At 43.9% G+C, this 144,179-nt stretch overlaps 5 protein-coding genes across 9 annotated transcripts in view; all 5 read left to right on the forward strand.

Moving 5' to 3' along the window:
• Nucleotides 1-16,966: 16,966 nt before the first annotated feature.
• On the forward strand, nt 16,967-35,884 carry LOC307229040 (FERM and PDZ domain-containing protein 1-like; the record flags this gene model as incomplete). The annotated part of the gene is made up of 15 exons (XM_079998913.1): nt 16,967-17,085; nt 18,018-18,181; nt 22,400-22,502; nt 22,687-22,732; nt 26,173-26,277; nt 27,470-27,565; nt 28,189-28,314; nt 28,481-28,600; nt 28,734-28,870; nt 29,699-29,918; nt 30,444-30,626; nt 31,556-31,700; nt 31,878-33,278; nt 33,985-34,756; nt 35,806-35,884. The coding sequence occupies 15 exons, from the start codon at nt 16,967-16,969 to the stop codon at nt 35,882-35,884; spliced, it is 3,816 nt and encodes a 1,271-aa protein (XP_079855039.1).
• Nucleotides 35,885-36,449: 565 nt separating this feature from the next.
• Nucleotides 36,450-37,634, forward strand: LOC307229041 (uncharacterized protein; the record flags this gene model as incomplete). Its single annotated transcript, XM_079998914.1, has 1 exon — nt 36,450-37,634. The coding sequence occupies one exon, from the start codon at nt 36,450-36,452 to the stop codon at nt 37,632-37,634; it is 1,185 nt and encodes a 394-aa protein (XP_079855040.1).
• An 8,399-nt stretch (nt 37,635-46,033) lies between these two features.
• Nucleotides 46,034-60,237, forward strand: LOC307229043 (multidrug and toxin extrusion protein 1-like; the record flags this gene model as incomplete). The annotated part of the gene is made up of 20 exons (XM_079998916.1): nt 46,034-46,087; nt 46,616-46,717; nt 46,794-46,862; nt 47,020-47,168; nt 49,313-49,355; nt 50,811-50,855; nt 50,937-51,034; nt 51,465-51,562; nt 52,791-52,972; nt 53,442-53,550; nt 54,102-54,177; nt 54,854-54,923; nt 55,014-55,146; nt 55,647-55,741; nt 55,831-55,894; nt 56,011-56,260; nt 59,070-59,264; nt 59,358-59,405; nt 59,548-59,737; nt 59,845-60,237. Exons 2-20 carry the CDS (start codon nt 46,631-46,633, stop codon nt 60,235-60,237), a joined length of 2,394 nt encoding a protein of 797 aa, XP_079855042.1. The 5' UTR covers nt 46,034-46,087; nt 46,616-46,630.
• A 1,266-nt stretch (nt 60,238-61,503) lies between these two features.
• LOC307229044 (high-affinity choline transporter 1-like) lies at nt 61,504-71,313 on the forward strand (the record flags this gene model as incomplete). Its single annotated transcript, XM_079998917.1, has 8 exons — nt 61,504-61,687; nt 62,390-62,503; nt 67,099-67,254; nt 67,384-67,532; nt 68,323-68,466; nt 68,832-68,985; nt 70,266-70,483; nt 70,765-71,313. The coding sequence occupies 8 exons, from the start codon at nt 61,504-61,506 to the stop codon at nt 71,311-71,313; spliced, it is 1,668 nt and encodes a 555-aa protein (XP_079855043.1).
• A 61,819-nt stretch (nt 71,314-133,132) lies between these two features.
• Nucleotides 133,133-144,179, forward strand: part of LOC307229276 (high affinity choline transporter 1-like) — a 19,594-nt gene continuing 8,547 nt past the window's right edge. For 2 of the 5 annotated variants that reach the window (XM_079999237.1, XM_079999238.1), the window contains exons 1-3: nt 141,832-141,973; nt 142,125-142,238; nt 143,293-143,448. In XM_079999237.1, the coding sequence (XP_079855363.1) occupies nt 142,129-142,238; nt 143,293-143,448 (266 nt within the window). In that variant the 5' untranslated portion in view covers nt 141,832-141,973; nt 142,125-142,128. Of the gene's footprint in view, nt 133,423-141,761; nt 141,974-142,124; nt 142,239-142,452; nt 142,773-143,292; nt 143,449-144,179 lie in introns of those variants that run through there. The other 3 variants (XM_079999236.1, XM_079999235.1, XM_079999239.1) reach the window with 3 other exon arrangements.

Below are 144,179 nucleotides of genomic sequence, written 5' to 3' on the forward strand. Positions count from 1 at the left end.
TTGTCTTTATTAGTTTGTGTTAATATTCTGTAATGTAACGTGGATGCTCTGGTAAAATTATGCTCTCTCTCTCTCTCTCTCTCTCTTTCTCTCTGTCTGTCTGTCTGTCTCTCTCTGTCTGTCTGTCTGTCTGTCTCTCTCTCTCTCTGTGGCCATGCCAATAAAATATGGAAAGAGAATTCACAAATATATATATTTAATACAACAGATAAGGGTTTTTGAATGCATAAAAGCAAACAAAACATACATATATTTCTCCATTCACAGATAGATGAAATAGATAATTTCAAAAATAATGATGACCATTTAGCAAATAAATGTAGAATAATTTGTGTGCACACGATGAAATCACTTTTTAACATATTTATTAATTTTAGCGTGGGATTGTGACAGAATTCCTCCCATAATAAAGCAGATTTGCAGATGTTTTAGTGTCTTTCGATTTGGATGTTTTTTCTTCTCTTTTTTTTTTTTTTTTTACATTTGGATGAATGAAGGTGGGGAGAGGGAGAGGGAGAGGGAGGGGGAGAGAGAGAGAGAGAGAGAGAGAGAGAGAGAGAGAGAGACAGCGAGAGGGAGAGACAGAAGGGGACTGGGGGAGAGGAGGAGGGTGTTAAACGAAGGAGATTAACGCCGGATTACAGTGCGTGCGCGCCCGCGGAAAGCCTCACCTGCGCGTCGTGCACGCACAGCCTCCACCCCGGAGCTTCGCGGCTAAACTGGGATGCTCCGTGCGCTCCCCGCGTGTCCGAGGACGGCCTCTGCTCCTCCCTGCTCCGTGTTTCCGTTGTGAACCAAGTTTTTATTTTTATTTTTGCCCTCACATTTCCCCCAGGAGAGCCGGGGCGAGCCTCCCTGGGAGTAATACATGGTAAGGTCTTATTAAAACCTTCTAACCTGCTGGAGGACGCGCCACGAATAGAGCTTTGAATACAATACTGTAATAATATTGAAAACGGCTGCCGATTTAATCATTATTTATATTTTTATTTTCTTCGTGCAACTCAATTATTAGTATAATTGCGATTTGGATCACGGGCGTTCGTACATATTTGCATGGAATCGTTCCAGCGTTTAGGTAATTATCTTAATTTCACATGGTTATAGGATTCCTGCAAAGAGTCGTCTCCTAATTCAATGGCAGTTGTGGATACTTGCGGCATTATAATAGCTTAGAAGAGTGGGCGTCAACGTGTGGTCCGGGGACCAACCAGGGGGTCCGTCAAGAGGCTCCAGGGGGTCCCCAGCAAAATTATTAACAGTTAAACTTCGCCATGACTTCGTTTACAAAACGTTAGCACCATTAGAAGATGTACAGTAATTACTAGTTTGATCACAGTTTCATCTCCCTAACTAGAGTATAGACAAGTATGGAGGTTTTGACTAAATCATATCTATCAATAGAAATATCCTCAGATTGGCCTCACAGAGGCAAAATATTCATAGCATAATTCATATGAAATTGAGGATCCTTATTCCTTGATGTGAAAAAAGCTGCAAGTCGCTGTCTTAGAAGATGCATTCTCTGCTCGATGTAGACTGAGCAGGTGATTTCAGGTGAAAGGTAGCATTTTGGATGTTAAAGGGGACCTATTATGAAAAAATGTCTAGGTTGCGTAGGCAACAATGGTTCCCTGAGGAGGGACTGCGATCTATTACTCATGGGACTGATCATCAGATCATGTAATCCAATCGAAACACTCTGCATTCATGGCTGAAAAGGCAAAGGAAGTGACGATGCCGCAGTTCCGTCCCGTCTCCGTGGGTATATATTGTGGCTTAACTTCCGCATCCTCCTCTTTTCGCTGCTGATACGGCACCTCGGAAGGGCACCATACCGCAGCGCAGTAATAGATCTGGTCCCTCCACAGGGAACCGTGGTTGCCTACGCAACCTAGATGTTCCCTATGGCAGGGACTGCGATCTATTACTCATGGGGCCATATAACATCATGCTGTCATGAACGTGGCGGTTAACACCCAGACGCAGCACACAGTACAGGGGAAAGTATAAAAGGTTTATTTACAAAGGGGGAATAAGATGATGTGGGATTGGAATAAAGGGCAGGTGGGTCTTTCGGGGGCCCGAGTGGGCAGGCTTAAGGCACAGGGCTCCGAGTGTGGACAGGCTGGAGATGAGGCCTAGGCAGACAGGAAGGCAGGCAGGCAGTCAGGCAGGGACAGACAAGGCAAGGGGCAACAACTGCATAAGAATTTAATCTGGAGAATACCACACTAGGTGACAGTACGATCAGACAAGGTCTGGATGAGGAGCCAGGGTTGTTATGGAGAGTGGTGATGAGTGTGATGAGGAGCAGCTTTGCCAACCAGGCCTGGAACCAGGAGCCACGCCCACGTTGCTCTGTCAAGTATAGACATGGACATACTTGATACAAGATGGAAAGGGAGGATAGACACATAAGGAGACAGAAAGGCACGGCTGGGGCTGTGGCACACGCGTATGGTGATCACCCGAGGGAGGTTCTCGAATAACGTACCCCCAGCAGCGTGTCTGTCCCAGCCACGTGACTGGATGTGTGAGGAAAAGTACTTGTGGGATACTTTCTGTAACACCTGCATACTCAGGTCTGTGTGCCAAACAAGGCATATGGCAGCACAGACCTAGTAACGTCCAATATGTAGAAACGCACAAATATGTGTGGGGAGCTCCAAAACGCTGCCCGACATCCTCCACCGACGCCCTCCTGAAGAGGGCCCAAGAGGGGCCTCTAATGATAGGCTCCTATAGGCTAAGTCTATGGCTTCCACCAGCTGATGAGCCAACCGCTCCTTAGACAGGGGCCTACCTTTTGCTTGGGTTCCCAAGCACACAAACAACCGGTCCCCAAGTCAAAGTCCCTTCATGCGGTCCATATGACATCGCACTGCCCGAACCAGGCACAAAGTGTTAAGCGTCTACTGCTCCCCTGTCTCAAAAGCCGGTGGAAAGAAGGCTGCTCACTCAGTGACCGGACTCAGAAACTGAGTGGTAATGACCTTTAGAGTGAAAGAAGCATTAGGACGCATGACCCCTCCATCCCCTCCACCCACACACTGTATGCAGGATGGGTGGACTGACAGTGCCTGCAGCTCACCTACCCGTTTCGCCAAGGCGGGCCCTGACAGAGCCTGAAAAAAACTACAAATAAGTCCCAAGAAGGGAGGGATGCCAGGGCTGGGCGCAGGCATCGCACACCCACCATGAAGCGAGACGCTAGCGGGTGACTGCCTGGTGTGAAGCCGTCTAAGCCCATGACATGCGTGAATAGCTGCCAAACAGACCTTTAGTGTAATGGCCGCTTTCCCCTCAGCGAAGAGTTTGTGCAGGAACTGCAATATTGGTCCTATAGAGCATGCGGAGGTGGTGTGTCCCCGCTGTTCACACTACTGCGCAAAAATACGGCACCTCAGAGTGTACTGGAAGTATGTAGAGGGAGCCCTGGCGCTGTATATAGTTGCAGCCACCACATCTGAGAGGCCCGAAGCTAGGAGCTACTCCCTCTCAGGTACCAGGCCTGAAGGGGGAGCTCGCACGAGGGGCCCTCACTCATGTTGGACAGATTGGAGAACAATGGGTGGCTGGGCCAATAAGGGGCCACCAGCACACGTTTGTCCTCCGGCACTCCGTCAGGCACCAGGAGAATGAGTGCCACAGGGGGAAAAGTGCGGAGTAACACCTCCGGCCATGGGTGGGCCAGCAAAGTCCACCTCCACCTAGCCGAACCTACATTGCCAAACCTTGCCAAGTACAACAGGTCCGGCCCATGGTTAAGGCACTCTCTGGCACAGGGGGAGGCACCGGACGTCGCCTTGGTGATTGATGTATGCTATTGCCGACGGGCTATCTCACCTTATCAGATCACGCTGGTCCTTGAGGGCTGTCAGAAAGAGCTGTAGAGCTAATAGCACCATGTTCAGCTCTAACATGTTTATGTGGTGCCTCGCCTGTGTTATTGTCTACCGCCCGTTGGCTGTCTCGCAATTGTAGACGGCTCCTCACCCCAGGTGGATGCGTCCGTGGTGATAGTGGAGCGATACGAAATGCTCGCCAGCACGGATCCCACACAAAGGAACCCTGCACTTCTCCACACTGCCAAGGCCCTCACGCACCTCGGTGACACTGTCACCCTACGGTGCTTGTTTGTCACTGGGTGGAAACGCTTGGTCGCATACCACCCTTGGATCCTGGCACGCAGCATGCCAAGGGGTAGCGCCACGGCCGCTGATGCCATCATGCCCAGTAGTTTCTGGCACAAAAACGATGTCACTGACCGTCCGGGGCTGAAGTGTGTTGCGCACGACTTGATGGCCTGAGCCCTGGCTGGGGATAGACAGACTATGAGAAAAACTGAGTCCAATTCCATGCCCAGAAAAGGGGCGTGTTGGCTCAGGATTAATACACTTTTTTCCATGTCCACAGTGAAGCCAAGACTCTCAAGTTGAGAAAGGGTTAATCTGGCCTCCTGTCTGATTCTATCCTGAGACTGGCAGCAGATGAGCCAGCCATCTAGGTAGTTGTACACTCTCACCCCCTGCTGACCACCAATTCAATCATTCCCCTGAAAGCGGACGGGGGAGCTGGATGATGTAGCCCTTGATGACTGCTTTCTGGATCCACGGGTTTTGTCGTGCAAGCTCACCTATCCGCTGCACCTTGCAGCATGCAGGCTTAGTCTGTGGGCCTGCGATTCCGTGAGATCCGCACTTTGAGCCCCTGCTTTCTGTGAGTGCGCCAGTGTCATGCACGATCGTTCAACCCATGGATCCACCGGTCTGATATGTATGCACCTCGAGTCAGGCGCCCCGTGGACGAGCAGGCGCAGTGTTCAATGGGTCGGTTCCTGCTCATGCCAATTGATGTCTCGCAGGTGATATGTTCTGATAAAAATTCCCCCATAGTGCGGCATGACACAATGGGACACCAGGGTTTATGAGTTTCACATGTTTTATTGTCAAATCTGTGATTGGCCTCAAATGGTGCTTTATGGAACTGTGGGGGTTCACATGCGGCAGGCCAGTGTTTTTAACAGGAGCCTGCTGCACTCCCACAGTGGGAGTTGTGGGGGGATGGAACATGTGATTCATGGCATAGACATTTGGACACAGAGGTGGGCAAAGGGTGTGAGTGTGTTTTTTCACTGTAAGCGTGTGCTTTCCGGCCACAGACAGAGGGATAAAGGAACGCTTTGGTGGGACAGGACAGTTGTCCTGCTGTCCCACCCCGTTTCCTCCCAGGTTCAGGGCCTGTTGGCCGTGGCAGCGGGGCCCTGCTGCGGCATCACCGGGACCCGGAGCAATCCTGGGGGCACAGCTGCCTCTGCTGCTCCTGCGCTTGGCCGGTGGGACAGAACACATTCCTGGGCATTCTGGGGAGGAGGAAGCGGAGGGGGGCGGGCTTCCTGTCTCTGCGGCTTCGCATGCACCACGTGTGTATGCCTGGAGGGGGCTGTGCGGGGGATCCAGTACTGGACAGCCTCTCGGCTCTTCTTCTTCTCGCTTCCACAAAGGCGCCGGTGGGGTCCACCGGGGCGTCAAGCAGCGGCGCCTTGTCCCGGTCCTGGAGTCGGGTTAGGCTCAACCAGAGGGACCAGTTCAGGGCCATGCTATACTCGGTAGCCTGAGCCGCGCAACCGATGAGGTGGAGGGAGGGCCTTCCGTTGCTCCACCAGGGTTCCCTCATCCAACTATGCTTAGCCGGCGAGCTCTTCCAGCAACTTGGACTGGGAGCGCTGGAGTAGTGCCCGGGTGTTGATGGCGAAGGCTGCCTGCCACACCACCTCCAGCAGCTGTTTGGCCGTCTTGGTCGGGAGCATGAGCTTTTTACCCAAAAAGCTACTGGGGGGAAGGTTAGGTAGCACAGCTCCTGGGTCTGGTCCAGGCAGTGGTAGGCCTCAAACCCCTCACCAGTGCGTGTGCTGAGTAGGGATTCTCCCAACCCTTCTGAGAGGAGGGAGGCAGGTGTATTTTATTGCAAGGTCCAACCGAGCTGTGGCACATGGGCCACAAGTGAAAACAATAAGGATCGATGGCAAATAAAAGAAGAATCCACATGAATTAACACATATATATATATACGTCCAGGGCTTAGTCCTGTTGGTTAAGGCAATCGCTTAATTAGGTGTTTTGAAAGCACAGAAAAATAAAAAATAAAAAGGATCAAATTGTGTCGTTATCCCGGAGAAAGCCTGAAAGAAAGGCAAGTCCTGGTCTGCTCCCAGGAGTAGGAGGCGGCGGCGGCGGCTCCCCTGGGACTGGCCCAAATTCCGTCTTTCGTGCACCAACAGAAGCATACACTGACACACGCACACACTGGATTCCAATGAAAAATATTCTCATCTGTGTGTTACTCTAAACATGCATGTGCAAGTGAAGTTGTCACAATTTGCTTGCATGCTTCATTCCATCTCATTTAACATTATGATAAACTACCAACCATTGTACCACAGTGTGTATTTTTATTGTACATGTGTGCATGTGCATGTGCGTTTGTGTGTGTGTGTGTGTGTGTGTGTGTGTGTGTGTGTGTGTGTGTGTGTGCGTGCGTGCGTGCGTGCGTGCGTGTACGTGTGTGTGTGTGATTTATGACAAGGATACAGACCAACGCAACCTGCAGTACCTAGTCGAACCAGCAGCAGAAGAATACAAGCCGGCTGTCTTCCAAAGGCCCTCCCATCCTTTACTAATTCATGGTGTTATTTTTAGGGCCGGCTACATTTTTGATGCTGCGTATTTGTCAAGTTTAATACCGGGCGAAAACTCAGGGTGTGTCTAACGACCTGTTTGTGTGTAACTGCATGTGCGTTTCCCTTCACAATCAAACACACAGAGACACACACCCAGAGACACACACACACACACACACCCCCCCCCCCCCCACACACACACACACACACACACACAACCACACACACACACACGCATACTGTACACACTGTGATATTTTTTATTCTTTAATTACTTTATATCACAACGCAGACAGGATCCCATTACTCACTCTCACGACACACGGCCTGCCTGCGAAGGTCTTTTTCGAACAAAGCAGTTATTAGCTGATTGTTGAAATGGAACGATGACATTATTAGAATATGCCGATGCACAATGATACCTGCATTTCTACTGAATTACACGAGAATGCATCCTAATAATGTACTTAATATGCACGGGTGCACGCACACACACACACACACACAGACACACACAGACACACGCACGCACAGTGACAGTCAATCAATGTCTGGATAGTGGACTGGATGGGAATCGCTCATTTGGTAATGAGGGTGGTGTATCAGTGTGTGTGTGTGTGTGTGTGTGTGTGTGTGTGTGTGTGTGTGTGTGTGTGTGTGTGTGTGTATACAATTGAAGAGAGTGGTAATTGGATTATGTCCTCTGTCTCTTGGCCTCAGAAGACTGGACAAACAAACTTAGTGTACCAGGTAAGGAAAGAGAGGGGGGGGTGATGATAGAGAAAGACAGAAGGAGAGAGAGGAAAGAAAGGGAGGGAGAGAGAGAGAGAGAGAGAGAGAGAGAGAGGGGTGTGCCAGAGTAGAGGAGAGAAGCATAAAGATAAACAGAGGAGCAGGAGGTCTGGGGACAGACGAAGTACAGTAATGCTGCGTTACTGATGAACTTGTAGCTTTAAGGCATCATCACCATTGTTTTGGTGGGTGCTGCTGTAACATAATTTCCCTTTGGGTATGAATGAAGTAGTACAGGAATGTTCAGGAGCAACTTAAGACAATAATTAGAGTGCACCATACTGGCTTCTTTTGGAAAGCCACATGGTGTAGGTTTAACTTGCTTGGGTGCCTCCTGAGTCCCCACCAGGATCCCCGCTGTTTGGGAAGCCCCACCGACGTGCTCTGAGGGGGTTAAACCAAACACAAACTTGTTTTTTATTCTTTCTTTTCCATTTTTTTGCAAGTAAAAGAAGACTCTTAACTCTAAACAACACATGCATTGGATGGTGAAATGGGTCCTCTGCATTTAACCCATCCTGGCTTGTCCTACCTGGTTCCATACGTCCATCGCTGGTCAGATGATAGGCATTTTTTTGGTGGGGGTCCTTACTGATGTTACATGGAGGAAATCCCATGTGAGCATATGCAAACTCCACACAGAAAGGCCCCTAATTGGGAGATAACCCGCCGAGCACGGTGCTGACAGTGTCCCAGGCGGGACTCGAACCCAGGACCTTCTTGTGGTGAGGCAGCAGTGCAATGCACTGTGCCCCCATGCCATATAATAACTAAAAATTAAAAACATAAAAACCTGGCCCTCGTGTGACACAGCTTCACTGTCACGTGGGATCACGCACTTTCCTTTCCTTTCTGTCTCTTTCGCTGCTACTTTGTCTCTCTCTCTCTCTCTCTCTCTCTCTCTCTCTCTCTCTCTCTCTCTCTCTCTCTCTCTCTCCTCTCTCTCTCTCACCCACTCTCTCTTCCCCGTGCGTTAGTAGGCCTGTTAGGAAGTAGTTGTTGGTAGAGTGAAGCGGCTGCATTATCTAGATACATAATTGATGCGGGCAGCACTCTGACTAACACACACTCACACACACACACACACACACACACACACACACACACACACACACACACACACACACACACACACACACACACACACACACTCACACACACACTCACAAAAATACACTCAGACATGTCCCAATGTTCTTACCGCTCAAATAATAAAATAATACAACACATGCGTAAGTCAAAAGACATCGTCTTGGCCAGGCAATGTGTGCACGCACTATCCTGCGTGCACACACACACACACACACACACACACGGATATACATATGGTCATGCACACAGACAGCAAAACATAAGATGATACATGTGGCTCAATTTGTTTTTAAATGTGAGTAGTTGTGGGAGTGAGACAGGCCCCGTGCATTATGCCAGGCCTGATGGTGTCGCCGCTCAGGGAGACATGGAGCTCCCTTTAACCTCTTCCCTGCTGCCTTCGGTGCCGGCGCACTTCTGGGCGGAACGGTGCAGGCAGAGTGGAGAGACGGCAGCATTTGAAGTTCACTGCATCTGGAAAAAAAAATGGACAAAGAGAGAGCCAGATCAGGAGAGAGAGAGAGAGAGAGGGAGAGAGAGAGAGGGAGGGAGGGAGAGAGAGGGAGGGAGGGAGAGAGAGATAGGGAACGTAAGAAAGGTACAATGAAAACGAGGAGAGGCAGAGGGAGGCAGGTGGCGTTATGAAAGAATGAAAGGACATGAGTGTGTAGAGGGATTGTCTGTGTGCACATGCGTGTGTGTGGAGGTTTGTTTGATTGCACGTGTCTGTGTGTTGTGGTGGTGATGTGTGTGTGTGTGTGTGTGTGTGTGTGTGTGTGTTGTGGTGGTGATGTGTGTGTGTGTGTGTGTGTGTGTGTGTGTGGGGTGGGTATGTCGGAAGAGAGTTCCCAGCATCTCTCTTTCTTTGGGCTTTGTAAGACCTTCATTAAATATGGATGCTGTTTGGAGCAGAGCAGGGGCAAGTGGGACTTCACGAACAGAACAGTGCACATCCAGTCAGCCTCTCTCTCTCTCTCTCTCTCTCTCTCTCTCTCTCTCTCTATCTCTATCTCTCTCTCTCTCTCTCTCTCTCTCTCTCTCTCTCTCTCTCTCTCTCTTCCTCTCTCGTTGTTCCAGCTATCTTTCTGTGTTGACCCTCGCCGTCTTCGTATTCCCGTCCCCTCTTCCTCCTTCACTTACTAACTTTTTTCCTCTGCCTCTCTCTCGCCCGTGGTCTGTTTATGTCCACGTCTCACCCTGATGGGGCTGCCCTTTTCTCTTTTCTTGCCGCCTCCTCCGCTCTATTAATCTAGCCTTGTCTTTTTGCCGTCCTCATTCCCCTTTCCCCCTCTCATCCTCTCCTCCTTTCAACTCTTCCGCTGCTCACGCTTTACCCCCCCCCCACACACACACTTACATACACACACACACACACACACTCTCAGTCTTTGAGAGGAGGTTTAGATATTTGATTAGAGCATGTGAAAGCGATGGAGGCTTCATCTATCCTCATCAGTGCTTTCTCTTTGAGGTGACAGTTCTATGCAGGGCATGTCAGCGGTGGAATAAAAGCAGCCAGGATCCTTGCATCTGTGGCTGGGCTCCAATGTGCTCTCGTCGGCGCTATGTATGGATGCATGTGTGTACAGATGTGTGTATGCACGCATGTATGAATGCTTATGTGTATCAGCGTACCTCTATGTTCTCTGTGTATCAAACCACAGCTTCCTGTCTCCGGGCTGACTCCTCACCTCTTCCTATCCAACGTTGTGTTTGTTATCAGGCGACGAAGAGGCGTCACCCCGGTCTCCCTCGGCAGAGTGATGGATGGAGGGGCAGCGGAGCAGGGGTGTAATTTGCACCTACGTGGAGTCCTGATGCATTGGCGAGAGAGCAGGTACCGACTTGTGCGACTCGTGTCCGCCTGCATGGGTGCTCACGCAATCTCCTATACGTGTTTTAGTCTCAGCCTGGCGTTGAAAGAGAGGGAGAGAAGAAAATGAGACCGCGATGAAGGGCTACCGAGGGACCAACAAAGATAAGATAAGATAAGATAAGATAAAGGTACTTTATTAATCCCTAAAGCGAAATTCCAGTGTTGCAGCAGCAATGACGTACATGACAAAACACACATCATTTACAAAAACACACACACTATATATGTATACACATATACAGTATATACATAAATATATGCACATACACATACACACATATATACATATATACATATATATATGCAGATACACACACGTGTAAATACTGTACATATACATATACATTTAAAAAAAAAAATATATATATATATAGAAATAATAATAATAGAAATAAATAGAATAAAATATTAACTAACTTAGTGAAAGGTAAAGCTTAAAAGTGAAAGTTAAATATAAAGTAAAAGTGTGCCTTGTGCATTGCCATTCAGAGGAGGAGTTTCCTCTCCTGGCACAGAGGGGAGTCATTGTAGGTGCTATTGCGGTGGCAGGAAGAACCTCCTGCAACGGTCCTTATTGCAGCGGAGCTGAAGGAGCCTCTGGCTGAAGACACTGTGTTGTCTGACCAGTAGGTTGTGTAGGGGTGTGCAGTGTTGTCCATGATGCTGAGCAGCTTATGCAACATCCTTCTCTCCACACCCAGCTCTAGGGGCTCCAGAGCAGCCCCCAACACAGAGCCAGCCTTCTTTATCAGTTTGTTCAGTTTCTTGGAGTCTCTGGCTCTGATGCTGCCGCCCCAACAGATGACTGCAAAGAAAATTGCACAAGTCACAACAGACTGGTAGAAGATATGTAACATCCTGCTGCACACATTGAAGGACCTGAGCTCCCTCAAGAAGTAGAGTCTGCTCTGTCCCTTCCTCTAGACAGCCTCAGTGTTGCATTTTCAGTCCAGTTTGTTGTCCAGGTGAACGCTCAGGTACCTGTAACTCTCCACCACCTCCACCTCTTCTCCCAGGATGGAAATAGTGTTCGGCTTAGTTCTGGTCCTCCTGAAATCCACAACCATCTCCTTTGTCTCGCATTTAAGAGGAGGTGGTTGTTTCCACACTATGCCACATAGCGGTCCACCAGTTGCCTGTACTCAGTCTCCTGTCCACCAACTCAGAGTTGTATTGGAAGTCTGAGGTATACAGGGTGAAGAGGAAAGGTGAGAGTACAGTCCCCTGTCCCCACACATACAGACCACACGCCCAGACACGCATTCCCTCAGCCGCACAAACTGAGGTCTGTCAGGTAGTCAATAATCCAGGAGGTTGTGGAGGCATCCATCTGCCTCTCTTGGAGCTTCTCTCGCAGCAGTGCAGGCTGGATTGTGTTGAAGGAAACAGTCAAAAACCATGATCCTCACAGTGCTGCCTTTTTTGTTCAGGTGAGAGCGGGCTCGCTGAAGCAGGTAGATGATGACGTCTTCAATTCCAACCTTGGGGCGGTAGGCAAACTGCAGTGGGTCCAGCGAGGCGCTCACCTGAGGTGTGAGATGGTCCAATATTAGTCTCTCCAGGACTTTCATGATGTGTGATGTTAAGGCAACCGGTCACTGAGGGCAGATGGAGAGGACTTCCTAGGCTTCTTAGGTACCGGAGCAAGGCAGAATATATTCCACAGCACTAGAACCTTCCCCTGGCTCAAGGCTGAGATTAAAGAGGTGCTGTAGAATCCCACATAGCTGGTCTGCACAGACCTTCAGGACCCTGGGGCTGACACCATCCGGACCTGCAGCCTTGTTCTGGTGCACTCTCTGCAGCTGCCTCTTCACCTGACTACAGGAAACAGACAGGTGGGTTGTAGAGGGGGGCTCTTTGTTTCCTGACCTGGGTGGAGGTGTTGATGGGCCTTTATTGAAGTCCATGGTGGGGGTTGGGGGTGTGAGGGGAGGCGCAGTGTGAGTCCATAGTCTTGCTCACCGGGGAGGTGTGAGAGGGAAGCAGCTGTGGGGACAGTGGTCCTGTGCTGAACCTGTTGAAGTTCAATTCATTGGCTCCGTCCAGGCTTCCCTCAGTCTTAACCCTGTGATCCTTGAAGCCCATTATCAATTTCCTTCCTGACCACACATCCCGCACGTGGTTTTGCTGGAGCTTGCTCTCCAGCTTTTTGCCCGTATGCCTCCTTGCTCTCCCTCAGTCTCACTGCTGCTCCTTCTACTTTCTGCTCCTTCTGCATACTCCTCAGAAATCCCCCATCCCTGTCCCTGTCCCTGTCCCTGTCCCTGAAGGCTCTTCTTCTTCTTGTTACTCAGCAGCTACCCCAGGTCGCTGGTGATCCAGGGCTTGTTATTACAGAAACATCGCACCCTCCTGGTGGGGATGGTGCTGTCCACACACAAGTTGATGTACTCTGAGAGAGCTTAAGTAGCGCTTGAAGAGACAGAAGGAGCAGAGGAAGACAGTGGTGAAGCCAGAGAGGGAGGGTGTCTGCGACCTGGCCTGTCTGGACCGGCCTGAGCGTCTCTGTGTGCAAATTAAGTTGGGAAGGTTCAGGGTGAGACGGCCTAATCTGGCTCAGCGGGAGTGACGCATCCACCCCCTACCTGGGCCCGCACACACACTCAATCCAATTAGCTCAACTTGCGCGGGGGTGTGCACTTGCGAACGTGTGTGTGTGTGTTTGTGTGTGTTTGCCTTCACACTTCATTTTATCACGTGGGAAAAATATTTATAGGAATTTATTCGGCATGTAACAAATCACACCTTCTTTTCCATCAATATCTCTTTAATGAATACTATGCATTCAACTGACAAATGATAAGGTGGCGGATGGCGGGTACACTAAAGTTAAGGACAGGTATGTTACTTAAGCATGGACTTTGTAGCGCATAGTGAAATAAATAATATATCATGATATTGAGTATTACATCAGCACCGAATGAGTATGGAAACGTTTATGTAAACTCTTTCCAGTGGATTCAACTGGTCGATCCACTAAGTTGAGATGTGAGGGGAGAAGAAGGAGAGAGTGAATACAGAGTTGTTGTTGGACGAGAAAGTGACAAAGTGAATGGAGTAGTCAGCGAGTGAGAGAGCTTAAGTGGCGCTAATCTGTAAGTGCTGCACTGCCCCATTAGCCAGCTGCTGTAAGTGCAGGGCTGGGGGTGCGTCGTTGGTGTGTGTGGGTGGGTGGGTGGGTGTGTGTGTGTGTGTGTGTGTGTGTGTGTGTGTGTGTGTGTGTCTGTGTGTCTGTGTGTCCGTCAGTCTGTCGGTCTGTCTGTCTGTGTTGCGTCCAGACCCAGCTCTGGCAGCGTGCACCCTATGAACCGCTTGTTAGTGATGTAGCACAGAAAATAACAGAGAGAGAGAGAGACACACGCAGCGGAAATCTGATTCCTCCCACAATTTCCCCATAATGCAATAGAGACAGCGGGAGGCATCCAGGATGCCATGGCCATAAATGTCAGATGCGACAAATGAGAAAATAGATTGCATGTGTGAAAGAAAAAGAGAAGTTGTTTTGATTGGATTTACCGTGCATTTCGACTTGCATATTGATTTATAGAGTGCAACAGTAGAATAAACACAATTATAATGGTTAAAAAAAAAGCCAACACGACTGATCAACGAAACGGTTTCCAGACGACAGAAGCTACAAATATATCTGGGACATGGTAATATTTTGATAAAATACAGAGGTGCAAAAATCCATTTGGAATGGTTTGGTGGCGTTAGAAAGATGTTAAAAGGATAGGTCTGCGATTCTTCAACCCAGGCCTTATTCAATTATTGGCTAGCCAAATACTTTACTATTGGGAAGCCTGTCGCCCTGCTGCAGCTTCTCACTGTGTTTAAATGCAGTGCAACGGCGCAAACATTTAAGCCTTAAGTTGAATCTCATTTTTGAAATCAGGAAGACCTTCATATGTTACACCGTAAGTAAATGACGGCATTTAATCAGATCTTTCAGGGTTTTTATTGACGGCATTTTATTCACGGCAACTTAAGAGACTAGAAACAGGAAGTTGCATTGCTTCCTACTGGCAGCCTGCTGTAGCCAAAGTTTGGATCTACTGTAGCAAAAGCAAGAATATAGATTTGAAAGGAAATTTGGGATAGAATGTGATATTTCGAGGAACTTGTGACTATATTGTAAGTGTCCTGTTTTTGGAAAGGGAGATTTAACGTTGTTTTAATGCTTAAATTGTCCCGCTGCCACCACTTTTAAGCACAGTGAGAATGATGTCACGTCTGGACTGTGCCTCGGAGTGTGTTTCATCAAAGCTGCAGCAGGCGTCCGAAAGGGAAATGTAATTTGGGGGGTCTATATTCAGTTTTTTGATCGTAAACGATCCCAGATAATCCAGTTGAATCTGTAAGTAAGCCTGGCGGAAATCCTCGCAAGCATCATTCGGTCCGATACTCAGAGCCTCATGTTACATGACGTTGTCTCCTTGAAAGGGGATGTAGTTCGGCCCCATTCTGGCGCGGCGCTCCTGCAGGCTGGGCTGCGCCGCGTCTGTAACCCGAGCGACGGGTGGAGAAGAGGGGGAAAGACCAGAGAGGTGGGCACCGGCGGCCGGAGGGAGAGAGGAGGAAAGACCGAGGGCAGAAGCAACGAAGAGACGAAAGGGAAAAGAGAGAGAGAGAGAGGGAGAGAGAGAGAGAGAGAGGGAGAGGGAAATGGGTAGACAGATGGACGGGCGATGTGCGTGTGACTCAACGTCCCCGAAGAGACACTGGCGTCTGGCTACGTCACTCCATCCATCCTCTCAGGTTCCCCCCTCTCTCTCTTTCTCTTTTTCTCTTTGGATTTTCATCCTTCATCCCCCTACCCTCACCCCTCCCAGGTCGCCCCCCTGCTTTTCTCAACTTTTATTTCCACCCTCTCCTCATTCTCTTTTTCCACCCACTCATCTCCATTCATCCATCCTTCTATTCTTTAAAACCAGTGAAAAAAAACAGTTTACGGGGCTTTTTCTTGAGTCCGTCTCACAAGCTGCCGGTGTCCGTTCTGCCCTCTCAAGTGGACAAATCAGGTGGACAAATCAGGTGGACATATTGTTAACTACAGCATATCATATTTTATTTTATTTTATTGACTTTCTCTTGTAATTATTAGAACACACAAGCTCCGGCTAAAATGACCCCCTCGTCAACATGTGAATGAAGGCGAGCGCCAGCGCATATTTTCTCTGCTGCGCATCCCCCCTCCCCGTTACTCCAAACAAGACCAATAAAAACAATGTGTTTTTATTTAATATGTATTTATTTTCCTTCCTTTGTTTGCTAATTTAACAAATTGAACAAAACAAAAGAATCCAGAATCCATATGCCTTACTCCCTCCCAAGCTTACTATCCTTCCATTGATCCATCCATAATCCATCCAGCATCCATCCATCCACCAATGCATTAATTAATTCATTAATTAACTAATTCATTAATTAATTAATTAATTCATTCATTCATTCATTCATTCATACATTCATACATTTATTCATTCTTACTCCCTATTCATCTAGCTATCCATCCTTTCATCCGTCCGTCCGTGCATCAATCAACTGACACATTTATTCCACAGATACCTATTCTATCTTCTACTTAAAGCTGCAGGGAGCTGTGCGCAGCAGACGATCCATTTCCCCGTCACTGTTTTCAACCTTTGATGATGTGAGAGGGCTATTAGGTTATGGCTGATGACTGAATCTATATCTGCTCTCACTGTGTGTGTGTGTGTGTGTGTGTGTGTGTGTGTGTGTGTGTGTGTGTGTGTGAGTGGTTGTGTCATTCTCCACTGATGTGAACCCATGGTGAAACCCTTAGTATATTGTGATTAAAAGACATACAATAATAGAATATAATGCAAGACAGCAACATGCATTTATGTATTCATCATTTTGGTGGGTAGAAATTCAGCATATTTTCAGCTGCTGCAATACGAGTAGAGCTGCAGCTAATAATTTTTTTTATTGATTATTCTGTCGATTATTTTCTCGATTCATCGATTAGTTGTTTTGTCCATAAAATGTCAGAAAATGCTGAAAGGGGCTTTGGTAAACAGTGATGTCGACTGCTATTCACCAAAGCCCAAGGTGACTCGTTTTGTCCACAACCCAAAGTTATTCAGTTTACTGTGGTACAGTCAACTGGAATCAGAGAATTTAGAAATCTCCTTCTCAAAAAATGACTCAAAATGAGTTGGCAACCAGTCGATTAACCCACTAATCGTTGCAGCTCTACAGACCTCACTGCCGCCCTCAACCCACCTCTGATACCCACAATTCCCCGCTACTCGTCGTGTGTGTATGTGTGCGAATGAGTTTGTACAGAGGCACGTAGGATTTTGCTTTTGTGTGATATGAATGTACTGCAGATTCCTCTGTGTGTGCTCTTTAATGTGCTTTGAAATGATCCCATACATTATTCAGCCAAACGTACAAGCTGTGGAATGTTTTACATCACAAAGGCGTTAAAGTCCCCTTTCTGACGGGGGACTTCTGCGACACCCCGCTGAACTTTAACCCCCACCCGCAGGTAAATGGAGGAGCAGGACAGAAGCCGCTCGCCGTCCCGCAGGACCAGCCGGGTGGAGCAGGTGGTGGGGCGATGGCTCCGTCGCTCCCGGGACCTGGGCAGCCGCTCGCACTCCCTCAGCAGGTGGAGCTACTTTCTGTTTTTTTTTCCTTACTACTATTATTATTATTATCACCTATTTGTTTTGACGTGTGCTGCTGTGTGCAGCAGCTGTGTACCTCATCCAATCAAGTCCGATCCAGGCCTGTCACATTTATTATGTCATCGCATGATCGCAATCATTTTTGTTCATGATTTCTTTGTAAAATTGTTGTGATTTTAGAGCTTATAGAGCTTATTGTGCGTAATCACTGGGCATATGATATTTCACTACATATAATCTCTCGAACTTGAACTTGTATTAGAATTAGGTGATTTTCCATGAGGCGGGTTTAGTAAAATAAACTTTTTTATTACAATTTTTTTTTGTACCGTTCCATGTCACTGAATGGCTTTTCTTTATGAGGTGAATGTGTATTATTACAAATATGTAGTTATATATGTAGTAGTATGTAGTACTCATGTAATGCCACTATTATAGCGACGTAAAATTAACTCAATTATTTGGGTCGTCAACAACAATTTCACGATTGTGACAGCCCTACTATGAAGAAAATGTGAAGATGATTTGGAATTTGGGGAAACTGGCTCTACACCTCCAGCCACGCCATTGGAAATAATCCATCCATCTGGGTCTTGGTCGGTGATCATATTACATCAATTCTGCCCTTGTCTTGTTCTCTAACTCCCCTATTCACACACTTTCTCTCCCCTCTCTCTCTCTCTCTCTCTCTCTCTCTCTCTCTCTCTCTCTCTCTCTCTCTCTCTCTCCATCAATTATTACAGACCTTGCCAAGTTACCAATCAGGCCATGGCCGAAAATAGTGAGATATAATTTACAAGCTACGTTTTTTGTTAATGACGAATTGCCTTTCTGCCTGTCTGTCTGTCTGTCTGTCTGTCTGTCTCTCTGTCTCTCTGTCTGTGTGTGTGTCTGTCTGTCTGTCCCTGCTCAGAGACCGGGTCTTGGTGGATGGGAAGATGGGGGAGTCCAGCGCCTCGGACCAGAGGAACTACCCGTTCCGCCTCACGGTTCAGATCCAGCGGGATCCGGACCTCCACTCCCACGGCCTCGGCCTGTCCTCGCAGACGCCCATCCTGGTGCAGGATGTCGTCCCCGGTGAGACGCAGCTCATCTCATGTGGACGCACAGTGGCACACGTCGGCCTCGTTTTCATACAAAATGTGTAGATTCACCTGCGAGCTGTTTGGATAGCTCCCTAAATATCAAGGGAGTTGACATCAGGTCCCGTGTATTATTCCATGTATTGTGCAAATCTTTTCTTTTGAAATGGAGATAATGTCTGTTTGTTCTCCTGAATAGGGAGCATTTAAACGTAGGCCTTGACTACACAGCATTTATATACAGTATGGACAACTGGTGGTAAATGAGTAAGGGATGATGACCGCCTGGCTCCATATCATCCCGCTGATCACATGGCTCCCTGCTGTGTGTGGCAAGACGTTTTAACATTTAATCAATAGGAATAAATAGTCACTTTTAAAAAGTGACCCATTATTATATTTTAGTTACTAGTTTCTATTCCAACAGTTACTAGGAACTATTTTAGCTTTACTAGTAAAAATGTATTAGGTACTGTGATTTCTTTCAAATATTTCATATTTAAACACTAGTAACTATTCCAGCTGTTACTAGTAACTATTGCAATGTTTCTAGTAACAATTTGGACAATTTTGTCATTGAATCCGATGGTGCTCAGTGTTTGAGATATCAAATATTTGACTAGTATCTATTCCCATTGTTGCGAGTATCTATTCCCATTGTTACCAGTATCTGTTGCAAAAAAAAAATCACAAGGAGCATGCATTTTTTTTCAGCAGTGGGTTTGTTCTGCTGTGTGACAGGAGGGAAGATGAAGGGAAGGAAGAGGTTAGAAGACAGGAAGTTAATGGCAGCTTGAGGCTGAAAGAAGAAGAATGTACCTCCAGTGCGTTTGAGAGAGATTCAGCGATCGTGAAGGGGCTTTGCCATATACGTTTTGATCCGCTCAAAGCCGAGTCTTTTTTTTTTTTTTTTACGCTCATTCCCCATTTAGATGTCACAATATTATGCACGGCTTTCAGAAATGTTGGCAAAAGAAGCAGGATGCAAGTCAGAGGCTTTTTTTTTTTTTTTTTTTTTTTTTTTTTTTTTCTGAATTCAGGCGATCTCGCTCCCATCCATTAAGGTATTTCTTGTTGGAGGCTGAGCAAAATAAGAGGCAATAAATGCTGAGCTTGTCAAAGCCTCTGGACTGGCTACAGGAATTGCACGGATAAGAAAAGGGAGTCTAATGGGCGTCCACGGCAGAGGGCTTTAAAGAGGAAGCACTGAAGTTCCTCTCTTGTGAGCGGCTTCTGTGAACGCTCTTGCATCCAAAACAAAGCTGCTGCAGCGTAGCGACGTCAGCCCAGTCCCTCATTCGGTCTCCAAAAATAGAATGCTGTATTCCCTACAGTTCCCAAGAAACTCGCAGTTTGCCCAAAATGCAAACTCTTCTCACATACTGGTGGAGTTAAACAGCCGATGTCTATCTGAATGTCGCACACACTGTTTGTCCGAAAACCGTGCTGTCTTTGCCTGCGGGTCCTGGATGGGGGGCTCCCAATATATCTGAGAGAAATAGATTTTATTGGAGAAATCAAAGATTGTGGCAGATCTTTCACCACGTGTGATCCATGTGATAATAATAATAATAATTATTATTATTATTATTATTATTAATAACATTTTTTTATTATTATTATTATCGTTATTGTTATTATTATTATTATTATTATTAGGGGTCCACCCCGCAGGGATGGAGTTCTATTGTTATTGTTCTGATTTTTAGATAATTATTCTCCTTGGCACTTTTTGGGATTAGTGAAAACAAATTAAATTTGAGCGATAGTTGCTTGGCCGACACGCCAATGCTCAAAAACTTGCGGTCGGGTGGTGGAGTGAGATGAGTTTGTGGAGTAAGACGCTTTGTGACACCATCATCCAATTCCTTAGAAATGTGCAGGTTGTGGCTTCGAACCTCGTGCTGTGCAAGCTACGTGGTGTGGACTCCATTGCTCCGTGGTGGTTACAAACAGCACGTGGGTGTGTGAACGTGTGTGTGTGTATCACCTTACCTGCTTGATGTCGGCGGTGCGTTTCCTTTGATATTTTATTCTTACTCACATTCTGTTCGCATCTAACCCGGTGCCGTGTCCTTCCTGCGGCATTCGAGCCGGTTGTGACATGCCGTAGGAGTCCAAAACATATTCCGTGTTTGTTTCCTCACACATGGAGTTCGCCTGCAGCTCCGGAGCAACGGGTCCGTTTTATTTTAGTCCCAAAAGTTTAAAAAGTTGGTGAAAGGCCTCTGAGGGACGTGCAAGTGTTTCATCCGTTTGAATGGAACCGTGTTGTTGGGAACTTCCACAGAGACACCGTGAGGCAGGACTCTGAGCACAGTAGTGGGCAGCCACCATCTCATTTTTTGGATAAAGTCATAACAGGCAACAAGTGTATCCTTGTATTAGTAATTCCTGGCGTGTCGCCAGGACTCGGAAAACTTGCGTCACCACGTCATTACATGAGCTGATGCTGTGTTCATTGGAAACCCTGAAAATGTACCTTGTTTTATATGTAATGCTGATGTAAAAAGGAGCGTCAGCACTGATTCAAGGTTCCAATTAGAACTACAACATTTGTAATTGGTGTCGATAATGGACCCTGTGTATTGCTGCCTGCAGCTATATTTATTATTATTATTTGTTTTATTATTATCATTATTATTATTATTATTATTATTATTATTATTATTATTGTTGTTTTTGTTATTATTATTATTATTATTATTAGTGTTTTTGTTTTTGTTGTCATGACCTATTACATTGTCCAGTTCAGATTTGACCGCAAATGGAAGCAGTGTGGTTTGGCCAACCATCCGTTTGGAGGCCGACACAATGGACTCGTCTCCCGCTGAGCGCGGACACTCGTGGCTCTGCTCCTTCTAGTGGGACGGGTCAATTCTGTTGTGAAGCCATCTGCTTCTGACCATCCAGCACATACACACACTCGTACACATACAAATACACTCACACACACAGCCTTGGACAAATATCCTCCTGAACACACACACACACACACACACACACACAAACACACACACACGCACACACGCACATAAACACACACACACGCACGAACACACACACAAGCACAAATAAATGCCCACACAAATGCACACAAAGACAAGCACACACACACTCACACACACACACACACACACACACACACACACATACACACACACACACACCAGATCCCCAGTGGCTCTAGTAAGGAGTGCCTCAGCCCATCACCTCTCCCTCTCCCTCTCTCTCTCTCTCTCTCTCTCTCATACACACACACACACACGCACGCGCGCGCACACACACTCTCTCACTCATTGATGGTGAAATATGAATCCCTGAATTAGGAAAAACCTTTTCAGTGGGATCATTATCCTCATTGTCGACTGCTGCAGGATGGAAAAAAGGCAGCATCTTAAAACGAAAATATGATCCACTAATAAAAATAAAAAGGAGGCTTTCAACACACAATTATATAATCACATATGGTGACTAGATTCAATTATGGTAATGGAGGTATCACGATACAAAGGTCAGGATAATATATCACAAAACAAGACACTATTAATGGAGCAATATATTATAATTGTACTGTCATATGTTGCGATGTCCTCAAAAACAGATCAATAAACATGAAGAGACAACCCCTGACTGTAATAGAGTGGATCTTGACTTTTATTGATTTTTCTGCACTTTTGCAAATTAGCTCTTTTGGCCACATGCTAACACCATACTGGAATTACAATAATTCCGTATTAATATACATTATTATTGCCATATAACATAAGCTAGCGGATGGGTGGTGAACAAGCGATACCAAATTTCCAAAATACGTTTATCTTTCATATCATTCATTAAAATGTGTCTGAGATTTGAGTATTGATTTTAAGAATCAAGGCTGTATTGGAAAAACAAAAAATTACCTTTGTCAAAAGCATCAATACTTTCTGCCACTGGAAGGCGACTGTTCCTAAGCTCCTGTAGAGTCCAGTGCTGAAAAGGAAACCAGGCTTTCTCCCAAAGTTATTTTTGGCTTCATCCAGGCCGTCTCTATGTGCTGTAGTTACTCACGTTGAATGCGTTTGAGGTTCCACGAGTCTCTTATCTGCATATTTATACAGCGAGGGGACATATTAGTGTGCAGACAACAATATAGAAAACCCTGCTGCCTCATTTCCACTTAGGACATGGATGCATGTCGAAATAATGCACTAAATGTTTGTGTGTCCAGGTGGTCCTGCAGATGGTCGGCTGGTCCCTGGAGACCAACTGGTGAAGATCAATAATGTGGCTATTGAGGACCTGACGCCGGGGCAAGCTGCTGAAATAATCAGGCACGCATGCGATTACGCACCACACATACACACACACACACACACACACACACACACACATGAATTGTGCATGTATGCATGTGTGTATATAACCTTTGAAAAACACAGTGACAAGTTGAAAAATACACCACGGCTCCTAACATATGGAGGTAACCTTCCAAACCTCCCTACGTTTCCTCTGCAGGGAGTGTCAGGACACAGTGACAATGACAGTCCTCAGAACAATGGTGGTAAGTGATCACAAAAACTGCATCCGTCTGTCCATCCATCCATCCGCCCATACATGCATACATCATTAGAGGTCTGGGTAGCTGTCCCGAAACTGAACGGCTCCCAGGTCAGGTGGTCGAGGTCGGTCCACATTTCATTATGTCCAATCGGGTTCAGGTCGGGTCTCATTCGGGTCCCTGGTCTGTGCGTTTTGTGTCCCAGAAGAGACGCTATCAGCGCTGATCACCAGAGGAATGGAACAGCTGCTGTGGAACATTACTGGGCTACAGTACTGTATGTGCAGGATTTCAAGCCTATCAGGTTACAAGGGAAAAAAAAAACAACAAAAAAAAACATGAAGTGCAGATATTTACAGGCCAGACAAACAGCATTTTAGGAGCAGTCTCATCTGTCGAGATCCAGAAAATACCGGAAACGTCTCGGATCCGGATCGCTGTCCCCTCGGACATGACGCCAGGCCGGCTTCCAATCGGCTCTCAGGACAAATTTAAGACCCTTCAGGTCCTCAGTTCAGCTCTGCACCGGCAGAATGGCTCCCGCCCCTTGCTACTATATAACAGATGCTCTGCGCACACACACATGCTGCAGCTGCCCAGAGTCCGCACACACGGGACTCATAAACTCTGTTGCCAACGCACCTATACATCTCCCATGTCAAGGTAGCTGAGGGTCACGAGGCCGTATTAAACAAACATCCTGCCGCCAAGGTCGCAGCGCTCCATCACTGGTAATGGTGACGGCAAACCAAACCCGCTCTCCCGACCGCACCCCCCCCCCCCCCCCGCCACCCCCCCTACCCCCCAGGGTACGGCGCACGCACTCCATCGTCAGATATCACTTTATTTTTGTGTTTGCATATACAGCACGTGTGTATGCGAGGACCAGGTGCTGCTTGCGTGTGCAGTTTATGCATGCTGTGCGTGATAGCATGCATAAGGTCAGCGCTCAGGGTCACACATTGATTAAGTTGATTGATGTCTTTGCACCGAGCCGCGGTAGATTTCAGATAAATTTACGCCGCTCATGGAAACTCAGCAGCGCTGATGAAACCACCGCGCTCCGATTCATGGTTCAGCCGCGATGATTGACTCGCCTTCTCCGTTTACTTCGAAACGTTTGGGCCCCCCACCCACCCACCCATGCAACATTTAGTTCTGCCCCGCCTTTAAAAAGTCTTCCGAAGAGTCCTGACCTTTACAAAACTAAAATAAAGAATTTAGAAAGTACGTCTAATCAGATCACGGTAAAAGGATGCATTAGTGTTGGTGGAAGGGAGCTCCCTGAGCTCACCAACTGGAACTCGGTTTCACGCTAATGAATGCACCATTATTCTGATGTGTTTTACAAGGCTGCGATGCCCTTGTGAAAGGAGTTAAAAAGCACGACGGACCGCTTCCCAATCATTGTCTTACATACCTCTTAATACAGAATCTCGCTGACTGTGCTTTACCGACACCGCCAAATGACCCGGCTGTAATTCAGTGCGTTGAAAGAACACGCTCACGCTGTTATTTCTGGTGTTTGGCTCGGCTTCTTCATCTTTCACACCCTCCGTTCTTCATCTATTTATCTTTTTTTCGAAAGGCAACTCTATATTTTCTTTTAGGCTTTGCTGAAATGACAATGGAGTTCAACAGTGATTCCTATTCTTAATGGAGGATTTTGATTATCAGCCATAATGTCGTCACTCACCACGAGCTATGAGACGGTGGAACGACGGCGTATGCTCCTGTAGAAGCCACACGTCCATATGATATAAGCCTTGTTTTAAGAAAAACATGTTTTATGCGCCATGTCATGGAGAAGTGCTACACCGCCCAAAATCCTCAAGTGTCCCCTGGGTCGGGGAGTTCGCCAAATGATGATGAAACGATTTTCTGAACGTCTGATAAAATAATTTTTCACCAAATGAACATACATTTTCAGAAATAATTCTCAAAGTTCAATTATTCAGCAAGATGCACAATGAATAACTCCAGTAGGCTACATTGTCCATCAGAGAGACGGATAGAAGGAGACAGCGCGAGCCTGTCTGTGTGTGTTTGTGTGTGTGTGTGTGTGTGTGTGTGTGTGTGTGTGTGTGTGTGTGTGTGTGTGTGTGTGTGTGTGCGCGCACGTCTGCACGGAGCGTCCCCGTAACCATAGCAACTCTCTCATACTCCTATCCCCGACAGCGCAGGGGAAGTGGAGACACTTTGCAGACAGAAAAGCTGCTGCTGCGCCGACAGCACTCATGGGAATAAATGTCAATACGATAGAAATGTAAATATTTCAACTTACAAGCTTCAACTGGTCCAAATGCCGGACATTCCGTCTGGTTGCGGGATTAATAGTCAAAATGCGTAAAAATTGTCAAAATAGTCAAATTCGGGAGGTTTGGTCACCCATCGAGGCATACGGACGATGATGGTGTGAAACGTTACATAACAGCTCATGAAATATAATGTGAAATATATCAAAAACCCCGGCGGCACAAATGATCATTTTTACGGGCACAAATCAGCACAAACGCAGCACGAATGGCAGTCATTTTATTGCGATTCTAATCTCATGGGGTGCCAAATCCACGTGGAACTTTGCTGTTGTGAGATCGAACATGGCCGAGTCGGAATGACGGGGGCCGCGAGACTTTCTTACTTTCTTTTTTTTAGGTGTGGCCAGCCAAAAAGTTTGCGAACCCCCTGAGCTAGTGAGTTACTGCCACCACTGAACTGAAACACTAGATACACACACAACACAAGCTACAATATATTACATAACACTATTATTAACAATATAAACACTATAATAAGGTTAAAGGTATAGAGATACAGTATATAAAGAATAAAAAGACATAAAAAGACATAAAAAGGTTAAATTCATGAAGAAGCGCTAAATTATGGTTAGGTTGGAAGTCGGTGGAAAGTAGACGAGTAAGATGAGTAGTTCCTTCACTCTTAAAATAATTGTGTCTTCTACCTTTAGCTTTTTTTCCGTTTCCAAAATTTTCTGAAAGCGGGCGGTCACTGCTGAGCTCTATGGAGTTAAAAAACAAAATGAGCTCCATATAGATCCTCAAGGTACAGCGCGATTGTCTCGTAACATGTGACAAGACAAGGCTAGAATGAAATAAAATATATTAGAATATATTACAAATATGTTTTTACATAAATATGTAATATGAATATTTATTGTTTTATTTTATTCTGTTTATTATATATGTGTATTCTTTCTTTCTGAATATATTTTCTCAAATTCTCCCAGGGATTAACACAGTGTCACCTCATTCTTATGTTATCATATATAATAATACAATAATATTTCTTGCAGTTTTTTTTTTGTTTTTTTTTTATTAGAAACCTCCCTGAACAGAACTACAACTTACCTATATTTTGTATTTCAACCCATACCTTTGTCGCGCTCTCAGATGTACAGCATTTGTCTCCATCTCCACCACCAGGGCCCCAAGTCGTCGTTCATCACGCCAGAGAAGCGAGCCAAGCTCAAGTCCAACCCGGTGAAAGTCCGTTTTGCCGAGGAAGTGGAAGTCAACGGACACTCTCAGGTGGGGGTCAGGGGATCCGTGCCTGAATCGACAGATTGTGTTTCTCATCAGACCTTGTGGCTATTCATGACCCAGCGCGGCTTTTCAATCCGCACAAAATGAAGCCGTGCAGGCGATTTACATAGTAGAGCATTGAATCTACTCGAATGGAACCGTACATGGAGGTTGCTGTTAGTAACGAAAAATTTGCGCAGAAAAATAAAAATATAAAACCCTGTCCGACTATCTTATAAGTACAATAAAATTAACATAGTACAGTTTATCCGGTAGGGATTCAGAGAAAGTTTTAAATTTTAAAACCCCACCATTTGCATGTCAAAGCGCGTCTGCGTTAGTCTGAATGCCTGACAGCATCAACACAACAAAACACTTCTCGAAATCATCAGAGGGACGACGGGAGGTCGGGGAGTGAGACAAGCAGCGGCAGGGAAACAAGGCGAGGGACGGAACGAGCGAGAACCAGCGTCCCCTCAAGAGAAGCGCTGAAATTCAACAGCATAATAAGCCATTTCAAGCGAAGAATATTCATCATCCGCGTCTTTGCGACAGGGTAGAACGAATTGGAAAGAACAAGCAAACACACTGTAGGCTCCCGCTCAATATCTAATAATTAAAAATGCAACGTTTCGACCCGGGACCTTCTTCGGGGCTTGTGAGGGCCGATGGAAAACACATTAACTTTTTTCACAAGAGGAGGCAGGGGACACAAATGACCAAATCACAACATCCACCTCAGCAAACACAACCTGTCACGCCTTGCAGATCAGCATCCACTGTGAAGGGACAGAACTGGCTCGGTGCTAAAACATGGAATCCACACAGTGAAGTGTGGATATTGAGAGTCTTGGGGGGAGGATAGAGATAAAGCAATCGCATGGTCTAAGAGGGTTCCCAAAATGAGGTGGGGCCCCCTAGGGGTCCATGGAGGAATTGCAAGTGGTCTCCTGCAAGTGTTTTTTCTTTTATATTTTTTTAATGGAAATTGAGTGAAAAAACATACACACACACACACAGCATTTATATTTATTTATTTATTTATTTATTTATTTATTTATTTATTTATTTATTTATTTTATTTTGTTGGACAATTTGTCATCTCTTGGTTATAGCTCACTTGGACATGTTGGCTTTACAAGCGCTCGTAAATTGACCTGACATTTCCCCTGACCCTTGACCTTTGCACGGTTTCCAGGGCAACGCGCTGCTCTTCCTCCCCAACGTTCTGAAGGTGTACCTGGAAAACGGGCAGACCAAGGCTTTCAAATTTGAACCCAACACCACGGTCAAGGTACGGAGTTGTCACGCTGTATTACCTCCTGCTCGCTGTGCCTGTACCCGATACTGAGCCTTCATACTGTGACACGTTGACCACAGTCTTTAATGAATGCAGTTGCAGTGTCTGCAGAAATGAGTCAGTGAAAATAAGAATCTGAGAGATTGGAAATTTGAGTGGGAAACCTTGTGACTGCTAAACCACATCACAACCAATAAGTAAAAACACCAATCATACCTGATTTGCTCACCATCGGCATCGACCCTACTAAACAGTCTGCTGTGGCCCTGATGCAATCAGCAAATTGGCAAGAAAGGAGCCGGACGATTCAATAAGCGGATAAAGCAGTTGGCCCAACGTGGAAGAGTGGCGCTTGTTAAATCCGAGCGTACAAAGTGAAATGTTGCCGCTCCCTACTTAATATGCCACTGTGTCTTGCTGGTGTCAGCAGTACATATGTATCAGCGTGCATCGGGTCCGGATGCCGCTGTCACCCTCCCCTCCTGTGTCAAAATTTGGTTTCAAAGAACCCCCTCACTTCCCTCTGGAGGTGGCATGTCTTGTGTCAGAAAAGATGGCATTTCAGTGTGATTTTATGTGTGTGTGTGTGTGTGTGTGTGTGTGTGTGTGTGTGCCAGGATATTGTGATGACGCTGAAAGAGAAGCTTTCCCTGTCCCGCATCGAACACTTCTCTCTCGCGCTGGAGCAACAGTACAGCGCCACCAAGATGCTCCTGCTGCACGAAGAAGAGAGGATACAGCAGGTGCGCACGTTCATACGCACGCACGCACATACACACACACACACACACACACACACACACACATCTGTGTGTCAATACTCCCAAGGCTCAAGATATCTTATATTTTATATTTGTGTGTGTGTGTTCATGTGTGTGTGCGTGCGTGTGCATGTGTATATACTTCCAGGTGGTTCAAAAGAGGGAGTCCCATGACTACAGATGTCTGTTCCGTGTGTGTTTCGTGCCCAAAGATCCACGCAACCTGCTGCTTGACGATCCCACCACGTTTGATTATCTCTACCTGCAGGTTTGTTTAATACAGTTCAGGACAGCTCCTGCCTTCATTTGTTGGAATTTGGATCCAATTAACCCGGAGGCATCTTTTCTTCATTACTGATTGGGGTTCTGTGTGTGTGTGTGTGTGTGTGTGCGTGTCTCAGGGGGTGAATGATGTGCTGCAGGAGCGATTTGCGGTGGAGATGAGGTGCAACACGGCTCTGCGCCTGGCCGCCCTTCACATACAGGAGAGATTAGCCTGCTGTGGACAGTCCCCCAAAACGAACCTGAAGACCATCACGTGAGACACGCACGCACACACACAGATTAATAGGGCTTAATTTGAAATGCTCCCCTTGCATTTCATCCACACTACTATACTGGATCAATGCTGCATCTAATTTCTCCCTTCTCAGACCAGTGATTCCGGTCATACAGTATATTAACTGTGATATCTTTTTGGTTTCACATGTTTTTGGAAAAATTGATCATGACAAACCATAAATGTCATTTTGAATGAGGCTTTAAGTCATTGTGGTTGTATTACTTCCCTTGATTGGGTGGTGAGGAATGGAAGAACATCATCTTCCCTCTCACACTGTCCCTAGTGGTGGTTGTGGCAGTTTCGCTTACCACGCGCCACCCAAATGGCCTTTTCAGTGACCTCCGACACAGCGACACAGAAGACGGGGTTGTAGACACCAGTTTTTTGTAAAGAGAAGGCGAGTTGGAATTACCCCAGGAGCAGATGGAGGTGTGTCACGACAAGGGCTCCTCTCCTGAGTGTGTGTGGGGATAGGGGTTTTACCTGTTGCTCATTAGACCAACCAATGAGCAACAGGTACGCAGCCACTCTGATCCTAGGTCCCCAATTATCTAGAGCCAGGTCAGGTGGGGCTGCTCAAACCACACCATCCCTACACCACAGTGGTCTTGTCACATTTTCCTCCCATCTTCGCATCTCCACAAGTATCATGTATCACATATACATGCACAAGCAGACACATATAGAGAACAATACATACGGACAATTTGGGCTTTCATGAATAAGTACTAGACACACGTAGCATTTGTAAGGCATTCAAACTCATACTTTACACATCAGCTTGTCTATTGATGCTTTCCACAGGAAGACTTGGGGGATAGAGAACTTTGTGTCATCCACCCTGCTGAGGAACATGCGAGAGAAAGATCTGAGGAAGGCCATCGGCTACCACATGAAGAAGAGCCAGTCGCAGCAGGATCCCAAACAGAAGGGCCTGTCGGCAAACCAGGCGAGGATCAGTTACCTGGAGGAGCTGAGTGATCTCAAGTCCTTCGGAGGAAAGTCCTTCAGTGCCACCATGATGGTAGGAGACGTCCATGTACGTGGATGTGTGTGTGTGTTTTATGTGTGTGTACTGTTCCTTACTGATATTTTTGTTTGATAGTGGAATCCATAGACTGAAAATCCCTGATATGTAGACGTGTTTTGTTTGCATGCACTCGTAAGAGGTGTGTGTGTGTGTGTGTGTGTGTGTGTGTGTGTGTGTGTGTGTGTGTGTGTGTGTGTGTGTGTGTGTGTGTGTGTGTGTGTTGCCACAAATTTGTGTCCTTGATCTAAAGAGTTTTTGTGCTCCGTGGTTGAAAATGCATTATTATTGGTATTATTGATTCATTTCTGTCTTACCTATAATTGTGTAGTAACATATAGTGAACAATTTGATTAATTATTTTGTGAGAATAAATGACAAAGCATTTTTTTAACTGGAAATTGAGAGAAAAAGAAAGAGACAGATCATTGTCAAACCCTTTTAAGTTTCAATTATCAACAACAACAGGGTTAACAAACAGTATGGATTACTCAAGCGACACTACATTTGTCCCTGATCCAGCTCCAGGACAGGGAGTCCATGGTGACCCTGCTGGTGGGTGCACGCTACGGTGTGAGCCAGGTGGTCAACCACAAACTGAACATCATGACCACGCTCACAGAGTTCACCAGCATCACACGCATCGAGCTGCTACCGGAGTCCGACAGGGTCAGCCTGGTCAAAATATACCTGCAGGACATCAAGGTAGGGGCTGAACACACACACACACACACACACACACACACACACACACACACACACACACACACACACACACACACACACACACACAAATTAAATAGATCTGACCTTTCTTTTGTTACTTAATACCTTCAGTTACAGAAAACATAGATAAAGTTGAATAAAGTGTGACAATCTGAATCTCTCCTCTACTCTCCTCTCATCTGTAAATTCATGTTGTGCTGTCGCCCTTGTTCTAATTCAGGGGTGGGGAATCTTTTTCCTGTTTGGAGCCGGATTAATAATTACACTTTAGATAGCGGGCCAGAGATTGCTATAAACTACTAAACACAAATATTAAAGTGTATATATATTAAAGTAATATTAAAAGTACAATACTACTTACTATGGGGGTTAGGTGGCGCAGTGCATTACAAGCAAGAAGGTCCTGGGTTCGATTCCTGCACCTGGGGCGCTGTTGGCACCGTGCTCCGTTATCTCCCAAATAGGAGTCTTTCTGTGTGGTCCTCCGGGTTGGGGGTTGGGCGTGGGGTTAACAACCTCACCCGGTAAAAAAAGCATGTTATGGAAACTAAGAGAAGGTGCCATTCTGGTCGAATGGTGGGGACTCATCGCCCAATGTTCCAGGAGGAACTGAACTGAACTACTCACTATTAAAGAGATAAATGGCTGTTTTTCCATTTTCAAAGGCACAATTTCATCAATTTGATTTGCAAATTATTAAATGAGGGAAATAAAACAGCTATATCAGATCCAGGAAACATTCAGCGGGCTGTGTGATGTTGACTGGAGGGCTGTAGGTTCCCCAGCCCTGCTCTAATATCATCTCATCCTATCTCTTCTCTTTATCTCGTCTTGTATCTGTGATCTTGTGCTGTTCTCTCTCATTTGATCGCCTCTCTCTCGCCCTCTCTCTCCTCGCTTCTCCCCAGCCCATCACATTACTTCTAGAGTCGGTTGCTGCCAAGGATATGTCCTGTCTCATAGCTGGCTACTGCCGTGTGTTTGTCGACCCCAACCTCAACATATTTCCTTGGGCGGATGAAACCAAGAAACACAGAGTCTCTGCGGAGGAAGGTGTGACAAATAATCATCCACAGACAGGTTCACACGAAGCCTCAAAGCCTCAAAGAGCATCAAACAATCGATACGACACGCTGCTCAGATATGTCATTTCATGGTGTTAAGTTGTGTTTTTTTCTCTGTGTCCATGTGTTTGTCTTTGTGGTCGGCATGCATGTGCATGTGTGATAGGTTATGTGTCCCGCTGTGGGAGCGATTCTGACGCCTCGACAGATACGGACATGGACCCGCTGGAGACCAGGGTGCACCGGGACGACAAGCCCCGGCCCCGCATGAGATCCTCATCAGACCCAGACGGCTGGAAGAGGAAGGACAGAGACAGGGGGAGGGACAAGGGAAGCAAGGAAAAGGGAGATAAACCTTGGAGAAAGATGAGGGAAAGGGAAGAAAAAGATGCTGACACTGAGAAGGTAAAGTCTGCGCCATCTAAAAACAGCAAGGAGGACAAAGATGGCGAAGAACTGGGAAAGGAGAAAGCAGAAGAGGAGACAGCTGCAAAGATGGACAGAACCAAGGACACAGGCAGAATACAGATAGAGATAACAAAGGTAGACTCAGTTGCAGAGGAGGAGAGTGTGGGGTTTGAGGATGCAGGAGAAGAGAGAAAGGAGGGAGGAGGAGGAGGAGGAGGAGGAGGAGGACAGGTTCAAGACGCAGAGGAGCCCCCTTCGATGTCGGAGGCTTCGGATTCATGCCGGACGGATTCCCGTTTCCTCACAAGTCCGTCCAGCGACTCCCTTGACGCCCTGGAAGAGGACGACCTAATTTCCTGTTCCTCCTCTTTCATCCATCCTCTCCATCAAGCTCCTTCTCCCCAATACTCCTCCGGACAACTACACCCTTACAACCACACACATCCACATCCTCACCTCCTTATCCCACCTCCCGCTCATTCCCATCCCCTTCTCAGCCCCACCAGCGAGCCCCTAGGTGAGGGAGGGGGTTGCAGGCGGTCCGGTGATGGAGCCGACCCCCACCTCCTCCTCTCCACCCCCACCTCCAGTGACACCGCCTGTCCCATGGAACAGCCTTGTATCAACCCTTATTCTGAAGACAACTTCATGTGCTTTGCAGAGCTCTCCCGCTGTGTGGACTTCTTGCCAAGCCCTCCTGAGGCCAGTGAGGAAGAAGACGATGAAGAGGAAGAACTAAGAAGGCGGAGAATGAGGTTACTAGAGTTGGATGAGTCAGTCAGGCGAGCTGCTGAGGGAGTTGGGGGCGGTGGGGGTGGAGCTGAGGAGGATGGGGTTCCAAAGCAGTCCCCACACTCCGGCACCCCTTCCTTGCGTACGGATTTTGTCTTCAACTTCAACCAGAGTGATGCGCGCTGTTACTACAAGCTCTGCTCTAGCGTCACCCCGGACAGCGCCCTCAGCCCACCTCGCCCAATACCTCAGCCTGAAGAAGAGCAGGAAAGAGAGGGAGAGCAGGCGGAGGCTGTGGATCTTGAGCCTATCCCCATCCTACAGCCACCACCTGGTTTTGGGGACAGTAGTTCTGATGAGGAGTTCTTCGATGCCAGGGATCGCTTTGCCTCTCCTGAAGATCCAACTTCAGGGGCCCTTCCTCGAGGTAATTGTTTTTTTTGTGAGGTTTTAATTGTCTTTAAGTCATTAAGTGAACCATTTACACATATCTGCTTTTTATTCATTGCAGTTCATATGTTGCACCCATTTTAGGGGACATAGTATAGTCCTATCACCTTTGCGATTTTAATGCAAGAACAAAGTAATACAAATTGTAGCTATAGTTTGTTTGTATACATGGTTAGTATATAGTTAGTAGTGTACAATTTGTAAACTCTTATGCGTTTCAACTTGCTATACATATCTGTGGCAGATCCGCCTGCCGCACGCCACCCGAGTGGTGTTTTCAGGGCCCTCCAACACAGAGATACTGTACAGGCTATGGGGTTGAAAACACTCAAGTTTTTTTATAGCGAGTGAGCAAGGTTGAATAAGCCCGGAGCAGATGTCAGATGTCATGACAAGGGCTCCTCTCCTGTGTGTGTGTGTGTGTGTGTGTGGGGGGATGGGGGTTTTACCTGTTGCTCGTTGATTACTCTTATGAGCAACAGGCGAACAGCCACCCTGATCCCAGGCCCAATTACCTAGACCCAAGACAGGTGTGGCTGCTTAAACCACACCACCCCCACACCACAGTATCTATCTGCTATATTATAATCAAATAACGGAGACATGCTTTGAACGGTGGTGTCACACATGTCATATAGATTAACACAGGTTTGATTTACTGTGCTTATTCTCCAATTTTTCAGACTTCTCTGCAGAGATGAACCCAAACCTCTTGCGCACACTCAGCCTTAGTGACATTGGAATATTTGTAGCAGATGTTGAAGATGAAGGACAGGAGAAAGAGGACACGGAGAGGGAACCCAATGAAGGAGGAGGGAGAGAAACATTGCTCCAGCTTAGGAGGAGGTCCCGAAAACGACGTTCTTTCATGGAAACAAATTTTACCTCCAGGGTGACCTTCCCCGAATCAGACATAGTTAATAGCAGTGCTAACCAGAACTTGGTTTCAAACAGGATTAAAATTAACCTCCAGCCCCAGGCTAATAATAGCCAGGTGCTGACCTCAGAATCAGACCTCCCAGAACAAACTCAACCCCCATGCCCTACGGTCGCCTCCTTGACGCATTCTGAGTGGGAACCGGCCCAGCTAGAAACCAAACCCATCCCCTCCAAATCCAATGGACCTGGGTCCCTGGATGATTCTGGTTCTTGTGGCCAGGATAGAGACCCACGAGCCAACTCCAGGGTTACAAAACAAGAGATGGAGATGGAGCCCGATGCGATGGAATCTAAATCGGTAACCGATCTTGTGAAGACGGCCTCTCGCTCGATTACCGTGGTGCGCTGCCGGGTGGAGCCTGATGGGAAGGAGAGCACTGACCGGAGGGGAGATGGAAAGGAGGAAGGGGCGGGACTGGAGGAGGGTGGAGACAGGAAAAAACAGGACTTCAGAGTGTCTGAGAATGGGCCAGTTTTCAGTCATATGTTATCAGAGATCAGTGAGGAGTCTGATAGGTGTGAGGAAACAGAGGATGAGGAGACGACAGGAGAAGAGGGAACACAAGGGCATTTGCTAAATTCCGAGAAACTGCTTGAACACGTTGACGAGCAGATAGAAAATAACATATCAGCCACATTTTCATTTGACATGAATGATAATGGCATTAGAGTGTCTCCTACACTGGAAATAATCTTGGCAGAGCAAAATCCATATGCGGACGACTTTATGTCAGAACAAGGTGTGGGTGATTATTTTAAACCTCCATCACATTCACCACCGCCCCCGCCACCCAGTTCTCCTTTACCTCAACTACCACCTGTTTACAAATCCCAGATTCATCAGGTTTTATTGAGGGAACAAGTGTGCAAAAAGACCATGGAAACCTCACCAAAAACGTTGCTTTCCAACTCTAACAGTGCAGAACTGCCCTTGACTAAACACAAATCGTCTAATGGACAGGAAATAGACATTGAAGTCAAGCCCGTTGACAATGAGGATGAAGCCAGCAGTATTGTTAGTTCTGTCACGACGACGAGCGATGAAGTTATAGACAGCGCCAATTCTGACAATGTTTTTGATGACGATGAAGTTAGCAATCCCTTAAATTGTAGTTTTAGTGACAATAAAGCCGCAAACAACAGTGATTGTCCTATTAGTACAAACACCATTGGTGTTGACATGGACCAAACAGACACAGCTGGAGAACCAATGAGTCAGTCTCCTCCTACAATGAATATTAAAGATTATTCAAGCTCAAACATTACACAAATCCATTCTCTTCATTCTGATTATGCTAGTACTATAAACTCAATCACAGCAAAGCTTGGAGCTGCAACAACGGTTTTGTCTCCCACATTTACCACTGGTGGTCCAGTGAATAAAGAGATCACAACTGACACTGGCTTGTGTACAGGTCAAGAAATAGATAAACCCATGTCTGGTTCCCTTATGCCAAATGTTGCAACTCGCTCAAAGATAATCTCAGCTCAAGTCAATGAGGTTACAACGAAGAATAGCTTTGCTAGTCTAGGAAAGGGTAACATGGTCAATGATCTTTCTGTAGAGCCTCCATCTCCAACTCGTTTCCTGTTCCAAACCTGCTCCCCAAGCATCATGAGCCGCTTATCGGCCTCCACACTTAGAGGGAAGATTCAGAGACTGCCTCTCTTTTTATCTCGCTCCCAGGAAAACCTTAACCAAGCTGGCTTGGAAAATGTAGACGACAATCCCTCTCAGGACATAAGTGGAGATAACACCGAGATTACCATTAAAATAACAGATGATGATGTCACAAAAACACTGGACTTTGAACTATCCACAGGGGAGGACATGGTGGATTCAGATGATTCAGATAATACAATAACAGGGTCAGAGGCGGACAGTGACGTTGTGGAAACGATTTCAGCTGAGATTACTCATTCTACAGTGTATGAGGTAAAGGATTTGGTGAAGAGGGTGGTGATGTCAAATGAAAACACACCTCCTCCTGTTCAAACTGAGCCCACAACTATATCCAGAACTCAACCTTTCTCCCCTGGACCATACAAAGACACACCAGGACCCATAGTGAACCCTCCAGGCTCCATAGCTGGAAACGTCCAAGGGTATACCTCTGATACAAAAGTGGACACACCTGGTCCAATTAAAGAAGCTCCAGAGTCCCTGATGAAAGTCACAAGCTCAAATGCAAATGTTTCAGGTATGGAAATGAATGACCAATCACCTGTCATCCCCACTCCTATAGTTGTGACAACACAGACTATTAATGGGCCGGGCCTTTCCTTTCATAATAAATCAGAAAAGGTAAGAATGGCCAGTAGTGATAGGCCACTAGTCGGCCTCTGTCAGCCTGCAGCAGAGACCTCAGCCCCATTGAAAATACTTTCCTCAGGTTGTGGGATGTGTACTATATGTGTGGACCAATCCCGAGCAAAAACCCCAGCCCCACTCTTAAAACCAGATTTTGGCTGCAGATCAGTTTTGGCCTCTGGGTGTGAGTCGGTAGTTGGGGGTATACAAATGCCACTGGATGCTTGTGGTTGCCCAATGGTTTATACTAACTGTTTCACTGGGGGAGACAGCTTCGATGATGAGTTGACAGTCTATGAGTTCTCCTGCCGCACAAAGAACAGTGGTGTAGCCCATACTTCTGGGCTCGGGCTTCCTCTCATGACCACGCCACCTCTTCCCCCTTTTCTCTCTACATCCCCTCCATCCTTCTCCTCCTCTACCCTGTCCCCCTCCTTTCCCCGTTCGGCCCTCTTTTCCTCTTCCACGTCGGAGCTCAGCCCTCTTCTTTCACCGCTGGCCGACGCCACGGACTGCTTCTTGTCTCAAACGCACAAAGAGACTATAAGCAGGCTAGGCCAACAACGCTACCCATCACCCCCTGCGGGTTTCCAAACTCTTCGTGGTGACGTGGACCAGCTCCTCACTGTCCTAGAAGGGGGAGGGGCAGACCGGTCTGTTGGAGGCCGTGGAGGTCGTCATCTCAGGGACACCTGCCCTGCACACTTTACAGAAAACAAGCGTGTGCTCCACTTAGAAGCACGGCGACTGATGACTGGCTGCCAGAAGGTTGTCGGTGTGGGGCAGAGCTCAGATGAAATGCTTCTTTCACTGGCAGACAGTTTTCGCCACCTGGTGGAGCTCGCCGGCGTGTGCCTCTGGTTCTCTGGTTGTGACCGGTGTGACCGGAGGAATGCGGAGGCGGTGGCGGGTCTGGCAGATGTGGCACGGTCATTTAGAGACTTCTGTCTGGCGGCAGAGCGGGCCAGTGGCAAGCGGAGCTGCCAGGATCTGAGTACCAAGCTACTGGCCAAACAGTGCACGGCACTCACCGCCTCCGTCTTCTGCCTCACACAGCTGTTCCGCACGCTTACCGCACTATGAAGGGATCCCGGCCTCTCGAGACCTTGATATTACATTCAAACGACCTCCGTGTTGATCTTTGGTGTACACTGCCAGATAGAGTGTGGCATCAGTGAGGCACCTGCCCTTGTTGATGGGGGCTGAGTGTGAACTGTGAATGTTCACACATCAGATTGGTATCAAAATGGTGCGACAAGGATGCCTGGAAGGCACATTGGTAGGGAGGACCAAAAGGCGGTGCACATGATCAGAACTCTCTTCGATATATGTGAGTAAGTTCAATTCGTCATTGCTCACCAGTTAGACTTCTTAATGTCCTTTTATGAGGACAAAACAAATTGAACTGGGCATAGATCACTGGGATGCATGTGAAAACCTACTGTATGCTGTGCACGTACTGTAGCTCACAAAGCAATCCTTACATCAGCCGAACATTGAACTGTGGACTGAAATAAAATCACAAGCTGCAAGAGAATGAAAACCTCATTGAATCAAAGCAAACCCGTCTGCATTCCAGTGTTGAGGATTTGGTGTACTTGAATGTATTCTATGTAACTGGTGTGTTATTTATTAATCATTTCTGAATTGTTATATGTGAGATTCATGAAGTCGAGGCAATGTGTTCATATGCAAGAGAGGAATGTAAAGATGGTGAAGGAAGGTATTTGTGAATGTTTACAAGCACAGTTTCAGACCGAAGACTTAGAAAGTAGTAGCAGACCTTTACAAGCATACACAAACCCCCCCAACATACGGTCTGCCTCGGATTTGTCATCTACATGGAAGTTTTTTTGGTTTCACTTTCCAATTAGTTTGAGATTACTTTTTTATTCCGATTTCTACCCTTTGGAGTAAGGACATCCTAATTACTGACGTTTTCGTCCTTCACACCATGTGATCATTCCACAGGCTACTACCAAGGACTGCTCTGAATGTTAATAATCGTTTACAAAACCAAACATAGGAAGGGAGAAGCTATTCATTCCATCAACTCAAGAACCCTTTCCCCTTTTCACACCGGTAGTATGAAATGATTAAAGCAAATGACGTGTGAGATCATTTATTGTGATTTGTAATTTGGTTTCAGGAGATGGACGTCTGAAGCAGTGTACAGTACAGTCAATTTTGTAAATCGAGTGGCAGAATGCTGTTGTGGGTGCATCGTATGACTTTTTGAAACCGGTGTTTAGGTTGGGGTGAAGTGCAGTCTTTCTTACCCGAGATCTTTTGTCATTTTGCACAGACATTTGGTACGATTGAAAATGTAACACATATGCTAGCTTTTCTCGTTTGCTAGTTTTTCAACGTTCACGCAACCCCAGTTTAAATACCGTACAGTTATAGACCTGCAGTACTATAAAAAGATGACATGGCGGTCGACGATTGGTTCTCTCTTATTTATAATTGTTTCTTATCTTTCTTTTACTCTTGTATTTGCATAAGTTATTCCCATTAGGATCAGGGACGACCACTCCAACCAAGGCCTGGCCAAGACAAAAGCAACACAATTATTTACACAATGACAATCATCAAAACTATGACTGAGTTTAAGGCTGACAAAAAAAACGGTATGTGGTATGGTGTGCGGCAGGGGTAAAAAGCTCTTTGAAATCGAACACTCTAACCGTTTCTACCAACTACCAAAGGATGCGTGTTTTGGTTTGAAGTTCCTTCATTTTAAAGTCATTCCATGTAAAGGGGAAAAAGAACATACTGTCAAGACCAGCTGAAACATTTCCTTCTCATCATTTAGGACAGATGGAGTAGAAGGAAAACAGTATGACACAATTCATGTAGGTGGGAGGGTCTGAGAGAATGTTAGCCAAACCAAATACAGCCAATCCTTACTGTTGTGTGAATTTGACCTCTATGAAAATAAACACAATTGTAAAACCTCCCCTGAACTTATTGTGAATAAGCTGTTGAATTTCAGCATTTTCACTCGGAATGTTTCTTACATGAGTAATTGCACCTTCATCAGACAATCATCGGACCTGCATGTTCACTGACGAAGGATGACTACTTTAAATAATTTCACTTTTCTACCAGGAATGTATCTTGCAATCATGATTTCTGTGTATACTTTTAATTGAAATAACACTGAAATCCCATTCTTTGAAAATTTTACTGCGTTTACATGTTTTGTTTGCAACAAGATACAGTTTTCTAGAGATGACATAAGGAATTATTCTCACTTTGAGCTCCATGAAGAAATTGTCCCAAAGAGACAGAGCAAAATATCCAACATCTGTGCTTACAGAGCATGTCATAATAATAAGCCATAAAATTCATTATTGTTTAATCAGGGATTTGATCTGTGAATGACTGGATGAGAAAGTGTGCTTTTGCTTTGTTATGCTTATCTCCCACCATTAAAAACAGTGTCAAGTTTTTTCAAGGTTTATTTTTTCATTGATCTACCAATTGCACACTTGTTTACTTCCTCAGCTCTTCGACAGAGACTTGTTCGCTGACTGACGCTCACCACACGGGGTCTTAATGATCAAGACAGAACTGGGGCGGTCTGACAGTATTTAGCCAGACGAATTAGGACGCTATGAATAGAAGCTTGTTCCGATGTTGGGAAAGGAAGTGCTTACACTCACATCTATTTTTAATTCAAACAATTGTTCCTTTATTCATTTAATTCATCATGAAATTGATGTCTTGATGCAGGATACCGAATTACACATGCTTACAGTATATATCAGTATATTATACCGACGGTCTCAAAATAATCCAACAGGGCAGGAGTTGCGGCGTCCGGTAAGTGTCACTGAGTAGAATCAGATCCCTGAATCCCTCAAACTTAAAATTCGACGGATAACTGACTTGTTGAGAAAATTGTATTTTTATATTTTTAAAGATTGGCTTATTTCATTGAGGTTTCATGACTGTCTTGGTCTGTAATCGTTTTGTCTCCTCGCATGAAAAGCAGTATCACATGTTGTGATCATTGGTCAGTGAGGACATCAGTATATTCACTATCAAATAAATAGATGCAGAGGTCTTTCCCTTCCATGATAATCACATGCAGTTACAAATGTACTGGTTCAAAGAAGGTTACGTGGCACACTCACACACACGCACACACACACACACACACACACACACACACATGCAGGCGGACTCATCACAGACACTCACACCACCAGCACCTGCTTCAAACACACCCCGAACTCCCTCCTGGTTACATCCCTCTCCCTTTCTCCCTCATTTACTTCCATAACTATGACAGGAAGAGGCCAGGTGCCCAATTGCTGTTCCAGTTTTCCTGGACTTAATTAACTCTGTTTTGTTGATACATGTTGTCGTCTGATTATGATATCTATGTTTATATTTTTCGATGTACATGTTAGTTGTTTCTATGTTGATTTGTCTCACCCGTGGTGATTCTCCCCCTCTTGGCGAAGTAATGATGATTAGTTGTTTACGGTTCTCCAAAGAGGGGGTTGGTGGTGGTTCTGTGTAACAAAAAGCTGTGCTCTTGTCATCCTACAGGTCGTCCACAGGACACAGTTATCGCAGCAGTTGTTGATGATTAAAGAATGAATAAAGTTGTATTGAGTTGCATGACAGGTTGAGAAGTTGAACTCCACTTGCAGACTAACTCTGTCCTAGATCCAATGGCACAAATATCCTGTGTCGTATGCCCAGCATGCTGACAGCACAGGTTAAAAAAATAAAATAAAATTAAAAAAAAGGGGACATGGCATGAAGTAGTGATGTGCGAGTTTGAACGGCTCTTTTTACTGACTCGGGAGTGGCGAGTCCTCGTCTCCACTAACTCACTCAGTGAGCCGCCTCTCCATCCTGCTTCTAGCTAGACAGCATGTCACTCACACAATGTTGTTCAACACTTATATTCAGAGGCCTTTCTTGCTATATGCCGTGCGGAACACACGGTTGCAAAGAGCCCCCGAAGCCACCAGGGGGCTGCCAAGGTTTTTTGTTTTTTTTAATGACTAGTCTCTTGGTAGCCAAGCACCCTCTTATTCTGTGTGATGCCTAATGTATACCTGCCTAATTTATTTTACTTATTGTTGTTTTTTGGGGGGTGGGGAGGGATATTTTTATATGTTTAGAATTTATCAATTGCAATGCTTGCCTTCATTTTGATTCCTGAACAAATGTGTTCCTAATATTTAAAATAAACATTTTATTGAAAATGCATCATCTGTCTCATGTATGCTATTTTGGGAGATGTAATAATGCCTATTCGGTAAATCCTGTAAGTTTTCAGGAGTTTCTTGATGTAGGAGAGCCCTGTTGGTTCTCATTTTTATAATTTTCTGTAGGTTTAAATTGTTGGGGTCAACTTCAGATGTTTTTATTTGAATTTCATAGAGAAAAATTATATAATTTTCTTTACACAGATCTAGCCTATTTTGCTCATAAAAGTGCACAAGATTGATGCATTTAAGTGTCAAACGCATGCCCCGGGACCACCTTTTTAGTTGTCACTCAATTCTGACTGACCATAAAAGTTCAACTCAATTTAAATTAAAACCAATTTAGCAATAAAAGTTTTGCCTTTGAGAACTCTTGGTCTTTCAGTCTTTTCCTTTCGCAAATCGATGGCCTGATGGTGTGAATCAGTGGGGACTGGGAGTGGGGGACGAACTCGGTTCAACAGGTGCGAATGAGTGACTGGATGACTTGATACTCTGCCATCAACTCCAGTTGAGCAGCTCTGACTCGTGACTCGTGACTCGTGAGCTTGTGCGTCAGAGTGGCACTGATTGTCTGAGCGCTTCTTCTGAGCACGCCCACAGGAACGGCGGCTTTGAGGCCAATTTGACATAGAGTCCGAACGTTGTCATTACAACCTGGGTCTGACAGGGCCCCGAAGAGCTTTTTTTGTCCCCCGCACACAGTCGCGGGAAGAGGAGCGGCTGTTAAACGATCGATTTTTTTTTTTTGAGCGTCACAATCCCCACAAAACGACTCATTTCAGCGTCAGAATATGATTCATTTGGGCCGATAAAATTTGGAAAGTCTAGAAGAGCCGCACGATTAAATTATTTTATCCCATTCAAGTTAGCAGAGTCAAACCGCCATGAAGGTCATGCGAGGCCTGTTTAATTTCGTCCTGTCTCGTTGTTGCTGGTGGCGTCACTGTCACCGGCTCTTGCGGAGCGTATTCATATTATATTCACCCTTTGGACTTAAACGATGAACAAATGTCAGAGAGAGGCCTAGTTAGAGACGTATCAACTTTCAGAATGGCAAAGCATAAATTAAATATTTACAGGGAACACCAGCAAGGAAGAAACCATTTTGTTGTACTTAATTATCCTTTGACGCATTCACTTCATATTTTCAGTCACTCTACTTGGCTCCCACTTACCCTCGGCCACTCAACCCTGCCAGAAAAGAGGTGGGATGTCAAAGTGATACTGCAGTTTTCTCAGAGATATCCGGTCGCTCAGTGCAGGGCCGCAGAGGGAAACTGATGGCCTAGCTCCAGGGAAATTAAGGAAACATCCTACACCTTCAAGCACCACAGAGTTATAAAGGTGCAGTGTGTAGAATTTACAGAACGGACTCGGCAGAAATGGAATATAAAATTTACAAGTATGTTTTAATTGGTGTATTATCCCATGGATATAAGAATTGTTGTGTTTTCGTTACCTTAGAATGAGCCGTTTCTATCTACATACTGTAGGGAGCGGGTACGCTTCCACAGAGGCCGCCATGTTGCACCGCCGTGTTTCTACAGTAGCCCAGAATGGACAAACCAAACAATGGCTCTTTCTCTTCCTCTAACCTCAAACAGAGAATAAAACACGTATCCTGCTAACACAAACTCACTGTCAGACTCAAGGCCTAGAATAAAAAGGCCTTTTCAGCTTTATTTCGCAAATGTTAGCTCGTAGCCACCGTAGCTTCTCCTGCGTCACTGGAAACGGACGGGGGGCTTCAGTTTGTTGCAATCTGCAACCTCCTCACTACTAAACTCTTCACACTACACCTTTAATTGACACATCTTGTGTTTTAAAACAAGTTAATAGAATTAAAAAAATAGATTTTATTTGTTTTAAATGCAGCTGAGTTCTGAACTATTTTCGACACATTGTCATTTATTCAACCATGATAATTAGCTTTGAATAATAACTCAATAAGTTGGTGCTGTGGGGTTGCCAGTTCGGTCCCTTGGGTTTTAATAAAGGTAATATTCTGGTGTGGGGCATTCAAAAATCATTGATGGATAAATGGTTCTCTGTTAATTTTACTCATCATAAAGACAACGGTTGTAACGCTTGAACCTGTGGGATGATTGAGGTGTATTTCTGTACTTTCACAGGAGCTAGGCAAGTTGATCCCCTCTGCAGCCTGGCATTGAGCTAGCACAGTTACCACGCGGCCCATCTCAGGACTGGACACATTGTCTGTAAGATAAGACAAATTCACAAATTTCCCCAAAAAACAGAGTATGACTTGTAACATATTTAGTCAGTCATTAAGTCAGCCATGAGCAGTGAACCCTCGTTTGAGTACAAAAGTCACCACATCCACCGCTGCTCCTTTTCCTAATTGTGTGCATGTGTCTGCGTGCAATCCAAGCCTTCATGTAAGAATACACAGAGGACTATGCTAGGACTATGATATAACATAAATATACTACACTTTTTACAAATGCTCATCTTTTTCATAGCCTTTTTGTTAATAGAATTAAACATAATTTGTGTAAAGGCAGTTTAGTAGTAGTAGTAGTATAATAGTTTATTTTGCATTTATGTAAAGCACTATACGATCGCAATACCTTGCATAAACTACAATAAAGAATGAAAGCTGCAAGCAGCACTGAGCGGATCCTCGACGTGCACATGTCGGTGGGACCCGGAAAATCATCGAGGAGGAGTTTGCGAAAGTAAGGAGCATGAAAATGACCACAAAGCGTCAAAAGATCACGTAAACGTGGTGTCATTTTGATCACGAAAATTCAACACGTTGCCCAATTCACACCGTGTGATGAAAATCGTGAGGAAGAAGAAGAAGGAGAAGAAGAAGAAGAAGTAGAAGAAGAAGAAGAAGAAGAAGAAGAAGAAAATGAAGAAGAAAAAGAAGGAGAAGAAGAAGAAGAAAAAGGAGAAGAAGAAGAAGAAAAAGGAGAAGAAGAAGAAGAAGAAAAAGAAGAGAAGAAGAACAAGAAGAAAAAGAAGAAGAAGAAGAAGAAGAAGGAGAAGAAGAAAATGAAGAAGAAGAAGAAGAAGAAAAAGAAGAAAAAGAAGAACAAGAAGAAAAAGAAGAAGAAGAAGAACAAGAAGAGAAGAAGAACAAGAAGAAAAAGAAGAAGAAGAAGAAGAACAAGAAGAAGAAAAAGAAGAAGAACAAGAAGAAGAACAAGAACAAAAAGAAGAAGAAGAACAAGAACAAGAACAAGAAGAAGAAGAAAAAGAAGAAGAAGAAGAAGAAGAAGAAGAAGAAGAAGAAGAACAACAACAACAACAACGACGACGACGACGACAACAACAACAACAACAACAACAACAACAACGACAAGGACAAGAAGAACAAGGACAAGGACAAGAAGAACAAGGACAAGGACAAGAAGAACAAGGCCAAGGACAAGAAGAAGCTTTGTGACCGCTATCTGCAGCTCCAACACCGAGAGGGACGGAGTTGTGACGTCATTGTCAGACCAGGAGGAGGGAAGGAGCCGGATCGAACGGTTCCGTTCGTTTCCGAGAGCCATCCATTGCGTTCAGACAGTAAAGACGCCCTAACACCATAATTACGAAATAATGATTTATAATTACGAGATAATGTGTCTTTTTTTCTCTTTTGTGAATGCAATGTGTTTCTGTTATTTTTGTTTATGTTGCAAATCCGCGGAGGCCCATTAGCAAATGACAACACGTAACACGTGAAAGTATGATACTCTATCTAAGTATGTGTTTTTATTCCGTTAATATGTATTTATTTATTAAGCTGATGAGAAGAGAAAAACATGAGGAATAAGGACAGTACTACAGTCAGTTATTTTTTTTCCCAGGCATAAATGATAACAGTAAAATAACCTATTTAGATGTAACTCAAAAGTTGACGGTTGGTGCGCTCCTCTCCCCCGAGGGCACCTCCCGGCGAGGGAGGAGCTGAGGCCATACAAGTTGGCAAAAAACCCCAGCGAGACTCGGTTCCATTCGTTCCTGCAACGGAGCCGTTCGAAGGAACCGGCTCGTTCGCGAACGGCCCGACGCCGGGTCCGACCCAAAAGCTCAAAACACGTGCGACGGGCGCCCGCCGCCCGGTTCCATCTCTCCGCGTCTGGAGCCCAGCGCACCGCCACAGCGACCCGATTTCTCATCTGTTGCGGTAAACTTGTAACATCGGACATGGGTGCGGAGGAGCCCGCTTCTACCAATGGAATAAGTTCCCAAACGGCGTTCGGCTGCAGAAAGTTTAAGGACTGGATCCCGGTCGGGTGGAAGGATGAGCTCGGCCACATCCTCAGACTAGCGGGACCGGTGGTGAGTTTCAGCGCCATGTGTGCCGTCTCTTAAACGCAGCAGGCAACGCAACGACTTAATGTTGATGAGCAGCTCAGGAAACTGTTAAGTTTGAGTAGAAATACATCCTGATAACCAGCATATACAGTACGGTGTGTGTGTGTGTGTGTGTGTGTGTGTGTGTGTGTGTGTGTGTGTGTGTGTGTGTGTGTGTGTGTATTACATGGATGTCATATATAACGTATCGATTTATATTCCTCAGCTATTTTCTCAAGGTTTTTCTTGTCATCATCAAAACAGCATGGGTGCCGGTGTGAAAATGCATTATTAATTAAATGTGTTCTTATACACAGAGTTAGCCACAGCATAAAAAAAACAAGATATATTCCTATATAACTATTAATATAATGATGATGTTTGTAAATATTATTTCGAACAATTGAATATAACTCAGTACCTTGTTATATTTTACTAGGTACTGAGTTATATTCAATTGTTCTAAATGCTTGCTTTGTTGTTGATGTTTTTTTATATATATATTTATTTCAGTTGGTTTCCCAGCTGATGGTCTTCTTCATCAGTTTCATCAGCACGGTGTTCTGCGGTCACCTGGGGAAAACGGAGCTGGCAGCCGTGGCATTATCAATAGCAGTGAGACAAACCTCCCGATTCTACCAATATGTGCACGTGTTGTTATTCCACTTTAAGTGTGTTATTTCAATTGCAGGTGATCAACGTCACCGGTACTTCCATTGGCAGTGGTTTGTCCTCGGCCTGTGATACCCTCATATCTCAGGTATTATCCTCAATCCCAAACCGTGGGGGTCCCCAGGAAAGTAGCTCAGCCTTTCACTTTAGGATCAAGTTTGTTTTTCCCCGTTAGATTTTGGTGTTTCCCAACCTGACTTGACAGTGCATATCTCTGTGTCCCGCTGTTTGCCTGTTCCGTGCAGACCTATGGGAGCGGTAACCTGAAGCGTGTGGGAGTGATTCTGCAGCGAGCAGTTCTGATCCTGCTGCTGGCCTGCTGCCCCTGCTGGGCGCTGCTCATCAACACGGAGCCCCTCCTGCTGCTGGTCAAGCAGAGCCCTGAGGTGGCCAGGTCAGCGCCCACACCTCACACAAACCCTCGATCGAGAATATCTTACATGCTTGTTGTGCAAATTGACCCTGATATCGCGGCCGGAGGGGTTCGGAAATGTTCCAGTTTGGTTTGCACAAGCATGGAAATTAATTGACTAAACCAAACCGATGTGGAGGCCAGACTTGATATAACACGATATGTGATACAACAAACTTTCTGTAAGTCAGTGGGTTGTTCTGAACATAATAGTGTTGCTTGCAAAGTGATATACTCTTTTACCTCTTCATTCAAAATCATTGAACTTTAATTTATTTACGTTAGCAATTAATACTTCCCATCCAATTTAATGACACCATAGCTCACAGGGATGGGAGGTCAGTGTTCAGTTTGGGTTTTAGTTCCTCTGGGTTACATTTACATTTACATTTAAATTTAGTCATTTATCAGACGCTTTTATCCAAAGCGACTTACAATTGTTCAATCACCGACGGACGCAGCCATCAGGAGCAATTAGGGGTTAGGTGTCTTGCTCAAGGACACTACAGCATGCTAGCAGGAGGAGCCTGGGATCGAACCAGCAACCTTTAGATCACTAGACCACCAGCTCTACCGCCTGAGCTACCACCCCCACTATAGGGCTCTGTTATTACAGATCAATTACTGGGGTTGCCGCGGTTACACCGATTACAATACATTACAGCATCATTTTGCTTTTTTTATCCTATAGAATTAAACCCGTTTCATTCATTTTTGTGTATCAGCGCCCACGTTCATCAAATAAAAAAACTTGAATTTGAAAAATACTAAGCATGTTATCAATATTTTAGCACTTTCTGAAACAAGCGTGACGATATGTTGCCATGGTGATGCACAAAGAATAAAATATATGAAACTCAATTATTTTGCGTCTGTTATTATATACAATAACTTATATAAGTAATAACCTGGAGCTGCAACTCCGGTGCGATAACCAGAACCAATCACCTCCAAACCCCTCCACCTGCTTCTAGCTACAACAACCGAACGGCCTCTATCTAATTTATTAATAGAAAAAACAACTTTTATATCGATCTGCGTTTTTTATTTAGGTCGTTACGTGCGATATTCCGGTGAAGACGGCGTCTACCGGGTCCAGCACCCAGTGTTTTGCGCAGTAGAGTCTATAGATATTGATTTGATTCAACATTGATTATTCGACTCGAAAATGCCCAATGTTACCGGTAACACCGGTGTTATGAGTTTATTAACCGGTGAGTCCTCACCGTTGCATCCCTTTCGACCTTTATTGAGCTGGTTCCCTTTCTGCTAAGTGACCAACAAGTTACTCAGCTTCCATCGAAGCTTCCTTGTCTAATGTATTGGACTTACATTTGCCTTTACCCTGGGTAGGACTTACATTTTTATTTTTTTTAAAGTTTGTTAGACCTGATCGGATTTGCTTTTATTTTGTTGGATATTGTGAATATTATCTATATCCTAAGGTTTAGTTTCACCATTTAGAATGTAATCGCTCCTCGAAGTCAAATGTCTGCTCTGAATTTTTAACCACTATTCTTGTTGATGTTACTGTGACAGATGTCAGGTTAAGTGTCACCAGAGGAGGCTAGCCGAACTGTTATCATTATATGTTTCGATTATTATTATATAATGAGTAGATAAGATAACACCACCTTATTAAATCCCGTGGGGAATTCGGGAAGAGGATGAGATCGTTCTGTTACTGTACAAAATCTGTTATTGTGTGTTAGGTCAACCTTTGTTACACATTATGTGTCTTTTTAACATTCATTTTCACATTAGAGATTCACAACTATGAAGCAATTCCAAGATGGCCGTTTGTGTACAAATGACTTGTGCTGAGCATCTACCACCTTTATTTTGCTCTCATCTACGGCCAAAACGAATCACACACGGATGAAATAAATGATGTAAAATGAAAGTTAGAGAGTAATTAATCAATTATAAAAGTAATCAGTAGCTATGTCAGCGACTCATGTTTTCACACACTTCCTTCTCGTGTGTGTGTGTATGTGTGTGTGTGTGTGTGTGTGTGTGTGTGTGTGTGTGTGTGTGTGTGTGTGTGTGTGTGTGTGTGTGTGTGTGTGTGTGTGTGTGTGTGTGTGTGTGTGTGTGTGTGTGTGTGTGTGTGTGTGTGTGTTCAGTCTCTCCCAGTTGTACGTGCAGATCTTCATGCCCGCTCTGCCGGTGAGTTCCACCTTTTTTTTTATTTATTTATTTATTTTTTTCTGAAGACAGGGTTGCGACCCACTGGTGGGTCGGCGGAGATTTTAATCGGGTCGCCAAATCAAATTAGAATCGTCTAATCGTTTGAAATACCAGGGAATCGTGTTTTAAAATGACATCACACTATTTGTTTTCTTGATAAGAACAAATGAGAAATGGTCCTATAAATGGCCTGAATGCAATTTTTTAGCCCATTTATATATGAAAAATGTGTAAATACTCCCTTCAATAAAACATGCATATATCAAAGTTGTGAACTGTTAAACATCTCTTATGTCTTACAAATTGCTAGTTTGTCTATTCAAACTTCAATAACAACTTCAATTGTGTTTAATGACATTAACATGACATGTCAATGTTCATAAATATTAATTTAGATAACTCTCATTATGGATTGGGAGGTGGTGGTTTGTCATGTTTAAAGTTGTGGGTTCCCTGTTTGGAAAGAAATTACTATTACAGATATCTCCAGGTCCGGCATTATTTTAATAGATAGAGGTAAAGGTAAAGCATTCAAAAAAGGAGAGGCAGGAATGATGATGATTTCTGTCGCCAGCAAAATCATTGACATGCAATAGGGTTACAGGATGTGAAAGTCAATATTTAGGTAAAATTTCATTTAAAATGGGCAACAGAAAGGATAAGAAATTGCTATTGATGCTCTTAGCAGCAAGCAAAAAGGCCATAACAAGAAAATGACTCAAAGCAGACCCAGCTTCCATTGATAAATGGGTAGATACTGTATAATACATAATGGAGAAGCTCTCTCTCTCTCTCTCTCTCTCTCTCTCTCTTCTCTCTCTCTCTCTCTCTCTCTCTCTCTCTCTCTCTCTCTCTCTCTCTCTCTCCTCTCTCTCTCTCTCTCTCTCTCTCTCTCTCTCTCTCTCTCTCTCTCTCTCTCTCTCTCTCTCTCTCAGAATTTAGAAATAACTTGAGTACATTTATCCCAGAAGGTCAGCTTTTTACTGAATTGATAAAAGCATGTATGAAAATGTGTTTTTTTTCCCTTTTTACGTAAAAGCTCCCACGTGTTCTGCTGTAAACAGTTTGTTTTGCCTAAAGAAAAATGGTAAGACTCAGATAAGTTTTTGGAAAATGATCCATGAAATGTCACCGAAAGGAGAACAATGGGAGGAGAATGGTAGAATAAAACATTAAAAAATGTGGGTCCCCAGAACAAATAGGGTTTAAAAAGCACCGTCCAAGACTCTACTTGGACTGTACTTTGTCTGCGTTCCTGTTTCCTTTAAACTTAAAAATCAACAACAACAACAATGCAACGCTCAGTGTCAAGCCGTTTACTCGTGTGTGTGTGTGTGTGTGTGTGTGTGTGTGTGTGTGTGTGTGTGTGTGTGTGTGTGTGTGTGTGTGTGTGTGTGTGTGTGTGTGTGTGTGTGTGTGTGTGTGTGTTTGCAGGCTGCCTTCATGTACCAGCTGCAGGGGAGGTATCTTCAGAATCAGGTCATCCGGAACCTTAAGACCAGCCATGAGAACATAATTACTCCTTTTATATGTGTGTGACTAAATCCGTTGTATTTACAGGGCATCATATGGCCGCAGGTGATAACTGGACTCATTGGGAATGTTATCAATGCGATCATCAACTACGTCTTCCTGTTTGTGCTGGATCTGGGTGTCGCGTGAGTTCCCCCACCGCATTGCGGACTTTTCTTTAATTATTTGTTTCTTTTATTTATTTTGAACCAAGATTAAGTTTAGATGCTCTTCAGCTCAAAGTCAAACATTTGAAGTCAATCGCATCCAGTGTATGAATGCAAAATTGTTTATTTTCAGCTTTATTTTTCTGGTGTATTGCTAGGTTTATTTTTAAGTTTTCAGGTCTATTGTATACTTATTTTCTATCTTCCAGTTAATTGCCCTTTATTTTTTCTACTGTTATCGTCATTACTTCATTATTATTGCCTATTTTTGATGTGAGCTACTACAATTTCCCTCTAGGGATCAATAAACAATCTAATTTGATGACCTTGTTAAGTCATTTAAAAGTGTTCTTAGTAGGTACTGTTAAATGGATGTGGATAAATAAACTGTCTTTTCACCTCACCACAGCGGCTCTGCAGCGGCTAACGCCATCTCTCAGTACTGCCTGGCCACACTGCTCTATGTTTACATCTGCTTGAGGGGGCTGCACAAGGCAACGTGGAATGGTGAGTTGCTCTTTCGTTACTTCAATGACATTTAGATGCAGGTGGTAATATCGGCCTGTCCAGAGGAATAACCAGGAAAGGTATTACCAGGTTTTCTTTAAACACAGTATATATTTTCCTTTGAGTTCAATGAACTTTGGGACCAATCATTCAATATTTGCAGTTGTTCCTTCAATGCAACATTGAAAAATCACTCACTGTCTCACCCGCTCAGAATACATTTGTTATCATAGCAGGAACAGCAACAACTTTTTTTTTGTCAACTATTGCTTAATTGATTGAATTGTTTATGTATTGAAATGTACTTACTTCTGATTGCACACACCACAGCAGTCAGCACCAAAACTTGCATGTGCGGACTTTGGAATGGGAAAGGGTTCCATGTGGGTTCCAATTAGTAATAGCTTGCCAATATTTATTCTGTGTGTGTGTGTGTGTGTGTGTGTGTGTGTGTGTGTGTGTGTGTGTGTGTGTGTGTGTGTGTGTGTGTGTGTGTGTGTGTGTGTGTGTGTGTGTGTGTGTGTGTGTGTGTGTGTGTGTACACACACAGTATATCCAAAATGTATATGAAAGTTTATAAAAGTACACTGAAGCTCATAAATAGAACTTAAGTTTTAGAGTTTTGGAAACATTTTAATTTACATTGGCTGCTGTGGCAATAGTTGTTGTCAAATTATAATTGAATATAACCAAAGCATTCCTGATAGGTCTGGAGTTTGATTGCTGTCATGCCGTCACTTTCCCCTCAGACTTCAATGTTGCCGTCATTAACTGGGTTGGTTGGCTGGCTGTCGTTAACAATAGTGAAATAAATGGTATAATGTTTGACCAACGTAGTTGAACTCTGTAATTGTTTACGAACCTCTAGTGGAAAGGTAACCAGGGTAATTTAAGTTCCTTACAGTTAAGTATTATTTTCAGCGTTAAGTTAGTCGAAAAGCTCATTAAACCCTAGTATGGTGTTTTGTAGTTGAATTGGGAGTTAAGACGCACATAAAAATGTTATGAGAATTGAAAAACTCGTTCTGTTCCTTTAATAACCTTTTTTTGGCGTTTGCACAAATTAATAGGAACAGTCACCATCGTCACATAATTCCCCTTGAAGCTGTTTTTTGGGATTATTCTTTTTGGCTTTCTTCAAACTAATCCACAAATTTCCAGTGGTAACAGGGGAACATGAACAGTATTTATGTATTTATATGTTGACTGATGAAGATGTGCCTCCCAGGTTGGTCCCGGGACTGCCTGCAGGAGTGGGGGCCCTTCATCCGGCTGGCGGTTCCCAGCATGCTGATGCTCTGTCTGGAATGGTGGATGTTCGAGATCGGAGGATTCCTCGCCGGTATCATCAGCGAGGGGGAGCTGGGAGCTCAGTCGATAGTTTATGAGTTGGCTACCATTGCTTACATGGTAACTCCTTTTAATTATATTTCAATCCACTTTTTTACACGTTTTCCCCACTTTCTGAGAATGTTTTGCAACGTAAATGAATAATCAACTTGGACTGATATGGAAAATTAAAAAAAAGGTTTTTGTTATGCACACCTTCAAAAACTGTCACCAGCAGCATTAAGACTAGTTTCCACATGTTCGAGTGTTTTTTTTAAACCTCAAAATGTTACGCAGGCTTGGAATGCTTACTTTTAGATGCCAAAACATCCATTGTGGTGGTCAAGGTTCACTTAACACATGAAACATTCACACGTGCCAGTAAAAATATATCCCTAGAAGCAAATTTGTTATTTCTTACATTTATTTTAAAATATTAATTCGATTTTTATCTTTGCATGCTGAATTAATTGTACATTTTAATTCAATTGTGTTATATTTATTGCACTTAAAAAAAAGGTTATATTTATTATTTACTCACGTTTCCCAGTTTCCATTGGGATTCTCAGTTGCGGCCAGCGTGCGTGTTGGGAATGCGCTGGGTGCTGGGAACACGGAGCAGGCCAAGCTGTCCTCCAAGGTCGCCATCGTCTGTGCAGGTGAGCAACTTGAGATGCACGCTGACGGAGCACGTAACGTAACCTTTTTTCCCCACAATATACGGTATTCTTGACTGTTGTCTTGGATTTTCTTTGTAGTTAGCACAGCTAATAAGAGACCCTGCATTTCTTTAAGGTATAAATTATGTCTGGTCCCACAATGGACCAGTGTCCCAGTAAAGCTGTCTCCCTGCCATTCTATTTGTATTAAATGGGCTCTCATTCCAGATGACAGGAAAAGGAATATTGCTGAAGAGGCATCGGTGCCGAACTTATACTATTAACTATTGGAAACAATAGTTAATAGTATAACAATTTTTGCTCTTAATATTACATTGTAAGGAAATTGTTTACCTGAAGATTTGAATACCAGCTTTTAGTCACCATTGTATGAAATTAACTATCGGTCCTTCTATAGTTAAATTAAGCCAGATAAATAGTTGTTCTTAAGGACTTTGTAGTAGTTATTTCAATCAGTTATTGTGTCATTTAATGTATGCAACATGTTGACCTTTGCTTGCCTCTACCTGCATTTCTTTTCCCCAATGCAGTTATTGTCTCATGTGTTGTTGGAGCCAGTATTACGATACCTAAAGACGTTATTGGATACATTTTCACCTCAGAACAGTAGGTGTAAACTCAACAACAAATTGATATATACGCTGTGTATGACATTTATTCACACTTTTATGCTACCGACAAACCACTCAGTCTGAAAACAGTCTGTTGCACTCGATAGCAAATTCTAAACTGAATGCTGAGCTGCAGATGGCTGTAAGTAGGGGTGCAACGGATCACAAAACTCACGGTTTGGATCATTTTTCAGATGAGCCAAAAAAATTAATAAAAATAACTTTGCTTTCCATTTATTCCATAAAACACTTAAAGCAAGGAACTTTTGCCCATGGTCTTAAATGAAAACAACGTTCAAGGCGTCCAATTTATAAAAATTCTATACATATACTGTATAAGCAAAGTGAAATATGACGCACGCATGATACCTTCTTCCTTTAAACATGGTAGTGAATGAAAATATTTGATTAGATCAGCCCCCAGTAACTGAATTCCAGTATCATGTTCAATATCTAAAAGTTAGTGTCAGGATCTTTTCTTCAAAAGGCAAGACTGGGCGTCTTGCTTCCGACATAAAAATGTTTTTATTATCTAAAGACTGGATGTGATTTTCATTGTAGTTGCCTAAAAATCCCAGGTGAGTGTTCTGTGTTTTACCTTGTTTCTCAACGGCCCCTTCCAGTCCATGGTTCTCCACCCGACAGGACTCTCTTTGTTCTTGTCTTTTTAGGGACATCATCCAAAGGGTTGCCGACGTCATGGTCACGTACGGTCTCTTCCACCTGTTCGACGCCACCGCGGTGAGGCTCGATGCGGCTTCGCGTCAAGACTCAAGCCAATGAGAATCCGCCTGCCGGTTTTTCGAGTGTACTGACACTGTGACTTCGCAGGGCGTGACGGGGGGCGTTCTCCGCGGAGCCGGAAAGCAGTTGGTGGGTGCCCTGTGTAACTTGGTGGGGTACTACTTCATAGGATTCCCCATCGGCGTGTCATTGATGTTCGCGGCCAAAATGGGTATCGTAGGTGAGGATCAAAGTCTGTCAAAGTCAAAACAACTGTAACAGGAACGGGCAGGTGGGCAGAGGAAAAGTGGCTGTTTGACAATCACACACAGAGACGGGAAACAGTCCAACAGGGCTTTTATGGGGTGACAGAAGCAGGAATTAGGTTTTTAAACAATCACCCACCGGAGCAGCTAGCTGCAAACGGAGGACAACTAACTGGACCGGTTCGCTACTCGACTTACCAGTTAAAACACACAAATCCAACGGCTAGTACTCGGCCCAGGCTCCCGTGGAATTCCAGTCCCTGGTTCCTCTTCACCATTCTCCCAGAGCAGCAGCCTTTTTGTCCCTGTGAGCTGCCCTCAACAAGCCTAGTCGATCGCAGGTGCGAGAGCCACTGGGCAGAAGGTAGAGCCAACGTGCAGGAATGTAGAAGCCCCCCGCCACCGTTCCCCTCAGCCTCGTACACGCCTTTCACGTGCGGAAGCACATGGTGAACTTTCCCCTTTTGTCTTTCAGGACTGTGGTTGGGGCTTATCGTGTGCGTGTTTTTGCAGTCCATGTTCTTTCTCTTTTTCCTGCGTAAGCTAGACTGGAAGAAGGTGACAGAAGAGGTTTGTACACGCAAATTAATGAATACACTGCACGGTATTCTAAAGGTACGAACAGTCAGAAACAGCTGTTGCCAATGCATTTTGATCAGGCGCTGGTGAGATCGGGAGTCCAGATCACGGAACAAAAAGATACGGTGGTGTTAGAAAATAAAGGTAAATAAAGATGTCGATTCCGTTGCCATTTCTGTCCATCTCAGTGATGTGTACCTGCTTCAGGTAATTGTTTTGAGCCTATGATTTTAAAACTCGTTTCCCTGTTCCCCCGTAAGATCCTGCTCTGAAAGGCCTCGACTCTGCTCAGGACCAGGCCTTGGAGAATCCTCCCTCTGGGTGTGCGAGCACCGGAACGGGGGACGCGGACCTGGAGGTGTTTGGTTCTGGACTGGACGGGTCGGCCGCCACCACAGTGGGAATGGTTCTGTCCGGCAAGCAGCTCGCTGTGCGGCGCGGCCTGGCCGTGCTGCTGATGGTCCTCATCCTCTTCGCTGGAGTCTTCATCAAGATACTGCTAATCAGACTGTTCACATGAAACGGGCCCGCGGCTCATCGCTGGTCCAGACGTGTGGTCGCCGTCAGGTTTAAAGCCGTCTATAAACAGGGGGATGTCAGCGTCCGTCGAACCTGGAACCTTTGACTGCACCTTGTTTGCCTCAGGTCTTATCCCGACCAAAGTGAAACCAAAGTAAAATGTGAGATTTAGCCTGGGCAAGTGTGTTATATTGTCATGCATCAGCAGACCATTTTAAGATAAATTATCAATGAAAGCAAAGTTTCTGGGGTGGCGGGAGGGTTGCATTTTTCTTTTGGATGAATATGATTCTGGAAGAAGCGCTGTGTATTCTCTAGTGTTGCGCCTCATGCTGTTTACACTGAAGAGTGTTTCAACAACCAGTAATTGCAATAAATGTACCAATTTATCTTGAGTTTTACTAGACACTAAAGTACTAGTGTTCCATATTTATAGTTAAAAGACAGAAATTTAGAAGTAACAAGTCTGGGTGTCTAAATTCTGATTAAACTCTCATAATTAAGAAAGTTACCAGAACAGAATTTTTCATTTTCAAAACACTGCCAAAATACGGCCCTTCCTGGTCCAGAAAGATGCTGAAAAGTGAACTTGTGCTTTTTACAAGTGGATTGGACTACTGCGATGCCCTTTTTGCTGGCCTTCCTAAAAAGTGCATTGAGAGACTTCGTCTTATTCAGAATTCGGCAGCCAGACTTTTGACAAAAGCAAGAAAGAGATAGCACATCACTCCAATTCCACTCTAAATGGCTTTGGACCGGCCTGCATTACAGAATAAGTGGTCTTGTATGCTCCATCTAGAGCCCTCAGCCGTTCCCCACCAGCCGGTTAGAAGTACAACACCCCACTCAGAAGAAGATTGGAAATGCAGCTTTGAACTATGCTCCAAAACTATGGAACAAGCGACAGTGCCAAAGAATATTAGAGAGGCAGACTTCTGTAGCGGTTTTCAAGCAGATGCCAAATAATGTTATTTTCAGCTCAGCCTTCATTTAGTCTTCTTAGTTGTTTTTAAGTTGACTTTTATTCCTTAAATGTTTAGAAAAGTTTTGATTCTAAAGAAGAGTTAAAAAAAGGTTTCCAGGGAAGACAGAGCTAAGAGATGGGATGTAGGAGATGACGGTGAAATTCAGGACACCACTGACAAAGTAATTCACTGAGGAATGTTTATTCTTACCCTGTTTTTAATTTATTTCATCCTTTAATACTTTATTGTTCTACTTTGTATTGTATTTTCCTTTGCTTACATGTAACTCAGAGTGCTTTACATTAAAAGAAGGCCATCGAATAGAGACTATAAAAGCAAAGTCGTCTATTAAAAGGTCAAAGTGAAAGTGTTTGTCAAATGCACATTAACCCAGCATTATTCTGAACATTGAAGTTCAGTAAGTTAAAGCTATCTTACTTAGGGCAAGTAACAACTATCTAGTTGCCATAGGATATAAAATTTAAAAAAAAACCGAAGGTATAGAATTATTAAGGGTCACAAATTAGAAATCTTCTTATTGGGAAAATCTAATAATTGGACTCTAGGTTATCCTCATACGCTTCAGGGTATTTATGGAAAATTGGTAAATGAATAGTCATTTCCCTTATTTACTCACCTTTTAAACAACGAGAGACAAAACAAGAGGGAATCTTGCACAGAGCTATTTGAATTGTAGACACCACAAAAGTGAGGTTATTTTTTTAGGTTATCTAAGAATTTAGATGAAAACGATGTATGATATGTGTGAAGGAGCTTTTGTATTTATATTTCTACAGGCACAAACATCAAACTAATGACATGTTATTTGCAAGTAAGCATCCGACAGATATTACCAAACTATTTTGTTAATGTTCATCTATTACGTCTGAAACCATAGTATGCATCAAATAAAATGTGTGGAAAAACAGGATGACATACTACATCCAGTTAAATATCATAGTATGCAAACACTGTTTGTTTTGAGGGAAAGAAAGTATATATGCATGCTTATAAACTTTGTCACCATAATAGTTTGGGGCGCAGGGTCCAGTCTATACTTTTTGTTATTCCAGATGAATTTGCCAAAGCAACGTAGCTTAGCTCTGGTCACCAAACTGGATATGACATTCACAAAAAAAAAAAATATCCCCACCACACACAAGTGACCAAGAAAGAAAATCAAATCAATCGATCAGAAGAAGGCTGTGGTGTGGGGGTGGTGTGGTTTAACATTCAAGATTTGTCACATACATATAACAAGCATACATCTATGTAGTGAAATGACATCAAGGCATAATGATGTTGAAGCAGCCACACCTGTCTTGCGTCCAGATAATTGGGCCCGGGATCAGGTTGGCTGTCCGCCTGTTACACATCAGATCAATCAGCAAGAAACCGGTAAATCACCCATCCCCACACAAACACGGGGAGAGAGCCTCTGTCATGACATGTGTCCATCTGCTCCCAGCTGGTTGCATCTTGCCACTCTACAACAAACTTGTGTGTTTACAACATCTCTGCCTGTGTCGGAGGGCCCTGAAAACTCCACTCGGGCGGCGTGTGGCAGGCGGAACTGCCTCAAAGGCAAACTTTGGCGAAAAGAAAGTGAGCGTCTCCAAGCAATGCAGGAGGTAAACCCGGAGTGAGGAAGTGTTTTGTTTTGTTTCATAAGGAAACAAAGTGCCATGCACAGTGAAGCGACGCCCGTGATCTGCACTCTGCTGTGACATCGCGGGCACGCGAGGAATTTTTTTGTTGTTGCTATTTTTGCCATATTTTTATTAGTTTTGCCCTTATTTGCTTACTTTTTTAACAATTGAATATCTTTCCTGGAGCAAGCCCTGGATCACAAGCAACCTGAAGGAGCTGCTGAATAAGAAGAAGAAGGCCTTCAGGGAATTACTGAGGAGTGTGCAGAAGGAGCTGAAAGTGAGGCTGAGGGAAAGTAAGGAGGCATACAGGCAAAAGTTGGAGAGCAAGCTCCAGCAAAACAACGTGCGGGATGTGTGGTCAAGATCAGCGGCTTCAAGGTGAAGGGGGATCAGGCTGAGGGAAGCCTGGACAGAGCTGTTCCTCAACAGGTTCAGCACAGGACCCTCAGCTGCCTTCTCCCCTGCCCCCAGTTACACAGACCCCACACCCTCCCTGCCCCCACAGCTGCTTGCCATTCGGTGACCAAGACCACAGACTTACACTGTGCCTCCCCTCACCCCCCAACCCCCACGTGGACTTCAATACAGCCCCATCAACACCTCCCCCCACGTCAAGAAACAAACGGCCCCCCTCTACCACCCACCTGTCTGTTTCCTGTAGTCAGGTGAAGAGGCTCCTGGAGAAACTGCATCAGAACAAGGCTGCAGGTCCGGATGACATCAGCCCCAGGGTCCTGAAGGTTTGCGCCGACCAGCTATGTGCGATTCTACAGCACCTCTTTAACCTCAACCTGAGGAGGAGGTTCCAGTGCTGTGGAAGATATCCTGCCTTGTACCGGTACCTTAGAAGCGTAAGAAGTCCTCTCCATCTGCCCTCAGTGACTACAGACCGGTTGCCTTAACATCACACATCATGAAAGTCCTGGAGAGACTCATATTGGACCATCTCACACCTCAGGTGAGCACCTCTCTGGACCCACTGCAGTTTGTCTACCGCCCCAAGGTTGGAGTTGAAGACGTCATCATCTACCTGCTTCAGGGAGCCCACTCTCACCTGAACAAAGCAGGCAGCATTGTGAGGATCATGGTCTTTGATTTATCCAGTGCTTTCAACACGATCCACCCTGCGCTGCTGCGAGAGAAGCTTCCAGAGATGCAGGTGGACGCCTCCACAACCTCCTGGATTATTGACACCCCACAGTTTGTGCAGCTGAGGGAATGCGTGTCTGAGCGGGTGGTTAGCAACACAGGCACACCGCAGGGGACTGTACTCTCACCTTTCCTCTTCACCCCGTATACCTCAGACTTCCAATACAACTCTGAGTCCTGTTCTGCAGAAATTTTCGAATGACTCTGCAGTTGTGGGGTGTATCAGTGGTGGACAGGAGACTGAGTACAGGGAACTGGTGGACCGCTATTTGGCATGGTGTGGAAACAACCACCTCCTCTTAAATGCAACGAGACGAAGGAGATGGCGGTGGATTTCAGGAGGACCAGGACTAAGCCGAACACTATTTCTTGGGAGAAGAGGTGGAGGTGGTGGAGGGTTACAGGTACCTGAGTGTTCACCTGGACAACAGGCTGAAAATGCAACACTGAGGCTGTCTAGAGGAAGGGACAGAGCAGACTCTACTTCTTGAGGAAGCTCAGGTCCTTCAATGTGTGCAGCAGGATGTTACATATCTTCTACCAGTCTGTTGTGGCTCATGAAATTTTCTTTGCAGTCATCTGTTGGGGCGGCAGCATCAGAGCCAGAGACTCCAAGAAACTGAACAAACTGATAAAGAAGGCTGGCTCTGTGTTGGGGGCTGCTCTGGAGCCCCTAGAGCTGGGTGTGGAGAGAAGGATGTTGCATAAGCTGCTCAGCATCATGGACAACACTGCACACCCCCTACACAACCTACTGGTCAGACAACACAGTGTCTTCAGCCAGAGGCTCCTTCAGCTCCGCTGCAATAAGGACCGTTGCAGGAGGTTCTTCCTGCCACCGCAATAGCACCTACAATGACTCCCCTCTGTGCCAGGAGAGGAAACTCCTCCTCTGAATGGCAATGCACAAGGTACACTTTTACTTTACATTTAACTTCTGCTTTTCATTTGCTTTCACTAAATTAAATTACATTTTATTCTATTTATTTTCATACTGTACAGTAGTTATTTTATATATATATGTTCAAATACAAATATTATATTCAAATACATTTTTTGTAAATTATGTGTGTTTTGACATGTATGTCATTGCTGCTGCAACAATGGAATTTCCCTTTGGGTATTAAAAAAGTACCTTTATCTTATCATCTTTCCATACCTTCTACATAGTTGTCGCTTGCCATGTCTTAAGAATTTCACTGTTCAGGATGAGACCGTGTTATACTGTGCATTTGACAATAAAACTCTTTGACTTGACTAATCTCAACATGTACAGATTTGTTTCACAGTCTTTTGTAGAGTTAAGAAGTTGATTCGTCAATACAGATTGTTTAAACCAAGATACGTGGCATATGGGTGGGCACTGGGTGTGTGAACTTTGTACCGGCAAGTGCTCAAAAGCTCTTGTTTTGAAACCAATAACCCATTTTTCTGCCTTTCGGTCCCAGGGTTATTGTTTGGCCTCAACATGCCGCTGAACATTCCCGGTGTGGTGGCAGTGATCCTGTTCTACCTTCTCATTCTGGGGATGGGAATCTGGGCTTCAATGAAGTCTAGAGCAGCCGAGAAAAATAGCCAGGTAAACAGGACCGAAATGGCCCTCCTGGGGGGCAGGAATATCAGCCTGAAGGTCGGAGTTTTTACCATGACCGGTAAGATGTTCCTCAGAGCAGATTTTATTTTTAGCTTGATGACCAAATGCTGTCGTTCGCAATAAGCACACAAAGTGGAATCTTTCGATAACCACAGGCTGAAAGCCTTTACAGGGTTAGAGCACACCTTTAGGGATCAAGCCAGTCGTTTTGAAATACTTTGCATGTACAGTATGTGGCTCAAAAACTGGGAAGAGTAGTGCGGTGAAATTTGACTGTCTATATTGTTCAAAAAGCAGATGGTTGGATTTCCACTTGGCATCCGATGATATTTTAATAATATTTCAATTATCTAATTATTATAGTGAGCCATTTTTTTCAAAGGTTTTAGGGAAGACTCAACCTGTAGAGTTTATCTGTCATTAACAATTATTTTATTCATTACTAGCATTTTATCTATCATTTGTAATCACTCTAGTTTTATAAATGGATAGGAAAGGAGAAAGTTTGATCTCAATCCTTTCAGTCCGAAGCGCAGCCTTCAACATCGTTATTTATTTATCTTTTGTTGTTGATATTTGTTCATTTTATTAATCATTTTTAGGTTAATTTATTTGCCTCTATACAGTATATTGTACACATCAGTGGCTTTATCTTCAAATTAAATAGCTATTTTATTCTGGTTTATTTATTTGCATTATTCCATTAAGTATTTTGTGTGTGTGTGTGTCACACATGTTTGTGTATATTTATCATTTTCAGCTACGTGGGTGGGAGGTGGATTCCTTCTTGGTCTGGCGGAGGCAACGTACAATCCTAAAATGGGCTTATTATGGGCTCTGATGTCCGTCCAGTACTGTGCGTCTTTTATTATAGGTAAGTCAAGCACCTTTCGCAGAGCTGGGCAGTTACATACTTGCTTAATCCTTTGGGGAATTTGTAGTTTTTTGAATAGATTTTGGAAACAATACTTTTTAATGTCACATAACTAGATTTGTAATTTAGTCATGTCTATTTTACTCTTCAATCTATTTTTTCTACGTTTAAAAATAAATGTTGGCTTGGATACATATCTCCTATCCTTTACCCAATCAGATTAAAAAAAAAAACTGATATCAGCCCGGATTTGCCTCAAAGAATAGTAACTACTTAGCACTTCAGTACCTTTCTCATCACCTTTAAACTTCCCCACACCTTTAAATTGCATTCATAGTCCAAGTTACTTCTAAATGCCCTCTAAATGCATGTGTAATTCTAAACCTCAAATTCTTTGTTTTCGAACCAAATTAAGTTACATAAACATACAATTTCAATATTGAATGTATTGATGTTTGTTAATTCAGGTCAGTCTTATTTATGCACAGTGATAGTGTGTAAAGATGTCAGAGGCAGTCAGGTCTGCCTCCACATGCTCTTGGGTGGTTATACCAAAACGTGCAATTTTGTGTCCCAAATTGCTCTGTAAATCTGAATCAACGATAAAAAAAACCAAAACATTTCATAATTAAATTTCCATTATACGCGTTATAACGTGAAAACACATTAGTTGTTTTCTTTTTAAAGGGTTGTATACAGAGTTTTGTGCAAAGCATCTTGCAAAAAATATAAAAATGGCCTGTCCCTCAGTATGATTTCTTTTTCAAACTATCATATAAAAACTTAACCCTTGAACACATGGCTTGTAATGACTGCCAGTAACATTTTTCGTCAACCCTGTTACCATTGTAGGATGACAGGGTTATTGGCAGACATTACAAGCCATGTGGTAAAGGTCATGACACCACATGGTGTGCGTTCATGAGCGGCTTAAATGTTGTTAAAAAAAATACAGTGGGGCAAAAAAGTATTTAGTCAGCCACCAATTGTGCAAGTTCTCCCACTTAAAAAGATGAGAGAGGCCTGTTTTTTTTCATCATAGGTAAACCTCAACTATGAGAGACAAAATGAGAAAAAAAATCCAGAAAATCACATTGTCTGATTTTTACAGAATTTATTTGCAAATTATGGTGGAAAATAAGTATTTGGTCAATAACAAAAGTTCATCTCAATACTTTGTTATATACCCTTTGTTTGCAATGACAGAGGTCAAACGTTTTCTGTAAGTCTCCACAAGGTTTTCACACACTGTTGCTGGTATTTTGACCCATTCCTCCATGCAGATCTCCACTAGAGCAGTGATGTTTTGGGGCTGTCGCTGTGCAACACGGACTTTCAACTCCCTCCAAAGATTTTCTATGGGGTTGAGATCTGGAGACTGGCTAGGCCACTCCAGGACCTTGAAATGCTTCTTACGAAGCCACTCCTTCGTTGCCCGGGCGGTGTGTTTGGGATCATTGTCATGCTGAAAGACCCAGCCACGTTTCATCTTCAATGCCCTTGCTGATGGAAGGAGGTTTTCACTCAAAATCTCTTGATACATGGCCCCATTCATTCTTTCCTTTACACGGATCAGTCGTCCTGGTCCCTTTGCAGAAAACCAGCTCCAAAGCATGATGTTTCCACCCCCATGCTTCACAGTAGGTATGGTGTTCTTTGGATGCAACTCAGCTTTCTTTCTCCTCCAAACACGACAAGTTGAGTTTTTACCAAAAAGTTATATTTTGGTTTCATCTGACCATATGACATTCTCCCAATCCTCTTCTGGATCATCCAAATGCTCTCTAGCAAACTTCAGACGGGCCTGGACATGTACTGGCTTAAGCAGGGGGACACGTCTGGCACTGCAGGATTTGAGTCCCTGGCGGCGTAGTGTGTTACTGATGGTAGCCTTTGTTACTTTGGTCCCAGCTCTCTGCAGGTCATTCACTAGGTCCCCCCGTGTGGTTCTGGGATGTTTGCTCACCGTTCTTGTGATCATTTTGACCCCACGGGGTGAGATCTTGCGTGGAGCCCCAGATCGAGGGAGATTATCAGTGGTCTTGTATGTATTCCATTTTCTAATAATTGCTCCCACAGTTGATTTCTTCACAACAAGCTGCTTACCTATTGCACATTCAGTCTTCCCAGCCTGGTGCAGGTCTACAATTTTGTTTCTGGTGTCCTTTGACAGCTCTTTGGTCTTGGCCATAGTGGAGTTTGTCGTGTGACAGTTTGAGGTTGTGGACAGGTGTCTTTTATACTGATAACGAGTTCAAACAGGTGCCATTAATACAGGTAAGGAGTGGAGGACAGAGGAGCCTCTTAAAGAAAAAGTTACAGGTCTGTGAAAGCCAGAAATCTTGCTTGTTTGTAGGTGACCAAATACTTATTTTACCGAGGAATTTACCAATTAATTCATTAAAAATCCTACAATGGGATTTCCTGGATTCTTTCCCCCGATTCTGTCTCTCATAGTTGAAGTGAACCGATGATGAAAATTACAGGCCTCTCTCATCTTTTTAAGTGGGAGAACTTGCACAATTGGTGGCTGACTAAATACATTTTTGCCCCACTGTATGTGTGGCAGTTCTGTCTGCCACACACCACCCAAGTGACGTTTCCAGGTCCTTCCGGCAGAGACACAGACGACGATGGGCTGTAGACACCAGTTTATTGAAGAGAGGAGGCTAGGTGGAGTTGGCCAGGAGCAGATAGAACATGTCATGACGGGGCTCCTATCCTGAGTGCGTGTGTGGACTGGGGTTGTAACCTGCTGCTCGTACGCCCAACCAATCAGCAACAGGTATGCAGCCACCCTGACCCAATCACCTCGATCCAGGTCAGGTGTGGCTCCTCAAACCATCCCATCCACACAGCACACCACCACATGTACATTTAAAATGTCAAACAAATAACTTTTTAACATATGCTTTTGTGGTAAGAGGGCTAACAGGAGTACCACCGATTACATTTGAGGGGCACAGCAGATACTATATTAGGCTTTTGTTTATTGTGTTAAGGCCAAACATGTTCAATAGATAATTTAATTGTAATTTCCATATCCTTCATGTTTTAAATAGTACAATTGGTTTACATTTACGGAATCATTTTTCATAATCTTCCAATGCTAATACCTCCCAAGAAATATGTCTCAAATATTCTGATTAGTCATGTTAAATTTAAGGTTTATGAATGTCCCATTATAACTCCATTACATCAATAACTGTAACGTATACAAGCAGAATAACCAATACAGTAACTGTTGTCAACCATGTGAAGAGGTGTCTGTCCTGTTACTTGTATAATATTCTAATAAAATTGAAAATGGGAAAAAAAAAAAATGTAAAATCAACTCAATGTATATGTTTAATACGATCTACCCAAAGAAATTGGGGTATTATTGTTTCCATAACCTTTTCATAAAACAGAAGATGCTGTGGAAGTGTCAATTGTAAATCAACATATTCATCCATGGAAAAAGTCAACTCCTCAATATTCTCAGATTACAAATACACTTAGTGTAACAAGAGGGATTTTCTTTCATAGTGTCAGAGTTGTTCTACATATGGATTTAAAACCTTAGCAAACCCTAATTGATAAGTCTGGAACAGGGCTGACGAAACCCATATACCTGTTGATTATGTGGAAAAAAAACCCCAAACATCAATCAAACATCAAACATAAAATCAAACATTAACGGGGAATGGCACTTTTGGATATAATTAACCCTGTTACTGTTTAAGCCGTGCCCACTGATGTACAAACTGTGGATCTCGATGTTGGTGGAGGGTAGTGGTCAAGGGAGTGCTGGCTAGTGAACCCGAATGCCGGACACGACGGGGCTCAGGAGTAGGTGCAAAGGACAGAGGGTTTATTGAAAAACAGGCAGAGGTCAAAACCAGAAGAACAGTCATTGAAGGCAAACTTATCGGCAGGGAACCAGGGTCCAGGAACAGGCAGCGAACCGACGCAGTGGATACGCCTCAACGCCTATTACAATGATTCGACCAGGACTGAGTGAACAGGGGACCGGTAAAATACAAGGAGATTGACGAGGAATGGTGTGGTTTGAGCAGCCACATCTGTCCTGGGTCTAGGTAGATGGGAGCCCAGGATCAGAGTGGCTGTATACCTGTTGCTCATTGGTTGGCCTAACGAGCAACAGGTAAAAACCCCATCCCCACACACACGCAGGAGAGGAGCCCTTGTCATGACATAAGTCCTCCTGGGCTTATTCCACCTAGCCCACCCACTGCAATAAACTGTTGTCTACAACTGCGTCTCTGTGCCGGAGGTCCCTGAAAACGCCACACACACACACACACACACACACACACACAAACACACAGACACAAACACACAGTGTACACATGCACATACAGATCCTGAAATAAATCCATGTACAACCATTGCTGTGGATTCAGTGCACAGAAGGAGGCACATGAACCAGCTAAGCAGTAACACAAATTCAACTTGTCACATCTGCTGATTGTGTGATCCGTGCCGTGCAATAGCTGTGAGGGACAATGCAAATTCGAAATTAAACAAAACAAAGAAATAATTGGAATGGAATGAAATGGTGTGATGCAGTTTTCCTTGCCACCGTGTCACAGGGGGCCTCTTTTTCGCCAAGCCGATGAGAAACAAGAGGTATGTGACCATGATGGATCCATTTGAAATAAAATACGGAAAAGTGCTGAGCGCTGCGCTGGTCCTGCCCGCTCTGCTGGTTGACGTGCTGTGGGTCGCCTGCACACTGGTCAGCCTGGGTAAACCTGCACACTCATGTAAACTTTGAAAAAAATGCAGAGACATGTATTGAGGCAAGAGCATTCAGATGTACTGTACACGCGGGTATGTGTGTGTGTGCGCGTGTGTGTGTGTAATGTTTCCAATAGGTGTGACCATGACTGTGATACTGGATATTCCCTACGCCTACTCCACTCTGATATCTGCAGCGGTGGCCATCATTTACACCTTGTTAGGAGGTCTTTATTCTGTCGCCTACACTGACATTATCCAGCTGTCTTTAATATTTATCAGCCTGGTGAGTCTCAGGGTCTCGTGGCACGTTTACACCAAACATCTTTATGTTTTAGGATGCTTGTTTCCACTGAGACAGCTGCCGAAGGCGTGCTTTCTTTTTTTAAATCTGATCTAAATCATATTAATAGAATAAAAAAACTCACATATGATGTTTTCTTGAAATTTATTTTAAAATGGGACAAAATAGAATAGTAAAATATGACAATTATTATTTTCTTTTAATTTTTGGCAGTGTCTGGCATGAGAGTACGTAAAACTAGTGCATATGTTCAAATTTATTTTATCTTCACTAGTCTATATAAATATTTTATTTTAGAACATAAATAAATGAATGTTTTAAAATTCAGATAGGAAATGAATTATTGCCAGTGCTATTAAACTTAAGCCTGTGCCGTCAGCAGGTTGGGCATGCAACACTGGGTATTTGCGTGACATTGCATCCAAGACAGAGTTAATCTTACATTTTAACCAGTGAACCACTACAGTCTACTGTAATCACCAATCTCCAATAGGCTGAGAATCACCGCAGGTGAGACCAATGTACATAGAAACAAACAGCAACCTGAGCTAGGAAATGAAAATATCTCCATCGTCACAAAGAACTTTGCAGTCACAGAGTAACAACACTTTAATGTTTCCAATAAATATGATTGAAGGGTGCTAGCACCTCGTAGACCACTAGATGTCACTGTGAGACCAACTGCCTCTGGGCCGCGGACTGCAGTCAAACAGAAGTGATGTTCTTTGTGATTTTTAAGATGAATGTTGTGTCTGTCTCTCCACTTCTGCAGTGGCTGTGTGTCCCTTTTCTTTTGTGCAACCCCATATCTGGAGACATAGTCCAGAGAGGCTTTAACCACACTTACCAAGCGCCCTGGATAGGCACCATAGAGTCGGACCAAGTGTGGCCGTGGATCGACAACTTCTTGATGCTGGTGAGCTGGACAAGATGCCACTGAAGCCAAGTTTAGCAATTTGATTTGAGCTTGTGCATTTGGAGCTGCGTCCGTGCAGATTTAGGACGGCGCTCCCTGAGCTTCTCTCCATAGGTGTGGTGACAAAATGTGCTAAGTTGTTTGGCTGGACTGGGCCTCTGTGTGTGGTCCCCTAATGAGCATCACACCTTGTGGACCATTGTATGTCTATTCTCTTTGGATGAGGATATATTCTTATTATATTCATCATATTTTTATCTCTATTTAATTCTTCATATGATGTGACGCCTTCATTTCTGGGGATTAATAAAGTACCTATGTCATTTTCTAATCTATCTGACCTCTTCCATCCTTCCCTTTTCCAGGCCCTGGGTAGCCTGGCGTTCCAGTGTTTCCACCAGAGGACACTCTCTGCCGCCTCCCCCAGAAGCGCCCAGCTCACTTGCTTTGCTGCCGCCGTTCTCATCATCATCCTCGGAATTCCTCCCATTCTGATCGGGGCTGTCGCTGCTTCCACAGGTGGGGGTTGGAGGGGCGGGTGTGGGGGGGGACTGATTTGGATCTCAACACTAGACAGACGGAATCAGATGCTGGGTGATATTTTACAACTGATCGACATAAATCACTTTTGTTGTTGTAGACTACAGGGGATCACGGCGCGTCCCCACATCAAGCAGGTTCTTTTTGTCCTAACCTCACTGTTGCAAACATTGTACGTCTTTCAAATCATTATCACAGACACTGAGGGATTTTAAATCATGCCCCCTGTCATGGACGAACGGTTTGAATCACATCAGACGTGTTCAATAACGCTGGAGCGGTGAGACTAGTGAAACCAATCCGACCGGAGTCACTGAATCATCGCCGGCGAGCTGGTGGAAGGACTCAAGGGGACACAATTTTTGGTTCCCGGTCTCGGACATATTTGCGTGCAACAGTGAAGCAGCTTAAAAAAAAACAAAAAAAACAAAAACCCTCTGGTGCGATCACCACAGAGACAGGCACTGTACATCGGGGCAGGACGACGCTCGCTCGCCGAATGTGCTGGAACAGTTTCAAAGTTCCGGACAGTGAAGTCTTGTTTCTGTCTGGCATCGCTAGTCAGAGTAAATGGAGTGGACAGCGATTAGTTCTGTGGGGGAGAACGTGTCACTGAGCCAAGGGCGTAACGCTATCAAGGAAACGCAACCCCCCGCCAAACATGTGGTCATTTGAAATGCTCTTTTCTTACTGTGATTTTTTTTCTTCTTTTTTTTTTTTTTTGCGAAAGCCATCCCCACACCGTGTGCTGTTGTGGTGTGAGGACCTCACGTCGAACTCATTGCTTTTTTTTTAGTGACACATGCAAAGGGAACGTTCCCAGGGATGGTCAAACAACTGTGGGTTTGCAGGTTTTTCTGGACCGCACGTCTTGTGTGGGCCGCTTTGTTTGCCGGTTCAATCAGGGAGTTGCTCCGGTTTCCTTGAAATGTTTAGCAACAGCATGAAATAGTTTTGGTCATTCTCAGCGTCTTGGGAACTTGTCTTGGAACCACAACACGGTACTTCAAACCCTCTCTGCAGTCTCCACAGAGTCGGCCTCGATGGACGTTGAAGCGTCGCCACTACAAATAGGAAGGAGCAGGGTGGTGGCTCTGGTATTCACCGATGTAGTGTTTAGGCATTTTGGAAATGTTAGCGTGCGTTATAGTGTTGTGAAACATGCACGATGGCAGGTTCCACCTCCAGTTGTCCCCCAAAATATTGTTTAACGTCTAAAAAAAAAAACCACTACCCAACTGACGCACTCTTGTTTCTAGATTGGAATCGAACACTGTACGGTTCTTCGTCACCGTATGAGCTTGGCCAGCAGAGCTTCATTCTGCCGCTGGTCCTGGAGCACCTCACCCCGCACGTCGTCTCCGTCCTGGGGATCGGCGCCGTGGCCGCCGCCGTCATGTCGTCCATGGACTCCGCCCTCCTGTCCGCGACGTCCGTCTTCGCCAACAACATCTACAAGAATGTGCTGCGGAAACAGGTGAGAGGCGGGCGGAGGCGATCCGGCCCGTTTGGCCCCGGGCGGTTTTCGGAAACGCCTCCCCTGACCCGAGGTTGAAAACGCTGTCACGGGGGCGGGGGGGCGGGGTCCGTATCAGGTCCACGGTGTTTCAAAAAAGTCCGCCGTGCTGGAAGGTCTTGTTGGGATGAGCTTTGAGGACTTTGCAATCAGGAGATTTTATAGGGGGCTGTCCCCTCGCAGATCTCACAGAAATTGGTAGGGTTAGGGTGGCGGTCCTTTAACACACTCCTCTCACTCAGGCCTCAGACCGCGAGATGCAGTGGGTGATTCGTGTCTCCGTGGTGGCCGTGGGCGTAGCCGGCACGACCATCACGCTCCACAACGACAGCGTCCTGGTCCTCTGGATCCTCGGGGCGGACATTTCCTACACGCTGATCTTCCCGCACCTGGTCTGCATCCTCTTCTGCCAGGCGTCCAACGGCTACGGGGCCTCGTTGAGCTACCTCATCGGGATGACGATAAGAATCCTGGTCGGGGAGAGAGAGCTGGGCCTCCCCGTGGTGCTGTGCCTGCCCGGGTGCACGCTGGAGGACGGCGTGTACGTCCAGCGCTGCCCCGTCAGGACCGTCTGCATGCTCGCCTCCTGCGCCGCCACCCTGTCGCTTTCCGTCCTGAGCTCGTTCCTTTTCAACCGCGGCGTGCTGCCCGAGAGGTGGGACGTCTTCAGCGTGAAGCGTGACGCCTCCGCGTCGCCAGCGGAGCGAACCACCGGGAACCGGACGGAAATGACGAGCATGGGTGATGAGAGGGAATGGGAAGGTGCTTCGATGTTAGAGAGTGGAAGATAACTGCTGTTGTTGTTATTTGTGCTTCTTTCCTCTTTGTTTTTTTGTGTCGCCTGAAAAGCCGTGACATTTCGCTTTAAACATAAAAACATATTTTGAATTGTAAATCAGATATGTTCGATGAAAAGTTGAATAATTGATGCCACCATCAAAAAAAGAAAGACTAAAAGCGAAATGTATTGAACTGTAAACAAACAAAACAATATTCCAAAAGCGAAAGTAAAAACTTGCAAGAATATAATTCTGAAGTGAGACCCAAGCTTGATTAAAATGGATTGATAACAAGTGATTTGAAAACCAATTCAAACTTTTTCTTTGGTAACCCTTTCCTGCAGTTACTACCTTTGGTACCTTTTTGTTTTGGTTACAACTTTTAGGGCACAAGTTTTCCTCGAAGGTGGCGTTTTGGCGGGAGGCGTCTCCATGGCTCTACTAGTTTAGAGCGACTGCTCATCCTCAACCAATCAGTGAGCAGGATAGACAGAGACTTTCCTGACATCATCACTAAGTGTAAAGCGTAAAATATTAAAATAAAACAAAGAAAACAAAAAAACTACTACATCCATGGCTTATTATTTTTATACATGAATGATCCATCGCCATAGCAGACAGCGGCAAAACATGGCGAGTCGTCCAATACCAAACTCTGGACAACAGCAGGTAGTGCCAATGTTGTGTGATTTAGAGCAAGATAACTAATTAGTGTGTGTGTGTGTGTGTGTGTGTGTGTGTGTGTGTGTGTGTGTGTGTGTGGGGGGAGGGTAAAATACACATGCAAAGAGCCTTATACTATACTTTTACCAATTACAATATGCTCAGAAAGCTTATAATAATCATGTGTTACGTGTGGGACAGAGTACTGGGTTGGTAAACGCTTCAAATGTTCAATGAATATATAAAAAACAATATAACAAAAAATATGTATGTAATGACCCTACTCTAATAGCTAGGGGAATATTCTCGTTTAATGGTAGCTTGTATTCCTCTGCCTTCTCCGCTGATGACGCAGATGTGCTCTTCAACCACGTTTAGGATCTCATCCTCCATACACAGTCGGGGCTGACTTTGCAGGGTTCTGTGGATCTGATGTCTCCTCACTTGAGCTTGATAACGCATTCCGCCACCTTTGTTTGTACTCGCTCCCGTGCGCGTGTGAGTGGCGTAAAGCACCGTGTCCTAAAATATTGGTGTAAGAAGTTCTGGCGGAACGCGGTGCTTGGCGAAATGACTCATTGGGTGGTTTATTACAACATTTGACCATCTCTCACCGTGCAGCGGCAACATGAGGTGAGGGTGTAAAAAAGTTTACATCTTCAATTTGCAATGGAAATTTATACCGTGGGCACGGTGTTACAGGGAAAGGCTTCGGTTCAGAACCGTGGCTGCTCGAAACCGCGGTATACCATAAAACGGTATACAGTTACATCCTTAACGACGATCTCTCCTGGATCATGAGGTGCGGACACAAAAGAAAGGGACGGCTCCTCCAAAGGTTCTTAAAACTTCCTGCAGTGCGAAGACGCGTTCTGTGACCCATTATAGTTTTGCAAAAAGCAGCAGGAGTTACAATTTACAGAGTTTCCGTTCAACGCAGCATCTGCTCGTGTTGTCTGTCCAGCAGACGCTATGCAGTCCGCAGACGAAGCTTGGACTTGTACAGCTTGGGATGATGATGTCACAAAGTTTTTCACAATTTTCTGCCCCCACTTGAAGAATCTTAGTCGACTGACGGGTCTCCGACTGACGATTCCACTCGTCGACTTTCAGGGGGCGGCCCCGGGTGATTCTCCCTCCCCCATCTTGGAATAGTAATGACGATGAGTTGTTCATATTGATCAAAACATGGTAAGATGGTTCTCCAAAGAGGGGGATTGGCGGTGGTTACGTATAACAAAAAGCTGTGTTCTCGTCATCCCACAGATTGCAGCAGTTTTTGATAAAGAGTAGATTAACTCTGTCTTCGATGCAATGGCATACAAATACCCTGTGTTGTATGCCAAATCTGCTGACAGCACAGGTTAAAACAAACAAAAACAAAATAATAATAAATAAATATACAAACACACGTACATCTCATAAAATTTGAAAATCATGAAAATATTCAATATTCAATATTTTGTGTCACTCATTTCAGAAAGTGAAACCCATATATTATATAGATTCATTACACAGAGTCAAGCACAGTAACACCATGGTCATTGAACCAGCTTTTGGTACTTTTGGCAGTGGGGGCAGGTGCCAAGTCCTGCTGGAAAATGAAATCAGCATCTCCACAAAGCTTGTCAGCAGAAGGACGCCTGAGGTGCTCTAAAATGTCCTGGTAGATGGCTGTGTTGACTGTGGACTTCAAAAAACACAGTGGACCAACACCAGCAGATGACAAGGCAGCCCAAATCAGCACTGACTGTAGAAACTTCACACTGGACTTCAAGCAATGTGGATTCTGTGCCTCCCTACTTTTCCTCCAGACTCTGGGACCTTGATTTCCAAATGACGTGCAGAATTTAGTTTCATCTGAAAATAGGACTTTGCACCACTGAGCAACAGTCCAGTTCTTTTTCCCCACAGCCCAGGTAAGACGCTGCTGCTGACGTTGTCTCTGGTTCAGGAGTGGCTTGACACGAGGAATGCGACATTTGTAGCCCGTGCCTAGGATCGGTCTGTGCGTAGTGGCTCTTGATGCGCTGACTCCAGCCTCAGTCCACTCTGTGTGACGCTCCCCCAAATTCTTGAATGGATTTTGCTTGACAATCCTCTCGAGGCTGCGGTTATCCCTTTTGCTGGTGCCCCTTTTCCTACCACACTTTTTCCTTCCACTCAACTTTCTATGAGTACGCTTGGATACAGCGCTCTGTGAACAAGCAGCTTCTTTAGCAATGACCTTTTGTGGTTTACCCTCCTTGTGGAGAGTGTCAATGACTGTCTTCGGGACATCTGTCAAGTCAGCAGTCTTCCCCATGATTGTGTAGCCTACTGACCCAGACCCTGAGAGACCATTTCAAGGCTCAGGAAACCTTTGCAGGTGTTTGGAGTTCATTAGCTGATGAAGGGGTAACACCATGACTTTCCAATATTGCTCCTTTTTCACAATATTCTAATTTTCTGAGACACTGAATTTGGGGTTTTCATTATATAAAGCCACAATCATCAACATTTCAAGAAATAAAGCCTTGAAATATGTCACTCTACGTGTAATGAATCTATATAATATATATGGGTTTCACTTTCTGAAATGAGTGACAAAAAATATTGAACTTTTTCAGGATATTCTAATTTTATGAGATGTACCTGTATATATATATAAAAAAAAATCGTCGTCCACCGTCCAATCAGATGTTGTGTCCGGGAGGTAGCGCTGCCTCCAAGACGTGTTTCGGGGACTAGAATTCCCATCTGTTCATTGCATAATGCTGGTTCCTACCTAATAAGCATTACATGATGAAACATTTTGAAAATGGTTTTGATAAATACCATGACATACGTTCTAAATTCATAAATGCAAGCAGGAAACAGCAGAATTGTATGTATTGAATTCATGTCATGGTCATGTATCAGGCTTTTAAACATAAATGTACTTGTACATTAAATGTAGACGTATTGCTATCAGTTTGTGGTTTACAAGGTGTCAATGCTGTCCTTGTCTAATTAGGGATCCATCCCGCTGGACTGGATTGCTTTTGTTATTGCTGGGATTATTATTATTATTTTTTAAATCTTGCTGTTATTCGGGCTAAAAGTATCTGAAACACGACAATCAAGATTCAAGATTCAAGATTAAAGATTCAATAGGTTTTTCTGTCACATACATATACATACTTTCATACATATATGCAGTGAAATGTCACTGCATATATGTACTAAACCGAATATAATAGCTAGCCTAATTCCTACCTAGCAACTAACTGAAACTAACTGATTCCTAAAACGTAATGCAGTTAGTGAATAGAATAATATAAATAAAATAAAAATAAAATAAGACTCAAAAAGATAATACAGAGTGGGGGTACAAAATAGAAGGTAATAGAGTTATGATACAATACAATCAATGCAATGGCAGTACACACGGATACGGTTGAGGTCTCGTTAAAACCGGGACGTTTTAGACGTCGTCGCGTTTGATCAATATCGATCTACGTCTGCAGCAGAAATGAGTTAACAAATTGTCGTCATTTTACCGGAAGTAAAAGAACGTTGAGGCGATTTGATTTGTTTCAGGAGCGTCCCTCTTCGTGAGTGCAGGCCCGAGCTTCCTATCGCGGACCTGATTCGCCTCCAGCCACTTGTGACACCTTGAGCTGGTGCTGCGTTTACAGGAAACTTGGGAAAACTGCAAATCGTGCTGCACTTGACGAAACCCCAAAAGGTATAATCCGTCTCAGAAGGGGTTTCCGCACCTCCCGAAGCTCTGAGAACCTTCGGAGGAACCGCCCCCTTCTTTTGCGTCCGCACTGCGTGATCCGGGAACAATCGTAATTGTTGAAACACCGTTCTTGAGGGATAGTTAAGCTGCACGACAGAAGAGGAACATTCAGTGACATTCAGTCCCCTGTGATTGGTCGAAAACACATAAGCACGCGATGCATGAAAATCACGAGATGCTTCATTTAAAGTAAACATGTCGTTATTTATACATCATTTATTTTAAAAAGGCTGATCACGGCGTTACGGAAACTCGGACATTTGTTCCTAACACGACTAAACTGGACCCTGTGTATTGCGTCTGCAGCTATATCTGTTGTTATTGTTGTCATTAACCGGACAGCTTCTACTCCAATGAGTAGTTTCGCCAACAAGTAACCATAGCAACAGAGAGAGACCAAAACTGAACAGGCTGAAAGCTCTGATCACAATTTATTGTAACTTTAGATGTTTTCTGACTGTCACTGGCTTGTGTCCTTGGAGGGTACCATCTTCCAAATATCTCTATCATCCACAAAATCAGATGACGGAGACGTTAAAACGTACAAACTAAGTGTCTAATCTCCTGGTTGCAGCCTCCGTCCCCACCGGCGGGTCGCAGTATGTTTGGTGACAGGTTGGCGTTGTGACACATGTCAGCATGAGACGTCGTCGATGGTCACCGTGTGCCATAAATCAGCTGTAACCCATTTGTTTTGAGATAGTTGGGTAGTCTTCAATATGGGTCATCTATTTTGAAAGAAGAAGGCTATGTAAGTGGAATCCCTGACATTCAGGGATCTGGTGACAGGCGGCTTGTGGGATCCCAACGCCGACCGCGTAACCCAAGCTGCGTAGCTGGCGCAGACCCAAATCCAGAAATAGGGTAAAGGGTTGAGGGGTAAGTCTACCAATGCGGTTTGTATTTAAAGCCATCCAACCCAGTTCAGTAACATATTCACGGTTAGTATAATAACTACTTCGGGGTTAGTATATGTTTGTATAGATCATTTTTCAATCCTTAGAATAGGATTCGTTTTTGAATACCCATCCTAATAATACCCACCCTAATAATCAGCCTATGACAGTCTATGTACTGTGTAGGTAAAACTGTTCCCACTAAAAGCCAGCGCTGGTATTAAAATAATCAATGAATTGATGTGAAGTTGTTCTTTATTTAAAGATAGAATTTAAATAAATTCGATTTGACCAAATCCATTGGTGATTCTTAAAAATAATTGAGTGTAGCTTAGGTTTATTTTATTTCACCAGTTTTTTTTAGTGAGCCATGTACCTTGAAACCATTTTACCATATGGGTATAGCTTCACTAATTTGGATAAAAGTGCCAGTTAAAGTGCATTCATTACACCAGATCCAAGGTAAAATTAAAATGTACGTATAATTATGACTATGATAATAGTGACATTAATGTTAATAATAGTATTAATATATAATCATTAATCATAATAATAATAATAATTATTGTTGTTGTTGTTGTTGTTGTTGTTGTTGTTGTTATTATTATTATTATTATTATTATTATTATTATTTAAAATGTTGATAATAGTTAAAGTAAAAGTCAGTGTGCAGTGCAGCCTGCACACTTAATAATGCCACAATAAATCATCTCATGGTCATTTTTCTCCGCATTTTTACTGCATTATGCTCTATGCCAAATGGCAGATTTAACATGAGCAAAAATAACAGCCTTTCTCTTCATGAGCATGCAACGTGGCACCATTTATAGAAATGCTCTGCATGCTGTTATGTACGCAGTAACATTATTTGACTTTATGTCCAGAGATTCCGAGACCACAAGGTTTCATTAATCCCTGACAAACATTTCTAACAACTGCTCAACTATGTCCTTTAGAACATGTATGTAGGCTAAGAGGCTTTGTCGGTGAAATCTATGACAGTTCATGCATAGTTTTTGAGTAATTATTGCGTCACTGTTGCGTTTCAGTTGTGTTGCTGAACATTTAAATGTAAATACTAGCTTAACTCTGCAGGTCTATCCACAATCTAGCTTTTGGAAATAAACATGTAATTGATGGTGGAATTGCCCATTTTGTTGTTGTTGGTATTGATATTGATGTTGTTGATGGTTTTTTTTGTTGTTGCTGTTGTCTGTGTTTATGTTGTTGTTGCTGTTGTTGTTGTTGTTGTTGTTGCTGTTGTTGTTGTTGCTGTTGTTGTTGTTTTTTCTGTTGTTGTTGTTGTTGTTGTTGTTGTTGTTGTTGTTGTTGTTGTTTTTCCCTCAGTGAACACTGGGGGGCACCAATATTCCATTCATCCTACTTCTTTGCTGTTTTTTAGTTGGTTCCGTGCGTAATGGGAAATGCGATCATGTCACATCTCATCTGTACATGAAAACAGTTGGAGGAGTCGATACAAACCTGTTTAAAATGTCCTACCTTAAAGAACCCTTAGGAGAACGTTCCAAATGCTTCAGACTGATTGGCAGTTCTTCACAATAGGTTCTAATAACTGTGCATGCCTCTGTGTTTTGTGTGTGTTTAAAGTACTAAGATACGAAAGTACTAAATAAGGGAGGGCATAATAGATAAATCTAATCATAATGAAAGAATGACAGATTTATTTTGCTCTCCTTCGTTTCGGGAGGTTGGGTTTGAAGCGTTCAGTTTTGTGGGCTTGCGTACATTACATTTCTTAAAGTCATCCTTCAAATGTCATGTTCCTGACACATAGTTCAAGGCTGATGTGTGACAGTCCGTCTCCAATCATTTCGAATGGTGTTCAGGTGTCTCGTCGCACTTCAGACCGCCGCCCCCCCCCCAACCCCACCCCACCCCTCATGCATAGTTTTTAAGCGCCGTAATTTCCAGACTATAAGCAGCTACTTTTTATCCACGCTTTGAACCTCGCAGCTTATCCAATGACGCGGCTAATTTATGGATTTTTCCTGCTTTCACAAGCTTCATGCTGCCAAGAAACTGAGCAAAACACACATTATGTGACGGTGCTCAGTTTTTTGGCGGCATGAAGCTTTCATTAGACCAATGAAATTGCCGAATGGGTTCAGGTGAAACAATGTAACTGTTTAGATTCCATCGAGCGAGCTCAAACTTCCCATCATTTACGGTCGTCATTCCGTCACCCTCATCATGGCAAAGACACAAAGAAATGCATATGATGCAGCTTTCAAGTTGAAGGCGATTGATCTGGCTGTTGGAAAAGGAAATAGAGCTGCTGCACGGGAGCTTGGCCTTAATGAGTCGATGATAAGACGTGGGAATCAGCAGCGTGAGGAAGTGACTCGGTGCAAAAAGACAACAAAAGCTTTCACAGGGAAGAGAAGCAGATGGCCCCAACTAGAAAACGAGCTTGAAGACCGGGTCAACACACAGAGAGCAGACGGCCGAGGTGTTTCAACTGCGCAGATCCGACTGAAAGCCAAAACAATCTCCACCGCAATGAAGCTTGAGGATTTTAGAGGTGGACCATCGTGGTGTCTGCCAGTGGGTCCTGACAGCGTGGAGCATTGGCAAAAAATCCACTATCATCAACGGGTTTCAAAAGGCTGGACTGCTGCGTGTTGAAGAGGGCAGCATGAGCTCAGCGGAGAATTTGCCTCCGGATGAAAGTGACGAGAGCGACAATGAAAAGGATCCAACATCGGATGAAACAATTCTGAGGCCATTCAACGCCGACACCGAAGGAGATGACTTCAGTGGTTGCAGTGCGCAGGAGGAGGAAGATAGTGACCAACGACTTTCTTGGTAGGCTACTGTTTACCGCTATTTTTTAATTTTTGTTACAAACCGTGTTTCGTTAAAGCCTGGGTAAAGTTCATTTGTTTCAATGTACCGGTAGGCACCTGCGGCTTATAGACATGTGCGGCTTATTTATGTTCAAAATAAATATTTTTTAAAAATTCAGTGAGTGCGGCTGATATCCAGGTGCACTTAATAGTCCCGAAATTACGGTAATTGTTGCGTCACTGTTGCGTTTCAGTTGTGTTGCTGAACATTTAAATGTAAATACTAACTTAACTCTGCAGGTCTATCCACAATCTAGCTTGTGGAAATAAACATGTAGTTGATGGTGGAATTGCCTATTTTGTTTTTGTTGGTATTGATGTTGTTGCTGGTTTTTTGTTGTTGATGTTGTTGTTTATGTTTATGTTGTTGTTGCTGTTTTTGTTTATGTTGTTGTTGCTGTTGTTGTTGTTGTTGTTGCTTTTGTTGTTGTTGCTGCTGTTTTAGTTGTTTTTGTTATTGTTTTTGCTGCTGTTGTTGTTGTTGTTGTTGTTGTTTTTCCCTCAGTGAACCCTGGGGGGCACCAATATTCCATTCATCCCACTTCTTTGCTGTTTATTAGTTGGTTCCGTGCGTAATGGGAAATGTCATCATGGAGGTGACCGTAAATCATCTGAATGTCTTTGTCACATCTCATCTGTCCATGAAAGTAGTTGGAGGAGCTGGTACAAACCTGTTTAAAATGTCCTGCCTTGATGAACCCTTAGGAGAACATTCCAGATGCTTCACACTGATTGCCAGTTTTTTACAATAGGTTCTAATAACTGTGCATGCCTCTGGGCTTTTCATGTGTGTTTAAAGTACAAACATACGACAGTACTAAATAATGGAGGGCATAATAGATAAATCGAATCATAATGAAAGAATGACAGACTTATTTGCTCCCCTTCGTTTCGGAAGGTTGGGTTTGAAGTGTTAAGTTTTGTGGGCTTGCGTACATTACATTCCTTGAAGTCATCCTTCAAATGTCATGTTCCTGACACATAGTTCAAGTCTGACGTGTGAAAGTCTGTCTTCAATCATTTCAAATGGTGTTCAGGTGTCTCGTCGCACTTCAGACCCCCCCCCCCCCCCCCACCCCTAATGCATAGTTTTTAAGTAATTATCACTGTTGCGTTTCAGTTGTGTTGCTGAACATTTAAATGTAAATACTAGCTTAACTCTGCAGGTCCATCCACAATCTAGCCTTTGGAAATAAACATGTAGTTGATGGTGGAATTGCCTATTTTGTTGTTGTTGGTGTTGATGTTGTTGCTGTTTTTTTTGTTGTTGCTGTTGTTGTTTATGTTTATGTTGTTGCTTTTGTTTTTTTTGTTGCTGTTGTTGTTTATGTTTATGTTGTTGTTGCTGCTGTTGTTGTTGTTGTTGTTGTTGTTGTTGTTGTTGTTGTTGTTGTTGTTTTTCCCTCAGTGAACCCTGGGGGGCACCAATATTCCATAACGTAACTCTGCAGGTCTATCCACAATCTAGCTTTTGGAAATAAACATGTAGTTGATGGTAGTATTGCCTATTTTGTTGTTGTTGGTGTTGATGTTGTTGCTGTTTTTTTTGTTGTTGCTGTTGTTGTTTATGTTTATGTTGTTGTTACTGTTGTTGTTTATGTTGTTGTTGCTGCTGTTATTGTTGCTGGTGTTATTGTTGCTGCTGTTGTCGTTGTTGTTATTGTTTTTGCTGCTGTTGTTGTTGTTGTTGTTGTTGTTTTTCCCTCAGTGAACCCTGGGGGGCACCAATATTCCATTCATCCCACTTCTTTGCTGTTTTTTAGTTGGTTCCGTGCGTAATGGGAAATGCGATCATGGAGGTGACCGTAAATCATTTGAATGTCTTTGTCACATCTCATCTGTTCATGAAAGTAGTTGGAGGAGCTGGTACAAACCTGTTTTAAATGTCCTACCTTAAAGAACCCTTAGGAGAACATTCCAAATTCCTCAGACTGATGGCCAGTTTTTTACAATAGATTCTAATAACTGTGCATGCCTCTGTGCCTTTCATGTGTGTTTAAGGTACTAAGATACAAAAGTACTAAATAATGGAGGGCATAATAGAAAAATCGAATCATAATGAAAGAATGACAGATTTATTTTGCTCCCCTGCGTTTCGGGAGGTTGGGTTTGAAGTGTTGAGTTTTGTGGGCTTGCGTACATTACATTCCTTGAAGTCATCCTTCAAATGTCATGTTCCTGACACATAGTTCAAGGCTGACGTGTGAAAGTCCGTCTTCGATCATTTCGAATGGTGTTCAGGTGTCTCGTCGCACTTCAGACCGCGCCCCACCACACACCTCTTTCCCTCTCTCTCTCTCTCTCCCCCTCCCCCTCTCTCTCTCTGTCTCGATAAACGTAAAAAAAATTCCCATCATCATTTTCTTCTTCCTATCTCCAGACTACAGGGGAGATCTGGCCTGGCGACGTAACACACTCTGGGTCGTGTAGGTCAACGAAGACAGCACAAAACAAATTAAACACAAAAGATAATGTGTTCAATTAAAACCTGCACTCGTTTATTTGTCTTAAATGTTTTAACATTCAAAAAAAAAACCTCCCGATTTTTCATGAACTTACAAACACACAAATGGTGCATAACTTAACTTATGTTACACAATATTCCCCTAAAAATAAACCTCACTGCGAATATCTGTAATAGTGAGTGGGTTAAATGAAACAATTTGGGATTTTGCTACAACCAATGACTGCTTTCATCATAGCTGTTAAAACATGTCCTTTTTCTCAAATTCTTACAACGTTTTTTTGTTCACACTTTTTTTAACGACTCCGTTCGCTCTCTCTCTACAGGCACTAACATGCTCCAAAGATCTCTAGGCTGACAATGACACGCAAATACACTTCTGAACGACTTTTAAATCTCTTACGGCTCTCCAGAAATAATTTAGAGTATACTGCGTATATATATATATATATATATATACTGTCTATATAAAGTTGAACTGCATTTTTTTCCACAAGAAAACTATTGTTCCTGGTTAATTTCTACCCAAGCAAAAAACTGTATAAGTATAAGTAAAAGTATACTTAGTATATTTAGTATACAGTACTTTTTATGTACGTATTGTATATGTACATAGTATACTGAAGCTGTACTTTAAATAAGTACATAAAGCAATGAAAAAGTGCCAAAAAAATGCACTTCAATCAGTACAAATGGGCAGTTTAAACTTGGGTCGACTTTTAACACACGTTATATACTAAAATATACTTTCAGTATGGAAAAATTACTGAAATGTGATCTTACGCACTTCCTTTTTTCATTGCTACAAGAGGCCATTTTCATCTGAATGGAATTTTTTAAGCTTGAAAGTAAGATGGAAGTGGTCATCATATGATTTGCAGTATTCTAAGTATCAGTTTTCTGACCTTTCCGGCATTTCTGAGAGATCATTTGGTTTCATTTTGACCGATCATGAACTGGGATGTGTGTGTGTTTGTGTGTGTGTGTGTGTGTGTGTGCGCGCGCGCGCAAACATGACAAGGAAAATGTTTGTGCACATATTAATAATTCAAATAAAGAGCGACAAAAAGGCGCTGGCCTCCACAGCGTCTTATATAAACGAACATAATGTGAAAGTGATTTCACAAATAGGATTTGTTTATCGTGACAACTGTTTGTGTCAAGGCTGGATATTTCGCTGTTTCATTATAATATCATGTGACTGTATCTTATCGTGCCTGGGCATAGCGAAGCACATACCACAAAAAAAAAAGAAAAAGAAAAAGGAGAAGTAAAACCAACCAGAACCAAAGCTAACACTGACAAGAAGCTCTGTTCTGTAATCCATTATTAATGCAATATTTCATGTTTTGACACCGTCGACACGCTATTGTTTCTCAACCACAATGCCTATTTGATCTCACAACCCATTCCAGTGCGTCGTCCTAGATGTTGACAGTGTGAGGCAGTTTGGGGGTTTCGTCATGTTTTTACGGTCAGTTTGAAAACATCCCGGCAATGCGTGAAATCCCGACGTGGGTTGAGAAACGGCCTTTTACTGTATTTTATGATGTGACCAGATTTCAGTCTTTCCTGTTTCTCCGACTCCACGTCACATTCCTCACAGTTCTGGGTCGGGCGGTGTCGCTGAGGTCGACAACAACGCTCTGATGTTGGAGTCTGAACAGGGACACAAACCAGAGCCGGAGAGCTGTGTAGCGATGTATTGCGGAGACCCATCCCAGCCCAACCTGTATTTCTGGTGCCTGACCCAACACAGAATTGCACTTTGTTACCACGCCCACTTTCCTGCAATGGCAGAGAGTACACGTACAGAAACACGTGAGGCGCCATGGAAAAACACTCACTGGTGTAAACTCTCTCTCACTCCCCCTTTCTGGTGGAGCAGAGTAACCCAGCTGTCTGTGTGTGCGCGTGTGTGTGCGTGCCTGTGTGTGTGTGTGTGTTTGTGTATGTGTGTGTGTGTGTGTGTGTGTGTGTGTGTGTGTGTGTGTGTGTGTGTGTGTGTGTGTTTGTGTGTGTGTGCGTGTTTGCTGGTGCCCCTCCAATATTTCTGTTTACCTGTCTGTCAAAGCCCCAAATCCAAATATGGCCGCGGTGTATGGCTGCTATACTGGATCGTTCCCCCGAGGGATTAAAGGCATCTTGTTTGTACCGTCAGGGTTTGGCCGGTCATTCCATATGTCCGATGTATAGACCCTCGAGTCGTAGAGTTCATATTCTAGACCCTTTTCGTGCAAAGTCGAGTTTCATTTGATCACCTATTTAGGGGTTGGGTAAGAAAAAAAAAACTATTCGGCTTTTGCTCGATTTATGGTCAAATGTGGTCTAGTTTTTATCGGGTCACAGATGTCGCCGGACGACACACCAGAACTGAAATAGAACATTTCCTCTGATTTTGATATTTGGGAATGGTCGACCGGGAAAAATAAATTGTGCAGAGGGAACGCTACCGTGTGCATAGCAAATTTAACAAGATGAGACCGATTGTGTGTTTGTCGGTGCATGTCTGTATCTGTCATCAATGTGTAAGAGGAGAAAACATTTGCATGTGTGCGTGGTGATTCACGTGTTGCATCAGGGTATTTCCTTTGCTGACATGCTTACTAGGTGACTATTGCATCGTCCCACCGCATTAAGCCATCACCACCCTTTCACACCCTGGGAACCTGAGTTGGCCGAGGCCATCCCTCCGCTGGGTCCTTAGGTCTGCTTCTACCTTCTACCAGGACGCAATATTTTTATTCCTTCTTATTGACACGGTGTGTGTTTGCTGCTATGCGATTCTCCATGCTGCTGTTACATGTACATATTGCTTTCTGGTTTTTAACATTCTTATGATACGACTGTTTGTAATCTGTCTTTGAAAGGTGCTATATAAATGGAGTTATTATATTCTTCTTCTTCTTCTTCTTCTTCTTCTTCTTCTTCTTCTTCTTCTTCTTCTTATTATTATTATTATTATTATTATTATTATTATTATTATTATTATTATTATGAGGGGTCCAGTCCAGAATGTGTATTTGGGGCAGTCTCGACAAGCTGTCATCCAAGTTTGATCCAGATCTTGCAGTCTAGCAATTGGTCAACAACTGGATCCTCGCAAGATGGCGGCACGTAGAGATGTGACGTGGATGTCATGGATCTGATGAACCTATAGACAATGTGAATAAGATTTATATTGGGGCCAGTTCCAACATGGCATCGTTCATCCATCATTGTGGATGGAGTTTACGATCAACAATCACTACCTCATCAAGATGGTGGCACGCACAGACATATAAATCCTCGCTGGCATGCGCAAATTAACGAAGTGCACAGATCATGTGATAGCACTGCAGTCAACCAGGCCGTTACGTGTGAACTTATGCATTCATAAAATATACTGCAGGGGATAGTCAGGACACCGTCTGGACACATCTGTTCGCAATCGTCCACGTGTGTCAAAATAAATAATCTGTGCATCTGTGCGCCAGCGGGAGCCCCCTGCAGGCTCAGTGGAGAACGCGCACACACACACACACACACACACACACACACACACACATTCACACACACACACACACACACACACACACACACACACACACACACACACACACACACACACACACACACACACGGGATTCGCGAACACGGGACATGGGGCTTTTTTTGTTTCGTTCAGTTCGGAAAAAGTAAATACATCTGTGACACAGTCTGCTTTTTTTTTCTTGCAAAAAAGCTGCAGGTGTAATGTTAACTTGTATGGATCTAATCTAAATCTAGCATTAAGAAAGCTAAATTCATGTGAAGAAAGTCCTATTTTGATTCAAAGATTTGTACATTTGACTTTATTTATTTTTAGGTTTATAAAATACATTATTATTGTGAAGGCAGTTTTCTGTTGATTCACAATATGCAATAAAATGATTGTGTTACCCAAAATGCATGAGTGATCGGGATAAATAATCGTGATCACAATATTGAGTAAAATAATCACGCTTCTCATTTCAGCCATAATCATGCAGCCCGACTTCAGAATGATAACGGCATTAGCTGCGGCGTAGGAAACCCACCCACAGCAGCAAACACCACCCCATCATATAATAACAATGTAACCAGGCCGGAACAAAAAAAAAACCTTAAACTGTAGTCACAAAACACACCGGAACAGAGAACCAAAGCACACGCGTCCATTGACCATTAGCGGAGGGCCGTCTACGCTGGACCCCACGTATTGCTGCTTGCAGCAATATTTATTATTATTGTTGGGCGTCCAGCCCGCCATAATAATACAATTTGAGCAATATCGATCTCCATGTGTAGCAGGAATTCGTGAAAAACAGACGAAAATTTTCCGGAAGTAGCAGAACGTTGGCATACCTTGGTTAGTTTGTGGAGCGGGCGCTTTGTGACATCATCATCCAATTTGTTATACAGTATATGTCCAGGTTTCTTCTCTGCGGGAGCATTCGCAACCGGGCGAGGCGCGCGGTGTAGGTCTGCGCGATCAATGGTATTTTCATCGTCATCGTGACATGAGCATGCGCGATTCACACATCGCTGCCTGAAACAAGTTGAATAAGAAAATATTTTTATCGAATCAATCAAATCTTTTCATCATCGAATTTGTTTAAATATGTGCAGATTGTGGCTCCAGACGCCGTTTGCATCTTGCGAGCTGTGCAGTGTAGACTCCATTTTTATTCATTCTCCATTTTATCTCTTTTGCTCTTTCTGTAAATAAAGGCATTCTGGCAGGCATTCCTTACATGGTGCCGCGTTTCAGAGAACCCAGGAAGCTGTAAAATGCACCACACATGTCTAAATTGGACCCAGTGCATTGCTGCCTGCAGCTATATTATTATTATTATTATTATTATTATTATTATTATTATTATTATTATTATTATTATTTTTGTTGTCATTATTACGACAATATCATTGCATCGTTTGTTTATTAAGTATCATTTATTTATCGTATTTCGTTTATTGCTGAGCTCTGAAAAGCTCCCCACTCCATTGTAATGTCATACAGTATTTAGTGGCTCTGATTTGGCAGCTACCTAAAGTTCTTGTGATTCACATCACCAAACCACACTGATTAATCTTCCCAAGATCATCTGAAATCTTTTCACAAGAAAGACCGATTGGAAAAATGGGGAAGACTTGCTCAACCTATTAGTATTCAGATGTAAAAGCGATAAGTGGAAAACAGTTTCTCAGATCATTGCACAACATTACACAAGAAGCTTTCAGTATGCAAGCCTTTCATCAGTTTAATCCATGAATCACTGCCACTTTCTCAATATCTTACGAATGTGTTCACCAAGGTCTATCAAGGTGTCATCTCTTAGCCTGTTCTTTAGACTTAATTACGGAAGACGATTACTTTGGGCATTCATTGGAGCACATATTTGTGCATGTCACAAGCAGCATCCACGCCCTCTTTTCACTCTTTGCTCACATTAAACAGTTCAGTTTGTCTGCTTGATTCTCAGCTTTTATCTTTAACAACCACAGCAACCTCTCAAAGAAACTTTGGAAAAGTCACCAAGCGCTCGTCCATACCATCGTGGAAAACAACATTTCACCCACCCTCTCCTTGCTTTTCCTTCCTTATTTTATGTTTGTGTGTGTGTGCCGTGAGTGTGTGTGCGTGTGTGTGTGTGTGTGTGTGTGTGTGTGTGTGTTTGCTGGTGCACCTCCAATATTTACGTTTAACTGTTTATCCTGCTATACTGGGATAAACAGGAATTGAAGGCATCTTGTGTGTGTGTGTGTGTGTGTGTGTGTGTGTGTGTGTGTGTGTGTGTGTGTGTGTGTGTGTGTGTGTGTGTGTGTGACTATGGTCGTCGCAATATTTTGTATCACCTGCACTGGGCTTTGTAGCAATGCTTGTATCAGCTTGTTATCATTGACCTTTCTTCTACACAAGCTTCTGAAACAGCAAAATGCAGACTCATTCCAAACTGGTTCCAAATTTTTGTCTCAGCATATAACTGCGCCAGTAATACATCACAAGTGTGCACCGTATGTATATGCATGTGACAAATAATCTCTCGAACTTGAACTTGAATAAACTACCTGTGTGATTGGAACATACCGTGCTTGCTGTTACGAGGGTGTGAATCTACATCAAATGGAAACAGTGTGTAAATCACTTGATTTATATTGGCTCTCTCTCTCTCTCTCTCTATCTAACTATTCAGACGTTTCCGATGTTGATAACGTTTGACTTTGTGACTTTGCGGCTTCAGGGCATTTGCTCGCAGAGGATCTGTCATTGACATGTGATCCCACAACAAAACACAACCACAACATTCTTCACTGCAAAGCACAAAAAAAACCATAAACCACAAATCAAACCAGTGAACTTCCTCTCAAATAATTGGCCGCCGGGTACTGATTATATATAGAAAGGGGATGTAATGAGTGGTGATAGCACACTCGGCTCCTTACTTTTGGAACTTAATGTCAAATAGTCATGAAGATAAATTACTTTTTGTATGTAATTTAGTCAATTATTCTTGCAGGATTGAAACCATTACCTCAGGATGTTCACAGCATTGTATAGAAATGATATGTGTATAAGGATAGATACTGGAGATAGATACTGGAGATGGATAGATAGATAGATATATAGATAGATAGACAGATAGATAGATAGATAGATAGATAGACAGATAGATGGATAGATAGATAGATAGATAGATAGATAGATAGATAGATAGATTGAAAAATCAGAGAAAACAAATTATAATCAAATAAAATCTGTAATTGTTTCTTATTAAATGACATGGCATCTTTGAAAAAGTCACAAGAACAACATCTATATTTGAAATCAGATGCTGTAGGGTCGTGCGCTTTAATTCAATCAACATTTTTACCCCAACTCACCCCAATTAAGTCATTGTGGAAAAAGAGAAATAAACTAATTAGGCTGAAACTGCAAAACATTTTGACTGTAATCTGATCACCAAGATCTACAAAGATGTCAACTGTTATTTTAATAGGTTTAAAGCCTTGGCAATAATAATTGCACACCGGCAAACCTCAGAACCTTGTCTCAAAGTACAGCTATACTATTCCTGAAGGTGTAATTCTACCCACTTTGATTGTTTGGTACAGATTTGTATTCCATTGTCATTAAGGACAGCGATGCTGCCATGGTAAGTAATAAGTAATGGAATGTACGAGCTGAGTCTTAGTTGTTATGTTATTATAACAGACACAAGTTTCAGCGAGGACAGGACTGTCCTCTCAGATTGTTTATTATCTATGTAGTCATTTTGCCACTATTAATTAGTCAAAGTGGTTTCCTTGGTATCACCTTAAACTCGACTGTATTAATATAAAAAAAATGCTTTGACAGGTTATATATACACATAGATGCATATACTGTATGAACTTATTCCACATTATTATTTTACAGGTGTGTGAAATTCAGAGGTAGCATAGACGAGAGATGACTCAGAGGAGAAGCAGAGATAGTGTTAAGAAATAAGGTGTGTGTAACCGGTTGAGGTTTTGATGTGGGCCATGGTCAGAATATTTGACCAAGCTTTCGGTGGTGGTGAAACATTAAAAATAGATACAACGGCAAAATCTCTTCTTGATAGATCTTAAAATTGTGACATAACAGAGCTGAAGTGATTTAATGTTGAGAAGGAACCAAATGGGGCCCATTACAGATCCCTGGGGAATGCCAGGAAAGAGGATATGCAAAACAGAGACAGAGATCTGCACAATAATACTCAAGGGGCTTTGATATATGCCCTGGTGTGTGCTGCGCTCGCTGCTTGGTCGAGCACAGATGAGCTGGGGCTTTCACATAGGACGCACATAAATTATCGAATGGTATGAAAATGTGACTGCTGTCATTACTTCTGCAACTGGAACAGTGTTTAAGGTCGTTTTAATTTAGTTTTGGTTGGCCTGTATGTAACACTGTACTCATGTATTATATTTATATGTTATATTATAATATTGGGAAAACAAAACCATCATCAAATGAAATGTGCGCAACCAATACGCAACTAATAGGAAACAATGGAGAATGGAGGCAATAATACTAATCCCAGTTCACTTTTTGCAATGCTTTTTTTAAAATTAAAGATATTTATACTCTATTGACGAAAATAACTCTTATGTCCCAAGATTGATATGACGTTACTAAAATGGTAATCCCATTATTTTGTTGAAAAATAAAACATATTGATTTTATCCTATATTATTATTTACTTAACTGGCATTTTATAATAAAAAGAGCATTTTGAAGTATTTGCTGTTTGGTCCTGATGGGCCGCAACTTCTGGCCAGATGGCAGGGTCTCAAAAAGGTGATATCCGTGGTGAGAAGGGTCAGCTGTAATCTTTCCTGCCCACCTCAAGGTCCTGAAGGTGTGCAGGTCCTGGACGAAAGGAAGGTGGCAGCCGATGACTTTTTTTACAGAATGAATGATCCACTGCAGCCTGCACTTGTCCTTGGAAGTGGCAGCAGCAAGCCAGACGGTGATGGAGGAGGTGAGGATGGACTCAAATGGAAGCAGGGCTGGCCTGCTCCTGTAGTCCACCATCATCTCAACTGTCTTCAGAGGGTTAAGCTCCAGGTTGTCTGCAGCAGCAGGAAAACAGGTGGTCATCCTCCCACTGTAGGCAGACTTGTCACTCTCAGAGATGAGTCAGATGAGGGTGGTGTCATCTGCAAACGTCAGGAGCTTGACAGATTGGTGTCTGGAGGTACAGTCATTGGTGTAGAGTGAGAAGAGCGGTGGGGAGAGGATGCCGCCTTGGGGAGGTCCGGGGGTCCGTTAGGAAGTCAGTGATCCACCTGCAGGTGGAGTCAGGCACGCTCAGCTGGAGGAGCTTATCCTGGAGAAGAGCTGAGCAGATGGTGTCGAATGCAGAGCTAAAGTCCATGAACAGGATCCTGGCCTAAGTACCAGGAGAGTCCAGGTGATAGGTAGGATGAAGTGGAGGGCCATGTCTAGAGATCTGTTGGCTCTATAGGTGAACTGCAGTGGGTCCAGGAGGGGGTTGGTGATAGACTTGAGGTGACAAAGGTGGCACAAGGCATTCAAAAGTCTTCATCACCAGAGAGGTCAGAGCAACGGCTCTGCAGTCATTAAGACCTGTGATCCTTGGCCTGTTGGGGACAGGGATGTTGGTGGAAGCTTTGATACAGGCTGGCACCCTGCAGGCCTCCAGTGAGGTGTTAAAAATGTCTGTGAACATTTTTACACAACAGCAGACAGTTGGTCTGCACCGTGTTTCAGCGTGGAGGGGGAAACATCTGGTCCAGCTGCCTTGCAGGGGTTCTGCCCTTTGAGCCTGTTGACGCAGAGCCTGTTGACGTCTCTCCTGGGGTGTGTTCAGGCTGGGTGTTTCAGGAGAGTCTCAGATGAAGCCCTTGGCGAGGGGGTGTTTAGTGAAGGTGCTGCAGTGTTGAGGGAGATAGAGTCTGAACTGTCCCTTTGTCCTTCTAATTGACAGTAAACTCATTCAGTTCATCTGTAAGTCAAAAGTCATTCAGGGCGTGGGAAGGTTTGGATTTGTAGTTGGTGATCTGCTTCAGCCCTTCCCCCACTGAAGCAGAGTCATTGGCTGAGAACTGCTGTTCCTACTTCCCAGAGTACAGCCGTCTGCCTTCCCTCCCTGCCTTGTCGAATACTTTGACTCATGACAACCTGTGTGGAAAAAAAACTAAAATACAATTTATTGTTTGATTTGATTCTTTAAAATGCTACACGCTGCATTCCGTTTACATTTCATGCATATTATTGCAGATTATCCATCAGTTACGATACAAAATGCTGCTTTGGACTGACCTGTCGTCCGCCATCGCTGGTTAGTGCCTTAGCAAAGCAGCATTATCACAGTGCTACAGTGTTACTATTCTAACGTACTAACATTCACTGGATGTGGTACGTCATCATGGTAATTTACTCATACTGTGGTTTCGGAAAAACTAAAAACACTCACATACTAACGTGGTTTATTAGAGCACTCTAGACGTTTCTAATGGGAAAATGTGGAAGGCTAAAGATGGCAGCACCAACAGTTTAAAACTGGCCAATTGTTACCCCTTTTAGTTCATGTTGTGTAGATGTGTAGAATGTGTAGAAGCATTATGAAGCCCAATGTAGTTAAAATTATTTCCTGTGACAGCAGTGTTGTTTGGAGCAACATGTAAAACTGTATTGTTTACAACTCAGTGTTATCAGGACGGCGCCACAGTGAACTGAACTCGCCTTGTGACTTTGATAAAACAATAAGTGTATGGAGGCTTCATAACTACATCATGTCCAAATGCGAAGGGGCATATGTTTTAGTTGTTCAAGGCCAGTGTTCAAGATTGTATTACTTTTGGCTCCTCTTTGTCAGAAGATTGCACATTTCTGCCCACAAATGGTACAACTGTTTGAATCGTTATCTCTGTGTTTTTGTAGCTCGTAAAAGGACCATTTATGTAAACACTCAATGTATGTTTTCCCGGCACTGATAGTGTTTGTGGTTTTTCTTTGTAAAAACAGTTCTCAGCTGTTACTGAAGGCAACACTGGATCACATGGCTAGTCTCAGCATACCCCCAACCTGTTCTCTGCATAGAAGCTGACTTCCTCAAATGAAAAACCCGAATGAACAGCATTCACTGTTTGCAGCACAAAGTGCATCCGTATCTTCTCTTTATTCTGCAGAATAAATATCCTTAATACTCTCAGTTTTGATCCTGATAGGTTTACCTCACCGACCACGCAGTGAAAATTCTCCAACATGGTGCACTGTTCCATTCTGTACCCACATTCTATACCCACTAGGGTACACACACACACACACACACACACACACACACACACACACACACACACACACACACACACACACACACACACACACACACACACACACACACACACACACACACACACACACACACACACACACACACACACACACAGCTGCTTTAAATTACATAATACTATCGCTGTGGAACCCGACTGTAAAATCCAGCTTGAACCAGTTACAAACTTTAGCTGTGCATTAGTTGGTCTTGCTGGGCCAACTTGCTCAAGCTGGTTTAAACAGGTAAAAAAAAATTGTAAGTAAATGTACAATGGTGTCTGCATGAAAAACCACTTTAACTCTGATTCCCCTTAAATTCCCCCATAAGTAGCTTCAAAGTCAGACATTTATTTCTTGATATTGCAAGACACAAACCTTGATGGGCACTTGAACATGGAAAACTCCGCTCAAGAGGATAGAGGAAGAACATCTCAGCAAGATCTATATGTAATTGCAGCGTTGGAAATAAAGGGGAAACAACAGAATCGTTGAAGGAAACTTTCCTATAATTCAAGATGATGAATGGCCTCCATATTCTGTTATGAATGTAAACACATTTAAGAGGATTTAGATGTTTATTTAATACAACACAGACAATTAATCCTATTATATAATTATAGAACCCAGAATCGCGATTGTGGCGCCGCCCCTTGCGGTCGCCTGCGCGAGCACCGCGTGTCGATTACGCACATTTGAGTATTTTTCGAGCTTATAGAGCTTGTGCGTAATCACCGGGTGTCATGACATTTCACTGCATATATGTACGACCGTATGTGTATGTATGTGACAAATAATCTCTTGAACTTGAACTTGAACTTGAACTTTTCCCTTCTTTATAGTGTTTTATAGTGTTTTCCTTTTTTTAAGCTATATTTTTTCTCTCCATCTACCGGCCAGCGAGCTGTCTCCCAATGGAGCTGTTGCAATGCTTTCCTTTCTGTGATTGGCTGGTATTAGTGGCTGGTATTATTACTGTCAGTATTAAAGACAATCAAAAGCTTAAATATGTCAGACTTCAATCCTCATGGACCTCTATTGATTTTGTTGGAAGAACACAAATTCTTCAAAGGACAAATCGTTGTTATAAAAGGTAAGATTAAGTTAGCCTGTTGGTTATGCTGGAGACGTTAGCTAATGTTACTGTGGTAGATCCAGCTGCCACACGCCACCCAAGTGACATTTTCAGGGCCCTCTGACACAGAGACACACCAGTTTTATTACAGGGAATGGGCAGGGAGGAACAAGCCCAGAGCCGCTGTACAACTTGTCATGACAAGGGCTCCTCTCCTGTGTGTGTGGGGATGGGGTTTTTACCTGTTGCTCGTTGATTGGTCTAATGAGAAACAGGCGTACAGCCACACTGACCCTGGGCCCAGTTACCTTGACCCAAGACAGGTGCGGCTGCTCAAAACACACCACGTCCACGCCACATACCCCCAACACCAAACTGAGGCCAGGGAGAATCGGTAGGCTGAAGCCTATCCCCCACCCCCCCCACCCCACCAAAACTCAGAACCTTCGCTCAAAGTGCCAGCTGTGCTATTCCTGAAGGTGTAATTCTACCCACTTTGATTGTTTGGTACAGATTTGTATTGCAATGTCATTCAGGCCCTTCTTATATTGATTGTTCTTTCGTTGTGGTTTCAGCGATGCTACCATGGTGATGAAAGATATATATATACCTCTAAGCAATGGAATGTACAAGCTGAGCCTTAGTTGTTATGTTATTAAAACAGATATAAATTTCAGCGAGGACAGGGCTATCCTCTCAAATTCTTTATTATCTATGTAGTCAGTTTGCCACTATTAATTAAGTGGTTTCCTTGGTATCACATTAAACCCCACTGCATTAATATTTAAAAAACTGCTTTTGCAGGTTTTATAAACACATACATGTAGATGCATATAAGTATTTATTCCACATTATTATTTCACAGGTGTGTGTAGACGAGAGATGACTCAGATGACCAAGGAGGAAAAAAAAGAGGGAAAAAAAAGAAAGAAAATGCCTGGACTCTGAAACAGGGTTCCTATACCTAAACGACTAGACTCTGACACAGGGTTCCTACACTTTAAAATAATAAAACCTTGGACTCTGAAAGAGGGTTCCCATACCTAAAACAAACACAAACGTCCAACAAAAGAGAACTGATCCCCTTCCAGGGGACCTGAACCACACGGTCCGTTGGCGACACTCCCCTAAGGCAACGAAGCAGACTACCCCCTCCCCCCTTCCGGGCCTCGGGCTGATGTGCTGGCTGGTGGAGGCATAGCCAGGCTTGGCTGTTGTGGGGGCTGCATGGAGGTGTGCCCTGGCTGCTGGGCTGCTGGATGATCCCGGCGGTGGCTGCTAGGAGGATGAGCTAGCTGCAAGAGGTTACCCGTGGTGGTTGCTGCGGCTTCTTCTTCCCCGGCCCTCCGCTGGGCATCCTGGGTGCGGCTGCTGCCAGTCAGGAGAGGGCTGGTGCTGTTGCTGGCCCTTGACCCGCTGGTGGCTCCAGGGCATCTTCAGACGTTCTGCGTCCCTTCCCCATGCCAGAGAATCCCTATTCAGGTGCCATTGTGGCAGTTCCATCTGCCACACGCCATTCCAGTGGCATTTTCAGGGCCCTCTGACACAGAGATACAGGCGAAAGTACCAGTATTATTGCAAAGAGTTGGCAAGATGGAACAAGCCCAGAGCAGATGGACACATGTCATGACAAAGGCTCTTCTCCTGTGTGTGTGGGAGGATGGGGGTTTTACCTGTTGCTTGTTGGTGCTATAACAACAACGGGCATACAACCACCCTGGTCCTGGGCCCAATTACCTAGACCCAAGTAGTGTAGTAGGCCTTAATGACAGAAGTCATCAAGGCCTGTGATCCCCTGCTTTTTGGAAATGGGGATGATAGTCGATGTTTTGAAGCAGGTACCATACATTCAACCAGTGAGCTGTTATAGATGTCCATGAACACTGGAGACAGCTGATCTGCACAGTTTTTTAGTGTAGAGGGGGAGAACATGTCCGGTCCAGGTGCCTTCTTGAAGATATTGTTAAAATCTCTTAAAGTTAAAAGCTTTGGGGGCTACGGTATGGAGAGGTGTGATGGCCGGGATCCGACTACACAAATTCTTCTTGGCAATTCCTGTTATTGCAATATAATGCCCTCATGAAACATTATCTTTTATTCTACCAGACTTCATCATACACCGATAAAGATTTTTTTCTTTTTTCAGTTTTTGTTTTTTTTCAATTTCTGTTTTAAAGGTTTTTTCAACTGTATTTTTTTTATTGTTTTCTTTTAGAACAGTGTGACTGACCTCTAAGGCTGGATGTTTGGACAGTTGCTTCTTTATTGCCTTAGACTTTAGGCAATTTTTTGGCATCTGGAACAATAATAAACACAAACGTAATTATTTTATATTACAATCATAATACATACATGTGATTTCACAAACATAATAAATAAATGTTAGTTTTAATTTGTACTTTATTGTGCTTCTTCTGCTAACAATCTACAAATAAAAAATGTACGTAAATAGATGACTTGCCAATATTGTAATACAGACATCATTATTTGAACACTAACATTTATTTGGAATTTGACTTATGGAAGGAGTCACTATTTAATGCCATCTCCTTTTTCATTTAAGCCCACTACGTTTAGCTGTAGGCTGTGTGTACTCTACATGAAGCTGCACGTACATGGTTTTTTTAAAACAATTGTCTATTTTGGCATTTATACTAAACCTTGAAATTGTTATAAGAGTTTGTGTAAATAGATCCGTAGTCACAGTGACGGAAGTTGACGTTTGGTATCGTGTGGGGCGATAATGAGGTGACTGACGAAGCCTACGAAGTGAAGTTACGTAATTTTAGTGGTGACGCCTTTCTGTGGATATCATTTCCGATGGGTTACGGTTCCATGAAATCCGAAAAAAGTGTTGGCATCCACCTGTGACTAATTACAATTTAATCGATTTGGATGAAACTTGCACCATGAGATGCTTGCGATGACACCTCAACCATGTCCGTGGCTCCAGCGGTCGTTCTGTTCCAGACACTTTTGAAAGATTTTGAGGAAAATCATACGATTCTGCGGGATGGACCCCTGATAATAGTCCCCCGTCCTGAGAAAAGTCTACAGTGACGTGGCTCTCGGACCCGTTATTCCCCGTGGAAAAGCAAAGTGGTTCTTAGAAGGATCGCAAGTTGAACCAAGTGGGGTAGTACCTCTATCCAGGTTGGAATGAAGAGGTGAGAGAAGAAGAGGCGTGACAGCTGTGTAGGAGGGCTGGGTGTGTAGGTCAGAATCAGGAACTGCTCCACTGTCGGCCAAATCTGCAGTAGCGCTCATTCAGGTCGTTTGACCGTCTGAGGTCATTCACAGAGTGGGGGGGGGGGGTTGGTGTTATAGTTTTTGATCCCCCCCTATAGTCCCTTCCAGACTGACGAGGAGTCGTTGGCTGACAATTGTTGTTCCTGCTTCTTCAGAGTGTCGCCTGGCCTCCTAAATGGCCTTGCCAAATGTGTACTTACCCAGTCCGAACCTGTCCCTGTCTCCACTCTTGAATGCCCTCGACTTCTCCAAACTAAAGCTGTCTGAGTCTCGTTGTAAACCAGGGTTTGTCATTGTCATAGCCTTCCCTTGTGCGCCTACAGATTGCCTTCGCAGAAGTTGATGTATGAAGTCACAGCCTCCGTGTGCTCATCCAGGCCGTTGGAAGCGGTCCTAAAAATGTCCCAGTTCCTCCATGGCTTCTCTGCCGCTCCAATTCCATGGTCCCTGCACGGCGGGTTGAGAAGGTTTTCCGTTTCTGCAAGTTGGCGTCGAGCCTCGAGCGCGTCGGCTTGCGGGGGGATGTGAACGCCAGCCAACATAGAAGAAGTGAATTCACGGGGATAGTAAAACGGTCTGCTTGTGATGAAAAATGATTCCAGGTCAGGAGGACAAGTTTGTAAATCACTTCCATTTGTTTTGTGTGAAAGTCGAGTCCGTTGCAGATTCACACAGCCGCGATTCCGTGAAAACCCAAAAACCCCCATCCCGACGCACACACTCAGGAGAGGAGCCCTTGTCATCACGTGCTGTCTACCTGCTCCAGGGCTTGTTCCACTTTGCAACACTTCGTCTGTGTCTCTGCCACAACGACTTTCTGTGGTTATTTATAGTTTTCTGGGTCCTCGTTTTCCGATGCAGTTTGAGGCGGCCCCGGTGGTCGTTGCTGGCCACCCGGCTGTGCCCTCACCCCTGCCCAGACTTCTGCGCAGCTCTCTAATTTCCCGCGGCAGCACTGCCTGGGAGCTGACGGGGGACAGAGAGGGGATAGCATGGGAAGGGAGTATCCAGTGGCACCACAGGACCTGGCTGGTAGACATCCGCCCTTCCCCGGGCCGGCAGGAGAGGGATCGTGCGGGAAAGAAAGGTGGCGTCTCCTGGCACCTGTGGGTGCGATGGAGTCCCGGCCCCGGGGTACCAGGACGGTCTGGGGGCCCAGCGAATCCCGCATGGGTCCTGGGGTCGGAGGCAGCGGGCCCCCAGACATTCTCCTCCGGGCCATCGGGACGGGCTGGGGACCCGGCGAATGCCACCTGGGTCCTGGCATCCGACGCGGGTCTGGTCCTCTAGCTCGCTAAATGTTGTTGAACGAGTGGCCAGTTGCCAGTTGCCAGTTGCCAGTTGCAGCGTGTTCCCGGGAGCTCACACCAGGGAGGACGCGCTACAGCTGACAGCGGAGGAAGTCCCACTCCTATTCCAGGTTCACGAGGCGCTTCCATAGCTAGCAGATCGGCACCGGGGTGCCTTCCACTCAGCGCCCTGCCCCTCCCGAGTCCCTGTACGGGTGCCACTTGTGGGAGTCTCTGCCCACAGGTAGGGGTTTAGGGACAAAGACGGAGTCCTTTCTTTTATGGTTTGTCAACATGTTCAAGTTCATGGCAAGTTTTTTTATTGTATCGACAACAAAGGCTCACTGGCCACAAGAATAAATAATAAATAAAAATACTAATGATGGTGGTGATAATAATTGTGGGTTGCAATGACCCATGTGGAAAAGTAAATAATCAGTGCATCAGCAGGGGGGCGGGGGTCTCAATTGGAGAGTCATTTCACATTTACACCACTCTCTTCACTTCCCTGTTTAACAAATAATCAGTGTTAAATAAATATAAAACTTTAAATAATTGTTGGACAGTAGTTGACAGTAGCAGTACATTTTGTTTTAATGTTTAATAAAAATGTCAAATTTGGTCGATTGGGGGACATTGGGTGCAGTGACTATAAAACATTTAAGTATTCAATTAGCATGAGTAAATCTATAATAAAACGTACTCTTCCCGCACAGTTAATTTATTGCATATATAAAATGTGTATTATTTACATTTTTATTTAAGAAATTCTCGTTCTCTAAAAAAAATCTACTTCTCACTGAATCTTAATATTACAATGTAGAAATGATGACAGTTGATTTAATATATTTTACTTCCAGGTTGCTGCATAGGCCTGCGGAGAATTTCACGCCTTGATTTGTACAAAGTGTACAAAGTGCTTTGTGCAAAACAAGTTGCTTTTGGAGTTTGTTTTGAAAACAGACTGCTGCCCGTTCCACTACCTTCAGATGCTGTGACATTATAATAATAATAATAATAATAATAATAATAATAATAATAATGTTAAATATATGTAAATGTGCTTAGGTTGCACCAGCTCTCTGTAGACGATTGCACAGCCTTTCAATTTTTTTATTTTTTTTGGGTGCAGTTACCACCAGGTCTCTGCAGACAGTAATAATTTCACTCTAGATGCAATTTGCAACGAGGCTCATTTGAATAGAAAGGGGACAGTCACAGTTAGCAGTCCATTTCACTGTTTGCGGTGCTTTGTGAATTAGATGCCCGCTTTTTCTGTTATTTTCTGTTTCCGGTATTTCCGGTTTAGCAGTGCTAATTCAGCGTAAATTCAGCCGTCGAGACATTTATTTGATAGTTGTTCTCTCATGGTTTCACCATTGGGCTGTATCATGTAATAGACTTAGAATAGTCTTATACTGTTATCAGAGCAATGGATATGATAAGTGGTTTTAGTTTCAATACTTAAGTACAGATAAGAGGAAGTACTTCTACTTCTGCTATTTGTACTTCTTCCACCACTGAGCATTGGTGCCCGGCCAGTTTCAGAGGAGGTGACCCGGCGAGCTGAAGTGGAAAGATACTGAACTCTGAGGCACTGTCTCCTCTAGCGTTAGTGACCCTGATCCTGGAACTCCCTAGTACCTTCTGATGGGACGCCCTGGTGGCCGTAGCGGACAGTGTCTGACCACAGCCAACATAAATAGTTTGATTGCACTTCTGTGAATTGGTGATAGCCAGTGTCATAGCAGTGTTACTAGGTAGCAGCGACAACCCCAAGATATCATTTGATGTGTTTGTGATGTCACAACTGAGGAGAAGAACGCACATACAGTACAAGGAAGGAATCCTCTTGTCCTTCAGCCTGTGTTCTAATGGACACCCTGTGGCAATTGCCATTATTTCCCACCAATGCCCTCGTTTTCCCATGAACTATTGTTCGGCATGTATATTTTAAATTGTTTGGTTCATGTATGACTCATTTCCTTAGGTGAGCTGACTAATTTGGAAAGAGAAACCGTCAGAGTGAATCCTGCTCTGACTAAGAAGTCATGGCTCCAACCCTGGTCTGTAAATACTGTATCGTCTCCCTGTCACTGTGAATTTATATAATAATTTGTATGGTACCTTTTTATATATTTTTGCTCATACCTACCTCTCAGACATAACAAACACATATTTATATATACATATGATTTGAGGTTGACAAAATGCAGTGCTTTCACTACCTGGGTGAAAGCAGTGACCTGGGTTTAACCCGCTAAAAATATGCCATTGACACCTTTCCCATTGCCGGGAAAAACTAAGTTTTCCCGGGGTGTCACGTTCGACTTCACGAGCATGCCGGAAAAGGGGCTTGTCATGGTTCCAGTGTGATTTGGAACAAAACAGTAGAGGGGACAGTAATTTAAAAAAACAACGACATAAAACTGTAAAACTTGAAAAAAATATATTTTGAGCCATTCAAAAGAATCTGAACATTCATGAATGTTTCATTTAGGAGGTTTTAAATGTACATTTAATACAGTTAACACCAACAATTAATTATATTATATAATTATAGAACCCAGAATCGCAAGTGTGGCGCCTTGTGTTGATCACCCACATTTTAGTATTTCTAGAGCTTATAGAGTTTATTGTGCATGTGCATGTGTTTATTACCGGGTCTCATGACATTTAACTGCATATATGTATGACCGTATGTATATGTATATATATATGTGACAAATAATCTCTTGAACTTGAACTGGAACTTGAACTTGACCCAGCACTACAGTAGAAGCAGCACGGAGCACTGGCACCAGTGCGCATACCAGTCCTTCCATTTCATGGTCATCCACCCGAAAAAAAGTAAATAATTTTTGGTTTTGGATTCTAAATGGGATATGAAATGATGGAATGATGCACGGATATGGGGTCTACCCCGGTACCTGTTCACATCATAGCCAATCGGAGGTAGAGCCATTTCAAACCCAAATCCTTTCCTGCTGGTGACAAATGGGGATTGTTAGCAGGTGTTACCGGGTTTTTGCTGCAGTGCGAAAGGGGTAAATAGACAGTCTGGTGTTAAATCCCTTGTGCTGATAATGAGTGGGCTTCAACAGAATCCCAGTCTCGCCAACCACTCGTCTTAGTGTCATCATCGTCAGGCAGTGTCATCATAAATCAGCTCCAAATGGCTCAGTTTGTACTTAAATCTGTTTTGAAAGTAACCCGCCACCCCCCTCCCAATCTCTCACTCTTAGAAGCCCAAGCTCGGGGACCTGATATAAGTCCACCGTGGCTCCTACCAGCATTGGGCCGTGTACATTGGAGACGGCTTCATTGTCCATTTGGTGCCCCCCTGTGAGTCACTCTGCTGCACAACTGTATAAGCAGCTCTCCTCCAATACTGACAGGGAAGAGCTTTGGGGTGTGGTCGGGACCAACGAATGGCAGATCAACAACGGCCTGGACAAGAAGTACGAGCGGCGCTCAGGGCACGTCATCGTGCAGGAGGTCCAAGCGCTGGTGGGCGCGGAGCTGTCGTACAGCTTCTTACGGTGGAACTGCGAGCACTTTGCCACAGAGTTGCGCTACGGGAAAGCTGAATCTCGACAGGTAGGTCGTTATCTGTTATCTGTTATCCATATTTCCTCATTTCCTTCTTCATCAATGCTTTTTTTTCTGTAGAATAAGTCTGTACGCACCTCACCTCATATATTAAAAGTACAATGTACATTGACGCTCTGCAATACCCAGTTACAGAATATGAAGGTAAAAGATGCAGGTACAGTACAGTAACTTCTCTGTACTTGTTGGTGTGTGGTCTTTCTCCACAGGTGTGTAAGGCAGGCAAGGTCGTCATGGCAGCCGATGTAGCCACGGTGTTCAGCCTGGGCCTGTGGGCCCTGTGGGACCTGGTAAAGAAGCTGTTTGGGCCTGGGAGCAGAGAGAAGAAGAACACACAGTGACCGACTGTCTGGGTCACCCGACCCGGGCTTGATTAACACCAGCAAAACCTGCTTTATACAACTCATGTTTCAACCGTTTGGAGTCAGTTGTGGGGCCGCTGCAAGGAAATAATAAAATATACAGTATATATATATATATATATATATAGCTCTCTGGCACATCCCAAAAGATTCACACACCCATACTACGTTAAACACAGATAAACACAAGATACACAAGATATTGATTGACGATTAACCTTGTGTAATTATCTTATATATGGTTTCTGCCATGTCAGCTAAGATATCCTATCGAGATTGAATTTTTGTGTTTTAGAAAATTTGCGAATACAAAATACAGCAAAAATTTTGAGGGGTGATGGAAAATACATGTGCTCTATAGACTTAAAAAAACCCTGATCCATTGCACAGTGACTCGCTTTGGATAAAGTAAATGAATGTGATGTAATGTAGGTCAAACGATGAGCTTTTCAGCACAGCATTCATAAACTGAGAGATTGGGTAAACTTCCTAGAAAAGTCACCGTAATGACATCTTAAAAAAAGGTAGTAGTGGTAGTTATCTGTAAGTATGTGGATTCACCGATTGGTGGGGAACTATTCTCTCCTGCTGGGGGCAGGACTTTGGGTTGGAGTCTGGCAGACACAGATCATTCTCCTCAGTCTCTCTATCTCCCTTCATCGAATAAATTACAGTAGATTTCATGCAAATGGGCTGCTGGCTGAATTTCAGTAGTCGCTGAATCTGGTGCAAAGCATTTCCTCTCTCTAAAATTTCTGTTGTGTGATCCCTGACAAAAATAAGCATAATAAACAAAAACCACTTAAGTTAATCTAACATTTAGAACACTCATTTGATCCAATCCATACAGGAGTTAGAGCAGGTTATGCTTCTGAGTGTGTGATTTTTCTCGAGCGGCGGGACCGTGTGTGTGCTTTTACTTGCTTTGCCCTGTGTGTGTGCAATCTGAGCCGTCAAGAGTCCATAGTTGTCATAGCAACACCCCTCTCCCGCAATGGGGGACTCCGCTTCATCAAGCTCTGTGTGTTTGTGCCTGCCGTGAATACGAGTGGAAGAGAGTGGGCAGTGGCCGACTTTGGAGGCGGGCTGTAGGCTGCCCACGCAATAAGAAGTTAGAAACGGTACCAGTATTTTCTGTACTATTTTTCCATTGGCTGAACAAAAAAAATAAGTCTTTACTTTTGATTGGGTGGGCTGGACCCACCCCTGCCCTTAGCCACTGCCGGCCATGATCACGCCCCATATAGGATATAGAACTCAACTGTCCTCCATCAGGTGCTTCTCTTGTTTATTTGATTTCATTATTTTGCCATAAAGTTGCAATCCATAAAATTCAAAATTTGTCTGTGGTGGATTATGTACACTGCACGTCCTAGAAATCCATTCGGAACTGAAATATTTATATATTTTTTTTACATCTGGCTTTACCCTTATCTTTAAGTCAAGTTATTTTTATCTAACAAGTATGTAGTACTGACCAATTGATTTTTTTATTTCTTACCCCCAATTCACAACAAGAGCGTCACGTCAGCATCGCGTCAACGCTTCAGATACGCTGCCATGGTAATCAGTATTGCAATTCACAGGCTCTGTCAGGTCAACTACGCATCATGACACCAGGCTCCTAAACCCCTCGTGTTTTTCTTATGCCTCTGCTCATTTTCCGGGCTGCACATGTAAAATTCCCAGAGGTCCATTCAAGAGATGTATTTTGTGAAAATATTTAATTCCCGAGTGTGGTATGCATCCACCACATACAGTATGTGACCCACCACAGACTTAAGGTACATTTGGTGGCTTTTTTTCGCATCATTTGGAAGTGAAGAATCAGAGATTCCAAACAAGGTGTCACTTGTGCAAATCAAGCAATTATTTTTAAAGCTAAATAACTCAAAGTTCTTCTTGGAGTCATTATGTGGGCTAACCCCAACCCTACCTCAGCTACACTCTGAGAGCCTGTTTGGGGCCTCTTTTCATGCATTTGCAGGTAAACTTGAGAATCTTGTGCATTGCTACTTGTTCATAATCTGCATCACCAACCTCATCAGACTTCATCATGTCATCAACTTCTTCCGTAGTAACAAAAACGGGTGTATCGTCGGTCTCCTCCGGTGGTTCTTGAAAATATTCTGTTTCATCGTCACATTCAGGTCGAAATCCACTGTTTGAAATGTTCTCCAAGACCAGGATAACACCACTATCAGATTTAGCATCGCTGTCGTTCTCTGAGTTGCTGTCGGAGGACAGACTATCATCGCCGAAAATTAAGGCCAGCACACGCTGCTTATACTGACTGGAATATATCGCACTGGTCAGATTAAGGTCCGTCATATGATTTAGAAGTTCCGCCACCTGCTTCTCATAATCCATGACAACACGGAGATGAACGTTTTCACAGACAAGTGAAACGGAAGGATCCTCATCTTGTTTATGGAAGTGACGTCAGCTTGACTTCTTCGTTGGCATACATTGGTATATGCCCCCTACACAATAATGTCTGTGTGTGTGTGTGTAGTAAAGTAGTGCAATTTAAAGGTCAAACTCTATCACAACGGATTCACAATTTGTCTTCACATCACATGGACTATGGAGGAATAATCTTCACCTGGACGGTAGCTTTAAAGGAAACGATCGATCAGTGTTGTTCAGCGTTGTTCAGTGCTCTTACCGCATCACGATAAGAGAACTGTGTTTCCCCATGTAATCTATCGGGAATATTTAACTCCACGGTTGAACATTTATCTACTATTTATAAATCAAAAATACTTTGAAAATACATTGAGAGATAATAAAAAAAACGCAACGAAACACAAATCTTTCCTTCGAGAAAGTTTTTTTCAACTTATTTAGCTGCTTCTGGAGATTTTAGAAATGCGCGACAATGCGGTTTTGCTGCAGTGGGTAACATATATAAAATCTCTGATGTGCGGTCCTAACGTGGACTAACTGAGTTAAATAAATTTTCCCCCACAAATGGAACCTCACTTACGTAAAGAAAATATCATCATTCCAGCAGGAAAACAAATATCATACCCAGGAATAGACTTTTGATTTTACATCATACTTGGGAAGTAGGCTAGTATTATAGACTATATTGGTCTGGTATACCATAGCTGTCGGCAACACGGAGGACAGTGGAAAGGGCATAGTCTCATTGCTGCTTGGGTAAACCACATGTGTGCTCTAGTCAAACTGATTTGTCACACAATAGATTTCTGTAGTCAAGAAATCTGTCTATTTATTTGCAGGGTATTATGAAGCTATTCATATTTTTTCATCAAATGTACAAGAATAGATCCATTGCATGTTTTTCTTCATTTAATTACCAAACCACAAATAACTGATAGCAAAAAAGTATCAGAAAACCCTTTTAAACATAAACAGCTCAATAAATACACATATATATGGATAGTGGAAATCTCCTGCATCCTCCTCTGGTTACTGGGACCAACCTACCGCTGCCACTCTTGCATTCTCTTTTGGACCCACGGAGAAGAACCGGCACCGACTTCCACCTGTCAATTGCCGCAATGTGTTTATAAATTATTACTAATTCCAGCAATAAAACGAGTTATAGTCCAGCCAGAAGCTGCTGTGTGAAATATGAAAAATAAACACTAAACTCAACAAGTAATCCAACTACTGTTATAAACAAACAGACACCAAATGCGAATAAGAAATGAAAAAAAAAAGTGTTGAAACTCAAAGCAAAGATTCCCTCAAAAGTGTAACGTGATGTGACCCTTTTGGTGTGAATTGGGGGTTAGTCATTTGAGGTGGTGAGGAGAGGTTTTTTTTATTACAGGGCTATTTGTGTATGTTCATCCATATCTGCGTTTACTGACCAAAACTAGCTGCTTTATGAAATTCACGGCTGTCTTTCTCTTCTTTTCAGCGCCTGATCTTTGCATTCTTGCTGGGAAAGGTGGCGAACCCCGCCACAATTAATAGAAACAGCATATAGATGATATAGATATAACTCATTTGTGTTTTTCATAGACCATAGGTCGTTAAAGGTGTCTTAACTGACAAACAAAGAAAAAGAAGGAGATAAAGGAAGAGTGAGGATTTAGGACAAGCAATGCATTTGATAAGCAATGGCAGATAATTATGGATTGGATTTTTATGGCTTCATCTCCATCAGGAGAGGCGTAAAAAGGAAAATGATTCTTGTGATACTGATGATCCATTACAGACCACATCATATTATTGACGGGGGCTCTAAGTCTTGCACAACGTTTAGTACAAAGTATACTCCCAGGTTTTGGCTCACCATTATTTCACAGAAAGCTGCTCCCACATTTTGCCTAGGAGACCTGGGGCTGTGGAGAGTTGCTCATGAATTCACCCCATTTTGGTTCACAATTCTAGGTACTTCTCCTCATTTCTCATCCTCAAGTACCATGTGAAACTTCTTTATCGGAATCAGGGGGCTACTCTTTACCTTCCAGCATGAGGGTTGGCAGCTTCCCCAATAAACCAGCACTGAGCCAGGATTCCCACTTGAGGGGTCTGAATTTGTGTACTTTTGTATAATGCTTCAAACTAATGCCATGTTCAAACTACTTCCCCATCCAAATGCAGAACCCTTGCATCATGTCCCAAAATGTGTACAAGTGAGGGAGCTTGGGTTTCCTCACAGCTAGGTACGTGCACTGTTTAACACACAGTTTGATTATACTGTGACGTTTGGCGGGATCACAGCTGAAGAGACACAACTGAAGGAGACGCAGACGGAACCGGAACCTGTATAGAAAAATAGAGAAATGCCTCGCAACTACGTGGCCAGTGGAGCCGCAGCAGTGCATTAACATGGGTTTGAGAGGAAGCGTGCACATACAACACGTCACACCCCTCCCGTATGTTGCGCCAGCTCGTCCAGTGGACGTCTACCGTAAGTGGTTACAGATTAAAAATTTATAAGGATCTTCCATCTACATTACAGATGAAAGGTGAAAGAAGAAGACTTTTTTTAAGCCAGCTATGCGTACAGAAACAAATGGCCGTCCCAGTAGCTGACCATAAAATATGAGAAAAAAGGAAAATCACTTAAAAAGTCAAGTGGGTTTGCAGACTTTTTGGTGACTTTCTTTTGGCTGCATGTAACCGGAGCAGCAGAGCCACCACCAGTTATATGTCTCTAGGGAGTGAAACCAGACCCCATGGGGCTGATTGTGGCCAGGTTTATAGCCGCTCCTCTCTGCTATGATCTCATTAGGTGCTGAGACATGCCATTTAAACACTCTCGGTTATTGACACACCACAGCCGGAGATGGACCCTGGGAAGGTGGGAGAAGAAGGTGGGCGACTTGGTGTCCCTCAGGGATTTGGCAGAAGGAATTGTTGCTCTTTTTTCTAACCTGTATGGAAAGCCAGATGGGTTGAATTTGTTGCGACAGGACTGTGTTTCAAATTCTTCTCTTTGGTTGAGGAAACTCTCTATTGTATTATCCCATGTGCCGAATCCCACTCATCCTATTCTGATTCAAGGCATCTTCATACAGAACTAATGACCGACTTGATGACAAACAACCCTGATAGAAATACCAACCCTGATAGAAAAGGCAGCGTCACCTTTAGTTTTAAGTCTAGACTTTTAAACAGCCAGATGGGCCCCGCCTGAGGATCTAAGGTAGTGAGGATCACATGTGGGGTCAACATACAGTATGTGTGATTTAGCTTGGAGTGAGACCTATGTGCTTTAAAAGTGATCAGTTAAATCTAAAAAATTGATTCTGAACCAAACAGGGAGCCAATGGAGGGCCGGGATTGGGGTGATGTGATGTCATCCATTGGAACCGGTAAGAAGCCTAGCTGCTTCTTTCTGAATTAGTTGGAGGCGAGAGAATGACTTTGGTTGATGCCAGAAAGGAGAGAGTTACAGTGGTCTAGTCGTGAGAAAATGAGGGCGTGGATTACTTTTTCCATGTCGCTGTGTGATAGTATTGGTTTGATTCTTGAAATGGTTCTCAGTTGAAGGAACCAGGACTGGACAACTTTTTAATTTGTGGTTCGAAGTTTAGGTCAGAGTGAAATAGTACTCCCAAGTTTCTGGCAACGGGCTTCACATTTGCGGACAGAGTACCAAGGCAACTCACAATTTGACTGGTAGAGTTTGGGGGAGTGAACATTATGATTTCTGATTTTGAATTATTGAGTTGAAGAAAATTATGTGCCATCCAGCTGTTGATATCATTGAGGCAATCTACAACAGTAGCTAGGCTGTTTGGGTCACCAGGATTCAGAGGAAGGTATATCTATGTGTTGTCTGCGTAGCAATGAAAAGAGACATTGTGTCTTTGAATAATTTGGGAGTGGCAGTATATAGATTGAAAATAAAATTGGACCTAAAATAGAACCTTGTGGTACACCACAAGATAATGTGAGTTGTAGAGAATAAGTAGTTACCTATGGTGACCACAAAGGTTTTTTTCGAAAAAGGGAGGGATAAAACCAGCCATGTACAGTGTCCTTGATGCCAACCCAGTGTCAAAGGCTGCATATAGATCTAATAGAATTAAGATTGCACTTTCCTCCCCGTCAGCTGCTAAAAGGATATCGTTGGTTACTTTGAGGAGGGCAGTTTTTGTTCTATGTAAAGCTCTAAAACCAGACTGGAATTTCTCAAAGATGTTATTATGACACATAAAAGCTTTAAGCTGGGTTGATACCACCTTCTCTAAAACTTTTGATAGAAATGGAAGTTTAGAAATGGGCCTAAAATTGTTAATATGATTGATATTGATTGTGTATGATTGTGAATAGTAAATTGGGATAAGTAGTAGTGCTTGAGTGAGGTTAAAAGAGTCAAGAACATCCATAAAATTACTAACAAAAGTCACCAAAAATCAGAATTCTGTCATATTTTACCATACAATTAGATAACAACTCAGCAAATTCTTTCTAAAGGCATTATTTGGTTCAGGCAGCCTGTATATTATTAGAATTATAAGTGAATCCTTAAAATTGATCATAATACCAAGATGTTCAAATCATGTGAAATGGGAGTGCTTTTAAAGTCTATAGATAACGGCAACTCCGGCTCCCCTTTCTGAGAGCCTGGGCTGGTGGAGAAATGTAAAATCAGGGGATAATAAGAGGACTGCAGTCTCCTAGACTTAACCAAGTCTCTGTGATGATAAAATAATATCAAAATTATTAAAAGTAATAAAATCACGACATTAAAAAAAATTGTTATTTAGAGATCTGATTTTTAAAAGACCAAAGTTTACAGGTTTATAGATAGCAGCAACAGAATTATATTATATTATTATGATAAGCCATAAGGGGGCATGATAATGAGCGTGCTATCATTATTCTATGAAAGGAAATGATAGCGGTTACAGTCGAAGGCATTCCAGTCCTGTTTAGGAGAGCTGATTGTTCTGCTGGAGTAGGGTATGCTGCTGGAGTGGGGTAGTCCAGTGTTTAAGTGGCACAGTGGCGCAGTGCATTGCTTGTGTTCAAAACACTGTTTATGAGGCCAACTAAATTTTCTTTGAGTTTTTCTTATTACTGCGTTTTAAGGTCGTTGATGCCCACATGCACCACAACAGCGGAGACAGGCAGGTGATGTTTAAGCAGCTGCGGGATGGTGATGTCAATGTCCTCGACGTGTGCATTGGGGTGGCAGGAAATGCGGCACCTGTTGATCTGGACCTGACCGACCATAGATGACCCAACGACCAGCATGGGGGAACAGCCAGCACGACTGTCTTCCACAGCCACCTCAGTGGATGTCCCAGGGTGCACAGCGACAGAGGAGCAAGGCCTTGGCCACTTCAGGTCCCAGGCTGGTGGCGGTGGAGGGGAGCGTGCCACCCTTGGCGATGGATGGACCACTGGATAGACTGCCCAGGCATGGACCCAGAGGAGGAGGAGGCAGACGCTGGTAGAGATGAGGCTGCTGACGGTTGAGAGCGTCTCGGTGCCCTTGATCACACGGTGGATTGTGATCCTCCCCCCAAAGGGGGAAATTCCCGCATATCCCTGGCATCAACTGTGGGCTCCAAGGCTTTGAATCCATTCTCCAGACAGAGTCTCCAGCATAGAGCGGCACAAGGAGCGTTCGCATCACCCCCCTCTCGCCGGGAGGGTCCAGGGCTTCGGGGTGGAGCAGTCTGGGACTTGGGAAATGGCTCGTCTATCACAGCCAGCTGGGCATCAGATGGACCTGACTCACCCACAGCAGGAAAGGATCCGGGATAAGGGAGAATGGTAACAAAGTCCGGTCGGATCACAGCCGAGGACAAGCAGCAGTAGATGTGCTTAGCCTGAGCGCTGGCGATCGAGGTCAGACGCACAAACAGTTCATCCTTTTTCTTCACATACTCACGCAGGCTGTAGATGTCTTTAAGGACCGACTTTTCTAGAGCGTGGAGTCTGTCAACCAGGCCGATCCAAATTCCATTCCATAGCTTGTGCTGGTGTTACGACCAGGGCTAGGGGTCTCAAATGCATGACACAGAGACTGCCGGCAGATGGGGTTCAACAACAAAGTTTAATTGGGAGACACTGGGCATGATGGATTGGGAAAAACCCGGTCTGGCTGGGTTGGGCGGATGGGTCCTGGAAGGTGGGACTACCGGATGGGACGAGGCACGACAGGACAGTGAAGGCGTGAACAAGAAAGGAGGGATCCAGGTTACGGACAGGTGGATAGGGAGGCAGGCTCGATGAGGCAGGGCAGGAACGGCTTGGATGTGGAAGGGAGAAAGGCCAAGTTAGAACGATGACTTGCATAAACAAATTCTCTGAAATATGGAGATCGTCCATACCAGATCGTCAGCCTTTCAAACCTAGTTAGGTTTGAAAGGCTGACGATCTGGTGAAGAGTGGATGGAAGGCCGGGGAATAAATACTGCATGTTTAATGGAATGATAGACATCAGGTGTGTGGTATAGGGCAGGAGGAAGGCAGAGGAAGGAAAGGAAAGTGGCAGAGGGGACCAAGAAGGGGTTAACACCTGGCAGGTGGAGCAGGCTGTGACGAAGGCCCTGGTGTCGGCACAGTCATAAGGGTGGTATGGCGGTACGGACAGTGCGTGCTGCTTACTTAAAACCCAACCTAGATTATGGCAATGTTCCGGCACAGAGGAAAGGTCTGGGGTTTCAGATGGCGATGGGGAGACGACTGACCAAGGAGCAGAGACGGTAGAAGTTTATGTTATGGGGGTTGTGGGCCTGGAGCCAGGGGTAACCGAGCACCAGGGGGGTTCGGGTGAGGCAATGAGGTCGAAGACAATTGACTCATGGTGGTTACTTGAAAGTAACAGTTCAAGATAAACAATCTGGTGCTCTAACCGGGCCAGACGCGTCCCAGTCAGGCCCGTCCTCCATGGGCACGGAGGGGAGAATGGGCATCAACCCCAACTGGTGCGCCACTCCCTGGTCGAAGAACCTCTTATCTGCGCCAGAATCTAAGAGAGCTAAGAGATGCAGAGTCTGGTTCAGGAAAGGGCAGCATTTAACAAGCGACGAGAGGTGGGGTTACAGAAAGCTTGGTTCGTACGTACCTCCCTGATGTCGCACGAACCGACCCGTTTCCCAGACACAGCGGGCATTTGGCCCAGAGATGTCCAATCTGGCCACAGTACAGGCAGGATCTGATCTGTAGGCGGCAGGCCCACTCCTCGGAAGACAGCTGAGCTCACCCAAATTGCATGGGCTCTGGCTCAGAATGGCTCGGGAGACTTCGGGAGTACTGACAACTGTTTGTATGTGAAGTTAAAATGTGAAGTATGTGAAGCCTACTTAATTTGAACTTGAACATACAGTTCAAATAAATTACTTTGGAATACACTTAAATTGAATGGATTTTAGTGCAAAAGCTCTTTTAATAAGAAGTGATGTGTGGTTTACTACAGCCTCATGTAACCTAACACAAAATACCAACAACGACAACAATAATAAATATAGCTGCAGGCAGCAATGCAAAGGGTCCAGGTTAGTTGTGTGAATTACCAAATTACATTTTTTTCGAGTTCCTGTAAAACGTGGCATCACTTCCTAACGATACAAATAACAAATTTCCGAGTTCTCATGGAATTCAGCATCAGTTCCAGTTGTCGGTTGTCTTAATCAGATCGGTCGCAGGTCATGTGCAAAGCAACCAATCAATTATCTCAAGAGCAGGGGTGGGCAAACTACGGCCCACGGGCCAGATATGTCCCCCTTCCTCTGCTCCCTAGGCTACAAACCCCCTCTGTTCCCTTCCCAGGAAACAGAGATTGCTGTTCCGCGGCGTTATTTAATCCGGCCCTCGAGGCATTTACATAAACAACAATCCTATAATATATTTAAATTTATATTACTCATTTCACTGTTATTTTCCTGTAATATTTAATGGTACTGCCAGATGGCGCATTGCCGGGCCTTCTCTGATGTCAAGTCACTCTTCTTCACTTTACCTGATCGTCACGTATGCAGCACCCATAACAAGGGGACAAAAAAAGCACAAAATTGATATTGAGTGTCGGGTTTTCAACAAAGATTGGATTGCAAAATATTTTGGATGTATTGGCTCATTTTTGGAGTTAATTGGGAAAGCCAATGATTTTCACGAGTTGAAGGACGCACACTGGCTTTGTGATTTGGCGTTCGCTGAGGACATACTGGCACACATGAATGAGCTGAAAGTGAAGCTACAAGGGAAAGATCAGTTTGTATACGACATGTATTCAGACATGAAAGCCTTCAAGGTAAAATTCACTTTGTTCTCTAAACAAATGACAAACAAATCATTTGCGCATTTTCGCCCGCTAGCGCCGTTGAAAGAAGCCCCCAAACACGCGAGCAAATACAATAAATCGCTGGACGACAAGCACGCAGAATTCTGCCGTTGATTCTCTCATTTTGAAAAGTTTGAGAAGTCACTTCAGCTGGTGTCATGTCCCTTGTCATTGGATGATGAGGCAGCACCGCAGGAATTACAGTTGGAGCTGATTGATCTCCAGTCTGACTCTGTCCTAAAGGAGAAGTTCAACTCGGTCAAACTGAGTACGTTTTATGCTTAAACTGATTGAGACAAAGTTTTCAAACATCAAGTTCAAGTTCAAGTTCAAGAGATTATTTGTCACATACATACACATACGTTCGTACATATATGCAGTGAAATGTCATGACACCCGGTGATTACGCACAAGCTCTATAAGCTCGAAAAATACTCAAACATGCGTACAGTTGGCACAGAAGATGCTGGTGTTATTTGGCTCTACTTATGTGTGTGAACAGACGTTCAGTGTGATGAACATAAACAAAACACGCCACAGAGCCCAGCTTTCTGATCAACATCTGAGTGCTGTCCTATGAATTTACACAACGAAAATGGCACCAGATTTTGATGCGCTGGCAAATAAGGGTGACCAGCAACACGCTGTCATTAAATCCATCACTGGAGAGTTGTCGAATTATTTATTTAAAAATGAATTTATTAATTTAAAAAATAGGATAAGAGGAAATAGATTTCACATATATTTTACACTTTATGCTTGCTCATTTTTCATCTCATCTACTAATGGTCTGGCCCGCTGGTCAGTTTTAAATACTAAATGTGGCTCTCAAGCCAAAAAGTTTGCCCACCGCTGCTCTGGAACTTAATCCACTGTGCAATGTGCCCCATCTGAAAGAGCCCCAATCTGCACATATATAACAATTTGGGTGTTATATATGTCCTCTTTGCGTCCCATAGAGAAATTGTTTGTTACATACTCCTCTAAGTATATCTAACAAAACGTTAATTGTAACTTATTCAACCAATGTCAAATAATAGAATTGAATACATTTTAATCAATTAATAAATAAACAACATACAAATGAAACAACTAAATAAATATAACTATAATAACTACTTTCTTTAATAAAGATCCCGACATGTAACTTCTTTAGTACAAAAACAAGGCCAACTTCAGAAAGTTATTGTCGATGAAAACAGGCTGATATTTATTAAGTTGTTATTACAAAACAAGGCCGTCTTTAGAAAGTTAATTAAAAACACTGACTTTCATAATCTGTTTTTTCAATTTGGTCAATTTTGGAAATATTAGTCACCATATTGTTATTAGTGTACAGCACGTGACTCGGAAGTAGCCACCTGTCACAAATTGTCGCTGTATAGCTGTTATGACTGACATTAAGTCAGTGATTGTGTATTTTACTAAGTTATTGTGCAGTGCAGACATTCATTGTTAAACTCCATGTCCTCGTGCCATTGATTATGTCTTTTCAGATATGTCAATGCTCTTTGTATTTAATCTATATGAACATGTTGTTATTTGTGAGTTTACTTCCTCCTCAGTTTGACACAAATCATAATGACATGGTCATCAGATCTTGGAAGAACATTTGTAACCATGGTAATATGAAGGTACACATGTAACTGGTCCATGAACACTATTTTGTCCTCTTTTTGGTAAAGTTAGTATCTCCATAAATGGAATGTGCTTTGCAATTACATGGTGTTCAACAGAGTTTTTATTTTTTATTTCTGGTGGAATAGGATCTAAAGTGAAATTGTTTAGTTCAAGTTCAAGTTCAAGTTCAAGTACATACACATACGGTCGTACATATATGCAGTGAAATGTCATGACACCCGGTGATTACGCACAAGCTCTATAAGCTCGAAAAATACTCAAATGTGCGTAATCGACACGCGGTGCTCGCGCAGGCAGCCGCAAGGGGCGGCGCCACAATCGCGATTCTGGGTTCTTTAATTATATAATAGGATTAATTGTCTGTGTTGTATTAAATAAACATCTAAATCCTCCTAAATGTGTTTACATTCATAACAGAATATTGAGGCCATTCATCATCTTGAATTTACAGTACAGTCTTCATGAAGTTAACCTGAAAAAAATAATTTGGTGACCAGTTAAATAAATCCATAGATATCCATTTGGTCCAATTTTTTTTTATTATTGCTTGCATTACAAATAGTTGGGCATTTGTGAAGATTCTGTCATGCATATATTTGATATTAAAGCAACTTTTCATTTTTTGCAATATTATTTTTTGCATTTTATGACTTGATGTTGAAACAGTTAACGACGGCATACTGCGTACACATATTCTGCACCAGTATTTTATATTTTCAGCATAAGCCTTAGAGGCTTTGTACTTAATACCATATTCTGTGACATTTCTTTGATGCTGTTCATTATTTGCATATTTGAGACAGACAATGGGGGGTTGTTAACACCAGTTTATTGTAGAGGTGAGGTTAGGTGGAATTAGCCAGGAGCAGATTGAACATGTCACGACAGGGCTCCGATACCAAGTGTGTGTGGGTGGGGCTTTTAAACCTGCCGTTCGTGAGCCAAACCAACAAGTATCAGGTGAGGCTACTCAAGCCATCCCATCCACCACGTCCCCCAACACCAAACTGAGGTTAGTCTCCCCAACCCCACCCAGCCACCCACCGAGCAGAGAACAAAAATGAAAAAAAGAAAAGTTTGAAACAGACTCTGACACAGGGTTACTATACCTCGTCATAAAAACACCGGACTCTGAAACAGGTTTCCATACTTTATACAAATGTCCAAAAAAAAGGTCCTCTGGAAGGGGACCTGTTAATTTTTTTTGGACATTTGTTTGTGTTCTGTGTCAGGGTTCTCCGGAGCAGCATGGTCCATGGTCCTCCTTCCACCATGGTGCCGACAGACTTGCCCCTCCTCCGTTCCAGAGTGTGGGGCCTTGGGCTGCTGACGTGCAGCCGGACTTGGCTGCTGTGGGGAGTGCTTGGAGGGGTAGCCTGGCTGCTGGGTGGAGAGGCCTCCGCCAGGCCCCGAGGTGCTTCTGCTGCCAGTTGGGAGAGGGTTGGTGCTGGGGTCACCTGTTGAACCACTGGTGGCTCCAGGGTGTCTTCGGGTGACCCTTCTGTGTCCCTGCTCAGGTGCCAGTTTCGCCACCACACAAGTGGTGTTCAGGGTGCAGAGACACAGACAATGGGGGGTTGTTAACACCAGTTTATTGTAGAGATGAGGTTAGGTGGAATTAGCCAGGAGCCGATTGAACATGTCACAACACGGCTCCGATACCAAGTGTGTGTGTGTGGATGGGGCTTTTAAACCTGCCGTTTGTTAGCCCAACCAACTAGTATCAGGTGTGGCTACTCAAGCCATCCCATCCACCGCATTCCCCCAACACCAAACTGAGGTCCGTCTCAGTCACAGATGTTGAAACCTTTTTTTGGTCGTTATTTCCTGAGTTTTCTCAGTTAAATCTAAACAGCTGTAAACTTTGTGGACGGACTCTAAACAGCAGTAAAAGTTTTGTGGACGGACTAATCGTTAAGAGAAAATTGGGAGACCAATACTTTAGGTTAATAATTTCATCTTGCACAAGAGGTGCACATCTTGCACAAGAGGAGCATAACAGAGAAATTCCACAAAACTATGCCACCGTGGAAATGGTGAACTCTCTCCGGAGAACTGAGACTAATAGGATGGAGACTCCGGTTGGGAACAGTTCTTTGTGATCCATACATCCTTTTATGACCAGTTGTGCACATGTTCCTGCTCATAGCCACTTGCTTACAACCTGTTCATGTTCTGCACGTACATGTTAGGACATAATGTCACAATACCTCGTAAGTTCAATTGAGAATACACAGAAATACAAAATTGTTAAAACATTCCCTCCTGTTTATGCTTATAAGAAGCATTACATATGCAAATTTTGTGGTGCGTGAGAGCGAAAACCCTGCCAGGCACTACATGATACCGTTCCAAAACCTATTATCCTTTTGAGGCAGGGAAACCCAGTCCCTCTGTCCAGGCGACTCCCTAACCGAATGGAGGTGATTAAACAATCAAACAATGCAAAACCTCTAATTTTTATAATAACTATAATAATGCACTTCACGTTTGTATTGATGCTAGCCAAGTAATAAAGGGGAATAATGTAAATAAAACTTGTGTGTCCAACACAGACTGGTCGACCCATCAGATCCTACAGCTGCACCTTTCCCTGCCTAATAGAATCTTACCCTAACATGAGAAACCAAATATAAAACATTGAACTTCTTCCCAGATAACATTTAAAACAAACAATGTTAATTGGCTGCATATATTATGCATTATATATTATGCCATCAGAGACTTATAACTTCCTTTGGAGATTTTTTTATAAACTCCTCATAATGCCTAAAACTTGTAATCTAATTCAACTTTGGTGTCATTGTAAGAATTTCCGTCGGTGTGATTCGTGTCAATCCTTGTTCTTGGCCATCAGACTCCAGTGTCATCATAGAGTCCGGCGATGTTGAGATTGACGTCCGAACCTGCAACCTTGAGCACATTCTCAACAGGGGGTAGGTCATCATAATCCTCCTGATCGGATCGGAGTCGATAGGAGGTTCATAATTGTCAGTGGTATCGTCATCATTGTTGTCGTCAGGTATTTTGGGGTATAGCATTGTTTTGGTCATAGTGTTTTCAATTAATCCTTGAGACAACCCTCTTATACATGGGATACAACAACCACACATAGCCACAATTGCAACCAGCACAGCAATGGACATTAATGATTGTATTATCCCTGACCATTTTCCGAACATTTTCTCAAGCCACTTGGTAAGGGGATCTCTATCCTCGCGTTTTCTGCCAGTTCTTCGGACAATGCTGTCAGTCCAAACAATGCTTTGGTCACGCTGCCGTCAGAGGCGGTATTGTTCGGGATGAAAGTGCAACATACGTCACCAAACATTTTACAAACGCCACCTTCCTTAACCAGCAGCATGTCCAGTGCCATTCGATTTTGCCAAGTCATTAAGTTAGTTTTATCCACCTGTTCCGCCAGGCCTTTCATCCCATCCCTAGTATAGTTAATGAATCTTTGTTGGTTGTAGTATATGTAGTTAATCCAATCGACATTTTTGTTTGTGGTTGCCCACCAAAAGAACACAGATTCCAATCCTGCAGTTATTTGGTGTCAGGCTTTAAATTCGTCCGGAACTCCGCGTGGTACACAAATAGAATCTATATAAACCTTATTGCTAAAGGTTCCTCCTTGTGCTTTTCTCTTGTATCTGTGTGCTTTGGACTTTGTAGTGATATCGTAAGCCGTCAGCGTCATTGAGGGGTAAGACATAGAATGGCATCACGAGCTGTACCGGAGCACAGGTGCCGGGCCAGTTAAATGGTAACTTGGATCTGTCTTCCCGCCACAGAACCACCAGATGTCAGCCCTTGGTGTGGTTTGATTGTTCACCCATTTATCTGTTATCCCCTCATCTCCTGCCACACATCTAAAGTTGTGTTGCAGGACGTCAGGGCTCCGACATCATGGCCTGACCAGCCCATTCTCTGTAGGCAGGTGTAGTTGCCATCGTATGGCATAAACCAGGGTGGTCTCACCTTTTCTGTAACGGGGGAAAACAGGTCTGCTACAGTGGTACAATTATAAGGTGGGGTGGCAGAGTTAAACAGCTGTAGGACACACTTGAACCCCTGTGGATCAATGTACGGATTCAGAGGGACCGGCACTATTCCTAGTGTGGGTCTGGCTGCTGCACATGCCAGGCTGTCCATTTTAGGGCTGTTCTGCTAAACTGTGTACATCAGCCAGTTTTGAACCATCATTTTGCTGTTTATAGCCTGTCTCTATTTCGAATGTTTCCCGGATTGTGGTGACTTTGATATCTCTTGACTAACTGGTTTCCTGGTTCTAATTTACCCGTATTGGCTGATATAACCAGGGGTGTCGGTTTACAAGGAACCAAGATCATAAATTGTCCCAGTGGGTCTTCCCCGGTTTCATAAGACCCCAACACATATGTCCCAGTGTCGTCTTGCTGGAGATTCTTAAGAGTTATCACTAGGGGATTACACTTATCCTTCCCACAGTCACTTTGAGATGAGCCTTGGATGATTGACATTCTACTTATCAGTGGGGTAGGACCTGAAGAGGCCTTTGTTGGTTTATAACCCCAATCAGACGGTCCTGAATTGCAGATGATGTACTGCCAGCTTCTGCACCATAGGTCACAGTGTGGTTCACAGACATATTTTACTGTCCTTACATGTCCTTTCTGTTGATTCCCACAATGAATTACGGAACATAAGTCAAATTGGACACTTGCTGTTTGCCCTTCTGTGAAGTTTAACACAACCCCAGGATATGCTTGCCTAAGGGACCTCTTGGTACTATGTGCGGTTGGCGTTGCAGTACGGGTGTCATTGTCCAGTTGTTCCCGGGGTTGGTGTCCTTCATACCAATAGTCCCAAACTACCAAAAGTATGGGCGGTACTACTACTAATGCTAAGATTGTTAATATGCAGTGTTTCTAAGACCACATCCTGTGCGCCTAAATGGGTGCCATGGTTTGTCAGCCATGGTTTGGTGTTTTAGTTATATGTGTCTTCAGGTGTTACACGTGCTCTTTTGCAGTGGGTGAGGTGGACCCAGGTTTTCCTTTCAGCAATGTGGACTGCAGTGGGGGTGGACAACAAAACCTGGTATGGCCCTTCCCAGCGTGGAGTGGACCAACACTTATTTTTTAGGACCTTGATGAACACCCAGTCTCCTGGTTTTACTGGACTGTGCCGCTAGTTCTGTTGGGAGAAAACACTTGGGCCGTAATATCTTTTGTTTTAGTTTTTTAACATTTTATACATGTAATCAGCAATTGTTTCTGTTAATTCTGCATCATTTCCCTTGAGTTGTATGAGAGGTATTCTGCAAGGTCTTCCATATAACATTTCAAATGGTGATATTCCTAATACACTTGGTAATATATGCAGGCTAAGTGCCACCGCAGGTAAACATACGATCCATGTTTTCCCGTTTGACATGACTTGGTTTCTAAAATATGGGCCATTATCGCAGTAAATGGTGTCTGGAAACCCGAATCGTGGCGCTATCATGGTAGCCAAAGCTTTAGCCACCGTGATTGCATCATTGGTTACTGTTGGTATTATTTCTACCCATTCAGAAAACATGTCTATTTTTACTAAACAGTACCTTTTTCCTCCCAATTTATTTAATTCTATAAAATCCATGCATATTGTTTGAAATGGATAATCCACCGATGGAAACTTTCCTGTCTTTGGTCTCATTTTAGCCTAATTATGAAATCTGTATATTGTGAGTTGACATTCAACCATATTAACCATCCCTCCTGTTGAGTCATGGGTATTCCCATGGCTCAGAGTAACGGCAAATCTAAAATCTAATGTAGCTGAGTAGTAAGCGATTGGTCTTTATTTCGAATTAATTCTCAGTGTAGTTTGCAATTTATAATAACTTTTAGATGATTTCTTGGCTTATTCTAATTGTTTATTCTTAGACTTGCACTTATTGTCTAACAGTATGTTGTTGTTGTTATACCCATTTTTATTGTTTTTTTAATTGTTATTCTATATTTTATCTAATATATTATATTCACTCGGAGGTCAGGTGATGTTTCACCAAGATTTAGTGTAATAAGATGAGTTTTTCATAATGTTTGCGTATAGACTTATAAATATGTTTTTAGCAGAATAATCCAGGCACTTACAGTTTATCATGATGAGTGCTCCAAATTGACAGAAGGTACAGTAGTCCACGCAGAGAGGAAAATATTACCTGTTAATTTAAATTCAGTGCAGTTCTTTGTTAGACTTAGGCATGTTACATTATTTTTCCTGGCCTACTGTTATCATAATTTGTACGGGGTAATAGATTTTCTTTTTGTCACAAAATTATTAATTTCATGCGCTGAGGCAGACTAATATCCTGATCCTGCAGCTAATAGATATGCATGGGGGTTCACACTTCAAATATATATGTCCTAAATGATCCCGTGGTGTTATTTTAATTATTTATTAATTATTATAATTAATTTAAGTATTTTATTTTTCTTTAGATATTTTTAAACCATCTGCATTTTCTTCCTGTACAATCGATTGCATGGTCCTGAATCGCAGAGAAATGCAATCTCTCTATCTCCCACTTATCAAAGAAAATCGGGTTTCTGCAAATACAGGTCTAATCATCATGTCCACGTTTCCTAGGTTGAGAATTTCTTCTGAATCGACCTCATCCAAGTCAGTGTGTGCATGTGTGAGGGTTGTGTGTGTGGGTGTGTGACCTGTTTTTATCTCTGGCAGTTATTCCAGATGCGAGTCATCGTTTGGTCTGATTCCCCTTTCTCCTCCTCCTCCACCTCTTCCACCTCTGTGTTCCCTCCTTGATCGGCAATTTCTTGCCCAATGTCCAGGTCTGCCACAGTTGTAAGCAGACATCACCTGTCTCGTGTCCATTCCTCCTTCCCACTCAACCTCTGCCATCACGTCCTTGCCAGACACCTCGTCCTCGAGGTGCATTTCTTCGGAAATACACAGAAGCATAACCATCATTATTTTCATCCTCTCCTTTTATTACAAAAGTGTCACTCACCTTTTCCTTTTTTGTGCGTTGCACTCCTTCGGCATGCAGGGCGTGCTCCTTTATGATGCGCAAGTCTGCTGTGCCATGTTCGATTTGGTGTTTTTTAACGAAAGCAGATAAACTTGGGTGCATATTGTTTAGATGGGCATTTTCCAATTGCATAATCATGTCACTATTAGCATCAAACACCCGCTTGAGTCGTTCAAGGAAGATTATGACTGGTTGGCCTTTTTCCTTCCTTCTTTCTATTTTGAGTAGTCCGCAGTATTGTTTACATCGATCAGTGAGGAAAATTGATTGTATTACTTACCGCTGCAAGTTATTTTTTTCCGGATCTCGTCAGATTGGTACTTCCCTGGAGGAGCTGTGGGCTGAGACGTGGTGGTTCGGAGGAGGTTGGAGGAACTGGAGCGTAGAGCGTTGGATGAGGAGTGAGGACTGGAGGTTCAGGATAGGGTGGAAGATCGGGTTGGGGACCCAGAGGAACATACTCGTTATAATAAGGAACAGGGTAAAAGTTATTAATTTCTTCTGACTTTTCTTGTTCCCACAAAACACAGACAAAAACAAACACAGTCAGCAATTATAATCGTTTTACCTTTAGCCGTTTTCTAATCGTCTCCAATTTAGCCAATTAATGAAATAATTGTTTTTTCCTTTAGGCATTTTCTACTCGTCTCCAATTTAGCCAATTAATGAATACACAAACACAACCGGATTTTCTTCTTGGTTGTACGTACTAAGTACGATGTTTTGTTAACTCAGGTCTAGATTAGTTTAAGCCCTACGTCCTTCCAAACGACGTCTTTCTGAGTTCCTGACTTTGGAGTTACCTTCTTTACAATTTGATGTTAAATTGTAGTATTACCTTTACAAATGGATGTTCAATTGTAGTATTACCTTTACAATTTGATGTTAAAATGTAGTATTACCTTCACAATTTGATGTTAAATTGTGGTATTATCCTTACAATTTGATGTTAAATTGTAGTATTACCTTCCTTTAGGCAGTGGGATTAAATTGACCTTACCTTTAGGCTTTCTTATAAGGAATAAGTTACCTTACCTTAATGAATTGTTGGGCGCCAATCCATCTACTTGTCTCATTTCCTCCGTAGTCCTGGCCCCATCACTGCTCCGCTCTCCAGTGGAGCCTGGCCTCTGTCGCTCAAAATGGACCTCTGAGTCCCAGACTCCCCCATGCAAGGTTTCAGGTCTGATGCTCTGGAGAGGGCAGGAAGATATTGGGGCTCCACGTTGGGCGCCAAATTAATGTTAAAGCTAAACAACTGTAAACTTTGTTGTGGATGGACTAATCGCTACAGAGGAAATCGCAGACCAATACTTTAGGTTAATAAAGTATTTAATCTTGCACAATAGGTGCAAATCTTGCACAAGAGGCGCATTAACAGAGCAACACCACAAAACGATGCCACCGTGGAAATGGTCAACTCTCTCCGGAGAGCTGAGACTTTTATAGGATGAAGACTCCGGTTGGAAACAGTTCTTTGTGATCCATACATCCTTTTGTGACCAGTTGTGCACATGCTGTTCCTGCTTGTAGCCACTTGCGTACAAACTGTTCCGTGTTCATGTTCTGCACGTACATGTTAGGACATAATGTCACAATACCTCATAAGTTCAATTGAGAATACACAGAAATACAAAATTGTTATAACATTCCCTCCTGTTTATGCTTATAAGAAGCATCACATATGAAAATTTTGTTGGAGTGTGAGAGCGAAAACCTTGCCAGGCAGGGTGCATCATCGACTTGCTGGAGCGCCTCCGGTTGGAAACAGTTTGTGATCCATATGTCCTTTTGTGACCAGTTGTGCACGTAACCTCATACCTCATAAGTTCAATTGAGAATACACAGAAATACAAATTTCTTATAACTGTTGTGTCATAGCTTTTTTCAAGGTTTTCTGAATTTTGTGTAGTCTTTAAGAATGGTGTTACTGACCTCTAAGGCTGGACGTTTTGCCCACTGGTTCTTTATTGTCTTCTCTTTGGCATCTGGAACATGAATAAAAACAAACAATACAATTAATTCATAACACAAACAAGATAAACATGTTACTTTCATTGTGGATTTTATTATAGTAATAAGGACATACAATTCAGGAAGGCAGCTAACCAAATTAAGAGTCTGTAATGGAATACACCCTTATGTTACAATGACAACACATCTGTTTTTGACTATGAAGTATAAAGTTTGCATTAGATAACCCTTAATTTGGAATTTGGCTTAATTTCTAAGGACTAATAGAAATGTATGCTGGGATATGCATGTAATTATAGACATATGTATCTGTAGAAATATATATGTTTGGAATTTCTAGGGTGATGTTTTGTTTTTGCCGCATCTGTGATGGGCTTCTGTAAAGGCTGTAGCATATTTTGACGAAATAATGACTTCACATAATGACAAAGAGTTTGACTAGAATATATTTAGATTCAGGTTATTACTAACTACAATTTAAGTTGATATAGATTCAAGATTCAAGATTCAAGAGGTTTATTCGGTTTATTCGGTTTATTCGTCACATACATATACATACATACATGCAGTGAAAAATATAACCATATATATACCATATATAACCATATAACCATATATAATTCAACATGAGAAGAACAATCTTTAATTGTCACACAGCACACCACACTACAACACATGCATGTACACACTTTGGATGGTGGCCGGTGAAATGAGACCTCTGCGTTTAACCCATCCTGGCTTGTCCATCCTCCAGGGGCACAGCCAGGAGCAGTGGGCAGCATTCGTGGACACGCCCGGGGACCTGGTGATGAGTGTCCATCGCTGGTCAGACAATGATGGGTGCATGTTTTTGGTGGGGGTCCTTACTGACATGAGGTGGAGGAAACCCCATGTGAGCATGGGGAGAACATGCAAACTCCACACAGAAAGGCTCCTATTTGGGAGATAACCCGCCGGAGCCAACAGCGCACCAGGCGGGAATCGAACCCAGTACCTTCTTGCTGTGAGGCAGCAGTGCAATGCATATAGCCAAATTAATTCTTGACATTAATCGACATATAGCCAAATTAATTGTCTGTAGTGGAATACAAACTTCCGTCATAATGGAAAGAAATCTGGCTTTGACTATGATTATGTTTCTTGTAGACTACCATTACTTTGGAATTTGACTTACTATGGAAGGACTAATATAAATGTATGTAACTGCCTTCACAGACGTATGTTTTTCCACATTATCATCTTCCCTGTCAACACTCTTACATGCCTCCTAATTTTTCAAATGAAGCCATCTGAGTTTAGCAGCAGACAACTGAACTGCCCGTACATCAACTCCACAGCAGAAGCCTGAAGGTCCTCCTTTGGTGCGGTCCTGAGCCCCAGCATGACTGCGCACCAGCCCTCGTCCTTGAGGCTGGCTCTCAGGGCGCCCTTCATAGAGCGGTGGAAGTGCTCACACAGTCCATTGGCCTGAAGGTGATAGGCCAGGCTGTGATGAAGTCTCACGGGAAAAGGTAGGTGAACCCATGGGAGGGAGGGAGTGGGCCCAAAAGTTCCACGTTGACATGGTCGAAACACTGCTCCGGCACCTCAAAAACTTCCAACGGTGCTCTGACGTAGAGGTAGACCTTCGCGCACTGGCACTCCAAACACGTGTTCACACAGTCACATCCTTGCGGAGCCTGTGCCACGTGCCCGAGTCAGAAACCTAGTCGACTGCCATCTGGGACTAATCAATGCCCATGTGGACAGTGTCTATAATGGCCCTGGAGAGACGCGACGCCCGCCATGACGTTGCTCCTCCCTACTAAACAACAGAAACAGAAACAGAAACAGAAACAGTCTTTAATCGTCACATGACACTCCACAACACATGCTTGCACACACACACACACGCACATGCTTGATGGTGGCCGGTGAAATGGCTCCTCTGCTTTTGACCCATCCTGGCTTGTCCTTCCTCCGGGGGCACAGCCAGGAGAAGTGGGCAGCATATGTGGACGCGCCCGGGGACCAGGTGATAAGTGTCCATCGCTGGTCAGACGATGATGGGTGCATGTTTTTGGTGGGGGTCCTTACTGACGTGAGGTGGAGGAAACCCCATGTGAACACGGGGAGAACATGCAAACTCCACACAGAAAGGCTCCTGTTTGGGAGATAACCCGCCGGAGCACGGTGCCAACAGCGCCCCAGGCGGGAATCGAACCCAGGAGCTTCTTTCTGTGAGGCAGCAGTGCAATGCACTGCGCCACCGCAGTGCAATGCACTACTACATGCTGGATGTCCATAGTGAACTCAGAGATGAAGGCCAGGTGCCGCTGCTGGTGAGCAGACCACAGCTTGGAGACCTTGGACATGACTAGAACCAGTGGCTTGTGATCACCGAACCCTATGAAAGGGCAGCCCTCCAACAGAAAACGGAAATGGCGCATGGCAAGGTAGAGTCCAAGGAGCTCAAGGTCAAAGGGACCTGTATTTCCGCTTATTGAGGCGGAGCTTATGGCTGCTCATGAACCACACAGACAACATAGTGCCAAGTGTCGGATGTTAGGGCGATTGGTCCGTCAGGAAGCGGGATGCCTGCATCCTGCCTGGTTTGGAAACTGCTCAGGACAGGCGGGCCATGCAGAAGGTGGTGCGTTCAGCTGAACGTACCACTGGAACTACCCTCCCCCCTTGCAGGAGTTATACACCAGGAGGTGTAGTAGCAGAGCACGCAGGATCATGAAGGATCCTCATCACCCCAACAACGGACTGTTCCAGCTGCTGCGGTCAGGCAAGCGCCTCCGCAGTCACACAGCGAGAACAGAGAGAATGAGACAGCGTTTTTTCCCGCAAGCCATAAGAACTGTCAAGAGCTGACCTCACCAGGGGTCCTCACTGAGCCTCACACATAGGCTCCACTACCTTACTGTACTGTATGTAGCATACTGTATCGCATACTGTGTCACTGTTCAGGGTTGTTCGTGATGCCGTATTGCTACGCCGTACTGTTGTATACTGTGCTGTATTATCCCAAACACTACCTCACTTTATTCACATGCCACTTTAATTCACATGCCACTTTAATTCACATGCCACTTTAATTCACATGCCACTTTAATGCACATATCTGTATAAACATAATAGCCTATTCCATATACATAAGCATATTCCCTCTATCTATTCCATTTTATTTCATTTTATTTTATTGTATTTTATTTTATTCTATATATTTTTATTCTATTCTATAAGTATTTGACTTACTGTATTACGTTTTAGGAGTCAGTTAGTTGGTCTATTAGAAAGAAATTTTTCCTTGGACATATTGTGTGTTATCACCGGGTGCGTTGCATTACATTTCACTGCATATATGTATGAAAGTATGTATATGTATGTGACGAATAAACCTCTTGAATCTTGAATCTTGAATCTTGAATCACCAGCAGTGACACATTCGCACTTTCCCTTTAAGGGCATCATGAAGGGGCCGCATAAGATCGGTTGCACGGGGGACGAAACGGTGATAAAAGGTTACCATCCCCGAAATCTCCTGGAGCACCCTGACCATCTGGGGCCTTGGAAAATTGACTACAGCAGCCACCTGATAGCAAAGGCACCGCACCGTCCTTAGTAATGTGATGACCGAGGAAATCAATGGATAGCAGCCCGAACTGACTCTTTGCTGGGTTCACGATAAGACCATGCTGGTCAAGGAGGGTGAAAAGGGTCCACAGGTGGGACAAGTGCTGTCAATGAGGCTGTCATCCAAGTAGATGAACAGTAACGGGAGGCCCTGCAGAGTCCATCAGGCGCTGGAAAGCTTGGGCGGCATTTTTAAGCCGGAAAGGCATGCAAAGGAATTTTAAAAAGTCCAAAGGAGGTGATAACAGCTGTCTTAGGGACGTCCTCTGGGTGCACAGGCACCTGGTGGTAGCCCTAGACAAAATCCACTTTTGAGAAGATGACCTTCCCAGTCTGGACACCAGAGTCGACCAGGAACTGACTCCAAGACAGCTCGTCTGTGATGTAGTAACTTGCCAGAACCATCAGTGCCCACAGCAGACAAGGAGCACATCTTGTACTGCCTTGTCTAAATTTAATGGCGGGTAGCATTTCTTGCCCTTTGCTCTAAACCGAGCATGGAAAAAACACAGTCCCGTTGTATCTTGTCCTGGGCTGCAGAACAATTGACGACGGCGTTGACTGGCTCAATGGAGTCGGTAAAAGGTGTGGCGGTGGAGGAACCATGTACAGCGAAGTAGAACTTATCAGCCTCTCTAGCTAACTCACAAAAGTCCTTAACTGGCATGCTGGCTAGGGCCAGCTGAACTTGGTCAGGAGGCAGCAAAAACAATTCTCTAAAAATAAAGCAAGCTTTGTGGTTGCCCAAAAGTCCCACATTATGGTCCATCAGCTCCGAGGGCTTCAACTCACCTAAGCCAGGCAAGGAAAAGAGCTGTCTGGCATGCTCCGATTCCGTCACCCCGAATGTGTCCAGCAGATGAGCGTTTAGTACTTACTGGCAGTCGGGGGGTTCTTGAGTGGACTGACAACTCTGAACGCGGTAGATCCGCTGAGCGACGCGATGACAAAAAAATAATTTGTCTCGTCCACTGTGATGTCACGTAAAGCGAACTGCGCCTCGGCTCGAATAAACCATGTTGCTGTGTTCTGTTCCAAAAATTGTGATAACTTCAGTGAGATGTTAGTTGACATGCTGGCTCTGGAATGGTCTGAGAGTGCCAGTGTCACCAATGTAGTGTTTGTGCAAATAAACACAACTTATTTTGCAACAGAAAGACCCAGTTCCAACAGGTCATCAGACTGGGACCTTATCTTAAAGGGGTCGAAACAGTTTATGGAATGATGTAGTCCTGTGTGAGTGTGTTCATCTGACCACCACAATACAATGAAATTAATTGTGTGTAGTGGTCTACACATTTTTGTTGTAATTTTAACAAATCTTTGAGGCATCTGAAAAAATAAGGAAAATATTTATAACATTGTCATATTGTCATCGCAATATTGAGCATTCTTCATTAAAGCTGCGGTTTTCCACGTCAGCTTTCCACTTTAGGCTCTGTGAAACTGACATTTTTGCTTGCCTGACAAACAATTCAAAAGGCTTTTCTTCCTGCAAGTGTTTTCCACCAATCAGGACGCTGCATAATAGCATCAAAACTATTGATGGAGACATGACAGCTCACCAAAAGTGAAGCCAAAATACCTGCCTTCCCTGGTGGCTGGCTGCAATATAGGTGTTAGGAGTCTGTTCTCACTGATACACTATAGGCTAATAAACTTAACAGGACAAAATACATTTTATTTTATTAATTTTGTTATTTGACATTCTGGCCCCCACAGTGTCTGCCTATAAAAATTCCGGCCCTTGGACAAATGTAGTTGATGACCCCTGCACTAGGGAGTGATTTACTATGGCAAGGATGTCTCCAGATACAGAATTATAAATAGTTTTAAAAAGGGATGTTGGAATTGGGTCAAGGGAACATGTGGAGGGCTTCAGTTCTGTTACTATTTTCCTGAGAATTGCAGCATCAACCAGGTCAAAACGTTTCAACTTGACATCAGTCTGTACACAGGATATACTGTAGGTAAAAGTGCAGTGTGCTTTTTCTGCTGGAAGATACAAGATTTAATGTTGATTATTTTCTCCCTGACGCAGCCAGAAAAATCTTCACATTTTAGGAAGCTCAATATTGTATTAGTTGTGGGATTTACCAATAAATCTATTGTACAGAAAAGCAGTTTGGGATTATGAATGTTGGTGTTTATCTTTTTAATTTATATATTTTTATTTTTTGTAACCTGTGCTGTCAGCGTGCTGGGCATACAATACAAAGTATTTGTATGCCATTGCATTTAAGACAGAGTTAGTCTGTGTAGTTTCTTGATGAATTTGATGTTTTGATGAAGAAGGAGTGACCGCTGATGCTGACTTGAGTAAAATAATAGATTTATTACAAAAGAACAGCATCAAACCAGACTTTGCCTAGGACGTCCAGGAGAGAACCGAGCCGGATGTATTCTCTGTCGAATGTAACTTGGGCATGTTCTTTTATGCCTGCCCACAGACAGCATTTACCATTTGGTTCCCCTACATAGGTCACAGGTCACATTCCACCTCCCTTATCTCCGGGCCCCCTGGCAATGGGCTCTCTTGGGACCCCTGGCACCGCCTCTTAGTAATTATCTTATACGATGGGGCTGTCTTGGGACGCCACACCCTCCAAGACACCTCATCTGCAAGTGGAGTTCTCAACCTGCAATACCACAACCAGGCAATATTTATTAATTCTTTGATCATCAAGAACTGCTGCAATAACTCTGTCCTGTAGACGACCTGTGGGATGACGAGAACACAGCTTTTTGTGACACAGAACTGCCACCAATTCCCCTCTTTGGAGAAGGATCTTACCATGTTTTGGTCTTTAAACAACTAGTCACCACTCAAAGAGGGGGAGAATCACCACGATTGGGACAAATAAACATACAACCAAACAACAACATGTACATGGAAAAACAAACAGAAATGTCAGATGACAACATATATCAAAAAAAACATGTTGTTAATTAAGTTCAGGGAACATGAAACACCAATTTAGCACATGGCCTTTTTCTGTCATAGTTATGGCAGTAAATTAGGGAGGAAAGGAGAGGGAGTAACCAGGAGGGTCTTGGGGGTGTGTTCAAAGCATGTGCTGGTGGTGTGCCTGTGATGAGTCCGTCTGTATGTATGTGTGTGTATGTGTGTGTGTGTGTGTGTGTGTGTGTGTGTGTGTGTGTGTGTGTGTGTGTGTGTGTGTGTGTGTGTGTGTGTGTGTGTGTGTGTGTGTGTGTGCGCGCATGTGATGTGTGCATGGCTCCCAGTCTTCTGATGTATCCACCTGTGAGTGTACAGGACTTGTCCCAAATGGTTCTGGTGTATGAATAATGGTCAGAATAATATCGTAGCACCTCCAGGCAATGGAAAAGGCAGCCCTGCAGCCAAAGAAAACCCCCCAGCCCCCAGGGAAGCCTTAAGCCTGCGGAGCAACACCAACGCCCGGGCCCAGGAGCATAACCCAGTCCCAGAGAGTGTGAGGAGACGCTGCACCTCTGCACCACATACAGCCCACTCCCATGTGCAGGCATAAGACGTGGAGCCGCAGGCGCAGAACCCGGGCCACGGACGCCAGGCACGGACAACAGGCCCAGGGCAAGACCCCGCTCGGACAGGCTGACACCCCGCCTGAACCGCCCGCCCCCCATGCCCACCAACACCCCGTGCAAGGGAGAGGCCTGCCCCAACACAACACCCCATCCAGCCGCATGCCGCTAGCGCGGAGCCGAGACAACACCTGGAAGTCAGGAGGATGGCCAGAGCCTTGTTGAACACCTCCTTCAGTGGCAAGTACTTAGGAGGTACCCCAGAGAGATCAGGAAATTCTGCGGGAGGAGGAGAACTAGGGACAGGAGACCAGATCTGAGGCATACTGAGTTGCGAAATAAACTCCATTGTAGAATGGAACCCATCCCTCAGTCAATCTGAGGATTATGTGTCAGGAGCCGAGGGAAACCCAAGTTCAGCTGTGGTTGAGGAGCCTCTATCAGGTGGAATATCAGATTTCATGTTTCATGCTGGTTACTTGATATCTCAAAATGTACAGGAACAGAACGATGAGTGACATAGCAGAGAGGGGTGACCATCGAGCTCTCTGGCGTCAATGGATTTCGACAGAGGATCCCGGGGAATGCCCAATTGCTCTGCCAGGAGGGAGACCAAAAAATTGGCATCAGCTCCAGAGTCAATGAGAACCGACCTTTTGGAGTTGATAGCACGGCTCACCAGCACCCTGGGAATGACTGGTCAGCGCCCTCTCACACCTTCGCTCCAGGAGACATCTGTCGATGCAAAGGGCTATGGCAATGAGAGTGTTCAAATATGCCATAGGTCCCGAGCCACCAACTCGCCATTCCTGACATCAGAGAGCCGTTGTAAAGATTGTCTGCCAGCAATGAGGAATTCTCTCTGCTGTGAAGGTCCGGAACTCAATGGAATAGTCAAAAACTCACTGACTCCCCTGGGCCAGGTCAAAAGTTCGCCTTACGCCCCAGGTGTAGTGTGGTTGACAACCCTCTAGAGACTGTCAGAGAAAGCTGTCACCGAAGAGCGGAGGTCCGACTGGTTTTCTCACTCAACTGTATCCCAGTCCCGAGCACGTCCCGTGAGCTGGATGACCCTTGTTTAGTTGGACGGTTGGTGTGATGCTGGGAGATCAGGGAGGTTTCATGACAGTTTATTTAAACTTAGTTTGCTGGCTAGATATGATCCTCAATTCACTAACACCTTGTGATAACTGGCTTTCACTAACAATCATTTAGCAGATTCAATTTATATCTAATATCTCCAAACTCTCCAATATGCCCCTGGCTTTACTTCAGCACTGACTGTTGTGTTCACACACCATAATGTCTTATCTCTACACACATCTGAAGAAGAAGGGAGTGTGGTAAATAACAAGGTCAATAACTCAAATATAGCGCGACCCTCCTCTTTATCTTTCCACCGGCTTTTAATCTGTTATGTGTTACTTCCCCCCTCGTCTTGCTTTTCCCAGGTGTTTCTCAAAATGCTCTCCATTAAACTGCACGGATAGAACAGGCTGGGCTTTGCACAGCCCGGCATGGAGAGGGATCATGGGCACACACACACACACACACACACACACACACACATATGAAATGAGGAAGGAAAAGCAAGAGGGTGGGTAAAATGTTGCTTTCCACGATGGTATGGACGATTTCTTGGTGACTTTTCCAAAGTTTCTTTGAGAGGTTGCTGTGGTTATTAAAGATAAAAGCTGAGAATCAAGCAGACAAACTGAACTGTTTAATGTGAGCAAAGAGTGAAAAGAGGGCGTGGATGCTGCTTGTGACATGCACAAATATGTGCTCCAATGAATGCCCAAAGTAATCGTCTAAGGTCTAAATAGGCTTAGAGAATAGAATTAGCTCATAAAACGATTGGATGCATGAAGTGTATTGAGAGACGAGAGTGTACTGAGAGAGAGAGAGAGAGAGAGAGAGAGAGAGAGAGAGAGAGAGAGAGAGAGAGAGAGAGAGGGAGGGAGAGAGAGAGAGAGAGAGAGAGAGGGAGGGAGAGAGAGAGAGAGAGAGGGGGGGGGGGGATAGAGCGAGAGAGCGAGCTAAAAGGTACCCCAAAGTGCAATTGAGGTTCACGTGGAGGGGCTGGGTTTGTCATGCTTTCTTGTGGCCACTAATTGGCTGGGGTGTAAGCATGGTGGTGCTGACCAATCAGGATGCAGGATGTGCTCATTTCCTGCCCCTCTGTGTCATCTGACGCCCCGCCCACCCTGCCAGGCCTTATAAGCAGCTGGGCTGCTCATTCACTCTGGACTGTTTCATCCTTCCTCACAAGGTTGGGACATCAGAGACTTTTGTTTGATCTAATTTAAAAAAAACTTTTTTTTTTTTTTTTTAATACATTTCAATTTGCCCATCAAGCTTTGAAAACTCAAGGATCCTCAGCGTTCCTTCCCTTTTTTCTTTTTTTTTAGTTTTGTCCTTCATCTCTTGTCACTGTCATAGAGTGCTGTGTTCACCCTTTCCCTCCTCTGGCCACATCTTTGAGAGATCAACTTCTCCAACTTCATCACTGAGACAGAACCGAAACACATTTTAACACAGGGTACGTATTTCTATTTCACCTCTCATTTTTGTGTTTTCTGTTTGTTCATGTGTGGCTTTTTTGTTTGGGCATTTAATATGTGTGTGTGTGTGTGTGTGTGTGTGTGTGTGTGTGTGTGTGTGTGTGTGTGTGTGTTCCTGAGATGTTGAATTACCAGGGACACACTGAAGTGAGAGTGCATGTCTGTCCTGGAAATAGCCCCTGGAGTGGGAGGGGGAGATGCTGTCCCTAAATTTAGATGAGACGCAAATTTGGTTCCTACTGAAGTGGTTATCTTTGTGTTTTGTTTTTTTGGGGGGTCATTCATAAGCTATAAATTTACACTGCACCTGGTCTGAGGGATTGAATGAGGTTGGGGCGCGGTGTGCAAGGGGGGAAAAAATTCAATGTATGACAGAAAATTGGCGCAGAATATTACATTACAGTGTCCACTTCGAGTATTTTAGAGTAAGCATTACAGTGTTGTTTGAAAAAAAAAAAATGTGATTGAAATGAGAGGATTAAAGAAGAGACAAGTGTTTTTCATGCCTGACTTGTTTCTACTGCACTGACCACAGTTTTCTGTTTTATCGCCATATCACTCTTTGTTTTCTCCTTTTGAAATATGATGACTTATTGTATATGTGTTCATTTAAAAGGAGGCTTGATTTGCGGGTGTCAGCGCAAAATTTTATTTTTTACTTCCTTAAAATCAAGGTCATGTTGTCTCAAGACAACTTGTTGACTTTGAGATCTTGACCATGTGCGGAAAACACACAAACTCATTCCAAATGATTCCCTCCAGTCGGTCCCTTCGTACTCCCCGTAGACTCTCACACCAAAACGACAACCGAAACCAATTTAAATGTCTTAAAAAAATAAAAAAAACAGACCAGCACAGTGAGCAAAACCAGGTTGGTAAGAGCTGCTGTATTTACCGTTGTCACTCGAAAGTGAGCGTTTTTTTTTTTTCAATGTTTTCAATAGTGCCTTCCAGAAAAGGATCATATCCCCAGGTCAGGATTGTCCCAATTTAAAATAATCATCCTCATAATCCTCCTCACCCTCATTAAACCAATGGGCTTACTCATATTTGTACATGGATTCACATCCAGATTAGAATGAAGGTTGCTGTCCCGTGTCTCCTGCAACCCCCCCTCCCGGCCCAAATAGTGACCAAACTGGTTATTGGTATCAGCAGCTGTTCTCTGTGCTGATGGGCTTGTCTGATATAGTTACATGCCCTCTGTTTGCGGGCAACAATATGGCAGCGCACCGGGCTTTTGGGAAAAGTGCATGCGTATATTTATCACTCTGTGCCTGGACCACGAGGGAAGGGTTTTAGTGGCTAAGATGCCACAGTATGTTGACGACATAATCACTGTTAGGGGGGGAGAAGGGAAGGCTGCGGTTTGAGGGGGAACAAAACAGCAGCGGTCAGTAGTAAATGTTGCAACATTTTCTCGATGCACTGCTAATTATTGCTCTTCACCGTTGCCGCTGAAGGACGTTGTGGCTCCTTCTGTTCGACATTAAAAGGCTGGCTTTGTCGCATGGCCCCCGGTCTTCTCGAAAAATCGTCATGACACAAACTTGCGGAGGACCGTGGAAGTATTTACATTTAACAAATGTTTTCGAGATCAAATCTTGCTGGGTGGAAGTCAGAGCATGCTTGAGTCACTGCCAGAAAGGGCTCGAGGGAGGGTGGGAGGGAGGAATTAAGGTAGTCGTAGGCTGGCCCGGAGCTTGGGTTTTTTCCATTCTCTCTCTCTCTCTCTCTCTCTCTCTCTCTCGTTGTCTCTCTCTCTCTCGTTGTCTCTCTTTCTCTCTCTCTCTTTCTTTCTCTCTCTGTCTCTCTCTCTCTCGTTGTCTCTCTTTCTTTCTCTCTCTCGTTGTCTCTCCTTCTTTCTCTCTCGTTGTGTGCGTCTGGAATGCATTGAGGTCACCTTTCATGGGCACCCCGTTTCAAAGTTTTGTAGAACAGAACAAGGGTTCTTTGCTCTCTCGACTGATACTATACGATAACATTCTCACTTTGCAAACACCATGCAGCTCAATAACCTGTATGGGGTGGAGATGGGGAGGAGACAGTCGTCCAACCCACAAAATGCAAATAACGAACTGATGGAAAATCACTGAGAGAGCGGGAGGGAGGGGGAAAAAAAAAAAAAAAAAAAGTTTAATATTCTGCCCACTTCCTCAAAGAAGGGCTGTGGTCTGAGCGTTGCCAAGCAACACACAAGTCACCTCCAATCCAGAAGTGAAACAGTCCGACGGAGGAGGTGCCCTTGCGCACCCCGGCAGTCAATCCATTAATGATATGCATAGTGATGAATCGTTTTTTTGTTTTTTTTTGCCTCACCCGGCGGAAGCGATAGTGATGAGGAGGAAGCAAACATTTCGGAGGAATTCCGCACTTGAACAACACGAGAGCACTTTGGCACGAATACACTCTCCGAAACAAACCACAGATTAGATCCTGCGCGCGAAACGGCCCTCAGCAGCGCATACTTTATCTCAAAGGGGTGAGTTGTGTGTGTGTGTGTGTGTGTGTGTGTGTGTGTGTGTGTGTGTGTGTGTGTGTGTGTGTGTGTGTGTGTCACAAAAAGAGTTGCTGGTTCTGTGGTGTTTGTTTCAGTTTTTGTTTTAAAAGGAAAAATACAAAAACAACTGGTCCCTCGAACTTTAAACTGTAACCTCCTGAGGTTGTTGTCAGCAGTTGTGGTGTCAAGGAAATGTCTCCACGACACTCATTCTTCTCAAATCAGTTGCAGCATTTTGCCTCGTGTTTTCATAGGGATAATGCGGAATCTTAACTTGTTGCCCTTTTATTGATGATAGCACGCCGTAGCAGTGGGAAGGGACGCGTCTCTCTGGCTTGTTTCCTCGAGTTGCAAGACATTGATGCAACTTGAAAAACCACAATGGCTCAACTTCAGTTAACAAGCAGTGATGCAAGAAGTGTTTTGCAAACAGCAGACAACTCAACCCATATGATTTCAGCATGAGAAATGGGGGGAGGACACAAGCCAAAGAGACTTTTTATACTTTTGTCCCAATCTACTGTAGTTACAGTTTGTAGGTCCTGTGCTCATGATTGATAATGCAACCAGCCATTTTCTGTGACAGTCTGACACTATCGCTCACTTTTCTCTTCCAGTCCTGCCCATTGTTGACTGTAGTTTTGCCAGTATCCAACAAAAATATTTATCTTCTAACTAATTATTAGTCTTCGTTGTCTGAGCTACCCCCCAGAGGGGGATTTTCAGTGAAATGTCTTCAGTAAAAGGCAAACCTTTCTTGTATATTCACTTTGGTCGAGACACACACAGAAACAGTGTTTTGCAGCTGCCAGACCGACGGTTCACCAATCAGTCGTCCATCGAGTTTCCTGAGCGGCGGTCTGGTGACTCGTGCGCTTGCCCTTTATCTGATCGGGCTTCCGTACGCTTGTTTATATATTGCTTTCAGATGAGAACCAGATTTGTTGACCAGCGGTTTCTGTGGATGGCGTTACAGTGTGGACTTTTGTGTGGCGTCAGGGTGTTGGTTACAGCAGGCCCCAGTTAAACACTTACTTGAGGTCCTTTCAGTCGACTGTTTACGTGAGCCTCTGACAGCCGAGTTGTATATGGATATGGTTGACTACTTTACGATGCGTGAATACAAACAATTGAGGTTGATTAATTTTATATGGAGTCCTGCATAGGGGCAAGCAAAGTATATATTCAGCACACTTTTACTGTGTAGAATATATAAGACTGAGTGCTCGGATGCAAAGTCACCAGTTCGATTTCCCTGTGGCACAGGCAGGTTTATTCATTCCAGAGGAGGGAACGCTAACCCTCAAACAGCCGCCTATTATACTTGATAAATACCAAAGACCCTCCCGTTGGTCTCTGTGGGCCAAAACCTGCACAGCAGAGCCCAGATTTGGGAAATACAACCAGTTGCGGTATGTGGCTGTGAGCGGGTTGCAGCAGCGTTTTGTCGGGGTTGGGACTGGGTTTGGGGAGGTGGGACGGGCTGGTTTGTTGTTTGGACCACAGAGCAGAACCCGGCGAGACAGCGAGACCTTGGGAACACGCGGCTTCTCAGTCCCCGCCGAGATGTTTACAGAGCAAACAGGCCGATGCACAGGCATGTGGGACGTGCTTGTGAAAGATTCAGGGAGGAAGATGAAGGAGGGGCGTGGGGGCGTGTGTGTGGGGGGCGGTGGAGGAGGGGTGGAGGTTACAGTGAAAGAGACGGACCGGAGTGGGGAAATGCTCTCTCTCACTCTCACTAGCACACACAACCTCACGCATACAGACACTCAGTCAGCCTGCTTCAATAAACACGAGCTGCCCAAGTCAACAAGATTACAGATTTATTTTGGGGTCTGAATGAGTGTCAACCCTATCGCTCATTTTAGAGTAAGCATTTCACAAACATTTCTGGAACTTGGAGGCACAAGGTCTTTTTCAGAAGCCTTCTAGAACGTTCCACGGTTTTTTACAAGTGGACGGTGGGTACCGTCCAAACAATACCACCGGGCCACAGAGAATTCCTCCCCCGCCAGCAGTTGTGCGAAGCCTCATAAGCTTTTTAAGGGCCTCTGGAATAGCTCAAAATATTTCTTCCCCTGTGTGTTGTTCTTGCTCCTGATTCAAGTCTCTGGTAACACTGCCAAGAAAGAAGCTGGTGATTTGTATTTTTTTTTATATATAATAAATAGCTGAATTAGTATTACTAGAACAGTTACCATGCATTCTGGTCCAGTATGAAGGGGGAAGAGTCAAGACAAATATGCGGGATCACTTATTGGCTTCTGGCAGAGACCAGAGAAAAGCCACAGGCCCTGCAAATCAATGGCATCACCATGTTGTTATCTTCAAATGAAAGCTGGAGTTAGCTTGTCAAGTCTATTTTGAGCTGGTCACTCATTATGATATAAATAACGCGAGCGCTAAAGTAGTTATGTTTAAATAAAAGAAAAAAATTGGAGCTGGCGCAAGTTAAAAGTCTGTGTCCAAATGGCAAAATTCCCTTTGCAGTCTCTTACGCATCGAGATGGGGTCATGAACAGTAACGAGCTTTCATTGGTTTTTGCTGCCGCTTAATGATAGGCACAGACCTATGCAAGGTTAATAGAAGGCAAACAATTCAGTTTTCAACCTTTCCAGTGTGATCAAAATGGGCTTTTTTTTCTGACAATTACATTGTTGGTTGTGGTTTGTTGCTTTGTTACTCAGGGTCATCGCGCTAGTCTTGTAATATTTGATGGATCGTAGCTATGTATTGGGCACTGGCAGTGAATTTTAATTTAATTTAATTTTTTTTACCATGTTTAGTCACAGCCAATTCCCCAGAAGTGTCAGAACTGTGAGGTAAACAGCATAGTTTTATTACCTAGAGCATGCTCCGCAATTCTCATTTTTAGTTTGTTTTGCTTTGCGGGCAGCCATGCAAAAATAAAAATGCTATATAGTTTTATAAGAAGAGTATGATAGTTGTTGCCCTCTTCTATTTCTTGCATAGGGGAGCTTGAATCTGACAGTAAATATGCTCTAATTATCATGAATCCTCCCTGATCTTCTAGTATTTATATTTGTTTTCATATATTATCTTGAACTGGTCATTTCCTCATGCACTACATCACTTCCATCCAGGTAATTTCAGATCCGCCCACTTCCTTTTGCTTTGCTTTCACTCGTTTCCCTTCACCTGGTTTCCCCTGCCTGCAGCTCGTTCCCTCATTAGTCCCTCAGTATAATACCAGTCCACGCCCTCTCTTCCCTGCCAGATTGCCTTTTGCATTACGGTGAGCTTTCCCCACACTACTACCTGATTCCTGTCTGAACCACTGCCTGTTTCCCTGGACCCCGATTCTCTGCCTGTTCCCTGTTGAATAAGTTTTCCTTCTATGACTGATCCCCCTGGTTTTGACCCCTGCCTGTTTTCTGGAATAAACCTTGTGGGCTTTGACTTCTTACCTGATTGCTTGTGGTTTCGCATCCGTTCTCCGTTTTGAGTCAGTGAGCATAACAGTAATCTCAGATAAAGCTCTTCAATGTTCGGTATGAAGGGGCTGCAGTTGCTAAACAGAGAAGGCCATACACATGAATATAAAAGCTCACACACTTTTCCCACTATGCCTGCACACTGCTCTGCATCCGTATATTTTTGCATCTAATTTAGGGTGACCAGATGCCAACAAACCAAATGTGGGAGAAGAGTATATACGTGGGACATGTAGCAATGCTGAGATGCAGTCTAAAAATGTTGTCTACCTCATTTAAAAAAAAAAAAAAAAATTCTACTCTGCCCCTTAGCTCGTAATATCTCCATGCACATTTTTCTTGTGAGCCTTACATGTACTGTGTTTTAGGTCGCATTAGACTCTGTGCAAAATTTAAAAAACGCAACTCTTTTTGCAAATTTTGCGAAAAAGCTGCTGTTCCTTTTCTTTCAAGTAGCTTCCATCACATTCCATCCAAATCTGCATAGCTTGTGGCTTTGTGGTGTTATGCAATTTTTCCCCAGTGGGCAAAGCACAGATGGAGACAGGTTAACCTGTTTGACATCCAATGCAGCCCTGTGATGACAGCCTTAGCAGCTTTTTTTTTCCACAGCCATTGGATAAAAGCCAGATTTTTGCGAAAGTGTTCTGCAGTGGTTTAGCTTCTGTAAACTAGAGCCAATCAAAATGTGGGACGTTGTTTCAGTATGTTCGATCCTTGGTTTTCTGCTTGCAATCACCAGCGGTTTCCACTGGGTTTTAAAGAATGTGCTGTTTGCGACAACAAAAAACAACTGGTGTGTAATACTAAAGACTTACCTGTGTTTATCTGCAGAATGTGTTTACGTGTAATAAAAAAAACGGTGCGATTTGGAAGAAACTGCATTTCTGTGGTACTTCAGATAACAGGATGTCAGGAAAAAGCAGAACAGTTAAAACGGTTAATTCAATTTAACTGGGTTGTAAACATTTCATGCACAGAAACACAGAAGCTTCTCTTTTGTTGGTCATTAGATGGAATCTGCCTTTCTAGTAAACATTTTCAGTAATCACATGCACACAGAGGCACGTGCACGTACACACACACTAACATGGCTCTGAGTTGTTCTCACTTCCCGAGGTTTGCGGTCAGGCCTCTGGGTCTACCAGTCGCTGAGGAGGTGGGACAGCTACTGTCCGCCATCTCGTCAACGCTGCTGAGCGTATGGTGAGACCACATCGTCCTCGTCACCCCTCCGCCTCTCACGGCCTGGCTCCACCCCTCCTCCATCTGCCTCGCCCCATTTAACCCTCTGCCAAGTGAGCAGTCGCTAGAATAGAGTCAGGGCAGAATTGCCCTCATTATTATTTAAATTTTTGCATTTTACCTTCATTTTGATCTGTGCAGCGGTCTTCTTTTTACCTCCTTGTAGAAAGATATCTGCAGTATGTCTCTTCCTCCTCCACCTTCTTCCCCTTTCTCTGTGCATTGGCTGGTGTACCGGCCAATGATTTCTTTCCTGCATCGTTTAGCATTTGTGCTTTTCTTTTCTTTATTTGCACATGAATGCGCTCCAGCATTTTGTTTGTAAGCTTGAGTTCCAATCCTGCCTACTCCCCGCCAACCGCCCCACCCTCCACCCTCCACAGTCCTACAAAATACTTCACTCAAAACCGAAATCATGTGAAAGGAAACGGAGCATGTACATTTGTGTTGAACCTAATGAGTATTTTCCTCCACTGACGAGCCAACTAGACGCAAAATACATCAAAACAAGGGGCTTGATCGGGAATTGCAGGCTCCTACTTTGTGGAATGTTTCAGCCAATGTTTGAGAAATATTTTTGTTGTTTTTGCGTCAAACTTTTGGCCAAGAGGCTTCCTATGGGAACAAAAATAATGCAACAAAGTGTCTGTCGGAGCAAACCCAGTTGTCAAAGAAACAAACGTAAACGCATTAGGGGAATTCCTCACATAGCCCCGCTGCCCGGTAAGCGTGGTAACCGGGGGAAATCATCATGTGATGTCTTTGTGACATCACAACTCTCCCCCTATAAAGCTGAGCATTTGCGGCTTTCCCAAGGGAGGCCACAGATAGCATGTAGTTAGTTACACAGGAGGGTGGTAATGCAACAATACAATTGGATGCAAGCCACCGTCAAAACTCAAGAGATGGCGGTGTGATAACAAATGATGGCTACAGCTAGCTAGCCGGCCAGCTAGCTAGCGCGCTTGCTGCCGTCACAGACAAACAAACAGACAAATAGAGATACATGGGCTTCCTCCTCTCACTGTTTTTAACTTGCCATTGACCTTGCATTTCTTTATCTCAACCCCTCTACTCCTACTCACACCCCCCACAACCCTCCTACCCCTCCAGCCCAGACGCCCCCCAACAAAAGTCAACAATGTCTCTGAATGTGCCTGGTCTGGTGGTGATGATCGTCTTCTATTTGGTGATTCTGGCCACGGGCATATGGGCCGCCATGCGCTCCAAAAAGGAAGAGAAGAAATGCGCGGGGGACAGCATGGAGATCACGCTGCTGGCCGGCCGTAACATCAGCCTGCTCGTTGGAATCTTCACGCTCACTGGTAAGATAATCTGGGACAGGTTTGGATGTGGCTGAAGAGGGGGCAAGATTCCAGTCATGGCTATATCTAAGGAGAAAACAAAAACCAAACTGCTTTGATCTTGTTTTGTAGTTGGTATTATCTAAATGGTGCATGCTCTATCCTGCCGCAGCTACATGGGTTGGCGGAGGCTTCATTCTGGGCATAGCCGAAGCGGTTTACAACCCCACGCTGGGCCTGGTGTGGGCTCTGATGCCTGTGCCCTATGTGCTGACCTTCTTCCTTGGTGAGTGAAATGTTTTATTTAACATGCTTGAATGTTCTGGCATAATTCACTGTTTCACGAAACTGTTTTTGCTCTTGTAATTCAGTACAGATACTGGGCCCCTATCTTCCAGTTGCAGTTATCCCCTCCAGGGTCATTCTCCATGTGGAGACCTTCAAGTCCATGAAATGGACATGCATACCCTGAAACGATTTGCAGTGTTCTTTGCCGTTTAACTGCTTATTTAGTCCCGTTTATGAAGGCCGTTTGAAGTTTTGAACATATCATACATTTTGAACTGAGAATATAAAATGTATGAAACGTCCCTGTGTTTATTTGACTCCCAGAACTGTTGACCACTCATCCATCGCTGGCTTGTTGCTTGTCCAAGTAGCAATGAGTTGTTCGCTTTTAAAAAAGAACCCATGAGCAATCAGCCCAGCATTGTAACCCGAGGCCTCGGCTGCTGTGAGCTGACCAAGAGGCTTGGATCACTTACTCCACAAATCGTCAAACTGACAACTTGGCCTCAGTATCCATAAACATTTTCAACAGGTGCTGGTGGCACCTACTTGTTGGCATGAAATACGCATAATAATGATGACCCTGACAACGATTCAGGTTGTCGCAACTCCCGGGTATTGATTTGACTCCCCGGAGCAGCAATAAAGCATCCCAGGAAACAGGTGCTCTGCCGCAGTAAACACTCTGACCCCTGCGCCACAATGGTTCACTGGCCTTCCAAACGCACTGGCCATGGAAAACTGCAAGCAGGCACATCCCTATCAGGAAATGAAACATAATCCCATTTTCCGTTCTTGTTCATTGTTGGCTGTGTTTGAATGGAACCATCGCTAGCTCCCTGAGAAGTTGCAGCGTTATCTGGGCAGAACACTTGTTTGACGTGTTTGTCTTGTTATTCACTCGTGCCCACTTCTGAAGTCCCTGTTTCCCCTTTCCCATCCCTCTGCTGTTATGGCCTCTTAAAAATGAGGGGGGTAAGGAGTTGAACCGGGAGACCGGGAACCAGTTGGTTGTTTTTCTTACCTTCACTCTCTCGTGTTGGCTCTTCCAGGTGGCTTTTTCTTTGCAAAGCCAATGAGAGAAAACAAGTATGTGACCATGATGGACCCGTTTCAGCTCAAGTATGGGAATGTCTTGAGCAGCGCTCTGATCCTTCCCGCACTGGTGGCCGACGTCCTGTGGGTGGCACGCACGCTGGTCAGCCTGGGTAAGTTACCCTACACTGTGCCTCATGCACCTACAGACAAAAGTAACCCCAACCCACCGGAAACAACACAATAAACACAAAAAACAATAAAAATGAGCACACATGCCACATGCCTTTTGTGGATACACACAAGTACACGCGTCTCTTTTGAAGGGTATCTGCACTCAAAAGGAGCTATTGTCTTTGTCAAGTGCTTATCCTCACATCAGAGAGCAAAATAAAACACAAATATTCTCCCAGGGGACGAGAGAATAGTACAATACAGGTCATTTTCCTCACACCACTAACCAGGATGACTGACTAATATCCAACACTGTTGGAAGAGGGTTTACTTAACGTCTTGTGAATTGTAAAATAAAAAAAGTCTATACTGTTTATGTAGTAGTGGCACCATTGTTTCATGACATAACATTTCCTTTTCAGAGTCAATATACACTGATCAGCCACAACATTAAAACCACTGACAGGTGAAGTGAATAACATTGATCATCTCATTACAATGCCACCTGTCAAGGGTTGGGATATATTAGGCAGCAGGTGAACAGTCAGTTCTTGAAGTTGATGTGTTGGAAGCAGGAAAAATGGGCAAGCGTAAGGATCTAAGCCACTTTGACAAGGGACAAATGGTGATGGCTAGACGACTGGGTCAGAGCATCTCCAAAACTACAGGTCTTGTGGGGTGTTCCCGGTATGCAATTGGTAGTACCTACCAAAAGTGGTGCAAGGGAGGA

The sequence above is a fragment of the Zeus faber genome (genome assembly GCF_960531495.2).
Source record: "Zeus faber genome assembly, chromosome: 4".
NCBI classification, from domain to species: domain Eukaryota; kingdom Metazoa; phylum Chordata; class Actinopteri; order Zeiformes; family Zeidae; genus Zeus; species Zeus faber.